The 143,860-nt window shown below is 47.1% G+C and overlaps 4 protein-coding genes and 1 long non-coding RNA gene across 11 annotated transcripts in view; 2 read left to right on the top strand and 3 right to left on the bottom strand.

The window, feature by feature from the left end:
* Positions 1–2,008: 2,008 nt before the first annotated feature.
* On the top strand, positions 2,009–17,609 carry LOC116966886 (transcription factor MafK). Of its 4 annotated transcripts, none has more exons than XM_033013246.1 (3): positions 2,009–2,126; positions 15,313–15,376; positions 17,135–17,608. In XM_033013246.1, exons 2-3 carry the CDS (start codon positions 15,344–15,346, stop codon positions 17,531–17,533), a joined length of 432 nt encoding a protein of 143 aa, XP_032869137.1. In that variant the 5' UTR covers positions 2,009–2,126; positions 15,313–15,343; the 3' UTR covers positions 17,534–17,608. The 4 variants fall into 4 exon arrangements, with proteins under 4 accessions (XP_032869137.1, XP_032869135.1, XP_032869134.1 ...); XM_033013244.1 differs by having other exon boundaries at positions 2,031–2,122; XM_033013243.1 differs by lacking the exon at positions 2,009–2,126 and adding an exon at positions 2,130–2,424 and having other exon boundaries at positions 17,135–17,609.
* Positions 12,185–66,453, bottom strand: tmem184b (transmembrane protein 184B). Of its 3 annotated transcripts, XM_033013238.1 has the most exons (10): positions 66,367–66,453; positions 53,302–53,544; positions 49,953–50,118; positions 45,030–45,120; positions 43,877–43,952; positions 41,387–41,478; positions 40,224–40,393; positions 36,853–37,047; positions 35,634–35,654; positions 33,267–33,871 (listed from the first exon to the last, which is right to left on the bottom strand). In XM_033013238.1, exons 2-10 carry the CDS (start codon positions 53,542–53,544, stop codon positions 33,633–33,635), a joined length of 1,293 nt encoding a protein of 430 aa, XP_032869129.1. In that variant the 5' UTR covers positions 66,367–66,453; the 3' UTR covers positions 33,267–33,632. The 3 variants fall into 3 exon arrangements, with proteins under 3 accessions (XP_032869131.1, XP_032869129.1, XP_032869130.1); XM_033013240.1 differs by lacking the exons at positions 33,267–33,871; positions 35,634–35,654 and adding an exon at positions 12,185–12,586; XM_033013239.1 differs by lacking the exon at positions 35,634–35,654.
* LOC116966887 lies at positions 32,797–33,228 on the top strand. Its single transcript, XR_004410085.1, has 2 exons — positions 32,797–32,847; positions 32,988–33,228. It is a non-coding gene; the product is annotated as an uncharacterized LOC116966887 (long non-coding RNA).
* A 2,144-nt stretch (positions 66,454–68,597) lies between the features above and the next one.
* Positions 68,598–113,504, bottom strand: csnk1e (casein kinase 1 epsilon). 2 transcript variants are annotated; one of them, XM_033013242.1, is made up of 11 exons: positions 113,390–113,504; positions 113,006–113,093; positions 92,165–92,275; positions 87,046–87,194; positions 84,520–84,748; positions 83,461–83,631; positions 80,100–80,248; positions 78,628–78,820; positions 77,182–77,321; positions 74,208–74,261; positions 68,598–73,275 (listed from the first exon to the last, which is right to left on the bottom strand). In XM_033013242.1, exons 2-10 carry the CDS (start codon positions 113,079–113,081, stop codon positions 74,229–74,231), a joined length of 1,251 nt encoding a protein of 416 aa, XP_032869133.1. In that variant the 5' UTR covers positions 113,082–113,093; positions 113,390–113,504; the 3' UTR covers positions 68,598–73,275; positions 74,208–74,228. The 2 variants fall into 2 exon arrangements, with proteins under 2 accessions (XP_032869133.1, XP_032869132.1); XM_033013241.1 differs by having other exon boundaries at positions 74,198–74,261.
* Positions 113,505–125,210: 11,706 nt separating this feature from the next.
* Positions 125,211–143,860, bottom strand: part of LOC116966735 (disks large-associated protein 5-like) — a 25,672-nt gene continuing 7,022 nt past the window's right edge. The window contains exons 6-18 of the mRNA XM_033013031.1: positions 141,484–141,548; positions 140,809–141,059; positions 139,633–139,754; positions 138,751–138,844; positions 137,928–138,016; positions 136,243–136,403; positions 134,630–134,719; positions 134,080–134,281; positions 133,052–133,256; positions 131,422–131,464; positions 129,556–129,805; positions 127,386–127,489; positions 125,211–125,601 (exon numbers count right to left, since the gene is read on the bottom strand). Of these exons, the coding sequence (XP_032868922.1) occupies positions 125,482–125,601; positions 127,386–127,489; positions 129,556–129,805; positions 131,422–131,464; positions 133,052–133,256; positions 134,080–134,281; positions 134,630–134,719; positions 136,243–136,403; positions 137,928–138,016; positions 138,751–138,844; positions 139,633–139,754; positions 140,809–141,059; positions 141,484–141,548 (1,796 nt within the window). The 3' untranslated portion in view covers positions 125,211–125,481. The remainder of the gene's footprint in view (positions 125,602–127,385; positions 127,490–129,555; positions 129,806–131,421; positions 131,465–133,051; positions 133,257–134,079; positions 134,282–134,629; positions 134,720–136,242; positions 136,404–137,927; positions 138,017–138,750; positions 138,845–139,632; positions 139,755–140,808; positions 141,060–141,483; positions 141,549–143,860) is intronic.

Here is a 143,860-nt window from a genome sequence, read left to right on the forward strand (position 1 = left end):
ACCTCAACGGAGCTGCAGGTCTAAAAGACATACGACAGAAGAAGAAGTCCCTAGTGGGTGTAGGATAGTGTTAGTGTGCGGGGATCGCTGGTCAGTGCGGACTCGGTGGGCCGAAGGGCCTGTTTCCGCACTGTATCTCTAAACTAAACTAAACTAAAATGTAGATTATTAAATAATAACACAATTGAACGGAGACAACTTGAAATGATGAAGTGGATATTACATTTGACTGATCCAGTAGATCTCTGAAGTTGGAATGCGGAGAGGAATTGCAGCGAAACTTCACCAGACTGGTTCCTAGTTCTGCCATATATGGGGAGATTGTTTGGTCTGCCCATAGTTCTCTATAGTTTAGAAGAATGAGAAGTGGCATTATCGAAAATTTAAGTGTTATCTTGTCAAGATCATGTGAATTGCAGAAAAACTTCCCCATTTTTATACTCCATGTCGTTTTGCAACAACGGCCGTTCTGCTTCCTAACTATTCGATGTATCTCTCTCATTTGACATTCTTGCTATTGTCAGCGTAGGTTCACGAGGTTAATTCCCGGGATGGCTGGACTGTCATACGTTGAAAGAATCAAGCGACTGGGCTTGTATACTCTGGAATTTAGAAGGATGAGAGGGTATCTTATTGAAATATATATAATTATTAAGGGATATGACACGCTAGAGGCAGGAAACGGTTCCGATGTTGGGGGAGTGCAGAACCAGGGGCCATAGTTTGAGAATAAGGGGTAAGCCATTTAGAATGGAGATGAGGAAACACTTTTTCACACAGAGAGTTGTGAATCTGTGGAATTCTCTGCCTCAGAAGGCAGTGGAGGCCGATTCTATGGATGCTTTCATAGAAACATAGAAAATAGGTGCAGGAGTAGGCCATTCGGCCCTTCGAGCCTGCACCGCCATTCGATATGATCATGGCTGATCATCCAACTCAGTATCCCATCCCTGCCTTCTCTCCATACCCCCTGATCCCTTTAGCCACAAGGGCCACATCTAACTCCCTCTTAAATATAGCCAATGAACTGGCCTCAACTACCTTCTGTGGCAGAGAATTCCACAGATTCACCACTCTCTGTGTAAAAAATGATTTTCTCATCTCGGTCCTAAAAGACTTCCCTCTTATCCTTAAACTGTGACCCCTAGTTCTGGACTTCCCCAACATCGGGAACAATCTTCCTGCCTCTAGCCTGTCCAACCCCTTAATAATTTTGTAAGTTTCTATAAGATCCTTCAAGAGAGAGTTAGATAGGGCTCTTAAAGATTGCGGAGTCAGGGGGATAGGTGAACTCACTGTGGTGGATGTTAATTTGTGTTTATTGTGTGTTGTTATTATTACATGTATGGCTGCAGGCAACAGCATTTCGTTCAGACCGAAAGGTCTGAATGACAATAAAGGAAATCTAATCTAATCTAATCTAGAAGGCAGGAACGGGGTACTGATTGGGGATGATCAGCCATGATCACATTGAATGGCGGTGTTGGCTCGAAGGGCCGAATGGCCTACTCCTGCACCTGTTGTCTATTGTACTATAATAATAATAATAATACATTTTATTTATGGGCGCCTTTCAAGAGTCTCAAGGACACCTTACAAAAATTTAGCAGGTAGAGGAAAAACATGTAAGGGGAATGAAATAAATAGTAGAGACATGACTAGTACACAAAGTAAAGGCAGAATTTTGTTACACATGTTTACACATTCTGTTGTGCTGCGGCAAGTAAGAGTTTCACTGTTCTATCTGGGAACACACTCTTGAGCAAAGATCATCTAGTATCTTTGCTCTTGTCTGTCAGAGGGGGGCATCACACCTTTGCCCCTCAGCTGCAGTGGTTGGGAGAGGCTGCCCCGCACAAAGATGGATTCCCCCCCCCCCCCAAAGCATTACATCATCCCTTTGACCGGATCGACTGACGTCATTTCATTACCATGTATGGGCATGCGAGCCAGTGACGCGCGGTGTTTTTTTTTTATGAATGAAAGGCATCTGCGTGTGTGTGTGTGTGTGTGTGTGTGTGTGTGTGTGTATCACCTGACCCGGGATTCCAGGAACTGACTTGTTTTCATACAAAGGGGAGGCTAAAACACAGCACAACTTGCACAGCGACTCTGGAAAACAGTGAGTAGCTACCAGAACCCCCCCCAACTCCACCGTTTAACATCTGTAATGAAATCTGTAAAAATCTCTTTCCTTTAAACAGATTGGGGGGGTTTGATTTTTTGTTTTGACAGTCCCCCTGTTGTTAGATTGATCGTCAGAGAAACGTGCACGTTTAAGGTCCATCTTCAGGGTGGGTCTAAAGCCACCCTGAATGTTTAACGAGAATGTTTAACGAGAGGGGCCCGGCTATTCCTCTTTTTCCTCTGAATAGATTTTGACAGCGCAGCCGTGTTGTTGATGACTTTGGCTGCTGAATCACCGTGAGTGTACACTGGGTCTAAAGCGTTTAATGTTTAACGAGAAACTGTTTTCGGTCCAATTCCTTCTTTTTTTTAAATCGCCCAGCCCTTTCTCTTCATTCTGTTTTCAACCTATCTTTCTCTCTGGGCGAGGGGAGGGGAGGATTTCTTTGTAAAAGGAAAAAAAAAGAAAAACACACAAGCGATTCGCTGTTTCCTGAAGGCTTTTCCCCTCCCTCCCTCCCTCCCTCCCCACCCCAATCTGAACCCGACCAGGGTGGAGGGATAAGGAAGAGGAGAACATTTCACCTAAAAAAGAACCAGTTAGTTGACGACAACAAAACCAGGCCCCGGGAGTTTGGCGACATTCCACAGGTAGGCAAGATAGAAATAAAATGGAAACTGGCTGGCTTAAACTCACCAAGAGGGGGATTAGACAGGAAGAGTTCAACGTGAACAGTTTAAAATTAGATGTTAGGGAATCGTGGAAAGCGAAAGCGCGTTGAACTGAAGCTCTCTGTGTGAATTTGCTGAAGCATGTGTAAGGTTTTTTTTATATAAGAATTCTGCTCGATTGACTCGAGCATCTGTTTAGTATTTAACTGTGTGGTTCAGCAGCTATCTGGAATCCATTTCACAGGCTGAGGTTATTTGGTGCCTAGTCATTTTTGGATGGAAGTGGTGAGGTGTTTTCTGGATTACATTTTTATTAAGAGTTGGGACAGTTGGCATCGGATATGACGGCTTCTGCTAAAGCAGCTGGGTTTCAGCTTTAGGGGCCCTTGGCATGAAGATTGGCGAGCTTTTATAAAAAATTGTGCATCATTGTATGAATTGTTCTGTTTTAAAAGGGTAATAGATGATCTAAGGCAACACACGGCAATGGGCAGGCAGAAAGTGCAGGTGCTGGTTTAAACCGAAGATAGACACAAAATGCTGGAGTAACTCAGCGGGACAGGCAGCATCTCTGGAGAGAAGGAATGGGTCAAGACCCTTCAGACTGAGAGTCACTTGTCCCCACTCACCACTGTCACCCTGAAGAAGGGTCCCAACCCAAAACCTCACCTACCTATGTTCTCAGCGGATGCTGAGTTACTCCAGCACTTTAAGTTTTATCCTTGGTAAACCAGCATCTGCAGTTCCTTGTTACTGACACCAATGTTTATAATGCTGACACCAAGAGAATTGTAGCCATTCTGGCTACTCAGCACTTTCTTTCCTTTAGACTTTAGAGATACGGCGTGGAAACAGGCCCTTCGGCCCATCGTGTCCACGCTGACCTGCGATCACCCTGTACAGTATCACTATCCTACACACACTAGGGACAATTTACAATTGCACCAAGCCAACTAACTTAGAAACCTGCGTGTCTTTGGAGTGTGGGAGGAAACTGGAGCACCCGGAGAAAACCCACGCAGGTCACGGGGAGAACGTGCAAACTCCGTACAGGCAGCACCCGTAGTCAGGATCGAACCCGGGCCTCTGGCGCTGTGAGGCAGCAACTCTACCGCTGCCCCATGGTCCCATTCTCATTTACCTTCTCATTCTCATTAGATTCACACTTCCACTCATTGGAGAGAAGGATCTAACTGAGGAATGAGAGTCACAGCTCTGAGATGGGATTGCAGATTAATGTAACATCCAAGATATTAATTGGAAGAATTTGAAAGGCAACGATAGATTTACTTTGTAGACACCTTAGAAATCAGAGGATATGGGAAAGAAGGGGGCCATATGTTCATGAGCTCCAGGGGCATAATTAGGCCATTCAGCCCATCAAGTCTACTGTGCCATTCAATCATGGCTTATCTATCTAACCCTCTCAACCCCACTCTCCTGCCTTCTCCCCATAACTCCTGGCATCCTTATTAATCAACTTGTTAACCAACTTGCCCACACCGGCCAACATGTCCCATCTACACTAGTCCCACCTGCCACCGTTTGGTCCACATCCCTCCAAACCTGTCCGATCCACGCCAAAGGTACAGAAGTGTGAAAACGCACACCTCCAGATTCAGGGACAGTTTCTTCCCAGCTGTTATCAGGCAACTGAACCATCCTACCACAACCAGAGAGCAGTCCTGAACTACTATCTACCTCATTGGTGACCCTCGGACTATCCTTGATCGGACTTTGCTGGCTTTACCTTGCACTAAACATTATTCCCTTATCCTGTATCTGTACACTGTGGACGGCTCGATTGTAATCATGTATTGTCTTTCCGCTGACTGGATAGCACGCAACAAAAGCTTTTCACTGTACCTCGGTACACGTGACAATAAACTACACTGAACATAGACATTTGAAGCTCTTGGGGCAGGAGGGGAGATAGAAATCGAAGACTAGTCTTACCAAAGAGATATGATGGTCACTAAATAAAATTCAATGCAGAAGGAACTTTTGATGGAACAGTTGTCAGGCAGCACGGTGGCGCAGCGGTAGAGTTGCTGCTTTACAGTCCTCACAGCGGCAGAGACCCGGGTTCGATCCTGACTACGGGTGCTGTCTGTACGGAGTTTGTACGTTCTCCCCGTGACCTGCGTGGGTTTCCTCCGGGATCTTCGGTTTCCTCCCACACTCCAAAGACGTGCAGGTTTGTAGGTTAATTGGCTTGGTGTTTGTGTAAATTGTCCCTAGTGTGTGTAGGGTAGTGTTAGTGTGCGGGGATCGCTGGTCGGCGTGGGTTCGGTGGGCCGAAAGGCCTGTTTCCACACTGCATCTCTAAAGTAGACTCATCAAGGCTCGTTGCCACAGGGAGTAGCTGAGGCACATTACCAAGATGTCTTTAAGGTGAAGAAAGATAAGACCAGAAGGGATAAAGCGATAAGATGGGTGGAGGAAGGAGCTTGTGAATTTAACAGCACCCACATGCTTGGCCTAACAGAACACTACAGCGAGGCCTGTGTTCAATCCTGACTACAGGTGCTTGCCATACAGGGAGTACCGGGAAAGTTCACCAGACTGATTCCTGGGATGGCAGCACTTTCATATGAAGAAAGACTGGATAGACTCGGCTTGTACTCGCTGGAATTTAGAAGATTGAGGGGGGATCTTACAAACTTACAAGGACAGGCTAGATGCAGGAAGATTGTTCCAGATGTTGGGGAAGTCCAGAACAAGGGGTCACAGTTTAAGGATAAGGGGGAAGTCTTTTTGGACCGAGATGAGAAACATTTTTTTTCACACAGAGAGTGGTGAATCTGTGGAATTCTCTGCCACAGAAAGTAGGTGAGGTCAGTTCATTGGCTATATTTAAGAGGGAGTTAGATGTGGCACTTGTGGCTAAAGGGATCAGGGGGTATGGAGAGAAGGCAGGTACAGGATACCGAGTTGGATGATCAGCCATGATCATATTGAATGGCGGTGCAGGCTCGAAGGGCCGAATGGCCTACTCCACCAATTTTCTATGTTTCTATGTTTCTATGTGCTGTCTGTACAGAGTTTATATTTTCTGCCAGTGATGTCAAGTTGAACTGATCCCTTGTCAGGAAGGAACTGCAGATGCTGGTTTACACCGAAGATAGACACAAAATGCTGGAGTAACTCAGCGGGTCAGGCAGCATCTCTGGAGAGGAGGAATGGGTGACGTTTCGGGTCGAGAGGCTTCAGTCTCAAGACGGCTCCAGCATATTGTGTCTATCTAAAGTAATCCCTGCCTACGCATGATCCATATCTCTCCAGCCCCTGTGAGAAGAATGGTTTCAACCCGAAACGTCACCCATTCCTGCTCTCCAGATATGCTGCCTGTCCCGAAAAGCTGGAGTAACTCAGCGGGTCAGGCAGCACCTCTGGAGAGAAGGAATGGGTGACGTTTAGGGTCGAGACCCTTCTTCAGACTGACACCCATTTCCTTTTCTCCAGAGACGCTGCCATGACCCGCTGAGTTACTCCAGCATTTTGAGTCTCCTTCCATTCCCTGCATATCCATGTACCTATCCAAAAAACGTCTCTTAAATGCCACTATCGTATCAGCCTCCATCACCACCCCCGGCAGCACATTCCAGACACCCACCACTCTCTATGTTTCTAAAAAAGAAAAACGAGGATCGAGGAAAGGTGGAGCCCACAAGGGTCCATTGTTGTTGGTGGAAAAGGTGACAACGAGTAGATACAAACCATGAAACTTAGCAGGACGACAGTGTAACTAGCACAACGACGGCTTCTGATGCTCCAGAGAATCCATGGGGCAGCGGTAGAGTTGCTGCCTTACAGCGCCGGAGACCCGGGTTCGATCCCGACTATGGGTGCTGTCTGTACGGAGTTTGTGCTTCGGTTTATCTTCTGTTTCCTCCCACACTCCGAAGTTGTGCGGGTTTGTAGGTCGATCGGCTTGGTATAAATGTAATAAATTGTCCCCCCGTGTGTGTAGGATAGTGTTAGTGTGCGGGGATCGCTGGTCGGCACAGACTCGGTGGGCCGAAGGGCCTGTTTCCGCGCTGTATCTCTAAACTAAACTGAAGTAAAGAAAACAATCCAATTGGAGCACTGCTGTGCGGTAGATTCAAGGTGAAAACTATTTCGGCAGACGAGGAGCGGTTTGGAACATTCAGGTTGTGAAAGAGTATTTTCCGAGCTGTTCAAATATTCTCTTCCTGAAGGTCACACATTATCTAAGCTTTGGGTTTGAATCAATGGCCACAAATCGAAATTGAAGAACGTTTTGTTTAGTTTAAAGATACTGTGCGAAAACAGGCCCTTCGGCCCACCGGGTTTAAGAAACAGTTAGACAGGTACATGGATAGGACAGGTTTGGAGGGATATGGACCAAGCGCAGGCAGGTGGGACTAGTGTAGCTGGGACATGTTGGCCGGTGTGGGCAAGTTGGGCCGAAGGGCCTGTTTTTGCACACTGTATCATTCTATGACTCCATGACTATATTAGTCCGCATCGACCAGCGATCCCCGCACACTACCACTGCCCTACATACCAGGGACAATTTGCAATTCTTACCGAAGCCAATTAACCCACAAATCGGTTTCCTCCCACATTCCAAAGATCTGCAGGTTTGTAGGTTAACAATTGGCTTCGGTAAGAATTGAAAAAATTACTCAATGGGCCGAAGGGCCTGTTTCCGTGCTGTATCTCTAAACTAAACTGCAAGAAGTTGTCGTGTGGGAAGGAACTGCAGACGCTGGTTTAAACCGAAGATAGACACAAAAATCTGGAGTAACTCAGCGGGACAGGCAGCATCTCTGGAGAGAAGGAATGGGTGATGTTCGGGTCGAGACCCTTCTTCAGACTTTGGTGTCTCCAGCAGTTGGTGCCTGAAGAAGGGTTCACTGATTTAGGAAGACAGATTAAACGCAATGGTTGGACAAGCCACATATAAAATTATAAAAGGACTGGACAGGCTAGATGCAGGAAAAAATGTTCCCAATGTTGGGGGAGTCCAGAACCAGGGGCCACAGTCTTAGAATAAAGGGGAGGCCATTTAAGACTGAGGTGAGAAAAAACTTTTTCACCCAGAGAGTTGTGAATTTGTGGAATTCCCTGCCACAGAGGGCAGTGGAGGCCAAGTCACTGGATGGATTTAAGAGAGAGTTAGATAGAGCTCTAGGGGCTAGTGGAGTCAAGGGATATGGGGAGAAGGCAGGCACGTGTTATTGATAGGGGGCGATCAGCCATGATCACAATGAATGGCGGTGCTGGATCGAAGGGCCGAATGGCCTCCTCCTGCACCTATTTTCTATGTTTTCTATGCCTTCATCTATCTATCTTGCACAAAGTTTGCATCTCCAGGCTTTCTTTACATCCATTCAAAGGATGTGGGTATAACATGGAAACATGCCAGTTGTCTAAAACACAGTGTGGTTCCAGCTACTGTGCATGTAATGTGAAAAGCCACTAGCTGCACTGAATGGATACCATTAGCAGTGATGCACACAGGTTATGGAAGTAGAATGAGGCCATTCGGCCCATCGAGTCCACTCCGCCATTCAACCATGGCAGACCTCTGCCTCCTAACCCCATTCTCCTGCCTTCTCCCCATAACCCTTGACACCCATTCTAATCAGGAATCTATCTATCTCTGCCTGAACAATATCCACTGACTTGGCCTCCACAGTCGTCTGTGGCAATGAGTTCCACAGATTCACTACCCTCTGACTAAAGAAGTGCGCCCTTTAATTCCGAGGTCCTAGACTCTCCCACCAGTGGAAACATCCTCTCCACATCCACTCGATCCAAGCCTTTCATTATTCTGTAAGTTTCAATGTTAGGAGGGGGGCCCCCAATAATATCATAGTCAGAATATTTATTTGTAGTTATAAGTGATTTTCCTTTGTTACAACCCACTTCCAGGTTTAAAACTGCTCGTTCTCTCCCCTTCCTTTGAGTTAACCCCTTGTTTAGAAGTTTAGTTTGGAGATACAGCGTGGAAACAGGCCCTTCGGCCCACTGAGTCCGTCCAACGATCACCTGTACACTAGTTCTATCCCACACACACACACACACTAGGTGCCATTTAACCTACAAACCTGCACATCTTTGGGACGTGGGTGGGAACCGGAGCGCCCGGAGAAAACCCACGCAGGTCACGGGGAGAACGTACAAACTCTGTGCAGGCAGCACCCGTGGTCGGGATGGAACCCGAATCTCTGGCGCTGTGAGGCAGCAACTCAGGGCCCCACGGTGGCGCAGCGGGAGAGTTGCCGCCTCACAGCGCCGGTGACCCAGGTTCGATCCCGACTACGGGTGCTGTCCGTACGGAGTTTGCACGTTCTCCCCGTGACCTGAGTGGGTTTTCGCCAAGATCTTCGGTTTCCTCCCACTCTCCAAAGACGAGCAGGTTTGTAGGTTAATTGAAGGTAGACAAAAATGCTGGAGAAACTCAGCGGGTGAGGCAGCATCTATGGAGCGAAGGAAATAGGCAACATTTCGGGCCGAAACCCTTCTTCAGACTGATGCTTCAGACTTGTAAGTTAATTGGCTTGGTATAAATGTAAATTGTCCCTAGTGTGTGTGGGGTTGTGTTAATGTGCTGGTCGGTGTGGACTCGGTGGGGGTGAAAGGCCTGTTTCCACACTGTGTCTCTAAACTAAACTAAACTCAATTCTCGATAGACACAAAATGCTGGAGTAACTCAGTGGGACAGGCAGCATCTCTGGATGGAAGGAATGGGTGATGTTTCGGGTCGAGACCCTTCTTCAGACTAGCGTAAAGTCAGCTTCATAAGAAAGTGACATTTTTATTTTAATACTGGGAAACTAAACTAAACTCTACGCTGTGCCACCTAGCTGGATAAAACTTCTTACATCAGTGGAGTTAGTTTATCACAGAGCTTCCCCCCCCACAGACTGAGGTAGGCATGACCCCTGGGGTTTGCAGAGCAGCCACTAGGGGGGGGGGGGGGGCACTGTGCTATCCTCGATGGGCTGAATGGCCTAATTCTGCTCCTGTGACTTCTGGATTTACGGATGTCGGATCGAATCCCATCGTGAGAGGAAGGGAGGATACGAGGCCTGTGGGAAGGAAGTGCAGATGCTGGTTTACACCGAAGAAAGACACAAAATGCCAGAGTAACTCAGCGGGACGGGCAGCATCTCTGGATGGAAGGAACGGGCGACGTTTCGGGTCGAGACCCTTCTTCAGACTGAGAGTCAGGGGAGAGGGAGACACAGAGATAAGGAAGTGTAAGCGATCAAAAGAGATGAAGGTTTGAAAGTGACAATTTTGTGTCTATCTTCGAATATAAGTGGCAGTGATCATGAGGGAAGTGGGATACACAGAGCCAATGCTAACAGGAGATCACAGTTCAAGAATAAGGGGTAGGCCATTTAGGACTGAGATGATGAAAAAACGTTTTCCTCCCAGAGTTGCGAATCTGTGGAAATTTACCGCCTCAGAAGGCAGTGGAGGCCGATTCACTGGATGTTTTCAAGGGAGAGTTAGATGTGGCTCTTAGGGCTAACGGAGTCAGGGAATATGGGGAGAAGGCAGGAACGGGGTACTGATTGTGGATGATCAGCCATGATCACATTGAATGGCGGTGCTGGTTCGAAGGGCCGAATGGCCTCCTCCTGCACCTATTGTCTATTGTCTATTGAATGGCGATGCTGGCTCGAAGGGCCGAATGGCCTACTCCTGCGTCTATTGTCAATTGAATGGCGGTGCTGGCTCGAAGGGCCGAATGGCCTACTCCTGCCCCTATTGTCCACGTTTCTATGTAACCCCCCCCCCCACCACCACCCCACTATTGAAGTAGCAGAGTAGCTGCTGAATCATCTTGCCGTTGGCATGTGGTTTAGGGTGAGCCTGTATTAATCTCGAAAAAAAAAAATGTGTTCTGCTTTCCTTTCTGGTGACAGTTTGGAATGTGCAGTTTATTTTTAGAACATTGTGTCTCTATTTCAGCGCCTTTTGATCTCGCATCTTCAGGGATCCGGGCTCAGTCCTCTGGCCAATGTGTCCAGCAGGGTCTTAAGCAGGGCTGTAGATATACCCCTGCCCTGCGCCACCAAGGGGAGGCTTTCCCCACACCTGTGGCCAGTCAGGAGTTCACACTCGAAGGTAGACAAAAATGCTGGAGAAACTCAGCGGGTGCAGCAGCATCTATGGAGCGAAGGAAATAGGCAACGTTTCGGGCCGAAACCCTTCTTCAGACTGACTACGGGTGCTGTCTGAACGGAGTGTATACTTTCTCCCCCTGACCCGCGTGGGTTTTCTCCCAGATCTTTTCAAAGACGTACAGGTTGCCTGGGTTCAGCAACTAAGTTACAGAGAAAGGTTGAACAAGTTAGGGCTTTATTCTTTGGAGCGCAGAAGGTTAAGGGGGGACTTGATAGAGGTTTTTAAAATGATGAGAGGGATAGACAGAGTTGACGTGGAAAAGCTTTTCCCACTGAGAGTAGGGAAGATTCAAACAAGGGGACATGACTTGAGAATTAAGGGACTGAAGTTTAGGGGCAACATGAGGGGGAACTTCTTTACTCAGAGAGTGGTGGCTGTGTGGAATGAGCTTCCAGTGAAGGTGGTGGAGGCAGGTTCGTTTTTATAATTTAAAAATAAATTGGATAGTTATATGGATGGGAAAGGAATGGAGGGTTATGGTCTGAGCGCAGGTATATGGGACTAGGGGAGATTATGTGTTCGGCACGGACTAGAAGGGTCGAGATGGCCTGTTTCCGTGCTGTAATTGTTATATGGTTATATGGTTATTATATGGTTTGTAGGTTAATTGGCTTGGTGTAATTGTAAATTGTCCCCCAGTGTGTGAGGGATAGTGCTAGTATGCGGGGATCACTGATGGGCCGAAGGGCCTGTTTCCGCGCGGTAAAGCCTAATAGAATTATATCTAAACAGTGGTGGGCTGCGTGGCTTTGAAATACAGACTAGAATTACCTACGTACAGTACGGTCTAATATTCCAGAGACACTAGGAACTGCAGGCGCTTGAACCTTGAGCAAAGCACAAAGTGCTGGAGGAACTCAGCGGGTTAGGCAGCATCTGTGGAGGGAATGCTCAGATGAAGTTTTGGGACAGAACCCAATTCAGAGTGTACAGGTGTCACTCTCCTGACCTCAAATAATGTCTGCAGTTCACCTTTCACTTGAAGAGTTGTGATTGCTTTGGCTATTTCTCCATCTTGGGATAAAACTGAGTCGGTGCCAACCAGTGATCACCCCGTACACTAGCACTACCCTACACATAGTGGCGATGTCCTATTGTCCTGCACTGCTTGGCTAATTGCACGGGGATTTATAAGATGCCAGGAATTTGCACATACTGTCTTTGGTTGGGGTGGGGTGGGGGGGGGGGTGGATGAGGAGAGGTTGGTGCTACCTTTGTGCCTTCCTGAAAGGCAAAGCAAGACTTAAGCCACCCAGCCACAATTCTTCCTGACACCATCACCACAGCAACCCACTCGCAACTCTATACAATCCTTCTGTCCATTCACTGGTCAAGAAGGGATTTCAGCCACTCAGTTTCCGATCAATTAATCGCAAGCGTTCTGCTTTGTGGCCCTGGATTGCGAATCCTTGCTTCCATTTTTAATAGCCTCCGGGAGATTCTGCCAGGTTTTTAAATTCCTTCCAAGGCTCAGGTTCCTTTTCCCAGAACTAGAATCGTTTTATTGTCTTTGCGCTTGGGTAAGCATGGGTGTGGCAGGTAGGGCTTACCTGATAGGCAAGGGTTCAGAAGGTGAACACAAGGTGTGGAGCCGTTACTTCCAACTGGGAGTTGCCTGTTATTTGATCAAACAAATAGATTTTATTTAGTTTAGTTCAGAGATGCGGCGTGGAAACAGGCCCTTCGGCCCACCGAGTCTGCACCGACCCGCGATCCCCGCACACTAACACTATCCCACACACACTAGGGGACAATTTTACATGTACACCAAGCCAATTCACCTACAAACCTGCACGTCTTTGGAGTGTTGGAGGAAGCCGGAGCACCCGGGGAAAACCCACGCAGGTCACGGGGAGAACGTGCAAACTCCATACAGACAGCACGCGTAGTCGGGATCGAACCCGGGTCTCTGGCGCTGTGAGGCAGCGGCTCTACCCGCTGCGCCACCGTGCCGACCCGGTGCACAGCCCCTTATCTCCGAAGAAAGGTCACCACCTGAAACATCACCTCTCCATGTTCTCCAGACGTGCCACCTGTCCCGCTGAGTTACTCCAGCACTTTGCGTCTGTTACCGGCACCTGCAGTTCCTTGTTTCTACCTCTGGGTGGGAATGTGGGGGGGGAGGTGGGAGGGGGAGTGGTTGGAAGTGGGATGGGGGGTTGGGGGAATGGTAGGGATGGGGGGAGGGAGAGGGGGGGTGGGATGAGGGGTGGGAGGGGGAATGGGGGGAGGGAGAGGGGTGGGAGGGAGGAGGGGGGGGATAGGAGGGTGGAGAGGGAGGGGTGGGATGGGGGTTGGAGGTGGGTTAGGGAGGAGGGGAGGATGGGAGGGGGCTGGGGAGGGGTGGGAATGTGGGAGGGGGAGGGGGGGGGGGGGTTAATAGGGGAGGGGAGCTGATCCGAAACTCGTGTGAAGGCTGGGTGTTTGACGATTACCAAAGAAGGTCGAGTGTATCCAAGACAAGCTGGCCGCCACCCAACCCATTCGTTGCTCTGCCGTCTGGTCTGCAGCGGGTTAGCTAATCCCAACAAGAACCTGGATGAGGCCCACGTTAGATCATTGCCTGATTGTTCTTTGGCAGTCAGACAGGGCAAGAAATATCAACATGTCAAATAAGCGCTTTCTATAGCGTTCCTCGTGTTCCAAACTGCAAGCAAAGATACTTCCCGGCCTATTAACTGTACAAGCACCTCACCCCCCCGCTTCCCCCTTTCTCATCCCCTCTGAAGGAGCAGAATTAGGCCATTCGGCCCATCAAGTCTACTCCACCGTTCAATCATGGCTGATCTATCTCTCCCTCCTAACCCCATTCTCCTGCCTTCTCCCCGTAACCCCCGACACCCGTACTAATCAAGAATCTATCTATCTCTGCCTTAAATGTATCCACTGACTTGGCCTCCACAGCCTTCTGTGCGGCAATGAGTTCCACAGATTCACCGCCCTCTGATTAAATAAATCCATCCTCATCCCCTTCCTAAAAGAATGTCCTTTAATTCTCAGGCTGTGGCTCCAGCACTTTGTGTCTTATCTTCGGTTTAAAGCAGCGACTGCAGTTCCTTCCTGCGCAAACGGCAAACAAACTTGGGCTTCTGCAGCCGATCAAAGGCAGGCCTCTGGTTTTGATTAATCTGCACGTTTTGTCCTAACGCTGTGTTTTGAACTGGATGCTGTGTATTAGAACTCTTAAGTGGTTCAGTTCAGACAAACACAACAGGCTGGGTTTCATTTACTGAGCGCTGTCATTCTGTCCAACTGGTTAAATCACCATTTACAAGACTTGGGACTAGCTGGCTGGACACAGTTGGAGATTTTCCTCGCTATACTTTGTGCCAGAATGTCTCGGGCGGCACGGTGGCGCAGCGGGTAGAGCTGCTGCCTCACAGCGCCAGAGACCCGGGTTTGATCCTGACCGCGGGTGCTGTCGGCACAGAGTTTGTACGTTCTCCCCGTGACCCGCGTGGGTTTTCTCCGGGTGCTCCGGTTTCCTCCCACACTCCAAAGACGTGCAGGTTTGTAGGTTCATTGGCTTCAATAAGATTGTAAATTAGAAACATAGAAACATAGAAAATAGGTGCAGGAGGAGGCCATTCGGCCCTTTGAGCCAGCACCGCCATTCATTGTGATCACGGCTGATCGTCCCCTATCAATAACCCGTGCCTGCCTTCTCCCCATATCCCTTGACTCCACTAGCCCCTAGAGCTCTATCTAACTCTCTCCATCCAGTGACTTGGCCTCCACTGCCCTCTGTGGCAGGGAATTCCATAAATTCACAACTCTCTGGGTGAAAAAGTTTTTTCTCACCTCAGTCTTAAATGACCTCCCCTTTATTCTAAGACTGTGTGTGGCCCCTGGTTCTGGACTCGCCCAACATTGGGAACATTTTTCCTGCATCTAGCTTGTCCAATCCTTTTATAATTTTATATTGTTCTATAAGATCTCCCCCTCATCCTTCTAAACTCCAGTGAATATAAGCCTATTCCCAAGGAAACCCAAGGAATGGGTGATGTTTCGGGTCGAGACCCTTCTTCAGACTGAAGCTGGGTTTTTACTCATTAACGCTGCACGACAGGCAGCCATTCGGCCCCATGCTAGCTCGCAGCAGCGCAAACCCAGTCTGAAGAAGCGTCTCGACCCGAAACATCACCCATTCCTTCTCTCCAGAGACGATGCTGCCTGCCCCGCTGAGTTACTCCAGCATTTTGTGTCTGTCTTCGGTGTAAACCAGCACCTGCAGTTCCTTCCTAAGCTAGAAAATCAGCTGGGGTTCACAAACACGTGTCCCGAGCACTGTCGCCCACTGGAGACCTAAAACCTGACCTGATGTCATCTTCTTTGATGCAGGAGAGAGAGTTCTGGTGACGTTCTCCACAGTATGAGCTCCAGTCGTGGAAGCAAGTCATTGAAGGTAACAGTGCAGAAATTCTCCAAATCCCTTCGGTTTAGGAAACAGGCCCTTCGGCCCATTTAGTTCCTGGCCCTTTGGCCCATTTACTTCCATGCCGACCCTCCAACACTTATTTACATTATTCTAACATTGATCAGGCTCTTCACAAACTGGTGACTTCACCTCAAGTAACTTTTCATCGCACAGTAAAACTCTGATTCCCATTAGACTTAAGGAAACAGGCCCTTTGGCCCATTTAGTTCCATGCCGACCATCAATCAACTCTGTATGTTAATCCCACATTAATCCCATCCACACGTGGGCCAGTAGCCTCTCCACCAATCATCCACACATTTAGCCAAAGTTGTTGAGGACAATTAACTGATCAAAAAACCGCACGTCTTTGGAATGTGGGGAGCAAACCGGAGGAAACCTGCGCAGTCACAGAGGGAGAACGTGCAAACTCCACACAGACAGAGAGACAGACACACACAGACACACACACACACACACACACACACACACACACACACACACACACACGCACACACACACACACACACACACACACACACACACACACACCCACCCTGACCCCAGGTCTCTGGCGCTGTGAGGTAGCAACTCCATCATGTTTCACCATTGAGAACTTATGGGAATTTCTGTCATGTGGTGACTAAGTCAACGGCCTTTCCTATGGGCTGAATAATGATGGTGAAGTTTAGTTTAGAGATACAGCGCGGAAACAGGCCCTTCGGCCCACCGAGTCCGCGCCGACCAGCAATCCCTGCACACTAACACTATCCTACACACACTAGGGACAATATATATTCACACCAAGCCAATTAAGCTGCAAACCTGTACGTCTTTGGAGTGTGGGAGGAAACCGGAGATCTCAGAGTAAACGGGGAGAACGTACAAACTCCACACAGACAGCACCCGTAGTTAGGGTCGCCAACTGTCCCGTATTAGCCGGGACATCCCATATTTTGGGCTAAATTGGTTTGTCGCATACGGGGTTCGCCCTTGTCCCGTATTTGCCCGCTACTACTCGGGTCGAGGGGACTGTCGGGTCAGTCCCTGCCTCACCCGTCCCGACGTAGTGCAGCCCATGGAGTGCAGCAGCAGCACCTCGCCCGTGGCCCCGTCGGTCCACAGCCCAGCCAGCTGTCCGACCTTCAGACCTTCGCTTACCGGCGACACCACCACCACCACCCCTCCTTCTCGTGGCCGATCATCGGTTCATGAGTCGGATGGGGGGCAAAACTCCTCACAGCTGGCCCGCCGGCTGGGCTTTGTGTGCAGTCCAGCACCCGGGCCAACTCATCCATTCACCCAGCCACGGCCGAGTCGGTCAACGAACGGCCGTGGGGAAATTGTCCCGTACTTTGACCTTATTTCTTAAAAATAGCGGAGTCAGGGGATATGGGGAAAAAGCAGGAACGGGGTACTGATTGGGGATGATCACCCATGATCACATTGCTGGCTCGAAGGGCCAAATGGCCTACTCCTGCACCTATTGTCTATTGTCTATTGAATGGCTCGAAGGGCCGAATGGCCTACTCCTGCACCTATTCTCTATTGAATGGCTTGAAGGGCCGAATGGCCTACTCCTGCACCTATTGTCTATTGTCTATTGAATGGCTCGAAGGGCCGAATGGCCTACTCCTGCACCTATTGTCTATTTGGGATCGAGGGTGTTGGTGACCCTATACTCGATACACTTGACTAATGATGGCCTTTGTGCTTTGTGTGTGTGTGTTTGTGTGTGTGTGGCAGATCAAGAGGGAGCTGGGCGAGAATTCTCCGTCGCTGATGGACCAGGAGCTGGTGACCATGTCGGTGCGGGAGCTGAACCACCACCTGCGCGGCCTGACCAAGGACGAGATCGTCAACCTGAAGCAGCGGCGGCGCACGCTGAAGAACCGGGGCTACGCGGCCAGCTGCCGGGTCAAGCGGGTGACCCAGCGGGAGGAGCTGGAGCGGCAGAAGGCCGAGCTGGAGCGGGAGGTGGAGAAGCTGGCCGCCGAGAACGCCGGCATGCGGAACGAGCTCGACGCACTGCGCTCCAAGTACGAGGCGCTGCAGACCTTCGCCCGGACCGTGGCCTGCGGGCCCACTAAGGTCAACACCACCAGCGTCATCACCATCGTCAAGTCGTCCAACTTCAAACGCTAGCACTGTGACAAAGGTGGGGTGGGGGGGGAACAGCCAGTGGAACCCACCCCCCCCCCCCCCCCCGCTCCACCACCCCCCCACTACAAAAGCGTGGAGAATGAGGGGCAGGGCGAGGGACCCACCCCCTCCACACACCCCCCGCACCCCCCCACTACAAAAGCGTGGAGAATGAGGGGAGGGGCAGCAAGTGGAACCCCCCCCCCCCCCCCCCCCCCCTTTGTAGAGGTTCTCCACACTTTTGTAGTGGGGGGGGGAGAAGGGGAGAAGGGGAGGGGCAGCAAATGGAATCCACCCCCCCCCCCAACAAAGATGGAGGAAAGGAAAAAGTAGGGGAGGGTGGGAGGTGAGGCCGCCACCTATCACAGTGGCGAGGAGGTTGTATTTCGCTCGCTGTCCTCTGTTGGGACAGGGAATGGGGGGAGGGGAGGGGGGGAAACTACTTTTTCTGTTAGAACTCCGGCATTCCCACTCCGAGATTGCAGCCAAGGTCTAGGCTGCACAGGAGTCGTTCACCCCCCCCCCCCCCCCCCCCCTTCCTCCTCCCGGTACCTGCCATGGACAACTCGACCCGATCGAGGTAGACATTACACCTTGGGTGGGGTTTGAGAAAGAGAGACATTGCTGCAGGGGACAGTCTGGAGAACCACTTTTTTTTTTCCACCCCCCCCCCTCTCTCCCACCCCTCCCCCTCTCTCCCACCCCTCCCCCTCTCTCCCACCCCTCCCCCTCTCCCACCCCCCCCTCTCCCAACCCCTCCCTCTCTCCCACCCCTCCCTCTCTTCCACCCACCGCTCCCCCCTCTCCCAACCCCCCCCTTCTCTTGTATAATCCCAATGTGGCAGCACTAGAGTTGCCACCCCTCATCGCCAGTTTGATCCCGACCTCGGGCAGCTGCTGCCTGTACGGCAGTACGGAGGAGTTTGCACGTCCTCCCCCCCCCCCCCCCCCCCCCCCCCCCCCCCCCCCCCCCCCCCAACCCCGTGACCTGCTCTGGGATTTCTTCGGGGGGGTGAAGCAGAAAACGCTGGAGTAACTCGGCAGTGTCTCTGGGGCCAAGGGAAGGGGTGACGTTTCGGGTCGAGACCCTTCTTCAGACTGCTGTACCCCTGAACGATGGCCCTCTTGAGGGTGGGGGTGAAAGCTGGACTGAAACCTAACTCAATGTCCCCTCCGTGTTATGAAGTTCTCTCTCTTTTTTTTACTTGTGAGAAAAACCCCCCACAGGCAGTGGGGTGGCAGAGGGGGTGATTTTTTTTGGTGAGGGGTGGGGGGGTGGGGGGGGGGTTACCGTGGCCATTGGCCTGGCAACCAGACCGAGCACAAGGGCAGTTTTTATTGCAGACCCGTCTTGCCATTTGAATGTGTTTTTTTTTTTAATAACTGTTTTCTTACCGTGATTCCTTTTCTTTTGTCTTAACTAACGGAACTCTTATTTGTGGGAGTTGTATGTAACAAAAAAAAAACCAGAGGAAAAAAAAAATCTATATCGGTGACCGAGGCTGCTCGTGTTCAAGAGTATTTATAACAGGAAGAAACTTTTGTCGGTTCTTCAAGAGATTTTTGACCAGGGGTGAAGACTTTTCATGTTTGGGTTAATCCAGGAATTCTAAAAAAAAAGCTTGAGGATGTCTCTTGGCTGATCTTCAGAACAGGTGCCAGAAAACCAGGAGAAAAAATTGTTGTATTTGGGGCTTTTTAAAAAAAAAAAACACAAATGAATTTTCGAGAATTATTTTTGAGGCAATGGTTTCGTTTTGGAGGTACAGCGTTTGAATTGAAAGAGGCCCTTCGGCCCACCGAGTCCGCACCGACCAGCGATCGCCGCACGCTAACAGTATCCCACACACACCACGGGCAGTTTTCACTCATACTGAAGCCAATTTAACGTATAAACCTGTACGTCTTTGGAGTGTGGGAGGAAACCTGAGCACCTGGAGAAAAACCCACCCAGGTTCTCCCGCCCTCCAAAAGAGTTTGGCTTATTGCCTTCGGTGAAAGTAATTGTGAATTGTCCCCTAGTGTGTGCAGGATAGGGCTGGCGCACATGGATCGCTGGTCGCACGGACTAGATGGGCGGAAGGGAGTTTCCGCGCAGTATCTCTAAACTAAAACTGAACGGACAAGTGGATTGGATTCGTAACTCTAAGTCTAGAGGAGTATTGTGTTCACCATGCTGTAGGAAAGATGCAGGGTAGAGTGCAGAGAAGATTTACCAGGATGTTGCTGGAACTGGAGGGCTTGTAAGATCACGAGGGGGGAAAAGATAGGCTGGTAGTGGAATCGAGAACCAGAGGATGTAGGTTTAAGGTGAGAAGGGAAAGATTTAATAGGAACCCGAGGGATTTGATTTTTGAAGTAAAATTATTCGATTCGATTAACTCAGGCTGCATCTCTGGAGAACAGAAATAGGTGACATTTCGGGACAGGGTCCTTATTCAGACTGGTAACATTTTCAGGTTGGGACCCTTCTTCAGACTTTCCAGGACTAGAGGGTGTGGGCTACAGGGAGAGGTTGAGTAGGCTGGTTCTCTATTCCTTGGAGCGCAGGAGGATGAAGGGTGATCTTATAGAGGTGTATAATATCATGAGAGGAATAGATCGGGTAGATAGATGCACAGAGTCTCTTGCCCAGAGTAGGGGAATCGAGGACCAGAGGACATGGGTTTAAAGTGAAGGGGAAAAGGTTTAATAGGAATCTGAGGGGTAACTTTTTCAGTGGGTGTATGGAACGAGCTGCCAGAGGAGGTAGTTGAGGCTGGGACTATCCCAACATTTAAGAAACAGTTAGACAGGTACATGGATAGGACGGGTTTGGAGGGATGTGGACCAAGTGGGACTAGTGTAGCTGGGACATGTTGGCCGTTGTGGGCGAGTTGTGTTTCCACACTGTATTACCCTATGACTCTAGGGTCCCAACCCAAAACGTCGCCCATCCATGTTCTCCAGGGGATCCTGCCTGACCTGCTGAGTTACTCCAGCATTTTCTGTCTCACCAATCAGCTTGATTCTTGCACTCCTGGCTACAGGCAAAAGGAGGTTGGAGTAATATCTTTGCCTCAGAATACTGAAGCCATTAATACAACAGAGGAAGAAGGTAGACAAAAAAATGCTGGAGAAACTCAGCGGGCGAGGCAGCATCTATGGAGCGAAGGAAATAGGCGACGTTTCGGGTCGAGACCCTTCAAGGTCCATAGATGCTGCCTCACCCGCTGAGATTCTCCAGTTTTTCTTTGTCTACCTTCGATTTTTCCAGCATCTGCAGTTCCTTCTTAAACAAGACACCAGAGAGAAAAACATTTGACAACATGCCGGGCCCACTGTGCGATTAGTCCCATTGGTTTTGCTCAGTTGGTGTTTGGTAGTTGAATTGTAGAACGGATATACTTGATGCTGAATCAGTGGAGAGCAGGCAAAATATTATTTTTGGACCAGGATTACACGGCTCAGTGTTGTGCCTGGCCGGGGAAGCTGTGTGTAAATATGTGGGATTAAGAAGGAAAAAATTCATGTTGGGATTCTGTAATTGCCTGCATGTCAACAATTTGGGAATCGCAGTATTTTTATCAAAGGGCGAGTGGGCTTTTAGTTTAGGGGTACAGGGTGGAGACAGGCCCTTCGGCCCACCTAGCCCGTACCATTTATCGTTCACAGTTGTAACATATTCTCATCCACACCCTACGATGGGGTGCAGTTTCCAGTGGGTGAGGGAGAGAGGGAACGAGGGAGAGGAAATGAGAAAGAGAGAGAAGGAGAGAGGGAATGAGAGAGAGAGAGAGAGGGGGCGGGAAGAGAGAGAGAGAGAGAGAGGGGGCGGGAAGAGAGAGAGAGAGGGGAATGAGAGAGAGAAAGAGAGAATGAGAGGGGAATGAGAGAGAGAAAGAGAAGGAGAGAGAATGAGAGAGGGGAAACGAGAGAGAGGGGAGAGGAGAGAGAGAAAGAGAGGGAGAGAGAATGAGAGGGGAAACGAGAGAGGAGAGAGGGGGGGAGAGAGGGAAAGAGATGGGGAATTGAGAGAAAGAGAGAGGGGAAGAGAAAAAGAGAGAGAGGGGAAGAGAGAGAGAGAGGGCGGAACGAGAAGGGGGGGGTGATGGCTGGAGTGATGGAGGGGGTAAATACAAGTAGAATAGAAAGAGCAGAGGATGTGAGCAGAGGAATCGACAGCAATGTGGAGGCCAAGTCGATGGATATTTTTAAGGCAGAGATAGACAGATTCTTGATTAGTGCGGGTGTCAGAGGTTACGGGGAGAAGGCAGGAGAATGGGGTTAGGAGGGAGAGATAGTTCAGCCCCGATTGAATGGCTGATTAGACTAGATGGGCCGAATGGCCTAATTCTGCTCCTTCAGAGGGGATGAGAAAGGGGGAAGAGGGGAGGAAATTGGAGAATTTAATGTTCATACCGTTGCCCAAGCAGAATATGAAGGATTGGAAGGAACTGCAGGTGCTGGTTTACATCAAAGGTAGACACAAAATGCTGGAGTAACTCAGCGGGTCAGGCAGCATCTCTGGGGAGAAGGAACGGGTGAGACCCTTCTCCAGACCGGTCAGGGAAACGAGAGATACAGGCGATGATGCAGAGAGATAAAGAACAATGAATGAAAGATATGCAAAGTTACGATGGTAAATCCCTCCCCCACCCAAGTCGCACCAGCTTCTCGTTACCACCCAACAAACAGCTGTTTCCTTTCATCATCTTTCTTTTTTTCGGTGATGTTTTCCTTGGCCCCTTGAGTGTGGGTGACCAGCTGAGAGAATCAGAGAGAACGACGGGTGCTTGGGAGAGAATAAGTCGAAGAGGAAACGGAGGGGATGTGGGGAAACAAGAGACTTAATGGGTCGTGTAGGAAGGGACCGCAGATGCTGGTTTAAAACCAAAGTTAAGACACAAAATGCTGGAGTAACTCAGCGGGACAGGCAGCAGCATCTCTGGGGAGAAGGGAGTGGGTCGAGACCCTTGGTCAGACTGGGTTTGCCCTGTGGCGAGCTAGCAGGGGTCAGATGGCAGCCTGTGGTTGGTGGGGGGGGGGGAGATCGCAAGCCAGGAGAGATGGCCAAGCAAGGCAGGCAGGAGGAAGACTGAAACCCCTGTCCCACGGTACGAGTTCATCCCAAGAGCTCTCTCCCGTGTTTGCCCTGATTCGAACTCGGAGATTTACGGTAATGGTACTCGGGGCTCTCGGAGGCATTTTTCAACGCGTTGAAAAATCTTCACGAGTCTTCCCGAGTACCTGCCGTTAGCGAGTCTTCCCGAGTACCTGCCGTTAGCGCCAAGAGACGTCCCCGAGCTCCGACGTACCCGCTACGTTCATTCTCCGTGCTTACCACGAGTTTGATTTTTTTCAAAACTCGGGAGAGCTCTTGGAATGAACTCGTACCGTGGGGACAGGGATTTGAGGAAGGGATGTGTTTTCTGGGGGTTTTCCGAGCAAGGGGGACCACAACCGTAATGCAACCTGATCAAATGCAAAGCAATATCAATATACATATATTTTTCTTCAGAAGATACGTGATATTTATAAACAGAGAGGGTGTTTGTATATAAAATATATTTAACCGTGAGACTGACGAAAGACTTCTGCCTTCGGGGCAAGGCAGTGGGATTACGTACGTAGGCTTATAAGACTTGTGCAGGACAGGATGGGCCTGAATGACAACTCATGGACACAGTGGTAGTTAGTACAAGAAGTTCACTTTGGTGATTTAAGACGCTGCTCTGAAAACTCAATTTATTATTTATTACATAAATTATTTTCTTTTTTTTTTCTCCTGTCCTATAAAAGTTGTTTGTAGATATAAAAGATGTACTTTTTTATATTATATGACCATATGTCTCTTTAAAAAAAAAAAAAAAAATCCACATATTTATTGCTTTGTAAAATCAATGTACCTCAATGCATTTATTTTGTATACTGTACCAATAAAGACATTTTTCCATACACTCTGCGTGCTGCACTTGGGCCGATCGGGGCAAATCGCGGAGGAAGGAACCGCAGGTGCCCAGGATAAGGGACAAAATGCCGGAGTAACTCAGCGGGACGGGCGGCATTCTCCGGAGAGAAGGAACGGGCGACGTTTCGGGTCGAGACCCTTCTTCAGGCTCAGAGTGGTGGGCCGCAAGAGATAAGGAAGGGTAAGGTGTGAAAACGGGACATCAAAGGGGATGGTGCAAAATATTGCACTCAATATACACATATATACTCATATATATATATATATATATATAGACCTGTGTGTGTGTGTGTATGTGCGCACAAGTGCATACCCTGTATATATGTGTGTGTTTATTGTGTGTAATTTTTGGCACCATATCATAAACAAATAAATAAATATGTGTGTGTGTGTGTATATATATATATGTGTGTGTGTATATGTATGTATGTGTATATGTATGTATGTGTGTATATATATGTATGTGTGTATATGTATGTGTGTATATGTATGTATGTGTGTATATATATGTGTGTGTATATGTATGTGTGTGTATATGTATGTGTGTGTATGTGTGTGTATATGTATGTGTGTGTGTGTGTATTTGTGTGTATGTATGTGTGTATGTATGTGTGTATTTATGTGTGTATATATATGTATGTGTGTGTGTATATGTGTGTATTTGTGTGTGTGTGTATGTATGTGTATTTGTGTGTATGTGTGTGTATATATATGTATGTGTGTGTATTTGTGTGTATGTATATGTATGTGTGTATTTGTGTGTGTGTGTATATATATGTGTATATATATATGTGTGTGTGTGTGTATATATATATGTATGTGTATATATATATACACACACACACACACTTAACTTTCCAGCTACAAAGAAAAACATCGACTTTAGAGAAACAAACCGAGTCCATGCCAACTGTGTAAGAAGGAACTGCAGAAGCTGGTTTACACCAAAGATAGACACAAAATGCTGGAGTAACTCAGCGGGACAGGCAGCATCTATAGAGACAAGGAACTGGTGACATTTCAGGTCGTGATCTAACAAGGTCTGGGGAAGGGTCTTGACCCGAAACGTCACCCGTTCCTTCTCTCCAGAGATGCTGCCTGTCCCGCCGAGTTACTCCAGCATTTTGAGTCTGTGGCCACTATCGATTGTGTACAAGGGTTAGGAATTCATGACGCAGCTTTATGGGACTTTGGTTAGGGGAACATTTGGAGCGTTGTGGGCAGTGCTGGTCAACCCATTACAGGATGTGGTGGCTTTGGAAATGATGCCGAGGAGGTTTACCATAAATGATGCCTGTATGAGTGGTATTGACCACAGGGTGAGGTGGGACAGACTCTCCCTGGAGCACTGTAGGTCATGGGAAGACCTGATAGATGTCTATAGTGGCGCAGCGGTAGAGTTGCTGCCTCACAGCACCACAGACCCGGGTTCGATCCCGACTACGGGCGCTGTCTGTACGGAGTTTGCACGTTCTCCCCGTGACCAGCGTGGGTTTTCTCCGAGATCTTCGGTTTCCTCCCGCACTCCAAAGACGTGCAGGTTTGTAGGTTAATTGGCTTGGTGTAAAATTGTAAATTGTCCCTAGTGTGTGTGTAGGATAGTGTTAAGGGCCTGTCCCACATTCACGACCTTTTTTCACTCGTGGACATTTTTCATCAGGCTAGGAAAAACTCCCCGACCTACTTGATGCCACGAGCAAAGATCCGCTATAGGATCTTTGGCCATGAGTGCCTACGACTAGCATCACGGCCTGCCTACGACCTCGTGTCGACCATGCTGCGAGTATGAGTCAAGGGCAAACTCGGCAGAGGTCGTGAATTAGGTTGTGAAGTGGGACAGGCCCTTTAGTGTGCGGGGATCGCTGGTTGGCGCGGAATTAGTGTGGTGTAGATTAGTATAACGTAGACGTGATGGAGGAGGCAGGTACAGGATACTGAGTTGGATGATCAGCCATGATCATATTGAATGGCGGTGCAGGCTCGAATGGCCTACTCCTGCACCTATTTTCTATGTTTCTATGTAATTTAGTGTAACATAGGTTCCTTCCGCTGCTGGACATGGGGGGGGGGGGGGGGCGGGTGTGGTGGAGACGCCCCTCAAAATAAGGGAAGGGATTCCACGCCAGTGGGTCACATGAGTGGCAAGGGTGTGGAGTAAAATTGTGATTTGGGGAAACTGTATTGAATGTATGTACAGCCTCCGAGAATGTCGGATGGAGTTTTGTAAGGATCATGTATTGTATATATTTATTTCTCGAATAAAGTCTATTTTGAAATTTAAAAAAAATTAAAAAATAGATGAATGTAGGGTAGATTAATGTAACATAACCAGACATAAAAACAGTTTTTATCCACGAGTAGTTGCTCTACTCAACAGCCAAAAATCTGTAGCCTCCCTTTGATCTGGTATTTTGTTGGTTCACATGCTTGATCAATGGTGTTTTATCATTAGGTACACAAAATTGCTGGGGAAACTCAGCGGGTGCAGCAGCATCTATGGAGCGAAGGAAATAGGCGACGTTTCGGGCCGAAACCCTACTTCAGACTGATGGGGGGTGGGGGGGGGAGAAAGAAGGAAAAGGGGAGGAGGAGGAGGAGCCCGAGGGCGGGCGGATGGGAGGGTGGGAGGAGACAGCTAGAGGGTTAAGGAAGGGGAGGAGACAGCAAGGGCTAGCAAAATTGGGAGAATTCAATGTTAATGCCATACGGACGCAAGGTCCCCAGACGGAATATGAGGTGCTGTTCCTCCAATTTCCGCTGTTGCTCACTCTGGCAGTGGAGGAGACCCAGGACAGAGAGGTCGGATTGGGAATGGGAGGGGGAGTTGAAATGCTGAGCCACCGGGAGTTCAGGGAGGTTATTGCGGACTGAGCGGAGGTGTTCGGCGAAACGATCGCCCAACCTACGCTTGGTCTCCTTACTTACTTACTTAGACTAGCGTAACGTAGACTAGTGTAGTGTAGTGTAAAGGAGGATAAGGCCAGGTTTGTAGGTTAATTAGCTTCTGTAAAATCCCTAATGTCTAGGATAGAAATAGTGTATGGGTGATTGTTGGTGGGCCCAGTGGGCCGAAGGGCCTGTTTCCACACTGTATATCTCTAAAGAGAAAGTGAGCCTTGCTCAGTTGGGCAACACGGTGAGTGTGGGCCAGAAGGGGCTGCTCCTGCACTGTACGACTGTGTGACTCACTGATCCCACAGTTTAAGGATAAGAGGGAGTTAGGATAAGGATAAGAAGGATTAAAGGATAAGAAGTCTTTTAGGACCGAGATGAGAAAATCATCTTTTACACAGTGGTGAATCTGTGGAATTCTCTGCCACAGAAGGTAGTTGAGGCCACAGTTCACTGGCTATATTTAAGAGGGAGTTAGATGTGGCCCTTGTGGCTAAAGGAATCAGGGGGTATGGAGAGAAGGCAGGTACAGGATACTGAGTTGGATGATCAGCCATGATCATATTGAATGGCGGTGCAGGATCGAAGGGCCGAATGGCCTACTTATGCACCTATTTTCTATGTTTCTATCCTGTGATCTGCTGTTCCTAAAGCAGGGAACTGCGACTCTTTGCTTCAATGCGGGCAGGAAGTGTTTGAATGAGGTCATCCTTCATTCCTCCCAAGCTTAGGGAAAGAGGCCCAAGCCATGTGATCACCGGCCAACACCCACGCCCGTGTTAAGCAAGCGAGCTTTGCACTCCCTCTGCTGCCAGTGGCTTTAACTGCAAGGAGACGCAGAATGCTCCCAGCTGCACGGCAACCGTGGCCTTAGTTTAGTTTAGTTTAGAGATACAGCGCGGAAACAGGCCCTTCGGCCTACTGAGTCTGCATCGACTAGCGATCCCCGTAACACTATCCTACACACACACACACACTATAGCAGTGGTTCTTAACCTTTTTGGCACCAGTACGCGCATAGGCAAACAAAATACTGCATGTGGTATGTACTTCTGATAGGTTCCTAAACATGGGCTCAACAAATTGTTGTGATATTTGTGTCCCCTTCATGACCCCCGGCAAAGGCCCAAACGACCCCCAGGTTAAGAACCACTGCCCTATAGGGACAAGGTTACATTTATACCAAGCCAGTTGACCTTCAAACCTGTACGTCTTTGGAGTGTGGGAGGAAAGCGAGGATCTCGGAGAAAACGCGCGGGGAGAACGTACAAACTCCCGTACAGACAGCGCCCGTGGTCAGGGTGGAACCCGGGTCTCCGGCGCTGTGAGGCAGCAACTCTACCCACCGTGCCGCCCCCATCGCTTGTTTCAGTTTCCTCACTATGACTCATAGAAACATAGAAAATAGGTGCAGGAGTAGAGGCCATTCGGCCCTTTGAGCCTGCACCGCCATTCAATATGATCATGGCTGATCATCCAACTCAGTACCTGCCTTCTCTCCATACCCCCTGATCCCTTTAGCCACAAGGGCCACATCTAACTCCCTCTTAAATATAGCCAATGAACTGTGGCCTCAACTACATTCAGTGGCAGAGAATTCCACAGATTCACCACTCTCTGTGTGAAAAATGTTTTCCTCATCTCGGTCCCAAAAGACTTCCCCCTTATCCTTAAACTGTGTGACCCCTTGTTCTGGACTTCCCCAACATCGGGAACAATCTTCCTGCATCTAGCCTGTCCAACCCCTTAAGAATTTTGTAAGTTTCACTTCTTACTTCTCATCTCCTCCCAGCCTCGGCAACGGGCCCTGGATTTGGTGGGGGCCTGCGAGCTGGAGCAGGGCAGCGACTAGGAGGAGCACCAAAACCACTTGCGTGCGGCCGCGACTATTTCCCCAGATCAAACGGTTGCGGTGTGAAGCGTGGGAGGGAGACGTTAAAATAAATGCGCTTTAGCTGCTCTGGAAGCAGCTTCTTACAACAGTGTTCACATATCTCTCTCAGCCCCATGCCCTCAAACTTTAACCCAAGTAAACGCCATCAATCTGGTCTTAACATTTACAATTAAAGCTTCAAAGCCTTTGTGAAAGTCCTGCCCCACACTTAAGGGCTTGGACACGCTAGAGGCAGGAAACATGTTCCCGGTGTTGGGGGAGTCCAGAACCAGGGGCCACACACAGTTTAAGAATGAGTAAGCCATTTAGAACGGAGAGGAGGAAACACTTTTTCTCACAGAGAGTTGTGAGTCTGTGGAATTCTCTGCCTCAGGGCGGTGGAGGCAGGTTCTCTGGATGCTTTCAATAGAGAGCTAGATAGGACTCTTAACGATAGCGGAGTCAGGGGATATGGGGAGAAGGCAGGAACGGGGGGCTGATTGGGGATGATCAGCCATGATCACATTGAATGGCGGTGCTGGCTCGAAGGGGCGAATGGCCTACTCCTGCACCTATTGTCTATTGTCACTTCTTCAAACAGTGACAATAGACAACTGACAATAGAAGCTCAGCACTTCAACTCCCCCTCCCATTCCCAATCCGACCTCTCTGTCCTGGGTCTCCTCCATTGCCAGAGTGAGCAACAGCGGAAATTGGAGGAACAGCACCTCATATTCCGTCTGGGGTCCTTGCGCCCTTATGGCATCAACATTGAATTCCCCCAATTTGGCTAGCCTGTGCTGTCCCCTCCCCTTCCTTCACCCTCTAGCTGTCTCCTCCCACCCTCCCATCCGCCCGCCCTCGGGCTCCTCCTCCTCCCCTTTTTCCTTCTTTCTTTCCCCACCCCCCATCAGTCTGAAGAAGGGTTTCGGCCCGAAACGTCGCCTATTTCCTTCGCTCCATAGATGCTGCTGCACCCGCTGAGTTCCTCCAGCAATTTTGTGTACCGTCTATTGTCACTTCCCCTGTTGTCAGTCTGAAGAAGTGTCTCGACCCAAAACGCCACCCATCCCTTCTCTCCAGAGATGCTGCTTGTCCCGCTGAGTTACTCCAGCACTTTGTGTCTACCTTCGATTTAAACCAGCGTCTGCAGTTCTTTCCTAAACGACCCTCCAGCCCACGACCGACCAACGTCACCCCATGTGCACTCACTCACACTATCCCACACACTATTTTAGCTTTAGAGATACAGAGATACAACACGGAAACAGGCCCTTCGGCCCACCGAGCCATGCTAGAGGGCACAGCCACAGAATAATAGGACATACCTTTATACTGGAGATGAGAAGGAATTTATTTAGCCAGCGGGTGGTGAATCTGTGGAATTCGTTGCCACAGACGGCGGTGGAAGCCAACACTATGGATATTTTTAAAGCAGAGTTTGATCCTTTAACACAGAGGGGGGTGGGTGTATGGAACGAGCTGCAGGAGGAGGTAGTTGAGGCAGGGACTATCCCAACGTTTAAGACACATTTAGACAGGTACATGGATAGGACAGGTTTGGAGGGATATGGGTCAAACGCGGGCAGGTGTCGATGGGGAGAGGAGGGGGTGGGGGAAGTGTTTGGGGGTATGGGACAGGAAACCCACGCAGTCACAGGGCCGACGTGCAAACTCCACACAGACAGCACTGGAGTCCAAGGATTGAACCTGGGACCGTGAAGCCGAGAGGCAGTAAGCTCAGAGATTGACACAAAAAGCCGGGGTAACTCAGCGGGACAAGCAGCGTCTCTGGTGAGAAGGAATGGGTCGGGGGGACCCTTCTTCAGCCTGGAAGTGACAGGGAAAGGGAAAGGAGAGACATAGACGGTGATGTAGAGAGATTTCGAACATTGAATGAAAGATAGTAAACTCTATTATTCAAGCCAGCCATAAACACACAACAAAAACCTCAAATCTGTCCAGTTGGGACAGCAACAAGTCGGAATAAGATCTTTTATTAACTTTTGCCAAGGAGGTACATCACAAGGAACAAATTAGAAGCAGCTTCCTTGAGCTCATATACACAAATGGCAGCTAAAGATACAAAACTAGGTGGTTCTGTCAACTTTATATCATACATTATTTCAATATATATATATACAGTACTATGTACAATATCACACCACAGTCCAGTCAATGCACATTATTCATCCCACCCTCAACCCAGCCTCGTCCTACCTGCACACCCCCCCCCCCCCCCCCCCCATTCTCCAAGCCCATCTTTGAGACCATAATGCCCCTGTCCCACTTAGGAAACCTCTGGAGACTTTGCGCCCCACCCAAGGTTTCCGTGCGGTTCCCGGAGGTTGCAGGTAGTGGAAGCAGGTGGGGAGGCTGACAAAAACCTCCGGTTTCCATTCAGGTTTCCTAAGTGGGACTGGGGCATGACACAGAAGACTTCAGAAAGGTTTAGTCAAACCTCACGGTGCCCAGAATGAAACTGGAAGCAGTGAACCTGGCATTTTGACTCTTTACAAGGGAAATAAAATGCAAAGCAAAAATTTAATAAATCAAATTCGCTCCCGAACGCAGAGTTAACTCCGAAGTACGCGCGCGCGATGAGAGAATTCTCCAGCGGCTATTGTTTGGCTGGAGAACAACACACGATATAGACACAAAACGCTGTGTGCAGTTTTGGTCTCCAAATTTGAGGAAGGACATTCTTGCTATTGAGGGAGTGCAGCGTAGGTTCACCAGGTTAATTCCCGGGATGGCGGGACTGTCATATGTTGATAGAATGGAGCAGCTGGAGTTTAGAAGGATGAGAGGATATTGAAACATATAAGATTATTAAGGTACACAAAATTGCTGGGGAAACTCAGCGGGTGCAGCAGCATCTATGGAGCGAAGGAAATAGGCGACGTTTCGGGCCGAAACCCTTCTTCAGACTTAAGATTATTAAGGGTTTGGACACACTAGAGGCAGGAAACATGTTCCCGATGTTGGGGGAGCCCAGAACCAGGGGCCACAGTTTAAGAATAAGGGGTAAGCCATTTAGAACGGAGATGAGGAAAAACTTTTTCACCCAGAGTTGTGAATCTGTGGAATTCTCTGCCTCAGAAGGCAGTGAAGACCAATTCTCTGGATGCTTTCAAGAGAGAGTTAGATAGAGCTCTTAAAGATAGCGGAGTCAGGGGATATGGGGAGAAGGCAGGAATGGGGTACTGATTGGGGATGATCACATTGAATGGCGGTGCTAGCTTGAAGGGCCGAATGGTCTACTCCTGCACCTATTGTCTATGTTTCTATGTTCTTGGATCTCTCTCCCACGCAAGCTTTCGACGGGGTCAACCGAACGGCGCCCAGGACTGTGAGAAAATCTTAACCAAGGACAAGGAAACTATGAAACACTGGCAGTCCCTCAAATAAGAAACCACAACCTGGGCTCCCCACCTGGCCCAATGGCGGACAGATTACCTTTCAAATGAAGGCACATGATGGTGGGATCCTGGAGGGATGGTCTCCAGCTCAGTGGACAGTGCAGAACAGGTCAGGCCAAAGTATAACGAGGATGGGATATCTGGCTTCAACGAGGGGGGAGGGAGATATCCGTGGGACTAATATTGTTGCCATTGAGGCGTTAAAGGTAGACACAAAAAGCTGGAGTAACTCAGCGGGACAGGCAGCATCTCTGGAGAGAAGGAACGGGTGACGTTTCGGGTCGAGACCCTTCTTCAGACTTTCCCTTCGGGCAAGAGAGAGCTAGATAGGGCTCTTAAAGATAGCGGAGTCAGGGGATATGGGGAGAAGGCAGGAACGGGGTACTGATTGGGGATGATCAGCCATGATCACATTTAATGGCAGTGTTGGCTAGAAAGGCCAAATGGCCTACTCCTGCACCTATTGTCTATTGTCTAAAGGGTACAGAAGTGTGAAAACGCACACCTCCAGATTCAGGGACAGTTTCTTCCCGGCTGTTATCAGGCAACTGAACCATCCTACCACAACCAGAGAGCGGCGCTGAACTACTATCTACCTCACTGGAGATCCTTGGGCTCTTTGATCGGATTTTACAGGCTTTACTTTGCAGTAAACGTTAATCACGTTATTCCCTTTGTCATGTATCTGTACACTGTGAATAGCCCGATTGTAATCATGTATTGTCTTTCCGCTGACTGGTTAGCACGCAACAAAAAGCTTTTCACTGTCCCTCACGGAGACCCATTCACTTTAGTTCTATTTCCCCCCCCCCACTTTCTCATCCACTCCCTACACACGAGGGGCAATTTACAGGGGGTGCCCGGAGAAAACCAACGCGGTCACAGGGAGAACTCCGCACAGACAGCACCCGAAGTCAGGATCAAAACTCAGGTGTCTGGTACTGAGGCAGCGGCTCCACCCGCTGCACAACAGCGCCACCCAAATTGAAAGCTTCCAGTTAAATCCCCAGATAAAAAGAGAGGGGGGGGGGGGGAGGGGGAGAGAGAGAGGGTGAGAGGGAGAGAGGGGAAGAGAGAGAGGGTGAGAGGGAGAAGAGGGAGAGAGAGGGAGAAAGGGGGGAGATGGAGAGAGGGGGAGAGGGAGAGAGGAGGGTGAGGGGAGAAAGGGGGGGAGTGAGAGGTTGAGAAGAGAAAGGGTCTATGGGTGAGGGTTGTGCGTAGGGGAGGAGATGGGGGCGTCTGAGAGCGACGGGTGCGCGGCGAGATTTGGGGGTTGCTGGGGGACCGTGGAGATGGCGTTTGGTGAGTTGGAGCGAGAAGGGTCCAAAGATTGGTAAAAAGCCACAATTCTGGCAAGTGACCTTGCTTCCTTGAAGCCTCTTCCCTGCAGCAAACAAACCTTCCCCTCCCCAACCCTATTGGAATGGGCTGCATTTTGCTGGCACCAGCCTCTTGTTGGACCTCCGGGCAAAGTCCCCTCCAGATGCCAGCACCAATCCCATGCCCTGCATTAGGCCAGAAAGGACATGAACAGAGCTTGTCGTGGTAGTAACCCCTCATCCCTGTCAACGGACAACCTAAAACCACAACAACCCCCAGCACATTAAAAATAAAAGTTTATATTCCAAAAACAATTGGCCTGAATTGGTCGATATTCTTCTTTCAGAAGGCAACGGTCCAATTGCCAAGCCAAAATGGACAGAGTGCTGGAGTAACTCAGCGGGTCAGGCAGCATCTCTGGAGAATGTGGGCAAGCGATGTTTCGGGTCGGACCTGCCGAGTTACTCCAGCACTTTGTGTCTTTTTCTCTTTTGTACATGGGCGCCTGCGGTTCCCCGGGGTAAAATGGCCGCCGGCCTCCAGGCCCGATCCCAGGGAGGTTGGAAGGGGGGGGGCCGCCCCTCGGCTCACCGCCGTCGCTCTCTCTCTCTCTCTCACACTCTCGCCGCGCGGACGTCGAGGGTCTCAGAATTCGTCGTCGGAGCTGAGGAGGAGGGTCTTCTCGGTGTCGCGGACGCTGGTGGTGCTGTGGGTGCGGGAGACACCGTGGCCTTGGTGCCAGGGTGTGCTGCGGTCCAGCGTGGACTGCTGGGTGTACTGCTGGTACGCCGGAGAGAAGTTGTGGATGGCGTCCTGCACAATATCATTCGGGTTCATCGTCTCCTTCAGGCTGCTTGAGATGCTCTTCATTGGGGCGCAACGTCCTGGGGGGGGGGGGGGGGGGGGGGGAGCAGAGGGTGAACACACGATACAGAGCCACACAACACACCCGTTCAGTTGTCAGTTTTCAGGTGGAGCAGCGGGCAATTAACCTCCAAACCCGCACGTCTTTGGAGCGTGGGAGGAAAGAGGAGCACCTGGAGGAAACCTACCTGGTCACAGGGAGAACATGCAAACTCCACACACACACACACACTGACACATACAGACACATACAGACACACACCCAGACATACACTGACACATACAGACACACATACACACACACACTGACACATACAGACACACACTGACACACACTGACACACAGACACATACAGACACACACACACACACACACAGGCACACACACACTGACACATACAGACACACACACCCGACGTCGGGATCGAACCCAGGTCTCCGGCGCTGAGAGGCAGCAACTCGTTCAACTGCGCTTTGTGGCAGGTACCTCCCACCACAGGCAGGTGACCCGTTGTCTTGTCAAACACATTTCATTGTACCGTCCACCCTGTGTTAACCTACATATGACAAATAAAACTGAACTGAACTGAGGGACACAAAACCTTTGCAGGAGGATGAGGGGAGATCTTATAGAAGGGGTATAAAATCATGAGAGGAATAGATCGGGGAGAGTCTCTTGCCCAGAGTAGGGGAATCGAGGACCAGAGGATATACTGTAGGATCAAAGTGAAGGAGAAAAGATTTAATAGGAATCTGAGGGGTAACTTTTTCACACAAAGGGTGGTGGGTGTATGGAACGAGCTGCCAGAGGAGGTAGTTGAGGCTGGGACTATCCCAACATTTACGAAACAATTAGACAAGTATATGGATAGGACAGGTTTTGGAGGGATATGGACCAAACATGGGCAGGTGGGACTAGCGTAGCTGGGATATGTTGGCCAGTGTGGGCAAGATGGGCCGAATGGCCTGTTTCCACACTGTATCACTCAATGAGTCTATGACCCATTCCAGGTGAGTTCTCACCAGCGTGCGACAAAATTGTGGCAAGATGTCTTTATCTTTGCACAAATCCAATCATAGTAAACATACCATCTGCTTCCCAAAGTGTTCCTTGCTGGCAACAGCCTCAGGAAAAAATGGGGATTATAAATTAATTTGTTCACGGGATATGAACACAAGACATAGGAACAGAATTAGGCCAATCGGCCCATCAAGTCTACTCCACCATTCAATCATGGCCGATCTATCTCTCCCTTCTAACCCCATTCTCCTGCCTTTTCCCCATAACCTCCGACACCCGTACTAATCAAGAATCTATCTATATCTGCTTTAGATATATCCACTGACTTGGCCTCCACAGCCTTCAGTGGCAATGAATTCCACAGATTCACCACCCTCTGAGTAAAGAAATTCCTCCTCATCTCCTTCCTAAAGGAACCTCCTTTAATTCTGAGGCTGTGCCCTCTGGCTCTAGACTCTCCCACTAGTGGATACATCCTCTCCACATCCACTTGTGTAGGAAGGAACTGCAGATGCTGGTTTAAACCGGAGATAGACTGGAGCAACTCAGCGGGTCAGACAGCATCTCTGGAGAAAAGGGATTGGTGACGTTTCGGGTCGAGACCCTGAAAGTCACCTAATCTTTTTCTCCAGAGATGCTGTCCGAACCGCTGAGTTACTCCAGCTTTTTGTGTGTGTCTCTCCACATCAACTCGATCGGGGAACATGTACAGATCGGAGCTTAACTGATGCACGCAGAATAAAAAGGTAAAGTCAGCCTACCGTACGGACCATACGCCAGCACTATCCCGGGTGAAAGATTGGCAGAAGCAAGAGGCAGACAGGAGAAAGACAAAGTGAGAGAGGGTGAGAGAAAGGTACCCTGCCCCCAACATACACCCCCCCCTCCCCCTCCCCCAACATCAGGACACAAGCACCACTCTGCGCCATTCTGCTTTCCCTCCCATCTCAAAGAGAGGCATTGCCGAGGAATCTTGCCTCAAGGTGGAAGAAGGAACTGCAGACGCTGGTTCACACCGAACATAAGACACAAAATGCTGGAGTAACTCCAGCATCTCTGGAGCATGCAGCATCTCTGGAGAGAAGGAATGGGTGACGTTTCGGGTGGATGTTTGAGGAAGCCTTGTCAGTCTGCTGGCTATACCTGGCTTGTGGGTATCTGCAGCCCATTGCCCCTGGTGTAAGTACTCACCTAACCCCTACTCAATAACTCAGCGGGACAGGCAGCATCTCTGGAGAGAAGGAATGGGTGACGTTTCGGGTCGGGACCTTTCTTCAGACTAAATATTGATAAGTGACGTTTTGGATCGGGCTCCTTCTTAAAATTAGACATTGATAGGTGACACTAGCGATCAGAATCAGTCTTCAGACTGGACATGGAGAGGTGACGTTTCAGGTCTGGACCCTTCTTAAGATTAGACGTGGATAGTTGACATTTTGGGTCAGGATCTTTCTTCAAACGGGATATTAATAGGCGACGTTTCAGGTCGGGACCCGTCTTCAGATTAGCCATGGATAGGTGACGTTTCAGGTCGAGATGCTTCTTTAGACTTTGACATCTCATTTACGGTGATCACCCGTCCTTGACAAGACACTTGTAAAAACCCAAACTCCTTTCCCCTGGCACCTCCACAGTCAAGTTTGAGCCCCACATCCTCTGCACTCTCCCCCCCTCCCCCAACGAGAGGGGGTGGGGGGGGGGGAAAGGGAGTTGACGAGACATGCTTCTCAGACGTCCCACTGGCAAAGAGGACCCGGCGTGGGGGGGATTGTCATGCGGGGGGGAGGGGAGAACTAATTAGGTCCCCGTGCGGGATAAGTTGTAACATTGTCCTCGCCCTTTACGTGGTGACTCTTTGTATACCTTAGGTGCGCAAAGCAAAGAATACCACTGTGTATGCGTTTCCTTTGTCTCCCTCCCCCCCCCCTCCCATGTTCCTGGTGGCCCATCCTCATGGCCCAAGCCCCCGGCCGCGTTTACCTTGTGCGTCCACCCGCTTGTCCCGGTACACCTTGGAGGTGAAGGCGTAGCGCAGAGCGATGGCGGCGAAGAACATCTCAATGCAGACGATGAAGTTCTGGTAGCCGGCGGCCACGGTCCCCTCGCCCACGGAGACATCGGCCACGGAAATCTTCGGGATGGCTCCGCACTTTTCCAGAATGGCCAACAGCATTCCTGGTGGGAGCGGGAGGGAAACAAATAGTCAGCACAACTTCCCAAATACAAGGACCAGTCAGGAGATAGAAACATAGACAATAGGTGCAGGAGTAGGCCATTCGGCCCCTTTGAGCCAGCACCACCATTCAATATGATCATGGCTGATCATCCAAAATCAGTAGGTACACAAAAATGCTGGAGAAACTCAGCGGGTGCAGCAGCATCTATGGAGCGAAGGAAATAGGCAACGTTTCCTTGGCTCCATGCAAAGAGTTGAACAATCACCACTATAGGAAATAGGCAACGTTTCGGGCCGAAACCCGGAAGGGTTTCGGCCCGAAACGTTGCCTATTTCCTTCGCTCCATAGATGTTGCTGCACCCGCTGAGTTTCTCCAGCATTTTTGTGTACCTTCGATTTTCCAGCATCTGCAGTTCCTTCTTAAACATTCAGAATCAGTACCCTGTTCCTGCTTTCTCCTTAAACATTCAGAATCAGTACCCTGTTCCTGCTTTCTCCCCATGTCCCTTGATTCTGTTAGCCCTCAGAGTTATATTCAACTCTCTCTTGAATACATCCAGTGAATTGGCCTCCACTGCCTACTGTGGCAGAGAATTCCACAGATTCACAACTCTCTGGGTGAAGAAGTTTCCTCTCATCTCAGTCCTAAATGACCTACACCTAACGACTCCAAAGATGTGCAGCTGTGCAGGTTCATTGGTTTGATATTAATGTAAAAATGATCCCTAGTGCAGGACGGTGTTAACGTGCGGCGATCGCTGGTCGGTGCGGACTCGGTGGGCCGAAGGGCTTGTTTTCCGCGCTGCATCTCTAAACGAGAGGTTCACGGTGCGAGGGGAATGGTTTTAATAGGAACCCGAGGGGCATCTTTTTCACTCAAGAGGGTCAGGGGTTTGTGGAACGAGCTGCCAGAGGAGGCAGTTGAGGCAGGTATGTGGAGTTTGTACGTTCTCCCTGTGACCGCGTGGGTTTCCTCCAGGTGCTCTGGTTTCCTCCCACATCATAAAGACTGACCCTCATGTAAATTGCCCTCGAGTGGATGAGAAACTGGGATACCATAGAATTAATGCGAATGGCTGATCGCTGGTCGGCTTGGACTCAGTGGACCAAGGGCCTGTTTCCATGCTGTATCTCGAAACTAAACAACATCTGATAGACACTCGGACAGCTGCATGGGTAGGAAAGGTTCAGTCAGATGGGGCATCTTGGTCAGCATTCATTAGTACGGGGGTCAGAGGTTGCTCGAAGGTCAGTGCTGGCTCGAAGGGCCGAATGGCCCCCTCCTGCACCTATTTTCTATGTTATGGGGAGAAGGCAGGAGAATGGGGTTGGAAAGGAGAGATAGATCAGCCATAATAATAATAATAATGGATGGGATTTATATAGCGCCTTTCTAATACTCAAGGCTCTTTACATCGCATTATTCATTCACTCCTCAGTCACACTCGGTGGTGGTAAGCTACTTCTGTAGCCACAGCTGCCCTGGGGCAGACTGACGGAAGCGTGGCTGCCAATCTGCGCCTACGGCCCCTCCGACCACCACCAATCACTCACACACATTCACACACATTCACACACAGGCAAAGGTGGGTGAAGTGTCTTGCCCAAGGACACAACGACAGTATGCACTCCAAGCGGGATTCGAACCGGCTACCTTCCGGTTGCCAGCCGAACACTTAGCCCATTGTGCCATCCGTCGTCCCGATGGAATGGTGGAGTAGACTTGATGGGCTGAAGGGCCTAATTCTGCTCCTATCACTTATGGGCAAGTTGGGTCGAAGGGCCTGTTCATACGCTGCAAGGTAGATGGACAGGAAAGATTTAGAGGGACATGGATCAAACGCAACTAATGAGTGTATGTGCACCTTGGTCAGCATGGGGAAGTTGGGCCGAAGGGCCTGATTCTATGACTCGACCATCAAGAAAAACTGTTCCAAAAATGAGACGTTCATTAAATGGAGGCCTAGGCCTGTGCTCATACAGTGGTCCAACAGCAGAGGGCACTCTTGAGCTCTGGCCCAACAGAGTGAATCCCACAGCCCACCTACACCACAATGCCTACTTTACACTTTAGAGATACAGCACGGAAACAGGCTCTTCGGCCCACCGGGTCCGTGCCGACCAGCGATCCCCGCACATTAACACTATCCTACACCCACTGGAGACATTTCTTTTTAACATTTACCAAGCCAATTAACCTACAAACCTGCACGTCTTTGGAGTGTGTTAGGACACCGGAGCACCCGGAGAAAACCCACCAGGTCACGGGGAGAACGTACAAACTCCGTGCAGACAGCACCCCTAGCTGGGATCGAACCCGGGTCTCTGGCGCTTCAGAGACGTAAGGTGACAACTCCACCGCTGCGCCACCCCGGTTCTATCGGACACGTGACAATAAACTGAACTAACTGGAACGGAGGTAGACAAAAATGCTGGAGAAACTCAGTGGGTGAGAGAGCATCTATGGAGTGAAGGAAATAGGTGACGTTTCGGGTCGAGACCCTTCTTCAGACTGATGTGGAGTTGGGAAGAAGAAAGGGAGAGGCAGAGAGTGGGCTGTGGGAGAGCTGGGAAGGGGAGGGGAAGGAGGGAGAGAGATTCAATATTCCAAAGAGTTTATTGTCATGTGTCCCCGATAGAACAATGAAATTCTTGCTTTGCTTCAGCACAACAGAACATAGTAGGCATTGACTACAGAACAGATCAGTGTGTCCATATACCATTATATAAATATATACACACATGAATAAATAAACTGGGGGTGGAAGATTGCAACCTTCATGTGGTCCGCCCTGTTTCGACTAATGTAATCAACTCGACGTGCACAAACGGAAGTTCAAATTGAACAAGTTGTCCAACAACTTTAGGCTGTGCACGCCACACGAAAGAAGACAAAGAATTAATAAACTGATAAAGTGCAAATAACAGGTAATGGTTATTAATGTTCAGAGTTTTGTCCGAGCCAAGTTTAATAGCCTGATGGCTGTGGGGAAGTAGCTATTCCTGAACCTGGTCATTGCAGTCTTCAGGCTCCTGTATCTTCTACCTGAAGGGAGCAGGGACTACCTGAAATTAGAGAAGTCAATGTTCATAACGCTGGGGTGTAAACTACCCAAGCGAAATATGAGGTGCTGCTCCTCCAATTTGCAGTGGGACAATATGAATGTAACTTACCTTGCCAGAAGGAGAGGAAGATGACGGACTTGACCATGAAGAACTTGAGCACGGGGCTGTAGGGACTGAGCAGGTCACGCGTGGCAAAGTAGAAGAGGAAGAGAGCGTAGAGGGAGAGGCTGACGGAGATGTTGTAGATGATCATCACGTACAGGTAACCGCTGGCAACGCTGGAGACAAGAGAAGAGGGGGGGAATCAGAGCTCAGACCCATGTCCCAACTCGAACACTCGCAACATTACCATAGACAATAGACAATAGGTGCAGGAGTAGGCCATTCGGCCCTTCGAGCCAGCACCACCATTCAATGTGATCATGGCGGATCATCCCCAATCAGTACCCAGTTCCTGCCTTCTCCCCATATCCCCCTGACTCCGCTATTTTTAAGAGCCCTATCTAGCTCTCTCTTGAAGGCGGTTCTCCAGAGAACCTGCCTCCACCGCCCTCTGAGGCAGAGAATTCCACAGATGACATAGGACACATAGGATACGATCAAACTTTATTCATCCCCGGAGGGACATTGGTCTGCTGACAGTCACAACGCTCAAGTTACACGAAACTAACTTGAAATTAAAAATTAATTTAAAAGTGAGGAGAAAACAAAAGAAAGATAGCGGAGTCAGGGGATATGGGGAGAAGGCAGGAACAGGGTACTGATTGGGGATGATCAGCCATGGTCACATTGAATTGCGGTGCTGGCTCGAAGGGCCGAATGGCCTACTCCTGCACCTATTGTCTATTGTCTGGCTGCCGTGTATACAGCGTTCACACCGGAACGAACGAACAAACAAACAAACAAACGCGGGCTTATCCCCTGGGCAGTGGGTTCTAAAACCAGGGTGCCCTTCCCCCCACTGATTCACCACCCTCTGACACAAGAAAATCCTCCTCATCTCCTTCCTAAAGGAACGTCCTTTAATTCTGAGTCTGTGCCCTCTGGTCCTAGACTCTCCCACTAATGGAAACCTTCTCACCACATCCACTCTATCCAAGCCTTTCACTATTCGGTAAGTTTCAATGAGGTCCCCGCTCAACCTTCTTAACTCCAGTGAGTACAGGCCCAGTGCCGTCAAACGCTTCCAGAGGTTCAGAATCTTTGGTGAGTGAGGAGAGCCGCGAGGAGACAGGGTGGGGGGGAAGAGGGGAAGGTTAGAGTTTCCTCACTTGAAGTCGCCATCTTTGTATTTGCCGAAGGCTTGGAGAACCACGGTGATGATGGCCATCAGTGGTTTCACCACGCAGAATTGGAGGGTGGCCTGAGAACAACAAACAGCGGTATTAAATAACCACGAGCTCCTAGCCACCGTTACAAGCTCAACCTGAGAGAATTAAATCACAGATAGACACAAAATGCTGGAGTAACTCAGCTGGTCAGGCAGCATCCCTGGAGAGAAGGAATAGGTGAAGTTTTGGGTTGAGACCCTTAGAATTAAATCACACAGCCTCCCAAGATGGTCTTCAACCAGACTCTGAGGGCGCAGCGGTAGAGTTGCCGCCTCACAGCGCCGAGTCCCTGGTTCGATCCCGACTACAGGCGCTGTCTGTACAGTTTGTACGTTCTCCCCGTGACCTGTGTGGTTTTTTCTCTGAGATCTTCGGTTTCCTCCCACACTCCAAAGACGTACGGATTTGTAGGTTAATTGGCCTTGGTGAAAATGTAAAATTGTCCCTAGTGCGTGTAGGATAGTGTTAGTTTGCGGGAATCGCAGGTTGGCATGGACTCCGTGGGCCGAATGGCCTGTTTCAGCACAGCATCTCTAAACTAAACGAAGAGACATGACCCTTCACGGCACAGATCCTGCCATACATGTTACATAGAAACATAGAAATTAGGTGCAGGAGTAGGCCATTCGGCCCTTCGAGCCTGCACCGCCATTCAATATGATCATGGCTGATCATCCAACTCAGTATCCTGTACCTGCCTTCTCTCCATACCCTCTGATCCCCTTAGCCACAAGGGCCACATCTAACTCCCTCTTAAATATAGCCAATGAACTGGCCTCGACTACCCTCTGTGGCAGGGAGTTCCAGAGATTCACCACTCTCTGTGTGAAAAAAGTTCTTCTCATCTCGGTTTTAAAGGATTTCCCCCTTATCCTTAAGCTGTGACCCCTTGACAAAGTAAAAGGGTGGCACAGTGGCACCGCAAGCGCTGTCGAGTTCCTGCCTTACAGCTCCAGAGATCCCTGATTATGGGTGCTGTCTGTACGGAGTTTGTACGTTCTCCTTGTGCTTGCATTCATTTCCTCCGTGTGCTCCGGTTTCCTTCCACACTCCGAAAACGTGCAGGTTTGTAAGTTAATTGGTTTGTCTAGAATAGAACTAGTTTACAGGTGACTGTGGTCAGCCCAGACTCAGTGGGCCGAAGGGCCGGTTTCCAGGCTGTATCTCCAAACTAAACAGAAAGCTGTACCAGACGTTGGTGGGGCCGCATTTGGAGTATTGCATCCTGGTTTGGTCACCCTCCATTTTGAAATTAAAGAAACATCTAATACTATCCGTCCTGCACACACTAGGGACAATTTTGCACGTACACCAAGCCAATTAACCTACAAACCTGTACGTCAAGGAAGCGAAGATCTCAGAGGAGACGCATGTGGTCATGGGGAGACCCGTAAACTAGTTCTATCCCACGCACTGGGGACAATTTATAGAAACCAATTAACTTACAAATGAAGATGCTCTGGCTGAACAATATCAAATCTTGTGATGTGGACTCGAGAAGGAGAAGATGGGGAGAACTCCGTACAGACAGCGCCTGTAGTCGGGATCGAACCCGGGTCTCCGGCGCCGCAAGTGCTGTCAGGCAGCAATTCTACCGCTGCGCCACCGTGACTGCCCAGTTACTAAACTCCAAGTACACCCTCCAATTTGCAAAAAATGATCACAGGTTTAAATTGTCCCTAGTGTGTGTGTGTGTGTGTAGGAGAGTGTTAGTGTGCGGGGATCGCTGGTCAGTTCGGACTCGGTGGGCCGAAGGGCCTGTTTCCGTGCTGTGTCTCCAAAACTAGGCTGAACTAAAAAGGTTGGAATGTCGCTCCAAGCTCAGAACAACAAAGATGTTTTGTGGCAAACAGCGCCTTTTTTTGGAAACATTGATTTGTGCCAGTTCACATAATGAATAAACATACGTATCACCTGGCTGGTAAACACATTAATGACCTTTAACAAGGATATCGTTAAGCTGGAATGTGTGCAGAGAAGATTTACAAGGATATTGCCAGGACTCGAGGGCATGAGCTACAGGGAGAGGTTGAGCAGGCTGGGACTTGGAGTGCAGGAGGATGAGGGGTGATCTTATAGAGGTGTACAAAACCATGACAGGAATAGATCGGGTAGATGCACAGTCTCTTGCCCAGGGTAGGGGAATCGAGGACCAGAGGACATAGGTTTAAGGCGAAGGGGAAAAGATTTAATGGGAACTTTTTCACCAAAGGGTGGTGGGTGTGTGGAACGAGCTGCCAGAGGAGGTAGTTGAGGCAGGGACTATCCCAACATTTAAGAAACAGTTAGACAGGTACATGGACAGGACAGGTTTGGAGGGATATGGGCCAAACGCGGCAAGGTGGGACTAGTGTAGCTGGGACATGTTGGCCGGTGTGAGTAAGTTGGGCCGAAGGGCCTGTTTCCACACTGTCTCACTCTATGACTTACCTGCTTGCAGAAGCGCAGAAAGCCAATGGAGTAGGTCTTGCCCCAGAGGCAACATGTCCCGTACATACAGCTTGATCTGGGAAGAGAGAGAAGCTGGTCAGGAATAGTATATAGAGAGAGAGAGAGAGAGAGAGCAAACCGTGACTTATGGACCCAGCCACTCAGACAAACTGCGCTCAGATAGATCATAAGTGATAGGAACAGAATGAGGCCATTCAGCCCATCAAGTCTACTCCGCCATTCAATCATGGCTGATCTATCTCTCCCTCCCAACCCCATTTTCCTGCCTTCTCCCCATAACCGCCCGTACTAATCAATAACCTATCTCTCCCTTAAAAATATCCACTGACTTGGCCTCCACAGTCGTCTGTGGCAAATAATTCCACAGATTCACCACCCTCTGACAAAATAGATTCCTCCTCATCTCCTTCCTAAAGGAATGTCCTTTAATTCTGAGGCTCTAGCCTCTAGTCCTAGACTCTCCCACTAGTGGAAACATCCTCTCCACATCCGCTCTATCCAATCCTTTCACTAGTCAGTAAGTTTACCACAGACGGCTGCGGAGACCAAGTCAGTGGATATTTTGAAGGCAGAGATAGATAGATTCTTGATTAGTACGGGTGTCGGGTTATGGGGAGAAGGCATGAGAATGGGTTTGGGAGGGAGAGATAGATAGATAGATCAGTCAGAATGGCGGAGTAGACTTGATGGGCCGAATGGCCCAATTCTGTTCCGAAAACTTATGAACGTATGACACAAAGTGCTGGAGTAACTCAGGCAGCATCCCTGAAGAACGTGGTGAGTTGACGCTTCGAGTCGGGACCCTTCTCCACAGCGCAGTCTGAAGAAGGGTCCGACACAAAACATCACCTCTCCATGTGTAGGAAGGAACTGCAGATGCTGGTTTAAACCAAATGTAGACACAAAAAGCTGGAGTAACTCAGCGGGTGAGGCAGCATCTCAGGGGAAGAAGGAATGGGCGACGTTTCGGGTCTAGACCCTTCTTCAGACCTATCCATCAGCTATCCGTGTTCTCCATGGATGCGGCTGGCCTGACCCGCTGAGTTACTCCAGCACTCTGTGTCTTTGTTTGTTACCCAGCACCGGCAGATCGTGGTTTCAACAAGAGCACTAGACTTGGCGATCGACTCACTCAATGGACTTGCCACGAATCTCTGACATGATTGCACTTTCACCGCCGAGGTATTCATAGCACAGGCTCAGGAAGTTGTAGATCACGAACGCTGCAAGAGAAAGCAAATTAGTGATACAGCTGCATGGCCTGATTGCCCATCAATCACCAGCATCATGAATGGATTAGAGGGTTTCAGCTACAGGGGGAGGTTGGATGTGAGGCAGCGGTAGAGTTGCTGCCTCACAGCACCAGAGACCCTGGTTCCATCCCGACTACGGGCGCTGTCTGTACGGAGTTTGTACCTTCTCCCCGTGACCCGTGTGGGTTTTCTCCGGGAGCTCCGGTTTCCTCCCACACTCCAAAGACAATAAACAATAGACAACAGGTGCAGGAGTAGTCCATTCGGCCCTTCGAGCCAGCACCGCCATTCAATGTGATCATGGCTGATCATCCCCAATCAGTACCCCGTTACTGCCTTCTCCCCATATCCCCTGACTCCGCTATTTTTAAGAGCCCTATCTAGCTCTCTCTTGAAAGCATCCAGAGAACCTGCCTCCACCGCCCTCTGAGGCAGAGAATTCCACAGACTCACCACTCTCTGTGAGAAAAAGTGTTTCCTCGTCTCCGTTCTAAATGGTTTACTCCTTATTCTTAAACAGTGTGTGGCCCCTGGTTCTGAACTCCCCCAACAAAGACGTGCAGGTTTGTAGGTTAATTGGCTTGGGTTTGTATACTTGGTACAAGTGTGAATAGTTCCTGGTGTGTGTAGGATAGTGTTTAATGTGCGGGGATCGCTGGTCAGTGCGGGCTCGGTGGGCCGAAGGGCCTATTTCCGTGCTGTATCTCTAAACCAAAGTCAACCAAAAGGTTGCTGAGTATTTCAGAAAATACACAGGGAGTGAACCGTCTAACACAGCGTAGGGGAGGATACAAGGTCAAGTCCCAGAGCCATCTCATCCCAGGATGAACAATCCTGCATCAGTGGTGCAGTGCCAGAGTTGCTGCCCTACAGCGCCAGACACCCGGGTTCGATCCTGACCTCGGGTGCTGCCCATGTGGAGTTTGTACGTTCTCCCCGTGACAGCCTGTTGTTTTCTCTGATTTCCTCCCATCGATTAATTGGCTCTGCGCAGGCAGCACCCGTAGTCAGGGTGGAACCCGGGTCTCTGACGCTGTGAGGCAGCAGCTCTACCCGCTGCACCACCGTGCCGCCCCTATCCAACCCCTCCCTGTCGCTGACATTTCTACCCTGCAGGAAAAAGGTTCTGACTGTATCCCCTGTCTGTGTCTCTTTTCCAAAAGGGAAATGATCCCCCCTCTCTCTCTCCAAGCCCCAACGTAGATTTTTTTTAAAACAGGCGGAGAAAAATAAACAGAAACATTCCATTTTCTGGATGAGGCGAGTTTCTAAATCCAGCTTTATTTTTCCTACGAGCAGGAATGCGGCGGTCAAAAATAACATTGGCTTTCTGCTGGATAAGCAACAGGCTGGAGACCTGTGAGGAATAGGGCGGCACGGTGGTGCAGCGGTAGAGCTGCTGCCTCACAGCGCCAGAGACCCTGGTTCCATCCCGACTATGGGCGCTGTCCGTACAGAGTTTGTACATTCTCCCCGTGACCTGCGTGGGTTTTCTCCGAGATCTTTGGTTCCCTCCCACACTCCAAAGACGTGCAGGTTTGTAGGTTAATTGGCTTGGTGTATGTGTAAATTGTCCCTGGCGTGTGTAGGATAGTGTTTGTGTGCGTGGACTCGGTGGGCCGAAGGGCCTGTTTCTGTGCTGAATCTCTAAAGTAAACGTGATGGGTGCAGGCAGGGAGTAGAGAGGTCCTAGCAGGGAGTAAACAGGTCCTAGCAGGGGTTAAAGACTAGAGGCGACTTATGTTGGAATCTGCGAGTCAGGAACACGGAAAATGTCAGTTGAAATAATGAAGGTAGACAAAAATGCTGGAGAAACTCAGCGGGTGCAGCAGCATCTATGGAGCGAAGGAAATAGGCAACGTTTCGGGCCGAAACCCTTCTCCAGACTGAAATAATGAACCCGGCAGAGAGGGCACAGATAATTCCCTTCTGCGGGACATTTAGGAGAATGATGCCCGGAGCTGTGGGAGAGAGAGAGAGAGAGAGAAAGGACCAGAATCGCTGGTGGGCGCGGACTCGGTGGGCCGAAGAGCCTGTTTCCGCGCTGTATCTCTAAACCAAACTAACTGGTGTTTGTTGCAGGGATATAAACAATGCATAAAATATTCATCGGTTATAAATTAATAAACCCACACATGTTGGGTAATTGTCGTACATTCACTGCTTTAATAAATTATTCATTGGTATAAAACAGAAGACACGTCTCGTTTCAATTCCTCCCACGCTATATGGTACCCTGTGCTGGCAACACCACTGACATTTGGATTAGAGGCTATTAGCTGGAAGGAGAGGTTGGACAATCTTGGCGTGTTTTCTCTGGAACGTCAGAGGTTGAAGAGAAACCTGATGGAAGTACTTCAATTTATGAGAAGCCGAGTCAGGCCAGACAGAATATTTTTCCCTCCCCCCCCCCTCCTAGGGTGGAAATGTCAAGGACTAGAGGGCATAGTTTTAAAGGAGAGGGGGGGGGGGGGGGGGGGAGTTTAAAGGCGATGTGCGGGGTAAGTTTTTGTCCTTACACGGAGAGTGTTGGGTGCCTGGAACGCGCTGCCAGGGGTGGTGGTGCAGGCAGATACAATAGTGGCGTCTAAGAGGCTTTTATATCGGCACATGGATGTGCAGGGACTGTGCGAGGGGGAGATATGCAGCATGTGCAGGCAGAGGAGAATGGTTTAACCTGTTTGGCATCATGTTCGGCACAGACACTGCGGGCCGAAGGGCCTGTTCCTGTGCTGTCCGTTCATTGTTCCATGCTTTATGACATGGAATTCTGACACACTCTTCCCAAACCATGGGAAGTTCCAAAACACACTGTCATATTCAGTCATAGGAAGCGCGGCCACTAATTTTGCACAGAGCAACTTTCAAGATCACGGCACCAAGATAGTTTAGTTTAGTTGAGAGATACAGCGGGCCCTTTGACCCACCCAGTCTGCGCCGACCAGCGATCCCCGCACATTAAATACTACCCGGCACACGCACACTAGGGACAATCTGCAATTTTTTAACTGAAGCCAAATTAACCTACAAACCTGTAGGTTAATTCATCAGTCTGAAGAAGGGTTTGGCCCGAAATGTTGCATATTTCCTTCGTTCCATAGATGCTGCCGCATCCGTTGAGTTTCTCCAGCAATTTTGTCTACCTACAAACCTGTACATCTTTGGAGTATGGGAGGAAACCGGAGCACCCGGAGAAAACCCACGCTGGTCACGGGGAGAGCGTACAAACTCCGTACAGACAGCACCCGTAGTAGGGATGGAACCCGGGTCTCTGGCGCTGTGAGGCAGCAACTCTACCGCTGCGCCACCGTGCCGCCCCTGATTTAAGGCAGCAACTCTACCACTGATTTAAGAATCTTTTTTTTTTTTAAAGAATAAAATGTAAAAGCGTTTCATTACGACTTTGTAATTACTCTTCGAACACACTGTCCTGGGTAACTCCCACACCAGTACCGACACATCCCTTTGCCATCACCCAGGCAACCGGAGCAGATGCTTTGTCACTCCTGTCTCTTGAAAGGATTAAGCTACGCATTGCTAAGCAATGGCCTTTGAACAAGCATCAAGCTCTGCCTGCAGGCCCCTGAGAAACAACAACATGAGGCCGGGCACAAATACCACCATCTGCCGTCGCGCAACAGGTCTGGCCGCTGAACAAAAGGGGCCTGAAGAAGGCTCCTGACCCGAAACGTCACCCATAGAAACATAGATAATAGGTGCAGCAGGAGTAGGCCATTCAGCCCTTCGAGCCAGCACCGCCATTCAATGTAATCATGGCTGATTGTCCCCAATCAGGAATTCTCTGGATGCTTTCAAGAGAGAGCTAGATAGGGCTCTTAAAGATAGCAGAGTCAGGGGATATGGGGAGAAGGCAGGAACGGGGTACTGATTGTGGATGATCAGCCATGATCACATTAAGTGGCGGTGCTGGCTCAAAAGGCCAAATGGCCTACTCCTGTACCTATTGTCTATTGTCTAATAACCCGTGCCTGCCTTCTCCCCATATCCCTTGATTCCACTAGCCCCTAGAACTCTCTCTTAAATCCATCCAGTGACTTAGCCTCCACTGCCCTCTGTGGCAGGGAATTCCATAAATTCACAACTGTCTGGGTGAAAAAGTTTTTTCTCAACTCAGTCTTAAATGACCTCCCCTTTATTCTAAGGCTGTGGCCCCTGGTTCTGGACTCGCCCAACATTGGGAACATTTTTCCTGCATCTAGCTTGTCCAGTCCTTTTATAATTTTATATGTTTCTGTAAGATCCCCCTCATCCTTCTAAACTCCAGTGAATACAAGCCTAGTCTTTTTAATCTTTCCTCATATGACAGTCCCCTACACTAATGCACATCAAGCCTACACTAGCTCTGTCTGTCTGACTCTGAGTAAGAGCTGAAGATAGACATAAAGTGCTGGAGTAACTCAGCGTCGTCAGGCAGCATCTGTGGAGAACATGGATAGGTGACGTTTCACAGAGTGCTGGAGTAACTCAGCGGGTCAGGCAGCATCTGTGGAGAACATGGATAGGTGACGTTTCAGAGTGCTGGAGTTCCTCAGCGGGTCAGGCAGCATCTGTGGAGAACATGGATAGGTGACGTTTCACAGAGTGCTGGAGTTACTCAGCAGGACGGGCAGCATCTCTGGAGAGAAGAAAATAGATGACGTTTCAGGTCAAAGCCTTCCTAGCTACACATAGTAAACTTTGTAGTTGTCTCTGGCGATTTGAATGCAAGACCTTCTGGACAGTTTGCCCAGATGTAGGAGCCAGCTGGGAGAGGTACCGCGCAGCCCACACCGCCCACGTACCCTCGTAGCAGTCACGGACGGTGTTGAAGTAGATGTAGTACTGGTCGTTGGTGAAGAAGAGCAGACTGAGCCACGAGTCGAAGGCGTAGATGGGGACGATGAAGAGGATGCGTACAATGTGTCTCTGCTCGTTCGGGACACTGTAGCATCGCAGGTGCATGTAAATCTGCAAGAAGAAAAGAGGTGTCGGCGCATGGGATGTGAAGGGGTGCAAGGCAGGGGGAAGGGGGGGTGCAAACTGGAGGGGGGCTGCAAGGCAGGGGGAAGGGGAGTGCAAGGGAAGGGGGGGTGCAAGGGAAGGAGGGGGTGCAAGAGAAGGGGGGTGCAATCCTGCACCTAGAAAATAGGTGCAGGATTGGGGGCGATCAGCCATGATCACAAAGAATGGCGGTGCTGGCTCGAAGGGCCGAATGGCCCCCTCCTGCACCTATGTTCTATGAAAAGACTACATTTCCTTTATTAGAACTCAGCCTTAAACGTCTTGGGACCATTCTCCCTCTTCTCCCCTCCCATCAGGCAAGAAACATCGAAAATAGGTGCAGGAGTTGGCCATTTGGCCTTTCGAGCCAGCACCACCATTCAATATGATCATGGCTGATCAACCAAAATCAGTACACCATTCTTGCTTTTTCCCCATATTCTTTCATCCCTTTAGCCTTAAGAGCTAAATCTAAGTCTCTCTTGAAAACATCCAGTGAATTGGCCTCCACTGCCTTCTGTGGCAGAGAATTCCACCGATTCACAACTCTCTGGGTGAAAATGTTTTTCCTCATCTCAGTTCTAAATGGTCTACCCCTTATTCTTAAATTGTGTGACCCCTGGTTCTGGACTTCCCCCCCCAGGCAGCAACTCTACCACCTGTTCTTGTGTTTTTATACCATACAACCAAGGATAAAGCCTTTATGTGAATGACCCAATTTATTTTCATTAGAGTGGAAAATGAACACGGTCCCAAGATGTGACTGCAGTAAATCTCTGATAATCAGGCACCTTTGGGATGGAGATTTATAGTTTTATTTTTAGAGGTACAGCGTGGAAACAGGTCATTAGGCCCACCGAGTCCACGCTGACCATCGAACACCCGTCACACTAGCTCCATGTTAACCCACTTTCTCATCCACTCCCTACACACTAGGGGGCAATTTGCAAGAGGGCCTATTAACCTACAAACCCGCTAGTCTTGGAGATGTGGGGGGAGTCCGGAGCACCCGGAGAATACCCACGCGGGTCAAGGGAAGAACGTGCAAACTCCACACACACACACATACATCATCCGTAGTCAGGATCTTGTGCCTGGGTGAGGTCTGCTGTGTGGTTTTACCAGGTTGGATGCAAAGCAAAGCATTTCACTGTGACAATGAAGTAGCATTGAAACCATTAGTGAGTGACCCGGGTTCGATCCTGACTACGGTTGCTGTCTGTACGGAGTTTGTACCTTCACCCCATGACCTGTGTGGGTTTTCTCCGAGATCTTTGGATTCCTCCCACACTCCAAGGACGTACAGGTTTGTAGATTAATTGGCTTCAATAAAGTGTGTAGGGTAGTGTTTGTGTGCGGGGATTGCTGGTCGGCGCTGACTCGGTGGGCCGAAGGGCCTGTTTCCGCGCTGTATCTCTAAACTAAACGACGGGACGAGTGCAGAAAGGGATCTGACAGCTAAACATGTCCGGTTTCCGTGATAATGAAGCAACAGGCAAGGGTTGTACTGGAGCCAGGAGACAGCACTGCACCAAGGCTGCACGTCTCAATGGTGTGTGTGTCGTCACTCAGCAACCATCAGCTACACACACGTCAGTGACAAGCCCTGGCAACATCGGGACAGGGAGAGAGGGAGGGAGGGAGAGAGTGACAGAGAGAGAGACAGAGTCAGAGACAGAGAGAGAGAGAGAGAGAGAGAGAGAGAGAGAGAGAGAGAGAGAGAGAGAGAGAGAGAGAGAGAGAGAGAGAGAGAGAGACACGGAGAGAGAGAGAGAGACAGAGAGAGACACAGAGATAGAGAGAGGGAGGGGGAGGGGGAATGGGAGGGGGAGAGCGAGAGAGAGTGAGAGACAGAGACACACAGACGGAGACACAGACACAGAGAGAGACGGGGAGAGGGAGAGACGGGGAGAGGGTTAGATTAGGGGAAGGGGAGGTGCAACGAGACCTGGGTGTGCTTGTACATCAGTGAAAGGATTTGAGTATAGGAGCAAGGAGGTCCTTCTGCAGTTGTACAGGCCCCTGGTGAGACCGCATCTGGAGTATTGTGTGCAGTTTTGGTCTTCTAATTTGAGGAAGGACATTCTTGCTATTGAGGGAGTGCAGCGTAGGTTCTCCAGGTTAATTCCCGGGATGGCGGGACTGTTGTACAATTAAAGAATGGGTCGACTGGGCTTGTATTCGCTGGAATTTAGAAGGATGAGAGGAGATCTAATAGAAACATATAAAATTCTTACAGGATTGGACAGGGTAGATGAAGGAAAAATGTTCCCATGTTGGGGGAGTCCAGAACCAGGGGTCACAGTTCAAGAATAAGGGGTAGGCCATTTAGGACTGAGATGAGGAAAACGTTTTCACCCAGAGAGTTGTGAATCTGTGGAATTCTCTGCCACAGCAGGCAGTGGAGGCCAATTCACTGGATGTTTTCAAGAGAGAGTTAGATTTAGGTCTTTGTGCTAAGGGAATCAAGGGATATGGGGAGAAAGCAGGAATGGGGTACTGATTTTAGATGATCAGCCATGATCATATTGAATGGTGGTGCAGGCTCGAAGGGCCGAATGGCCTACTCCTGAATCTATTGTCTATGTTTCTATGATATACTTCTAGCAGGTGGCCCTTCAATGCAAGACATTCCAGAGAAAACAATCTCGGTTTCCATTCACAAATCTAAACCAATCCCAAATCGAATTCAAATCTAAACCATTCCCAATCCAAGTTCAGGAAGAGGCATTAGACAGAAGATACAACACAGGCCCGGAAGTTCATGAATCCATAAATTCTAGGAGCAGAATTAGGCCATTCGGCCCATCAAGTCTACTCCGCCATTCAATCATGGCTGATCTATCTGTCCCTCCTAACCCCATTCTCCTGCCTTCTCCCCATAACCCCTGACACCCGTACTAATCAAGAATCTATCTATCCCTACCTTAAAACTATCCACTGACTTGGCATCCACTGCTGTCCGTGGCAATGAATTCCACAGATTCACCACCCTCTGACCGAAGAAATTCCTCCTTTCTAAAAGAACGTCCTTTTGTTCTGAAACTGTGGTCCTAGACTCTCCCACTAGTGGAAACATCCTCTCGGCGTCCACTCTATCCAGGTTTGAGAGGCGTGTCATGGGGATTGGGGTGAAGTGGTTTCTCTCACCTGCTGACAGGTAATTAGGAGCGCCGTCCACACAAAGAACCCCGAGACGCCCTGGGCAGCGGTGGTCATCAGGAAAATCGGCTCTTCCAGTGGCGTGGGGGTGTCGGGCAACCAGGAGACACCGGGGTTGGCCAGGGTGGTGCTGGAGCCGGGCTCGGGGGCCACCATCGCGGCGGAGAAGGTGCCGACAACGGCGGAGGTCCTGTCGTTGTTGTTGTTGTTGTTGAGGGGCCCGCTGTTCATCTGAAGAGAAGGATACGGAAGAGAAGGATACGGGCGACACGTAAATGCAGAGGAATGGGTGGTAGAGCTGCTGTCTTGCAGAGTTTTTAAGTTTAGTCTACAGATACCGCACGAAAAAAAAACCCTTCGGCCCACCGAGACCGCGCCGACCACCGATCCCCGCACACTAACACTATCCTATACCCACTAGGGACAATTTACATTATCACCAAGCCAATTAACCTAGAACCCTGTACGTCTTTGGAGTGCGGGAGGAAACCGGAGCACCCGGAGAAAATCCACATGATTACAAGAACATACAAACTCCGTACAGACAGCACCCGTGGTCAGGACCGAACCCGGGTCTCTGGCAGTGACGCTACTGTTGCGCCACTGTGCCGCCCCTGACCTCAGGCGCTGTCTGTGTGGAGTTTGCAAGTTCTCTCTGCGACCATATAGTTTTTCTCTGGACACTCCTCTATCGGTTTCCTCCCTTAGTTTAGTTTATAGTCACGTGTACAGAGGTACAGTGAAAAGCTTGTTGTTGCGTGCTAACCAGTCAGTGGGAAGACAATACATGATTACAATCGAGCCATCCACAGTGTTCAGATACATGATATAGGGAATAACGTTTAGTGCAAGGTAAAGCCCAGTAAAGTCTGATTGCAGATAGTCTGAAGGTTTCTAAAGAGGTAGATAGTAGTTCAGCGCTGCTCTCTAGTTGTGGTAGGATGGTTCAGTTGCCTGATAATAGCTGGGAAGAAACTGTCCCAGAATCTGGAGGTGTGCGTTGGCTGATGGGAGAGGGTGCGACTGGTCCTTGATTATGCTGCTGGCCTTGCCGAGGCAGCATGAGGTGTAGATGGAGTCGATGGAAGGGAGGTTGGTTTGCGTGATGGTCTTCATTGAGGTTGACGTTAGGTCAGGACCGCTCTCTAGTTGGAGGTAGGATGGTTCAGTTGCCTGATAACAGTTGGAAAGAAACTGCCCCTAAATCAGGAGGTGTGCGTTTTCACACACACTGAGGACTGAGATGAGGAAAAACCTTTAAACCCAGAGAGTTGTGAATCTGTGGAATTCGCTGCCACAGAAGGCAGTGGAGGCCAATTCACTGGATGCCTTCAAGGGTGAGTTAGATATACAATAGTTCCCAGGGCTAACGGAATCAAGGGAAAAGTGGAAAAATATGAGCCATGATCATATAGAATGGCTCGAAGGGCCGAATGGCTAGCTCCTGCACCTATTTTCTATGTTTCTTGCCAGATGGGAGAGAGGAGATGAGGGAGAGTGGTCCCAAGAGGTTCACAGCTGAGTTCCGGTAAAGGGAATGTAGCCGCTAATTTAAATCTAGCTCACAACACTCTGCGCAAACAGCAACGTGATCAACACAGGCGAGCTGATCGTTGAGGTGAAAATATTGACTGGGTCTCCGGAGAGAGTGCCTGCTCTCCAAAACAGTCCAGAACATGTATCACATCCCAGCTGCACTCCTGAACATGCAACAGCATAACGCAACAACAGGCCATTCGGCCCATAATGTCTCTGCCGGACATGATGCCCAGTTACAAGAAAGGCATGTCACGAAACACCACCTATTCAATCTCCCCAGAGATGCTGCCTGTCCCGCTGCGTTACTCCAGCTTTTTGTCTATCTCTTACATACATATACATGTATATATGTAGAGACACACACACACACACAATAATAATAGTGCAAAAAGACAAAATTAATGCCCCCTGTCTATGTAGTTCAGAGCTTATTTGGTTGTAGTGTTTTTTCATAGCCCACTAAGTTACTCCAGCATTTTGTGTCTTTCGTCGGTGCTAACCAGCATCTGCAGTTCCTTCTTACAATAATCTAATTCAGCTCACAACACTCTCTTTCCCACAGCCCCGCAGTTTACAGGCCAACTCCTTGGTGGCACATAGTGACAGGATGTGACTCGATTCCTTCAGTTGCAGAAGATCAAAGGCTTCAGAGAGTGTGATGGGAGGGGGCGGGGGGAGGCAGTGCATGGATGAGGTCTGACAGACACAAAAAAGCTGGAGTAACTCAGCGGGACAGGCAGCATCTCTGGAGAGAAGGAATGGGTGACATTTATCGGGTCGAGGACCTTCTTCAGACCTGAAACGTCACCCATTCCTTCTCTCCAGAGATGTTGCCTGTCCCGCTGAGTTACTGCAGCTTTTTGTGTCTGTCTTCGGTTTAAACCAGCATCTGCAGTTCCTTCCTGCACACGGATGGGCTCGTTCAGTAGCAGCCCGAGGTGAATCTTACAAAAGGCAGGGTTGGATAAACCTTCCGCATCGCCAGGCCAGGCAACATCCTGGCACCTCGGCAGATATTCAGTGAGCGAGGGGGGAGGGAAAAGAATGCCTGCCATTGCCACAGGTTGCTGTGCCGACCAGACAACAGAGGACCATGAAACCGTTTAAATGCGGCACAGTGGCGCAGCGGTAGAGTTGCTGCCTCACAGCGCCAGAGACCCGGGTTCCATCCCGACCAGGTGTGTATCTATCTGTACACTGTAAATGGATGGAGTGGAATCATGTATTGTCTTTCTGCTGACAGGTTAGCAGGCAACAAGAAGCTAACCAAGGTCCTGTTTCCACGCTGTATCTGTAAAACTAATAGCCGGGGTATGTTGGTGAAGTCGCTAAGTTCCAGGACCATCAACCAGAGAACTGGTCCAGAGTCACAAGTTCAAATCCCACTGTGGCAGCTGGGGTTATTAAAATTCACGTAATTAAATTAATCCCGGATTAAAAGGTAATCAGTGGAATGTTAACCGAGAAACTGGCAGATTGTTGTTCAATATCAAATATTACCACCGCCCCCCCCCTCGCCCCAATTCTTTGTCTCTTTCCAGAATCTCGACTATCCACAGGTGTAGTTTAGTTTGGTTTAGAGATATAGCGCGGAAACAGGCCCTTCGACTCACCAAGTCCGCGCCGACCAGCGATCCCCACACACTCGCACTATCCTACACACACTAGGGACAATTTGCAATTACACCAATCCAATCAACCTACAAACCTGTACGTTTTGGAGTGTGGGAGGAAAGCGAATATCTCGGAGAAAACCCACGCGGGTCACGGGGAGAATGTGCAAACACCGTGCAGGCAGCACCCGTGGTCAAGATCGAACCCGGGTCTCCGGCGCTGAAAGGCAGCAACTCTACCGCTGCACCACCGTGCCACACTTAATTTAGGCACGAGAGAGAGAGGTACAGTATGGAAACAGGCCCTTCGGCCATCGATCATCTGGTGTGCACCCATTTTTCTACTATCATCTACCACTACTATCCCCTCCTTCCTTCACCTCTCAAGCAATGAACGATGATTAGTAACCAGGGGCGGCATGGTGGCGCAGCGGTAGAGTTGCTGCCTTACAGCAATTGCAGCGTCGGAGACCCGGTTTCCATCCTGACCACTGGTGCTGTTTGTACGGAGTTTGTACGTTCTCCACTTGGCCTCACTTCCCTGCGTTCTCCTGCACACTGTGGCCTTCAGGCTTGTCTGAGCTCCAAGAGATTCCTTTCCAATGACGTTCACTCTATGAACAAATAAATGCTGCTGGTGGCACGATGGGGCAGCGGTCGAGTTGCTGCCTCATAGTGCCAGAGACCCGGGTTCCAAGTGTGTGTGCAGGATAGTGTTAGTGTGTGGGGATCGCTGGTCGGTGCGGACTCGGTGGGTCGAAGGGCCTGTTTCCACGCTGTATCTCTAAACTAAATTAAACCAGCATATGTGTGCTCTGAGGTATTCCTTCCCGATCACATTCACTCTCTGAACAAATAAACGTTGCTCAATTCCTCTCTAAACATTACAAGCCCAGAAGGTAAATAGAAGATGCCACAGAATGGAAATTTCACCTACGGTCTAGGCCGTTACACCGACTCCGATCAATAGTCACTCGCCCAGATTCACACACACTCCACGAAGTGCTGGAGTAACTCAGCGGGTCAAGCAGCATCGCTGGAGAATGTGGACAGTAAACGTTGGGATAGTCCCTGCCTCAACTACCTCCTCTGGCGGCTCGTTCCACACACCCGCCACCCTTTGTGTGAGGGGTTTGTTTTTCCACACAGAGGGTGGTGGGTGTATGGAACGAGCTGCCAGAGGAGGTAGTTGAGGCAGGGACTATTCCAACATTTAAGAAACAGTTAGACAGGTACATGGATAGGTCAGGTTTGGAGGGATATGGACCAAACGTGGGCAGGTGGGACTAGTGTAGCAGAGACATGTTGGCCGGTGTGGCCAAGTTGGGCGGAAGGGCCTGTTTCCACACTGTATCACTCTATGACAGGGTGGCACAGTGGTGCAGCGGCAGAGTTGCTGCTTTCCTCGGGTTCCATCGGTGGGTCAAGCCGTCCTGATGCGGCGACTCAACTCAAAACATTGACCATCCCTTTGCCTCCACAGATGCTGACTGGCCCGCCGAGTTTCCCACCCCCTCCCCAATTCTACCCTTCCTGTTTAAAGGCCAAAGGGCGGAAAAACAGCCTGCCAGGAAGTATTTTGTACTAAACGGCGCCATCTCCTTTAGTAACCTCTCAGCCGGCTTCCTGTGAGACCGATTCGTGACATGGTCAGGGAACGAAGTGGACCAGCAGCGGGTTGTAGATTCCCGGAACGGAAAAGGCAAATACAACCCAAGACAGGACAGGGAAGGACTGTCTGCAAAATCAACGCTCAGGGTTCCTTTTGTTATAGAAGGGAGAGGTGGATTTACCTGGCAATGTTACAGGCCACAGTCCCACTTGACCAAGGCGAGAGGCAAGCACACGCACGCATACACATAGACATATACACACACATAGACATATACACACACACAGGGACACACACATGCACACATACACACACATAGACATATGCACACACACACAGGGACACACGCACGCATACATACACATAGACATATACACACACACACAGGGACACTCACACGCACGCATGCACATATACACCCACACCCACACCCACATATACACATAGACATATACACACACACACAGGGGGACACACAGGGGACACACACTCTTTAACAACATGCCGAGACATATTCTTCTCAAACAGCAGACGTGAACAGTAGCAGGTTCTCAGACAGCCGCCACTTGTACATGGTCTTTGTTTTGTTTAGAGATATAGCGTGGAAACAGGCCCTTCGGCCCATCGGGTCCGCATCGACACACGATCACCCCGTACACTAGTGTGATTCTGCCAGACCCGCTGAGTTACTCCAGCTTCTAAGATACGATACGACAGAACGTTATTTATCCCAGAAGGGAAATTGGTCTGCCAACAGTCATAAAACACAAAATACATGAAACATGAAATCAAAGTGACGAGTGGCAAGGATTGGTGATGTGCAAAGATTGGCGAGGAGGGAGGGGGGGGGGGGTGGTCAGTCTTGTACATGGATTTAGTTTAGTTTAGAGATACAACATGAAAACAGGGCCGTCGGCCAACTGAATCCATGCAGACCATCGATCACCTGTTCACATTACTTCTATTTACCCCACTCTCTCATCCACTCCCTACACACCAGGGCCAATTTACAGAGGGCCAAGTAACTGTACATTCTTAAATGTGGGAGAAAACAGGCCCTTCAGCCCACCAGGTCCGTGCCGACCAGCGGGTTTCCTGCACTCACTAGGGACAATTTTTACATTTACACCAAGCCATATCCCTCCATTCCATGCACTTCCGTCTGTCTATCTAAAAGCCTCTTAAACACCACTATCGTATCTGTCTCCACCAACACCTCTAGCAGCGCCATCCTCTGTGTAAAAAAAGCTTGCCCCTGCACATCTCCTTTAAACTTCCCCCTCTCACCTTAAAACTATGCTCTCTACTCTTTGACATTTCCACCCTGGGAAAAAAAGGTTCTGACTGTCCCTGCCACTCAGAATTGTAAATCATAAGTGATTGGAGTAGAATTAGGCCATTAAGTCCATCAAGCCTACTCCGCCATTCAATCATGGTTGATCTATCTCTCCCTCCTAACCCCATTCACCTGCCTTTTGCCCATAACCCCTGACACCTGTACTAATCAAGAATCTATCTATCACTGCCTTAAAAATATCCATTGACTTGGCCTCCACAGCCATCTGTGGCAAAGAATTCCACAGATTCAACACCCATCAGTCTATGCTTCTATCAAATCTCCTCTTAGCCTCCAACATTCCAGATTAATTCTGTTTTACTTCTCACAGATGCCGCTCGACCCGCTGTGAGTTCCGGGTATTGGCTGCTATTATTTCCGATTTCCAACTCCTGCACCTTGTTTTAGCGTACGGGTTAGTCAGCAACAAATTGCTTCTCCCAATCAGATTTTTTTTGTGAGTCAGTCTTTAAGAAGAGTCCCGGCCCGACATGTTGTCTGTCCATTCCCTCTGCAGATGTGATGCTTGACCCGCCGAGTTTAGAGATACAGCGCGGAAACGGGCCCTTCGGCCCACCGAGCCCGCGTACACTCACACTATCGTACACACACACACACAAGGAACAATTTACAGTTTTATCAAAGCCAATTAACCGACAAACCTGCACTAATTTGGAGTGTGGGAGGAAATCGGAGAGCTTGAAGAAATCTAAGGTGACTGGGAGAAGCAATTCGTACAAACTCTGTACAGGCAGCACCCATAGTCGGGATGGAACCCTGGTCTCTGTGAGGCTGCAGCTCTACCGCTGGTAGACAAAAGTGCTGGAGAAACTCAGCGGGTGCAGCAGCATCTATGGAGCGAAGGAAATAGGCAACGTTTCGGGCCGAAACCCTTCTTCAGACTCAAACTCTACCACTGCACCACCCAAAGTTCCTCCAGCACTTTGTGCTTTGCTCAAGACTCCAGCGTCTGCAGTTCCTTGCGCCTGGGCTGATTGTTTTTATGTTTGCATCACCCAGGTGTGTCGTGTCCTCTCGAGTATTTGAAGCTCAGGCCTGTTATAACACGTCGATAACATGGAGGCATGTTTGTCAGCAAATTTCCATCAGTAACTTCCAGTGACCTGTCCCTACTGAATAATGAACCAGGGCTGAATGTGAACATACAACTTTCACCTGATATTTTTACACATAACAGCACAACTACAGGCCCTTCGGCCCACAATGTCTGTGCCGAACGTGATGCCAAGACCATCTCATAGACTTACACAGTGGGGAAATAGGCCCTCCAGCCTAACTTGCCCACACCGACCAACATGACCCATCTGCACTAGTCTCACCTGGCCTTGTTTGGCCCATATCTCTCTAAACTAGCAATGTTACAAAATTTTGAGATTTTAAAAATCAAGTCTGTAATTTATCCCATCAGATAAAGCATAAAAATAAGTTTAATTTGACACCTAATTCACTTTCATATCTCAAGTATTTAAAAAGTTATGGCCATTTTCATACTGGGAAATGAGCATCTTGTTCCCTATTGATTTTCTATGGACATAACAAAAAAGCTGTGATCGTGAACAGTCAAAAGCCCATAACTTTCTTAAAAATTAAGAGAACTGAATGAAATTTTCAGTTATCATAGATTGAAGCATTCTGAAACAAATATAAAATAATCTTACTTGGATTACCTGAAATGAAAGCATATAATTAGTTAGTTACCTAATTGTAGCTAATTTCAGACTTCAATTACTAGATCTAAACATCTATCCATTTCTTAATAAATGATTAACATTTTTAAATAGCCTAAATGTCCAAATAATATTCACAAATAATTCACAATAAAACATGATTTTTAAATCTCATTTACATTAATTTATAGGCCAAATGGAAGGAATTTAGTGTTTAATTGCTGTAAATAAATGCCCATTTAAATCAGCTTTCCAGTGGGTCCCTGTGGAACGCGCTGGTTTAGAACGTTCACATTGCGGTAGATTTGTGCCTCAAATGCCGAGAAAAATACTGCGCGATATAATGGGCCCAAATTGAGCTACTCGCAATATTAAACTTAGTATAAATGGATCTTTAGAAGCCCTTTTTAATGTAAAAATATACAACCTAACTTCTGCTATTTGCTTTATGAGACCCTGCGGTTGCTGACGGTCGCGGGTTTAAAGATTGATTTTTAAACTACTATAACTATTATTCAAGGCCTTTAAACCTAATAATAGCTTTTGCTACGGGGTCTTCCAGCGATTTTTCGTTAATAATTAACTAGGCTGAACATTTTCGATTGGAACAGCTTAGAGAAAATCGCGTTTTAAACCCGCCCCCTCTAAACGGCGCCAAAATCGCGCACACCCTCAGCAGCAGATCTTCAACGACGCTTCAGGTAGGCTTTGCAACATACCTATCTAAACCTAACCTATCCAAGTATAGATACAAAATGCTGGAGTAACTCAGCGAGTCAGGCAGCATCTCTGGAGAGAGGAAGTAGATGGCATCTCTGGTCTAAACCCATCTTTGGACACGGTGCCGCAGCAGTAGAGCTGCTGCCTCACAGCGCCAGCGACCAGGGTTCGATCCTGACTACGGGTGCTGTCTGTGCGGAGTTTGTATGTTCTCCCCGTGACCCGAGTGGGTTTTCTCCGGGTGCTCCAGTTTCCTCCCACACTCCAAAGGCGTACAGGTTTGCAAGCTAATTGGCCTCGGTGAAATTGTAAATTGTCTCTAGTGTGTGTGGGATAGTGTTAGTGTCGGGGATCGCTGGTCGGCGCGGACTCGGTGGGCAGCAGGGCCCGTTTCCGCACTGTATCTCTAAACTAAAAGGTTCTGACTGTCTACTTATCTATGCCTCTCATAATACACTTCTATCAGTTTAGTTTAGTTTAGAGATACAGCATGGAAACAGGCCCTTCGGCCCACCGAGGCCGTGCCGACCAGCGATCCCCGTACACTAGCACTATCCTACACACACTAGAGACAATTCACAATTTATCAAAGCCAATTAACCTACAAACCTGTACGTCTTTGGAGTGTGGGAGGAAACCGGAGCACCCGGAGAAAACCTACGCGGGTCACGGGGAGAACGTGCAAACTCCGTACAGACAGTACCCGAAATCAAAATTGAACCTGGGTCTCTGGCGCTGTGAGGCAGCAACTCTACCACCATCTATGTCATAGAGTGATACAACCTGGAAACAGGCCCGTCAGCTCAACCTGCCCACCAGCATATCCCAGCTACACTAGTCCCACCTGCCTGCGTTTGGACTATATCCCTCCAAATCTGTCCTATCCATGTACCTGTCTAACTGTTTCTTAAATGTTGGGATAGTCCCAGCCTCAATCCCAGCCTTTGGAGATTGTACGTTCTCCCCGTGACTGCGTAGGTTTTCTCTGGTTTCCTCCCATACTCCGAAGATGAGCTGGTTTGTAGTTTAATTGGATCCGGAAAATCGTCCTTCGTGTGTGTAGGATAGAACTGGTGTACGGGTGATCGATGGTCGGCATGGACTTGGTGGGCCGAAGGGCCTGCGTCCGTGCTGTATCTCTAAACTAAACTAAACCGCACGGTGTAAATTTCCCCTAGTGTGTGGGGAGTGGATGAGAATGAGGGATAACACCTTTTCTGCCTTAACTCGCAGTTTCTACATAAAAGAAGTACAGAATTCACTTCTTCAGCAAACATTGTTAATAGCCTTGCTATTAGTGTTGGTACACTGCTTTCCAGCTTCAGGAATAGACATTGGAGCCTCTTTTGGAACATATATGTATCGTCCCAGTTATTTCCAGCTTCTTCCAATCCCCATCACCTGTCCATGAAATCAGAGGATTTTTTTTTGTAGAGATACAGCGAGGAAGTCGGCTCCTTTGCCCAGCGAGTCCGCGCCGACCAGCACTCTCCGACGCACCAGGGACAATGTACAATTTACAGAAGCCAATGAACCAACCGGGAACAAAGGAGGACCCCGCGTGGGGGGACTGCCGTGGGGGGGAGGGTAGGAGAATACAAAGGCGGACCTGGCACAGGATGCTTTGTGACTTTGTTGGTGCCCTTTATGTGGTGACTATTGGCATACCTTGGGTACGCAAGCAAAGAATTTCACTGGCACAATAAAGCATTCATTCATGCATTCAAACTAATGCTAACAGGTGATCGATGGTCGGTGTGGGTAGGCAGAAATGCTAGAGAAACTCAGCGGGTAAGGCAGCATCTACGGAGCAAAGGAATAGGTGACGTTTCGGGTCGAGTCCCTTCTTCAGATGCTGCCTCACCCGCTGCGTTTCTCCAGCATTTGATTTTTCCAGCATCTGCAGTTCTTTCTTAAACAGATGGTCGGTGTGGGCTCGGTGGCCGAAGGGGCTATTTCCACGCTGCATCTCTAAACACCAATCTTGATGGCACCACCTTCCCATCTCACCTGTTGCCGCCATCTTAGAACTGGAGAGAAACTAACTAATTAAAATGACTGCTATTACGAACACCACAGAAGGAAGAGAACGGATTCGAGACACAGCACGGAAATGGAACTGTAATCTCAGACACACAAGGCCGTTTCCAGAACACTCAGATATGAAAATGCAAGATGAAAACTTGTGACTGAATACCTCCAACACCTCCCAGACAGAATAAAAGATTATATTGTTATATTAGCTAATCAGGGACAGGCTATTTTTTTTTGCTACATCCTGGTTAATGATGACAATTGGGTGCTTGTGTCATTTGCTGATGCAGGTTGTTTACATGAGAGGGATATGAGACAACAAGAGCCTGTTTACTGTCCCCAGTAATCTCACGCTGCCTCGGCAAGGCCAGCAGCGTAATCAAGGACCAGTTGCACCCCGGCCATTCCCTCTTCTCCCCTCTCTCGTCGGGCAAAAGGTACAGAAGTGTGAAAATGCACACCTCCAGATTCAGGGACAGTTTCTTCCCAGCTGGTATCAGGCAACTGAACCATCCTACCACAACCAGAGAGCAGTGCTGAACTACTATCTACCTCATTGGAGACCCTCGGACTATCCTTGATCGGACATTGCTGGCTTTGTTTTGTACTAAACATTATTCCCTTTATCATGTATCTGTGCATTGTAAATGGCTCGATTGTAATCATGTATTTTCTTTTGAGTCTGAAGAAGGGTCTCGACCCGAAACGTCGCCCATTCCTTCTCTCCATAGATGCTGTCGCACCCGCTGAGTTACTCCAGCATTTTGTGTCTACCTTGCATTGTCTTTCCGCTGCCTGGTTAGCATGCAACAAAAGCTTTTCACTGTACCTCGGTACACGTGACAAGAAACTAAAACTGCTGTTCTAAAACCACAGAGATTTATGCCGGGGGGAGACAATAAAACAGACAAACGTACTAAAATACAATTTGAAAATCAAAACTCTCCACTTAGAAACTATTTCTTTGGACTAGAGGGGTTGCAGAATAAATGCAATCTACATCACAAAACGTTTGAACATTCTCAGCATGAAACTGGACACCAGAAGCCAAAGCTCAAACGTTAGGCAGTAAGTTATGGAAGTGTGGTATTTTAAACTGTTTTCTAAAAAAAGGGTGAGGGGCGTGGTTGACCAAAATAAATCACACCACCTTCTCCACCCCCCCCCTCCCCCCTCCTCCTCCCAAATACAAAACACAATGCAATCCACAGGACCCCAACAACGTGGACAAATGCTTCTTTCCCTCCCCCCCTCTCGCCTCGTCTCTCCGTTCCTCTCCTCTCCCTCCCCCTCCCCCCTCTCTCCCCCCCCTCTCTCTCCCCCCTTCCCTCCATCCCTCTCCTCTCTCTCTATCCCCTTCCCTCCATCCCCCTTTCTCTCCCCCCTTCCCTCCGTCCTCTCTCTCTTTCTCTCCCCCCTTCCCTCCCCCTCTCGCTTTTGGTGCAACGGTTAAAATCCTCCAGGAGGAAGGCATTCTGCAACGTGTAACATTGCATTGTATTTAATATATGGGTTGCATTCAATGCCCACGTTAAGGATTGCAGCTTGGCTCGGACTAAAGGAGCAACAAGGCAGTGGGTTTTGCAGTGCGCTGGTTAAAAAAAAATTACTTAATTTACCGCAAATTTTATCAGATCGAAGCGCATTTCTTCCAGAGGCGTTCTTGCCTCCCCCTCCTTGCACCCCCACCTCCCTCTCCCCCCCCGGCCCCTTGTTACCAAAGATCCTAGAGGCTCCTCTATAATCTTTGCTTCTTACACCCCCTCCCCCCCCCCCACCTCCCTCTCTCTCCTACCCCCACCTCCCTCCCTACCCCCTTCCCCTTGTCCCCCCCCTTACACCCCCCCCCCCCCCCCACCTCCCTCTCTCTCCTACCCTCACCTCCCTCCCTACCCCCTTCCCCTTGTCCCCCTCCTAACACCCCCTCCCCCCCCCACCTCCCTCCCTACCCCCTTCCCCTTACACCCACACCCCCTCCCCCCCCCCCCCCCACCTCCCTCTCTCTCCTACCCCCACCTCCCTCCCTACCCCCTTCCCCTTGTCCCCCTCCTTACACCCACACCCCCTCCCTCCCTCCCAAGAGAGAGTTAGATATAGCTCTTCGGGCTAGCAGAGTCAGGGGATATGGGGCGAAGGCAGGAACGGGGTACTGATTGGGGATGATCAGCCATGATCACATTGAATGGCGGTGCTGGCTCGAAGGGCCGAATGGCCTACTCCTGCACCTATTTTCCGTTTCTCTCCCTCTCTCCCCCCAACCCCCCCCTTTCCCTCCATTCTCTCACAACCCCCCCCCCTCAACTCCTCTCTTTCCCCGTCTCTCCCCCCCCCACTCCCCCTCTTTCTCCCGCCCTCCCTCATCCATCCCTCCCTCATCCATCCCTCCTTCATCTCTCCCCCCCCCTCTCTTTCTCCCTCCTCCTCTCCTCCATCCCTCCCTCATCCTTCCCTCCCTCTCCCCCCCCCCCCCTCATCCTCCCTCTCCCCCCCTCAGTCTCCCCGCATCTTTACCGTGTGAGGGCCGCCCGCCGCTGGGCCGCGCGTTGATGGCGGGGCCGCTCCAGCTCCAGCTCGAGCTCCAACTGTGGATGGATGGATCACTGCCGGGGGGGGGGGGGGGTGAGGGGGCGGGGCCTGACGGTGATGGAGTGAAGGGGCGGGGCCTGACGGTGATGGAGTGAGGGGGAGGGGGCGGGGCCGGACGGTGATGGAGTGAGGGGCGGGGCCTGACGGTGATGGAGTGAGGGGGGAGGGGGCGGGGCCTGTTTGTGATGGAGTGAAGTGGGTGGGCGGGGCCTGACGGTGATGGAGCGGGGCCTGCCTGTGATGGAGTGAAGGGGGGTGGGCGGGGCCTGACGGCGATGGAGTGAAGGGGGGGGTGGGCGGGGCCTGACGGTGATGGAGCGAGGGGGGAGGGGCAGCGCGGGGGGGGGCGGGGCCACATGACCCGCTTCGCTGGATCTGCAGCCCGCGCCTGCGCACTCCCCACCCTCTCGCAGGGTGACGTCACCCCCCCTCCAGCCTCTTAAAGAGGCCGCGCACCAGTTTAGATTCCATTTGGAATATTTTGGAGGACCAGGAAACCAAGAGACCAGTCAGAGTGTGTGTGTGTGTGTATGTCTGTCTGCGTGCGTCTCTCTCTGTATATGTATGTGTACGCCTGTGAATCTGCGTTTGTGTGTGCCCAGATGTGTGTGTGTCTGTGCCCAGATGTGTGTGTGTCTGTGCCCAGATGTGTGTGTGTCTGTGCCCAGATGTGTGTGTGTGTGTGTGTGCCCAGATGTGTGTGTGTGTGTCTGTGCCCAGATGTGTGTGTGTCTGTGCCCAGATGTGTGTGTGTCTGTGCCCAGATGTGTGTGTGTGTGTGTGTGTGCCCAGATGTGTGTGTGTATGTGCCCAGATGTGTGTGTGCGTGTCTGTGCCCAGATGTGTGTGTGTCTGTGCCCAGATGTGTGTGTGTGCGTGTCTGTGCCCAGATGTGTGTCTGTGCTCAGATGTGTGTCTGTGCCCAGATGTGTGTGTCTGTGCCCAGATGTGTGTCTGTGCCCAGATGTGTGTGTGTCTGTGCTGATGTGTGTGTGCGTGTCTGTGCCCAGATGTGTGTGTGCGTGTGTCTGTGCCCAGATGTGTGTGCGTGTGTGCCCAGATGTGTGTGTGCCTGTGCCCAGATGTGTGTGTGTGTGTGTGTGTGTGTGTCTGCCTGTAAGTGTGCCTGCCTGTCTGTAATAACATAATGTACATACACATTTCATATATCTATATATATACACACACACACACCTATTCCTTTTCTCGAGATGCTGCCTGTCCCGATGAGTTTCTCCAGCATGCTGTGTCTATCTTCGCTTTAAACCATCATTCAGGGGGATCGCTGGTCAGCAGAGACTCGATGGGCCACTTTCCACACTGTCAACTAAACCAAAGTCAGCCCAAGCAGTGATTTCAAGTCAAGTTGAGTTTATTGCCATGTGCACAAATGCTGTGAGGTACAGGTAAAGTGAGAATCTTGCTGGCAGCACCACATAGGCTCAGACATAGACCCCTCCCACCCAAAAAAAATCCCATTCCTTGGCATGAACATGGTGGGCCAAAAGGTCTATTCTTGTTCTTCAATGTTCAACTCTCAACATTTATTTCCAATAACTGATGAGAAGTGGCGCAGTGGTAGAGTCGCTGCCTCACAGCGCCAGGGACCAGGGTTCGATCCCGACTACGGGTGCTGTCTGTACGGAGTTTGTACATTCTCCCCGTGACTGACCGTATGACCATCCTCCCACGTTCGAAAGATGTGCAGGTTTGTAGGTTAATTGGCTTCTGTAAAGTGTCCCAAGCAAGGGTTACTTGGGAGTTAGAAAATGCTGTTCCTCCAATTTGTGCTGGGCATCACTCTAACACTGGAGGAGGCCCAGGACAGAAAGGTCAGTGTGGGAATGGGAGAGGTAGTTAAAATGGGAGATCATTTTGGCCAAAGGTCCCCAACCTGGGGTAAATTTCACCGATCCAGGGGGTAAATTTGTTGATTCTGTATTTGTACATCTTTTTTCTCATTGACTGACTGTTTGGTTTAACAGTATCTGTTCATCAATAGTTGTTCATAAATAAGTGAAATAACATTGTTATGTGCTATTAAAGTTTCCAGGGGTAAACGGGACAAAAATAATGTTGGGAACTCCTGGTATGGGCCAAGGCAGACTGAGCAAAGAATACTATTCTGTTCAAATGTAAGAAACCAGACTGAAGAGTTAGTTTTCTCCTCTCCCTTTTATTTATAAGTTTTAAAATGTACACAAATAACATCCATATTAAATTGCATTGTAAATAACGTTAAATAGAATCAGGAATAAAGAACTGTACATTAGACATCGAGACAGAAGGTCAGAGAGCACTTTCTTTTTTTTTTTTTAAAAAGGGGCGGTTGGGCAAGGGGGCAGTTCAAACCATTTTACATTTCAGCAAAGTTCACATTTTGAGGTTTTCCCCAAGACAGGATAGACTCAACCCACCCCACAGAAAAGCCAACAAAATCACTGCCAGGAACACTAAATGGTCAAACTAACATAGTTACAGGACACTTCCATTTGTTGCTTTATTGCAGGCATTAGACCCAGAGCTTAAAAATCAGTGCACTCCCCTCAAAGAGCAAAGTTATATCTGCATTACCAATAAAAAGGTGTTTTCCTCCGTTTTAAAATCGCAAACAGGTATTCTAGTCTTGCATGGCCCCTAACTAGTCAGGCTGTGTCACTTCTGAAAATAAAATCCAGGTCAGGCAAGACAAACACATGCTGTGCACAGGCTAAAATTTGGGAGTGATTACAAAATGAACCAAGCCAGAAGTCTTGAAGCCACTAATCGTTAATTCCCTTAAAGTCTTGCCAGTAGCCAAAATACATACACGTACACACGCACACACACACATTCAGAAAACGGTTTGAAGTACAATATACAACATGGATTTGTTTTGTCATTACTCCTCTTACTTGGACCAATACAGGCCGCATGCCTGGTGCCAATCTTCAACAACGCAAACTAAAACACACGATGCCTTGCAAACAAAAAAAAGGATCCGGATTTCAACGCAACTTTAATCTTCAGGATTTCGGAAAATACTAGAGCACAGGGACTGGTGTTCCTCCAAGGACAAGCGATTAATGTCTGGTTGAAAGCAGAACTTTGCAACTCCAGCTCCGAGTTAATGCAAAGTTGTTTAATTTGGACCCCGATCTTTGTCACGCAAAAAAAAAGAAAAAGAAGTGGTACAAAAATGAAAACAAAACATTTATTTTAGCCAGACAACCAGAGGAGGATATCCCTTGAATTTTGGTTGGAGTCAACACAACTCCTGCAGGGACCAAGTTCAGAAGAACACCAAGGAACTAGAGACAGAATCGCGTCACGAAAAGGTGGACTTATCCCCCCCCAGCCAACCACCCCCCTCCCCCAGCTTTTTGCACAAATCAAACCTATGTTACACCGTTCAACATCAGTACTAAGAAGCAATAGTTTTCACTTAACAATCAAAAAACTCACTATTTACACAAATACAAAAAAAAGTTTATGAAATACCAATGTTAAAAAAATAGACCGGGAAATAACTTAATGCGCCTTAAATATAAAAAAACTAAATATTCGAGGGGGCCGTTAAGAATCGGTGCACATTTAATCTAAAAAAGTGACATTCAAGTTTACAGTACAGAAGGAAATGCAATTTTATTACATATTTGAGAAGAGGAGGCCATTGGCTGCCAAATAACAGGTAAGATTTTGTTTTGAGATAAATTTATTTAGGGACTAATTCTTCTCCTTCGAATTTTGCAAGCTTCTAGAATCAAACTTGCTTCCTCCCCCCCCCCCCCCCCCCCCACCTAAACCTGTCCAAATTCTGCCTTCTTTATGTTTTCCCTGAGGACCATTTGTGGATACAGCCTGCCAGTCTAACGCACGCCCCTAGACCCTGGTTTGGCAAACGCCAAATTGCTTTGGTGTTGAGATACCTCTGCGAGTTTGCAGAACAGGCGGGACAATTGAAAAAAAAAAAAAAAAAATTCAACCTGTAACCAAAAATGTTGCGATCCTACGGAATTTTTTTGCTTAGCATAGATTGCTTTAAAACGTGTTAGTGGTATAAAATAAGACCCTGCTAAATTTTGATGAACTCTACTGGGATGGATATAGAATCCATCAAAGAGGTCACTTTTTGCATTTTCTGTCAGAATCACCAAAGTTGCTTTTGTAATTTTAAGTGTGCGTGCGTTCAGACTGCACACAGTAGTTGTATTTTATTTTGCTGCATTTGACTGTCGACAACTCCTAGCGTCTGAAGGTCTGCAGTTGAGCAGTGACTTGGGAGTGATATTTGAGGGAGGGCGGGGGAAGGAAATATCAGAATGCTGGCTAGCCCACATCGTCCACAGGAGGCTGGTCACCGCAGATTTCTCTAGATTCGATTGAACCCCTCTGTGCCCAGAATCTAATGATGAGGTGCCTGAGATCGAGGGACTGCAGCCAGGTTGTGCCCACGTGATCCTCAGCTGGTCAGAGATAGATCACCTCTCGTTTCTGGTAGCCAAATTCACGGGAATTTCACAAAACACTTTTTAGAAAATACACACACACGCGCACACACAGTGGTTATTGACACATTTGCACATGGACTGGAACTTTTTTTTTCGTGAATGACTGCTTTAAAAAAAAAAAAAATCAGTGTGCCAAGGCTAGCAATTAAACCATGGGCTCCCTTCCGATTTAATTTAAAAAAAAAAATCTTGTAGACAAAGTCTCTTCCCGCATCGACAAGGGGGCTTATTTTTGGGGCATTTTGGCAAGTTTCTTTGCTTTCTTTTCCCTGCACATTACTGCACTTACACCCCTTCTCCTCTGCTCCAAGCCAGTCTTCATATTTACACAGTAGTACTATTTGGGAAACTGTTTAAAAAAAAAAAAAGGACAGTGTCAGCTAGTTTGTGCTTCCAAACACCACTGACAAGCGGGGGGGCAGTTTAACAAGAAAGGGAGTATCTACTGCCGACTAGCCTTTTAAAAAAAAAAAAAAAAAAGAGGGGAGTGGGGGGAAGAAAAGGCACAACAATCCAGGAGTGAGCCATTAATATATTCATTTGGCAACAAAAACATGGAAGAGCCGAGTGAGACTCAAGCAGGCAGCATTGAATGTGCAACTTTTCACCAGCAAATTCTGTGCCGACAATTTGCACTGCGGTTGGTTTCTTTCCGACACGTTGGCTGAGTGGAGCCCTTGTATGCATGGGGCATTCGGGCAACTAACGACATACACCACATCTGGCCAGCTCTGGATGGGGCTCGATGTTCAAGTAAGCTGGAGTGCTGGCGGGACAAGAGAGCCCAGATATCTCGTTTGAACAACTTCTTCTCCTCTCCTGTTTTTCCTCACCACTCACTTGCTCTTCAGATCTACCCAATGATCTACCATCGTTGCCTTGAGCTCAGGTTCACCCAATGTCAACGTTGATTCGGCGTATTTAAGGGGGAAGAAAATGATCGTAGCCATGTACAAAAATCAAAACCAGGCCGATTCTCTTTCTAATAACGACTCCTCGATGAACAGTTTTGGTCAAACTGCCTTGACCAATAAATCGCTGGCATGGGCAGGAAGAGAAAAAGAGGGGAGCGATTAAAATTAGGGGCTTAAAAAGGGGAAAGATGGCACTGACATTTTATACCTGGATTAGAAAACCTTACGTCCCTCACTCCCCTCTGCATTTTCTGATCCTTTCTTGAAGAAAAGACAACAGAACACTATAAAAAAGACTTTAAAAAATAAATACATACATTCTTCAGAAGTTAGCAGCCAATGCAGTTCCAAGTCACTGGTTTTGTCAACACACATGTACAAGATATAGTTGACACCAAAGAGGACAAAGCTGTTCTGATTTGACAAACCCTTGTTAAATGGGCATTTGCTGGGAAAGGATTTTCGCCGTTCCCATTTTTGCAACAGTAGTGCTGCTATTAAAAATCATAACCGATTTTATATATACTTTTAAAAATATTAAGTCTTATCACCCTGGATACAGATTAAAAAAAATTAACTTTCAATACTTACAAGGAAAGAGACACAGAGTGAATATTATTCAGAGTGAAGGTTCAATCTGGGTGGAGGATGTTAAAGAAAATGCCTTATGTACAGGGACCTACAAATGTGACTTAAAAATGAAGGAGGCGTTCCCAATTCTACTTATACCACACCGCGCAAAGTCTACGGTAGCATCGGGTGCTAGATCTAACTACTTAAACTCAGTCGCTGAGAGGATGCCAGTGTATGTTTTAAAAGAAAATATCAGTGGCCAAGTTTGGCATTGCTGAATCAGGATTACTACACATCGTTTTTCCCTCCCAATCTCAGTATTTCAGCGTTTTCCCTCTTTTCCTCTCACCTCCCATCTTTAAATGATCGTTTGGAAAAGCCAACCCAACCCTCCCACAAGTCGGCGGGTGGGTGGCAAAAGGCTGAGAAGACGGGACAATTGCAGCTGGCCGCCGTTCGGAAGAGGAGCAAGTCCTTGACTACTTGAAGGCAGGAGGCACAACTTCCTTCTTGTAGGGCTGGAAAGGGGAGGGGGCAGTGAGGGTGAAATTCAGAGGGGAGTATTGGAGGGGGGGGGGGGGGGTTAGGGGAAAGGGGGGTTTCTTCCGGGTAAAAAGAAAACTCCAAACAGACAGGAGGGGAAAAAAAAGAAATGCATATAATAAATCTGAGGTGATTGACAAGATCATTGCAAGTATGTTCAGACTGAAACTGGAGGTCCCGCGTTTCCTAATTCACACACAAATAAAATAGCAGGCCGTAGCGAGCCCTGTTCCAATATCCTCCCCGAAAGCCTGTTCGCAGTGGTCAATGGCGGAAAGAACGTCCCGATCGTTGGCTCACGTCAGCGAAGGAATCTGGGAGGGGAAAGCAGATCAGTTATGAGAAGATCATTCTTGCTATTGAGGGAGTGCAGCGCAGGTTTACAAGGTTAATTCCCGGGATGGCGGGACTGTCGTATGCTGAGAGAATGGAGCAGCTGGGCTTGTGCACTCTGGAGTTTAGAAGGATGAGAGGCAATCTCATTGAAACATATAAGATTGTTAAGGGCTTCGACACACTAGAGGGAAGAAACACGTTCCCGATGTTTGGAGAGTCCAGAACCAGGGGCCACAGTTTAAGAATAATGGGCAAGCCATTTAGAACGGAGACGAGGAAACACTTTTTCTCACAGAGAGTGGTGAGTCTGTGGAATTCTCTGCCTCAGAGGGCGGTGGAGGCAGGTTCTCTGGATGCTTTCAAGAGAGAGCTAGATAGGGCTCTTAAAAATAGCGGAGTCAGGGGATATGGGGAGAAGGCAGGAACGGGGTACTGATTGGGGATGATCAGCCATGATCACATTGAATGGCTCGAAGGGCCAAATGGCCTAATGGCCTACTCCTATTGTCTATCCTCTCTCTCTCCTCAACAGGCAACTGAACCATCCCACCATCCACCAGAGCACTGCTTTATAAACTGGTGAAGATGGTTAAAATGGTTCACCCAAGGGTGAATTTAATTATTTTGGGGTGAATTAGTTAATTTATGTTTTATGTGTATACATTTTGTACGTTCTCCCTGTGACCTGCGTGGATTTTCTCCAGGATCTCCGGTTTCCTCCCACACTCCAAAGAGGTTTGTAGGTTAATTGGCTTGGTCTAAAAAAATGTAAACATGGTTATGTGCGTGTGGGTGGGTAGGGTGGTGTTAATGTGCAGGGATCACTGGCACCTCCACTGCTGTGCCACCCATCAATTAGGGGCACATCATGATAATGAAAGATTTACAAAAGCCACTTACCAAATCTCACCTGCTGTTCCAACGACATTAGTCACTTTGTCAGATGTTCAAAGGGCATACTGGTCTAACAAAGAAATAATGACAACATCACTATCGTTCCACTGCCAGACATGACACACAAGCATGCAAAGTCAGTCATTCATAAAGCACGGAAACCTGCCATTCGGCCCAACTTTTCAATACTGACCCAAACTCACCATGTACACGAGTCCCAACAGCCCGCGTTTGGCCCTTATCCCTCTAAACCTTTCCCATCCATGTACCCGTCAAAATGTCTTTTAAATGTTGTCGTACCTGCCCCAACTACCTCCTCCAGCAGCACGTTCGATACACCCACCACTGTGTGGAAAATATTGCCCTGTTAAATCTTGCCCCTCTCACAGTTTGAGTATAGAAGTTGGGATGTAATGTTAAAATTGTACAAGGCATTGGTGAGGCCAATTCTGGAGTATGGTGTACAATTTTGGTCGCCTAATTATAGGAAGGATGTCAACAAAATAGAGAGAGTACAGAGGAGATTTACTAGAATGTTGCCTGGGTTTCAGCAACTAAGTTACAGAGAAAGGTTGAACAAGTTAGGGCTTTATTCTTTGGAGCGCAGAAGGTTAAGGGGGGACTTGATAGAGGTCTTTAAAATGATGAGAGGGATAGACAGAATTGACGTGGATAAGCTTTTCCCACTGAGAGTAGGGAAGATTCAAACAAGGGGACATGACTTGAGAATTAAGGGACAGAAGTTTAGGGGTAACATGAGGGGGAATCTCTTTACTCAGAGAGTGGTGGCTGTGTGGAATGAGCTTCCAGTGAAGGTGGTGGAGGCAGGTTCGTTTTTATCATTTAAAAATAAATTGGATAGTTATATGGACGGGAAAGGAATGGAGGGTTATGGTCTGAGCGCAGGTATATGGGATTAGGGGAGAATACGTGTTCGGCACGGACTAGAAGGGTCGAGATGGCCTGTTTTCTGTGCTGTAATTGTTATATGGTTATGTCCTCTGGTTCTTGGGAATAGCCTCCGTGATAAAAAAGACTGCATTCACCCTATCTGTTCCCCTCATGATCTGATACACCCCGATAAACTCACCCATCCTCCTCCTGCGCTCATAGGAATAAGATCCTAACCTGCCCAACCTCTCCCTACAGCGCAGGCCCTCAAGTCCTGGCAACATCAGTGTAAACTTTCTCTGCACTTTTGCCAGCTTAACAATATCCTTCATATAGCAGGGTTATAAAACTCCAAATGCAGCCTCACCAATATCTTGTGTAACTGTAACGCAACAGCCCAACTTCAATACTGAAAGCCTTGACTGATAAGTATGTCTATTGGCCAAGTAGTCACATACAAGGAATTTGCCTTGGTGCTCCGCCCACAAGTAACAACATGACATACAGTGACAGTTACTTAGTGACAAAGGCCACTTGTGAAGATACAAAGCTGAAAGACTCAATGACAGAATAAAAGTGTTGGTGCCCCAAAAAAAACAAACGCATTTTACATTTGGGGAGGGAGGGAGGAAGGAACAGGAAAGAGGTTTGAGAGAAGAGGCTCCTTCCAGCATGAACAAGCTAGTCCTGTTATATTAACCATTGTTTCCATGTGTGTTGCAACATTGCCTATCACCACTAGAGGCTCCCAGAGAGCTGCATGGATAGTAGGTTGGATCTTTGACATAAAGTGCTTTGAATGTGTCTGAGTTTAGAGATTTTAGTTCTGCACCAATCAGTGTTTAAGAAGAAACTGCAGATGCTGGAAAATCGAAGGTAGACAAAAGTGCTGGAGGAACTCAGCGGGTGCAGCAGCATCTATGGAGCGAAGGAAATAGGCAACGTTTCGGGACGAAACCCGGAAGGGTTTCGGCCCGAAACGTAGCCTATTTCCAGAAGGGTTTCGACCCGAAACGTTGCCTATTTCCAGAAGGGTTTTCGGCCCGAAACGTTGCCTATTTCCTTCGCTCCATAGATGCTGCTGCACCCGCTGAGTTTCTCCAGCACTTTTGTCTACCTGCACCGACCAGTGATCACCCTAGCACAATCTTACACACGAGGGCAATTTAACGGAGCCAATTAACCTGCAGATAGACACAAAATGCAGGATGAACTCAGCGGGACAGGCAGCACCTCTGGAGAGAAGGAATACGTGACGTTTTGGGGGGGGGGGGGGGGGGACCCTTCTTCGAACCGAACAGTCATCCATTCCTTCTCTCCAGAGATGCTGCCTGTCCCACTGAGTTACTCCAGCACTGCGTGTCTATCTTCAGTTTAAACCAGCATCTGCAGTTCCTCCCTACACAATTAATAATAATAATAATAATGGATGGGATTTATATAGCGCCTTTCTAATACTCAAGGCGCTTTACATCGCATTATTCATTCACTCCTCAGTCACACTCGGTGGTGGTAAGCTACTTATGTAGCCACAGCTGCCCTGGGGCAGACTGACGGAAGCGTGGCTGCCAATCTGCGCCTACGGCCCCTCCGACCACCACCAATCACTCACACACATTCACACACAGGCAAAGGTGGGTGAAGTGTCTTGCCCAAGGACACAACGACAGTATGCACTCCAAGCGGGATTCGAACCGGCTACCTTCCGGTCGCCAGCCGAACACTTAGCCCATTATGCCATCTGTCGTCCCACAATTAACATGTAGGTCTTTGGAATGTGGCAGGAAACCGGAGCACCAGGAGAAAACCCACGTGGTCATGGGGAGAACGTACAAACTCTGTACAGACAGCACCCGTAGTCAGGATCGAACCCGGGTCACTGGCGCTGCAAGTCAGCAACGCTACCCGCTGCGCCACCATGCCGCCCGAGTCAGGCAGCATCTCTGGAGAAAATGGGCAGGTGAAGTTTCTGGTTGAGACCGATCTTGGTTTGTAAGCTCACAGACTAAAAAAAACATTCTTTTTGTCTCTCCCTCCCAGCCGGTGGAATCGGTAATCTACGCAAGTACTGGGGAACAGCAGACCGAGGAGGTGCATACCTGTGATGCAGAAATACGGGACGCATCTTGCCGCGCTGTAAGATCGGAGGACGAGACGTTGGCTGGAGCCCCTCTGTGCAGCCTCATGCTGACCTTGCGCTCCCTCTCCGCTCGAGAGATGGGCCTTGGCGAGGTGTTTGCTGCAAGGACAAGAGGCACTTGTTAAACCACATTCCCCACATACCTTTGTGGCGATAATTAGCAGGCGGGAGAGTTATCCTTCCTTTTCCGATGGTTTGGCTGAACACCTCCACTCAGTCCGTCTTAACCTACCTGATCTCCCGGTGGCTCAGCACTTCAACTGCCCCTCCCATTCCCAATCTGACCTTTCTGTCCTGGGCCTCCTCCATTGTCAGAGTGAGGCCCAGCGCAAATTGGAGGAACAGCACCTCGTATTTCGCTTGGGCCGCTTACACCCACACATCCCCAATCCTTTCCACTCCTCACTTTAATTTCATGTTTCATGTATGTTGCGTTTTTATGACTGTCGGCAGACCAATTTCCCTCTTGGGGTAAATAAAGTTCTATCGTATGGTATGGAGCTGGAAGAGCAGCCCATCTAGACAAGCCTACAACCATTTAAGGTGGTATCATATCATATGCTAAAGGACATACGATCTTCCAATCTACTCCATTCTGACTTGCATTTCTTTTTTAAGTTGGCACTTTCTCTGTAGCTTTGACACACAGAAAATAGGTTCCAGGAGTAGGCCATTCGGCCCTTCGACTCAGCACCGCCATTCAATATGATCATAGCTGATCATCCATGATCAGTACCCCGTTCCTGCTTTTCCCCCCATATCCCTTGGTTCCGTTAGCCCCAAGAGCTCTAACTCTCTCTTGAAACCATCCAGGGAATCAAGGTATATGTGGAGAAGGCAGGCACGGGTTATTGATTTGGGACGATCAGCCATGATCACAATGAATGGCGGTGCTGGCTCGAAGGGCCGAATGGCCTCCTCCTGCACCTATCTTCTATGTTTCTATCCAGTGAATTGGCCTCCACGGCCTTCTGTGGCAGAGAATTCCACAGATTCACAACTCTCTGGGTAAAAAAGTTTTTCCTCATCTCAGTCCTAAATGGCCTACCCCTTATTCTTAAACTGTGACCCCTGGTTCTGGACTCCCCCAACATCGGGAACATATTTCCTGCATCTAGCCTGTCCAATTCCCAAGAATTTTATATGTTTCTAGAATATTCCCTCTCATCCTTCTACATTCCATTGAATACAAGCCCAGTCGCTCCATGCTTTCATCATATGACAGTCCTGCCATCCCGGGAAGTAACCTTGTGAACCTACGCTGCACTCCCTCAATAGCAAGAATATCCTTCCTTAAATTAGGAGACCAAAACCACACACAATACTCCAGCGCATAACAAAAAATGTTTTTCACTGCCCCTCGGCACATGTGATGATAGACCAAAGCAAGAGAGAAGATACTGACCAGACTGCTGGACACGGGCGGCCTGAGTGGGGAGCGTGGCATCTTGACCGTTCCGTAACCGGCTGCCCACGGCGCCGGCTCCCGTGCTGGGCGGTAGAACTCGCGTCGCAGAACTGCGCGTCTGCACCACCCGCTCTTCACGCTCGTGGTCTCTGCGTTCACGCTCGCTCTCCTCTGGGGTACGACCCGCACCCTGGAAATGGGAAAGGAGGACGTTGACAACTCTCGAATGAAAACCCAATTCAATAGACAATAGGTGCAGTAGTAGGCCATTCGGCCCTTCGAGCCTGCAATGTGTTCATGGCTGATCATCCCCAATCAGTACCCCGTTCCTGCTTTCTTCCTACATCCCCTGACTCCACTATCTTTAAAAGCCCTATCTAGCTCTCTCTTGAAATTCACTCTGCATCTTTTCATCCAGACATGCCCATTAGTTCTTCACACATCGATCATTGAACACGATCGTGGCCGATCATCCACTTCAAAGCTTGCCCCACATCAAGAGATCTTTTAGCATTAGATATACATCCATCTCCTCAAATGGCCTGTCCTCCACTACTCTGTGGTAGAATTCCACAGGCTCACCACTCGATGGGTAAATACATCTTCCAATTTTAGTTCTCAAATAGCATCTGCCATATCCACAATAATGGGAAACATTCTTAAAATATGGTCAGTTTAGTTCCAGCAGAAGAATTGGATAGGTTTATGATAACTCAAGTGTCATGGTGTATGGAAACAGATCCTTCGGCCCAACTTGCCCACACAGACCAAAATGCACCATCTACACTATAGTCCCACCTGCCCGCATTTGGCCCACATCCCTCTAAACCTTTCCTATCCATGTACCTGTCCTAATGTCATTCTTCTTAACTCTAGTGAAGATGGGCCTAATTTCGTTAGATTTTTTTAACGTTTAGAGATACAGCGCGGAAACATGCCCTCTTCGGCTCACCGAGACAGCACCGACCAGCGATCCCCGCACACTAACACTATCCAACACACACAGGGGATCATTTACAATTTTACCAAGCCAATTATCCTACAAGTCTTTGGCGTGTGGGAGGAAACCGAAGATCTTGGAGAAAACCCATGCGGTCACGGGGAGAACGTGAATGTGCAGGTTTGTGAGCTAATTGGCTTCTGCAAATGTGTAAATTATCTCTAGTGTGTGTGGGATAGTGTAAGTGTGCGGCAATCGCTGGTCGGCACGGACTCAGTGGGGCCGAAGGGCCTGTTTCCGCACTGTATCTCTAAACTAAACTCCAGAGAACGTTGGTCATTCTTACTCATATTTTCAATAGAACTACCCCCTTTTCATTCGTTGAGCAACTGCATAGTAAAGGGTCTGAAAAGAGTACAATATTATGCAATTTTTAATTTTTTTTTAATTGGATGTCATATGAAAAAACCTCCAATTGTAAGCCCGTGCCCAGCACCCAAGTTTACACTCGCAACACGCCCTGACTTACAAACTTCAGCATGTTCCAATCAAAGACGTAGTCGTACGAGAAGCCCTGCCGGTGGAAAAGGTTCCTGAAAAGCTGGCGTAGGTACGAATAGTCAGGCTTGTCATCAAAACGCAAGGAGCGACAGAAGTTCAGGTAGGTAGAAAACTCAGCTGAGAGAGGAAAGAAAGGGGAAAATAAAAAGATCAGGATCACAGATACACTGAAACAAGACTTGTATTAGCCAAGAAACGCCGGGACAACGGAGTATCCTTCAATTCTCATGAAAGCAAGCAGCAGGATATGGTCCAATCAGTCTGAATTTGGACACCAGGATGATCGAACTAGAACTAAAGGAACTGGGTGCGAAGAGAAAAAAACGCAACGCAAGAACAGCGAGGAAAGCAGTGCCATCATAATATTTAATTTTTGACAATAAATTGAATTGTAATTGTATTGAATTGTATTATGAAGACCTATGGAACAAGCTGCCGGAGGAGGTATCTGAAGCAGAGTCTATCCCCACAATTAAGAAACAGTTAGGCAGGTGCATGGATAGGACAGGTTTGGAGGGATACGGGCCAAATGCAGGCAGGTGGGACTAGTGTAGCTGGGACATGTTGGGCCAACACTCTAAAAATGAATGAAGAGACCTTTGTTGTCAAACTTCCACCATTTTCTAAAGCAAAGCAAAAGGGGACAGGCAGATAAAGATTTCCCAGGTGCAAGTCCATGAGTCAACATGCAAGATCGCCTGCAGGCACAGCAGAAAACATTTACCAGGAACCCAACCTTGGCATTGACACGTGAATTTGAAGCACATATTTAAAGAACCGCAGGGAAGGGCAACTCAGAAACTTGTTCCGTCAGACGCTAAGCATACAAAACTCACCGATAGTCAACAAAGAACACACCAAATGTAACCGGAATTCTGTGCTTCTTCAAATATATAGGGCGGTGGACCACGCTTTATACATAACCTTCAGCTCTTGTGGGGGGGTGGGGGGATCACGTGTCCCGATGATGAGAGGTAGGGGGTGACAGTTTGGTCACGGTGCCCCTGGGGAGTATTTAAGGGTTAATCGCGCACGCAGTGTTGGTGGGTGAGGAGAGTTAGTGTAGAATACAGAATAAAGGTAGCCCTTGCTATCTCTTCCCCTTCTCAGCTCTCCCTCAGCCCTCTGGCTCCTCCTTTCTTTTTTCCGTCTCCCCCCCCCCACACACCCTACATCAGTCTGAGGAAGGGTTTAGGCCCGAAACGTTGCCTATTTCCTTTGCTCCATAGATGCTGCCTCACCCGCTGAGTTTCTCCAGCACTTTTGTCTACCGTTGAATAAAGAACCCGTATTTCGGACAAACTTAGTGTCTGCCTCGTTCTTTAACGGACAACTCCGCGTCTGCTACAGGTCCACAATTTCATAAATGCTAGGGAGAATTCGGCAATTCGGCCCATTGAGTCTATTCCCTGCCATTCCACCATGGCCAATCAACCTTTCCCCTCTCAACCCCATTCTCCTGCCTTCACCCCATTAACCCCTGGCACATATACCAATTAAGAATCTGTCATTGTCTGACTAAAAAAAAAAAAAATCCATTGCCTTGACCTTCCACAGCCTTCTGTGACACTTTATTCCACAGATTCACCACCCTTATATCAACAGTAGGTCCAGACATTTGGTATGGACAAGACCAGACAACGCTAGTTACCAGAGCTCCTAACATAATGGGATACCTAATGAGCAGGTAGTAAAACAAACACCTGTATTAAAAGGCACACAGATAAAACATTTCAATTCCGTAACAGCTTTGCCATATTAATCCTAACATAAGGGATTATAATCCAAAACAAGTTTTTGCTTGTCGTCTCAGTAATATCTGGTCACCACCGTGTTCACTGATGCTACGCAAGGTTAAATGCAATGCCACGTTCCCTCGGTGTGGGTTGAACAAGCTGCCAGCCTTGAAATGTGCTCTGCTAATATGCACCCAACTGTTCAGAGTTCAGCAGGATGTTAGTAAAAGCTTCAACTGGCTTACTTCCGTGGGCAGGCCCAGTTCCACCCAGTACGTAAGATAATGAAACACTCTTAGGCCTTGAAGTCAATAAAAGTTGGGCACGTCAATTCCATGATACAAGCCATAGGCTCTGGGGTACAGAACCTTTCACTCCTGTACCCGTCATTACAGTGTACTGGTTCACAGCAGTGTGCTTGTTTGTGATTTCAAACAAGTAGATACATATTCTGTGGTGATGTGGCAAGCTGCAGACACCAAAAGAATCAGTGTCATACAACATGGAAACAGGCCCTTTGGCCCACCTCGTCTTTGCCTGCCAAGATGCCCCATCTAAGCTAGTCCAATTTGCCCCGTTGTTGGCCCGTATCTCTCCAAACATTTCCTATCCATGCAGTCTAGTCATTGGTTTGATAGCATGTACATTAGGGGCGACACGCTGGCGCAGCGGTAGAGTTGCTGCCTCACAGCGCCAGAGACCCGGGTTCCATCCCGACTATGAGTGCTCACTGTATGGAGTTTGTACCTTCTCCCCGTGACCTGCATGGGTTTTCTCCGGGAGATCTGGCTTCCTCCCACACTTCAAAGAAGTGCAGGTTTGTAGGCTAATTGGCTTGGTAAAATTGTAAATTGTCGCCAGTGTGTGTCGGAAAGTGTTAGTGTGCGGGGATCGCTGGGCGGAGTGGACTCGGTGGGCCGAAGGGCCTGTTTCCGTGCTGCATCTCTCAACTAAACTACATATTAACTAATAACAAAATTGAGCTATTGGCACAATAGTGTACAAATGAGGGCGGAAACTTCAACATTTTGATTTCCTCTGTGAACCTTGCAGAACATGCACGAGATTAGATAGGGGCTGGTGGCCTGGCAGTTACAATGACATCCATGACACAGTTACAATGACATCTGCCTCTCCTATCTTCATGCAAAGACAATGGACTCCAGAGTCCAATGGACTTTGGCAGGGAATCCTCAACTTCAAAAGCAAGAGGCGCTTAGCTTAGAGATACACAGCACGGAAACAAGCCCATCGCCCACTGAGTCCATACCGACCAGCGATCCCCGCACATTAACACTGTCCTACACACACTAGAGACACGTTACTCTCGTACCAAGCCGATTGACCGACAAACCTGCACGTCTTTGGAGTGCGGGAGGAAACCGAAGACCTCGGAGAAAACCCACTCGGGTCACGGGGAGAACGTGCAAACTCTGTACAGGCAGCACCCGTAGTCAGAATCGAACCCGGATCTCTGGCGCTGTGAGGCAGCAACTCTACAGCTGCGCCGCCCAGTGGTAAATAGGAATTGACACGATGCCACGATGACCCGAACGGAAAGCAAACGCCCATTACAATACCGGCGCCACTCACACGGGTAGCTCTTGCACAACACTTCGATGGGAGTTGACATCTTTTTCTCACTGATGCGCTCGTACTTCTGCCGTTTAGTGGCCGCTTTCAGTCCCTGCCATGGCAACGAGCCCAAGTTAAAATACATCAGGACGTAACCCAGTGACTCCAGGTCATCACGGCGACTTTGTTCTGTGGAGATTTTCGTTTTTTTCATTTTAAAAAGTCAGGAGCCAAGATTTAATTCAGAGTTACTAGCAATGGCATTAAGGGATTCTCTAAATACACTAACAAAAAGCATCGCTCAATTTCCCCCCCATTACAAGAGAATATAACACTTTGTCACATGTGACAAATCACAGTGAAATTCTTTGCTTGCATAACTTGCCAAGGTAAGTGCCATCCATAAAGGGCACTTCCAAAGTTACACCACCCCCCCCCCCCGCCCAGTCCCCCCTTTTGTTCTCTTCACCCCCCCCTCCCACCCCCCGACCTCCATTGTTCTTCACGCCAGTCCTCCACCCCACCCCCCCACCCCGGGTTCTCACCATAAGAACATAGCTTCAAGATTCTCTGTGCTTGTTGTTCTAGTACACGCCTCCTCTGGCAGCTCCTTCCCATATACCCACCATGGTGGTTCATTAAACCTACAACAGTACAGCACGGCAACAGACCCTTCGGCCCACAATGCTTGTGTCGAACATGATGCCAAGTTTAAAACTGAGCTTAAAAAACTTTAAGCGTAAGATTTAAAGCTTAAAGTTCAAACTTAATTAAGTTCAGTTCGTTAAGACCTGCTCCCTCCATAGTCCAATAGCATCATTAATCATGGAATTTATCCCCCCCCCCCTCCATTCCCATCTCTCTCTCACACACACAAGCTCCCTCCCCAGTCATTGAAGATCTATCTTCCTCCAACCTACTCTTCCCACCACCCACCACCTGCCCTCCTCCCCCCCCCACCTCCAATATTATTGCCCGGAACTACAAAGTCACTTCTGTGCAGGTATTGCGATGTGCAAAGTCGCCGATCGCAGCGCTAACTCACCGACCGCAACGTGCGAGTCACCGATTACTTACCGATGCCCAGATGGGTGTTGATGGAGGCGTACCGCGCCGTACCAGTCAGGTTTTTGTTTTCCCGATATGGGATGTGCTGGTGAGTCCGCGCGTCGCGATATTTCTTGGCCAGGCCAAAGTCGATGATGTAAACCAGATTCCCCTTCTTGCCCAAGCCCATGAGGAAGTTGTCTGGTTTAACATCACGGTGGATGAAGTTTTTGGAATGAATGTACTCAATTCGACTGATCTGGAGAGGTGGCAGTGAAGAAAGACAAAGGAATTGTACATCAGTGATTAACATTGGAGGCACCCCACATTTGGCGGTCTACTCCGGCCAGGTATTTTTTAGCTTAGTCAAGAGATACAGCACAGAAACAGGCCCCTCGGCCCACCGAGTCCGTGCCGGGGAAACAGAAGATCTCGGAGAAAACCTACACAGTCACGGGGAGAACGTACAAACTCCCTACTGACAGAACCCAGAGTCAGGATCGAACCAGAGTCTCAGGGGCTGCAAATGCTCCAAGGCAGCAACTCTACCGCTGCGCCACCGAACAATTCTTACTTGCAGCAGCACAACTGGTTGCAAACACAAAGTTCAACAGATAATATTAAACAAAAAGTTTCATAAATTAAAAAGCTCGAATATAATGCAAAAACAACACAAAGCCAAAGGTCTCTAACTCAACCCAGGCAGTTTGTTGTTTCGTTGGAGTTCGTAGTATTCAATAGCCTGATGGTTGTTGGGAAGAAGCTTGTTCCCGGAACAGGAAGCCAATTTGTTTTCAGATCTATTTTAGATTAGTTTAGAGATACAGCACAGAATCAGGCCCTTTGGCCCACGCTAACCAGCAATCCCCGTACACTAGCACTATCCTACACACACACTAGGAACAATTTACAATTTTACCGAAGCCAATCAACCTGCACATCTTTGGAATGTGGGAGGAAACCAGAGAAAACCCACGCAGGTCGCAGGGACCCGTCGTCAGGATCGAACCCGGGTCTCTGGCACAGAATCAAGTCTACTCCACCATTCAATCATGGCTGATCTATCTCTCCCTCCTAACCCCATTCTCCTGCCTTCTCCCCATAACCGCCCGACACCCGCACTAATCAAGAATCTATCTATCTCTGCCTTAAAAATATCCAATGACAAGGCCTCCACAGCCTTCAGATTCACCGCCCTCTTTTCGTCCTCTGCTGTGTCCCCTCTTTCACCCCCCTGCCTTTTATTTAATTTCCCTCACCTGTCACAAACTTCCCTTTTAGTTCTCTTCTTCCTCTACATTTTAAACCTCAGCATGCACTTTTGCCTCTCACAGATGCTGCTGAACCTGCTGAGCATTTCCAACAATTAATGTCCTTTTTTCAGATCGCCAGCAAGGGATTTTTTATTTGCGTTAAACATTTGTTACGTAATCTGAGCATTTTAAAGAACTAACAACCCACGGTTCCTCATTTGTTCCGTTTAGCCCCTGTGAACCATTGGCTTCAGTTCCTTGTTTTTCAAACACTATTTAACTTGTGCCAGGACAATGAGAAATCGAAAAGCAAAATCAGCTGCATCTCACACCAAAAAACCTGCGATGGTCAACATGAAAATGGACAGAATTGCTGGAGAAACTCAGCGGGTACGGCAGCATCTATGGAGCGAAGGAAATAGGCAACGTTTTGGTTGCCTATTTCCTTCGCTCCATAGATGCTGCCGCACCCGCTGAGTTTCTCCAGCAATTTTGTCTACCTTCAATTTTCCAGCATCTGCAGTTCCTTCTTGAACATGAGATTGGACACTTAGCTTGGAGATTTAGCATGGTAACAGGTCCTTCGGTCCACCCAGTCCACACTAGTTCAATGCTATACCCCACTTTCTCACCAATTTGCCTGCTTCTTTGGCGTGTGGAAGGAAATCCGAGCAGCCGCAGGTCAAAAAGGAGGATGTGCAAACTCCACACAGACAGCACCCAAGGAGAGGATCAAACCCAGGTCTTTGGCGCCGTGAGGCAGCAGCTCAGTGGTTCCATCAACCCTTCCCCAGGGGCCACAGTTTAAGAATAAGGAGTAAGCCATTTAGAACGGAGACAAGGAAACACTTTTTCTCACAGAGAGTGGTGAGTCTGTGGAATTCTCTGCCTCAGAGGGCGGTGGAGGCAGGTTCTCTGGATGCTGTCAAGAGAGAGCTGGATAGGGCTCTTAAAAATAGTGGATATGGGGAGAAGGCAGGAACGGGGCACTGATTGGGGATCACATTGAATGGCGGTGCTGGCTCGAAGGGCCGAATGGCCTACTCCTGCACCTATTGTCTATTGTCCCCATTTTCCAGTTGCACTGCTCAGATTAGTTGCACGTTGGGGGTCAAGGAAAGAGCGTTCACGTCGCGGCCCCCCCGGTTCCACCAACACACACAAGAAGCAACAAGACAGACACCATTGTATGCAGATACCGAGAAGTGTGTTCAGCTCTGCCATGAACAACTTCTAATCTTGTGCGTGGACTCGACAAGAAGCAGTTGCATGTCACGAATGAGTCGGAATGAACATCACATACCATCTGGTCCGCCAGGAGCAACACGGTCTTTAGGCTGAACTTGCGCGAGCAGAAGTTGAAGAGGTCTTCGAGACTGGGCCCGAGCAGCTCCATCACCATCACGTTGTAATCGCCTTCCGCGCCGCACCATTTAATGGACGGGATCCCAACTGCGGGCAAGAAAATCCACACGTCAGTCGCACATAACCACCAAGCGGAAGGAAATGCGGAGGCTGGTTTACGCCGAAGGTGGGCGCCAAATGCTGGAGTGAATCAGCGGGTGGCGTTTCGGGTCAAGGCCCTTCTTCGAATGGGTGACGTTACGGGACGAGACCCTTCTACGAGTGACGTCTCGACCCGTTAACGTCACCCATTCCTTCTCTCCAGAGACGCTGCCTGTCCCGCTGAGTCACTCCAGCATTTGGCGTCTAACCACCAAGCAAACTACCGGGTTAACAATAACATAATCCTGCTCAATTGGAAGGAAACCAGCAGTGGTTATAATTGACCTCCTCCTGCCAGGAAATTACACTTGGCTGACAACGGTGGCGGCTGCAACTTGCTGACAACACACCATTTGCACATGACCCAATTGTTCTGACCGTGATGGTGACTCAAGAACTGGAAGATATTTTGCTGCAGTAGCAGGCATCTCATACATACAACAGCAAATCTGGCACACACCATCAGCAACCACTTTATTTATTAAAATTAGAAGCGTAAACACATAATAGCAACACGGTTTGCTTATCAATTACATTCACACAAAGCTTCTGTTCTTTTGATAGAATTTTTGAAAGATAGAACTGAAAAGAAAGGTCTATAAACTCAAAGCTCAGCATCGTCAAGGAGTGCTCTCACCCCAACCACAGACTGTTCACCCTCCTCCCATCCGGGAGGCGCTACAGGTCTCTCCGTTGCCGGACCAGCAGGTCCAGGAACAGCTTCTTCCCTGCGGCCGTTACATCACTCAACAATGTACCTCGGTGATTGCCAATCACCCCCCCCCCCCCCCCCCCTGGACACTCCTTCCATCAGGAAAAAAATAATTGCACTACTATGACTGTATGCACGTAAATATATTTATTTATTGCTCATTTTCTATGTGGCTCTTCTAGGGAGATGCTAACTGCATTTCGTTGTCTCTGTACTGTACACTGCACAATGACAATAAAGTTTGAATCTGAATCTGAATCTAGAGAGGGAAGGAAGAAAAAACCCAAGAAAAACAAACCAAGAAAATTACCAATGACAATTTTGGAGATAGGTCCGTAGTTATTTATCCAATCCTGAGCTCAGGTTTCAGTCCAGCTTCTGTGTTGAACCAATCTACCTCTTAAAAACATTCATAAATGGAGACCATATTCTAGCAAATAGTTCTGATTTGTCAGTTAAGACAAGTCTAATTTTTTCCTAGTGTAAGGTCTCAGACATTTTTGTAATCCACATTTTAATTGTGGGGGTTGTTGGGTTTTTCCCAAATCTTAGTATTAATTTCCCCCCCCCAGCTATTATACCGTAATCAAGAAAATGTATTTGATTTGTTGTAAGTTTTATACTTTGTTCTGATATTCCCAATATTATTCATTTTGGATCGGGATCCAATTGAATATTAACAACTTCAGAAATAACTAAAATTTTTTAAAGCACTTTAGACGAGATTCAGCGTTGTGCTCACATTCACGTACACAAGGGCGAGCGACATTGTGGTGGAGCAACTGCCTCACAGCGCCAGAGATGTGGGTTCGATCCCGACTACGGGTGCTTGTCTGTACTTTCTGCGTGGGTTTTCCACGAGATCTTCGGCTTCCTCCCACACTCCAAAGACCTTCAGGTTTGTCGGTTAATTGGCTTGGTATAAATGTAAAACTAGTCCCTAGCGTGCGTTGGATAGTGTTAGTGTGCTGGGAAATCATTGGCCAGTGCAGCCACGGTGGGCCGAATGGCCCGTTTCCGCGCTATATCTCTAAACCAAACCATTGCAGCAGGAACACGAGAGTACTGCTCAAACATCTTAAAAATTGCGTGTAGTCACACAAGTCCATGTTCATAAACGCTGCACCTCTGAATAAGATGCAAGTTAAAAATACTGCGGGAAACGCTGGAGTATCTCAGGGGTGCCGACGTGGGGCATCTCTGAAGAATACAGATATATGACGTTTTGGGTGGGAAATTTCTTCAGCGAATAAAGGTCCTGACCCAAAATGTTCTCCAGAGATGCTGCCTGACCAACTGAGTTACTCCAGCATTCTGTGTCTTTTAATGTATAAAACTGCTCAAGCACCAGACCAATCTAAATCTAGACTGCGAGTGCCCAGTCTCCACGTAAAGAAATGAAAGTTTGACAGTACAGTCAAGCGGCATGCACTTGCAAATAAACATACTTGTCCATGCCAAGTTTAGAATTCACACAAGGCAACTCTGCTCCAGATCTTTATCACATTTCTTTGGCCCATGTTCAAACCAGGGCTGAATTCCAGAAGGCAGAAGAGCAACTTTGCTTGACATGAAAGCCAACATTTGAGCAAACAAGGAGGACTACTGGCATCCTAGCCAATATCTCAACATCCTAACCTAACCAAAACCAAGATAGACATAGTGGAAGTATACGAAAATGCTGGAGGAACTCAGCGGGCGAGGCAGCATCTATGGAGCGAAGGAAATAGGAAATAGGTTTCGGACCTAAACCCTTCTTCAGACTGATGTGAGGGTGGGGTGGGAAGAAGAAAGGAAGAGGTGGAGCCAGTGGGCTGAGGGAGAGCTGAGAAGGGGGGGAGAAAGTAAGGACTACCTAAAATTAGAGAGGTCAATGTTCATACCACTGGGGTGCAAACTGCCCAAGCGAAATATGTGGTGCTGCTCCTCCAATTTACAGTGGTCCTCACACTGGCCATGGAGGAGGCCCAGGACAGAAATGTTGGATTCGGAATGGGAGGGGGAGTTGAAGTGCTGAGCCACCGGGAGATCAGGGTGCTTAGTGCAAACCGAGGTGTTGGGCGAAGCGATCACCAAGCCTATGCTTGGCCTCACCGATGTAGAGCAGCTGACATCTAGAGCAGCGGATGCAATAGATGAGGTTGGAGGAAGTGCAGTTGAACCTCTGCTGCACCTGGAAAGACTGCTTGGGTCCTTGAATGGAGTCAGGGGGGGGGGGGGGGGGGGTAAAGCGACAAGTGTCTCTGGGGAGAAGGAAAGGGTGGCGTTTTGGGTCGAGGACCCGAACCTGAAATGTCACCCATTTCTTCCCGCTAGAGATGCTGCCTGTCCCGATGAGTTACTCAAGCATTTTGCATCTATCTTTGGTTTAAACAAGCATCTGCAGTTCCTAATCTACCCTAACCTAACGTCGCATCCTAACTTATCCAAACCAACAAGCATCAAAAAGGCAAACTTCTGAGTCTGGAAATCCATGAGGGAAGTCCGTTGTGATTATTGAACACCAATCACAGTAGCCATGGACAGTACCCCCCCTCCCCCACCTTCTAAACTCCAGCGAGTACAGGCCCAGTGCTGTCAAACGCTCACAGCTCCCTCCACCAGCCTCCAATGCTGGAGGGAAAACAACCCAAGCTTATCCAAGTTCCTCTTCTCGCAAATGCACTTCGGTTTCATCAGTTCCGACACATCCATCCTCTTGCAACACTCCAAACTTCAAATAGCTTCAGCCTGTTGAAATTCACACCCAACAGTAAACAAGAGAAAAAAGACCAAATGCAACTTTTCACTGCACCACGGTGGGGACATTTGGTCAATAACAAACAGAAACTCTCAAGAGGCGGAGAAAAGCTACTCTCAGCCGCATCTCACAACTAGTCTTCACAGTTCAAAGTGATTTCACAGCTGTGTCTCCATTACATTGGTTTCAGTTTGTTCTTCATTTGGACTCGCCCAAGAAATGAAGAGTGCAAGAGAACAGCACGAGGCATTTGTGTAGGAAGGAACTGCATATGCTCGTTTACACCGAAGATGGACGTGAAATGCTGGAGTAACTCAGCGGGGACTGGCAGCATCTATGGAGAGAAGGAATAGGTGACGTTTCGGATCGAGACCCTTTTTCAGACTGAGGCATTTAATGTTTTCAGAGAAGCAATTAAACGAGTGAACAGAAACACGGGACAGATGAGAAAATCATATTTCACACAGAGAGTGGTGAATCTGTGGAATTCTCTGCCATAGAAGGTAGTTGAGGCCAGTTCATTGTCTATATTTAAGAGGGAGTTAGATGTGGCCCTTGTGGCTAAAGGGATCAGGGGGTATGGAGAGAAGGCAGGGATGGGATACTGAGTTGGATGATCAGCCATGATCATATTGAATGGTGGTGCAGGCTTGAAGGGCCGAATGGCCTCTACTCCTGCACCTATTTTCTATGTTTCTATGTTTCCAGTCACTGGTGGGCCGGCCCCTCCTTTAAACAGGACAAAATTACCAGAGTACTCTTGAAATTCCCCTGAAAATGTGGCTCCTAGGCTGGATGAGGCAGCCGATCTCTACCTCATCGGGACCTCTGTGGCCATTCGGACAGTCAAAGTTGCCCCACCCGGAGCCGGCAGATCTGTTCCCATAGCCGACTTCTGAACCAAATTTGCAGGTCGGTATCTTGCCTCCCACCGAAGGACATGAGCCTCCTCAATACAGTAAGGCTCTGCAACCAAGGGTGTTTAGTCTTCAGTTTAGAGATACAGCTCGGAAACAGGCTCGTCAGCCACCGAGTCCGCACCGACCAGCGATCCCCGCACACCAACACTATCCTACACACATTAGGAACAATTTACATTTATACCAAGCCAATTAACCTACAAACCTGTATGGCTTTGGAGTGTGGGAGGAAACCGAAGATCTCAGAGAGAATCCACGCGGGCACAGGGAGAAGGTACAAACTCCGTATAGACAGCACCTGTATTCGGGATGGGAACCCAGGTCTCCGGCGTTGCAAGGCAGGAACTCTAGCACTGCATCACCGTACTTGAAGAAAATAATCAGTGGTGGACCTGTAATTGTGTAGGTCTGGGGGGGGGGGGCAAACATTTGTGGTTGGATGGCAGAAAAAGCAACAATACAGGTACAGACTATGAAAGGCCAGAGACAGTTGTCACATTTTCACTCCAGGCTGGTCTCCACACACTGCTGCTCCCAGACTCACCTCCTCCTTGCATCATTTTGTAAAACTTGCTTTCAATGTGGAGCTGTGGGTGTTTCGTTTTGACACATTCCAACTTTATCGCAACTTCTTCTCCAGTAGCTATGTTTGCACCTGAAAAACAGAGGGGGGAAGAAGAAGAATGTAAAAGAACGACTTGACCTCTCTTGGACCTTCTCCTCCCATCCCAAAACAGAGCTCACAATCAAAGATCCTATAGCAAACAAGATAGTGCACTGTTGCTAAAACCAATGGGCTGGCGTGTAGTACGCTACGGAGCGGAACGTCGGCCATTTCAGTAAACCCGACCTGACTTTGTAAATCCCTCTCGCAGTGTAATCAGCGTTGCGGGTGAACAGTTTGTGTGTGTGATTTTAGTGTTAGACCCATTATTCACAATTCTGTTAATTCATAATTCCGCTATTTTTTGTTAATGATGTCAATAAATTATAATTGTTAAATTTTTAATTTTTTTTAATGCTTTTTAAAAAAAAAATTCTTTCAAGTTTAAAAAAATATATTTTTCAATGGCTCTTGTGCTGTGAGTTGATGTTTGTATTAAACTTGCACTAGGATCTTTGGATAGGAGTGTTGAAACGGAAGCCGGTTACGGAAATGGGGCCGAAGATGACCCCTGAATCTGCCCATGACCGTACTAGGTCTTTTTCATCGAGTGGGCTATCTTGCTTGCTATAGGATCTTTGCTCACAACGGAGGGGGGAGGGAAGGAGGCATCGGTATGCGATAATAATCCATGCAACAAGCATGCATTCCCTCCATCTCTCTCTCTGTCTCTCTCCTTCCCCCACCCACATCGTACCAGCTTCAAAGTCATATTGAGTCTCATTCTCACCTAGCCCACAGCTAACAATGGCCTGTTTTCTAATCAGCGTTACTTTTTTTGCATATCTTTCCTTCATTTTTTCTATCTCTTTACATCACCGTCTAGATCTCTCCTTTGCCTTCTCCCAACCAGTCTGAAGAAGGGTCTCGACCGGAAACATCACCCATTCCTTCTCTCCAGAGATGCTGCCTGTCCCGCTGAGTTACTCCAGCTTTTTGTGCCTGGATAGAACCTGTTTGGTGTGGCGCTAAACAATACACGCTCAAACAATTTATGTTCACAGCTGGCTGAGTTAGATTGGCGAGACAGTTTAAACTGGACCCATGGTCTTATAACTATAGAAAAAGGAAAAGAAAACACCAAGTTCCTAAGGGACAGTTACTGTGGTTTCTGGGATTAACCTCGGCTGGGAAACTACCCATGAATCTCTTGCCTGACTGAAACAATGAATAATATCAAAGACCACAATCCATCAGGTCCACAGTACCTTCAGTACATAGCAGAAACTGAAAGTTGCAAGCTAGCTGCCGAAGAGTTTGCAAACAAAGTCAGAAAGGGCACTGCTCTAAAAGGGCAACCATCTCCATTTGGCCCTCAAATCCACCAGCGAGAACCTCAGTGCAGAAGCTAGGTCCTTATATAAAGATGAACGTTTGACGGCGCTGGGCCTGTACTTGCTGGAGATTAGAAGGTTGAGCGGGGACCTCAATGAAAATTACCGAATAGTGAAAAGCTTGGACAGAGTGGATGTGGAGAGGATGTTGCCACTTGTGGGAGAGTCTAGGACCAGAGGAGTTAGTCTCAGAATAAAATGACGTACCTTTAGAAAGGGGGCAAGAGGGAGTTCCTTTAGTCAGAGGGTGGTGAATCTGTGTAATTCATTGCCACAGAGGGCTGTGGAGGGCAAGTCAATGGATATTTTTAAGGCAGAGATTGGCATTTTTTTAATTAATATGGTTATCAGGAGTTATGGGGTGAAGGAAGGAGAATGAGGTTGAAAGGGAAAGATAGATCAGCCATGATTGAATGTAGTAGATTTGATGGGCCAAATGGCCTTATTGTGTTCTGGAGGACATGGATAGGTGATGTTTTGTTTCAGAACTCTTCTTCAGGGTGATGGTCTGAACGCAACTGGTTCCTCCAGCACTTTTGGTCTATGTGCTAGAAATTCCAGCATCCACAGTCACGCCTCTCTCCGGGGTGAATTCTGTGCTCATTTCGTGCACATAACCCATGAATCTACCCAACTATTCCCTGCCACACAGCCTCTGCCGGGATGCCATGGTGTCTTAACGGAAGCAACGGGACAGCTTATTCATGACTGCACTTAGAGGATGTTTAGAGATACAGGGCTGAAACAGGCCCTTCGGCCCACCAAGTCCATGCTGACCGGTGACTCCCATACACTAGTCCCATCCTATGCACTAGGGACAATATAATTTTTTACAGAAGCCTATTAACCTAAAAACCTGCACGTCTTAGGAGTGTGGGAGGAAACCAGGGCTGATCCGGGGAAAACCCACGAAGGTCACGAGGAGAACGTACAAATTCCGTACAATCAGCACCCGAGGTCAGGATCAAACCTACGCCCCTGGTGCGGTAAGCCAGCAACTCTACTTCTGCACCACCATGTTATCCTGCTATCACAGGAACAGCCTGCGGAAAAGGGCAAGTCTTGGCAAGCAAGTCTGACTAGATAACTTTGTACTAATTGCCAGTCCAGTAATATTTCAAATGTAGGCTCTACTGGTACGGGCAAAGAACCGAGTTTGACTTTGAACAACAACAATTAAATGGTATTGGCCTTTACAAAGCACAGCAGCTGCCATTGTGCTGAAGAAAATGAGAAATAAGAATGAAATTAAGATAATAGTATATAATGCTAATTACATTTTTGTACTCTTCAACAAAATAAAGATGCCAAAATACATCCTGTTAATTATATCAAATGCTAATTTCCCTCCAGGGTTAAGTGGCTGTGAATTTAAGAGCCACTCTGGGCAAATGAAAACCAGAATCTATTCTTGACACTACAATGTAGTAACTAAAGGGGTCTTGCACTCTTGTCCAAAGTGCTGGAGTAACTCAGCAGGTGTGACGTTTCTGGTCAGGACCCTTCTGCAGTCTGAATAAAGGTCCCGACCCAAAATGTCACCTATCCATATTCCCCAGAAATGCTGCCAGACCCGCCGAGTTACTCCAGCACTGCAACCTTTTGTGTAAGCCAGCATCTGCAGTTCCGCATTTCCAAAGTTAACTTCTAATTTTAAAGATCGCTAATTGAAATCCCTTTTGTCCTCCATAATAGTACTGGTGAGTTTAAACTACCAACTACTCCAGATTCCAATCTTAACTGATGTTCGACCCAAGAGTTTATCTGGGGACGTTTTTAAGTTCAAGTGAGTTTATTGTCATGTGTCCCTGATAGGACAATGAAATTCTTGCTTTGCTTCAGTACACAAAACATAGTAGGCATTGACTACAAAACACATGAATAAATAAACTGATAAAGTGCAAATAACAGATAATGGGTTATTAATGTTCAGATTTTTGTCCGAGCCAGGTTTAATAGCCTGATGGCTGTGGGGAAGTAGCTATTCCTGAACCTGGTCGTTGCAGTCTTCAGGCTCCTGTACCTTCTACCTGAAGGTAGCAGGGAGATGAGTGTGTGGCCAGGATGGTGTGTGTCTTTGATGATACTGAGGCAGCGACTTCGATAAATCCCCTCGATGGAAGGAAGGTCAGAGCCGATGATGGACTGGGCAGTGTTTACTAGTTTTATCTGGGGAAGAATATTATTTTCTTGCACAATGGCAATGTTTCTCGTTTATCTGGGCTAACAAAGGAACGGCCCAACAGCAGCCTTAGATTTCTATGCACACTACTATGTTCTTTTGGAAACAAGTAGCTGCAGATGCTCATATACAACAAAAAAAGACAAAGTGCTGGAGTAAGTCAGCAGGTCAGGCAGCATCTCTAGAGAACGTGGATATGTGATGTTTTTAGGTTGCAGTGATTTTTCTTCTCTTCAAATGTTTGTGTTTTATAAAAACAGAATTTGTGTAAAGTTTGATCTTCACAAATCTGGCCCTCCATAACCAAGGCCCTTTGAGCCAGCACTACCATTCATTGTGATTATGGCTGATCATCCACGATCAGTAACCAACGCCTGCCTGCCTTCTCCCCATATCCCTTGATTCCACCAGCCCCTAGAGCGCTAAGATTCCATTCCCTAGCACAAAGAAAACACGCAGAGAGTGTAGCGCATTCTAATAATTTGTCACGGAGATGTGACAAAATTTCTACCTCTGATCACAGAAATAGAAACCCAAATGAATGGCATGAGTCACGAACACTCAATGAAATGTAAAAATAAGTAGTTCTAGAACGAACTGTGGGAGGGAGCGTACACCCACAGTGGGGACTAGTTGCATCTATCCACGTCACATCTTCCTTTTATATAATACTCTAATATTAAGTCAGATATACACTTCTCTTCTCCAAGAAAATAAATTAGTTTGACACCAGGTCTCTCCATCTTTCTCCCTCCAAAGAACTTCTTTAATAACTGGTGCAGCTGTAGAATTGCTGCCCTAAGGCGCCGGAGACCCGGGTTCAATCCTGACTACGGGTGCTGTCTGTACAGAGTTTGCACGTTCTCCCCCCCCCGTCACCTGCGTGGGTTTTCTCCAGGTGCTCCAATTTATTTCCACACTCGAAAGGCGTGCAGGTTTGTAGGCCAATTGGCTTGCTAAAATTGTAAATACAATACAATACAATACAAATACAATACAAATTTATTTGTCATTTGAGCCCCAGTGAGACTCAAACGAAATTTTGTTTCCACAGCCATACAAACAAAAACAATGTCCTACAGACATACACACAATTAAGTTCACACAAACATCCATCACAGTGGACCCACTGTGATGGAAGGCAAAAGTCTTTTCTCTCCCCTGCTCTCCATGTCTCTCCCGATGTCCAAGCCCCAGGCGGGCGATGATAAGTCCCACGGCCATTTTAGGCCGTGCCGGGCGATTTATGGCCCCGCTCCCGGTCTAGAAGTCTCGAAGTTGGAGCCCCCGGCGGGCGCTGGAATGTCCCACGGCCATGAAGCCGTGCTGGGCGATGTACGTCCCCGCTCCGGGTCGTTCCAAACCCCGCGACACGGGCTGGAGAAGTCGCGTTGCGGGAGCTCCGGGAAGCGGCCTCTCTCTCCCCCCGGACAATTACAAATTGTCCCTAGTGCGTGTAGGATAGTGTTAGCGCACGGGGATAAAGGTTGGCGCGGATTCAATGGGCCGAAGGGCCTGCTGCCATGCCTTATCTCTAAATTATTTTTAAAAAATCTCTTTGCCCAAGAATTTGACCAGCAGCTTCAATATCCAAGAGTATAGAAACAAAGAACTGCAGATGCCGGTTAATAAACAAAAAGACCCAAAGCGCTGGAGTAACTCAGCAGGTCAGGCAGCATCTCTGGCAAACATGGACAGTTAACGTTTCGGGTCAGGTAGCATTCAACGGTTACTCCAGCACTTTGCCCTTTTTTTGTAAACCTGCATTTGCAGTTCCTAGTGTTCCAATATCTTGTGTGGCATGTGCAACATGTTTTGATTGATGCATTAAGCAATTTTTAGGAGCTATTTAATATTCTGTGAATTATCTATTCAGGTTTTGTAGAAGGTATAAAGAATAGAGATGGCTTCCTAATGTGAATCTTTTCAGGGAACTCTGTTTACTTTTTTAATACCTCAGAAATTTGTTCAATCACCAAATATGTTCAAGACAGATTCATGGTTTTCTTGGGTACTAAAGGGAACTTGCTCCATTTATGACACAAAATGCTGGAGTAATTCAGCGGGACAGGCAGGATATCCGGATGGAAGGAATGGATGGCATTTTAGATCGAGACGTCTGGAGAAGGGTCTCGACCCGAAATATCACCCATTCCTTCTATAGAGATGCTGCCTGCATCGTTCCATTTATGGGCCACTATTCAAAGTCTGAAGTACTACCATGCAGACTACAGAAGTCAAGTCAAGTCACTTTTATTTCTAGAGCACATTTAAAAAACAACTCTCATTGACCAAAGTGCTTTACATTGGTAGAGGTACTAACTAAAGAAGCACCAGGTGATTCTTCATCACCATGATCTTTGAACACCAATATTGTTCTGGACGACCTGCTTGCTCACATGGGTTGTGGTGGGCAACCTAGTAATGAAGAGATGCTGCAAAATTGAATATGGGGAGCAGTTAATATCAGCAAGCCTTGGTCGTTAACTCTTGCGGCAATTGTTTGGGTCTATATGCAGAAGACTTGCACGATGGAGTTATCAACCACCCGTAATCTTACTTGGAATGAAGGTGGACTCAAGGGGTCTGAAGAAGGGTTCCGACCTGAAACGTCACCCATTCCTTTCCTCCACAGATGCTGCCTGACCCGCTGAGCTACTCCAGCATTTTGTGTCTATCTTCAGTTTTAATCCAGTATCTTCAGTTCCTTCCTACATACTCAAAGGGTTATATTGCCCATTCTCACGTAGGCTTTCTCCATAACAACCTCATTTCGCAGAATCATGGGAGTCTTCAAAGTAATAAAGCAGATCATAAAAAGTCATATAATTGCTGAATTACCATTAGCCAATGACTGGCTAGAGAAAAGGCAACTTTTTTGGCATTATCAAGAGCAGGTTTCAATTTGTCTTCTAAAACACAAACGTCCCACACATTAAAGCCAGGTGATTTATTTAGTTCCTGTAATCAAGCAACTTTGGGTAGCGATTCAAACTGTGGGGAGCTTTCGTGTACATAAACAGATGAGTGTACAAGCCCAGACACACCGCAAAAGGATACCACCGCACCAATCGTTACAGTACAATATGGTATTGTACAAATGGGGCGGCTTGGTATAAATGTAAAAAAAATGTCCCCAGCGTGTGTAGGATAGTGTTAATGTGAGGGGAACACTGGTCGGTGCCGATTCGGTGGGCCGAAGGGCCTGTTCCACGCTGCATCTCTGAACTAAAGTAAACTCCCACACCTTAAAGCCAGTGATTATTTAGTTCCTATTCATGTGACTTTGGGTAGCAATTCCCACTGTGGCGAGCTCTCTTGTACATCAACTGATGAGTGTACAAGCCCAGACACACCGCAAAAGGATTCCATTGCATAAGTCACCAATTGTTACTGTACAAATTGGATTATTCACAGTTCCGCGAACGTGAGAGAATAGGAATGACAAAATAGTACAGATAAATGCGTGGCTAAAAGGCTGATGCAGGGATTCTGATTTTGGTGGAGAAATGGGATCCCATCTGGGGAAGAAGTGACCTGCACAAGAAGAATGGGTTGCACCCAAATTAGAAAAGGGAAAAGGGAAAAGGAAGCGCAGCGGTTGAGTTGCTGCCTCACAGCGCCAGAGACCCGGGTTCCATCCTGATTATGAGTGTTGTCTGTACATTCTCCCCGTGACCTGCTGGGTTTTCTCCAGGTACTCCGGTTTCCTCCCACACTCCAAAAGACATACAGGTTTGTATAATGATTGGCTTTGGTAAAGATTATAAATTGTCCCTAGTGTGTGTAGGTTTGTGCTAGTCTACGGGGACAGCAGGTGGGCTTGGAATTGGTGGGCCAAAGGGACTGTTTCCACTCTTTATCTCTAAACTACATTACAGACAAGCAGGACCTCGGGCCATAGATGGCACCTCATGGGTGGGATAGTGTAGCTATTAAAGAATCATGGCCAAGTGAAAGATGGGACTGGCAGCCTAATGTTCCAGGATGTTGGTTTTATAGGTGTGATAGAAGTAATGGAAAAATCAGATTGGGGAGTTGCATTTTGGATTTAGGAAAACGTGGCAATATTCTGAGATGCAGTTACTGAGGGAACATTCAGTGAGGCTTTACTGGAGGAGCTGAGAAATGGGCGGCACGGTGGCACAGCAGTAGAGTTGCTGCCTTAGAGCGTTACAGAACCAGAGTTCAATCCTGGCTATGGATGCCGTCGGTACGGAGTTTGTACATTCTCCGTGTACATGTCACGGCGTGGGTTTTCTCCGAGATATTCGGTTTCCTCCCACACTCCAACGACGAACAGGTTTGCAGGTTAATTGGCTTGGTACAAGTGCAAATTGTCCCTAGGATAGTGTTAGTGTGCGGGGGAAACGCAGGTTGGTGCAGACTCGGTGGGCCGAAGGACCTGTTTCCACGCTGTATCTCCAAACCAAACAAGGAGGCTGCAATCACTTTGTTGGGATTGCACTAAAGCCCCCAATTAGAGGAATTAACATGCAGGGAAATTGTAAGAGAGTTGCAAGAATAATGGTAGAGGATTTTAACTTTCCTAATTTTAGACTGAGACAACCATAATGCTAAGTGTCAGAGGGGTGAAATTTGTTAAGTGTTCCAAAAAGTTTCCCCAGGCAATATAAAAGATTCAACTCAAGAGGGCAAAGCTTGACTTAGTTTTGGGAAATAGGACAGGGAAAGTGTGGCTAGTGTGGAAGCATTTTGGTATTGGTGACCATAGTTCTATTAGTATAAAAACACGCCACCCTACAGTTTTTAAATGTAATTTTAAAAAGGAACTGGTTCACACCAAAGATAGACCCAAAATGCCAGAGTTAAAACAGACGAGAAATAAGGTTTACACGCAGAGAGTTGTGAATTTGTGGAATTCTCTGCCACAGAAGGCAGTGGAGGCCAATTCGTTGGATCAATTTAAGAGAGTTAGATACAGCTCTAGATATGGGGAGAAGGCAGGCACGGGTTACTGATTGTGGATGATCAGCCATGATCACCATTGAATGGTGGTACAGGCTCGAAGGGCCAAATGGCCTCCTCCTGCACCTATTTTCTATGTTTAAATCGGAAGGTCAGGCAGCATCCCTGGAGAAAATGGACGGGTGATGTTCTCTAGAGGAAATGGATAGCTGAAGAAGGGTCCAGATGCAAAACCTCACCCATTCATTTTCTCCAGCGATGCTGCCAGACATGCCGAGTTACACCAGCCTACAGTTTCCTCCATTAAACAGGAACCTACAGCACCAATAACATGCCTTCTCAACCAAGAAATCGTACATTGCGGTGTTATAAAAGATATAGGAAAGCACTCAACACATTCTTCGAAGACAAGGAAGAAGTGGTTTTTTTAAAAATGCAAGATCTGTTGCCGAGCAACAAAGAAATGAAAGATATTTCCCTAATTAATGACCTTTGAAATCCCGATTATACAGATGGAAATGAAAGACCCAAGGGCAGAGACCAGGTCAAACCCCAATGTTATCAAACTTGTGGAGCACAAGCCAGTTTTAGGACAAGTTGCAACACGTCTAGTTAACTGTACTTCTGCACCAGCTTATTAAGGGATTCTAAATATCCTTTCAACTGACCATTAAAGACTTCATTAGCATAGTAAAGCAAATCAAAAGTCTTGTTTTATTCTGCTTATGTAACACTTTGCGACCACGGTGTTTAGATTAGTTTAGTTTAGAGATACAGTGCGGAAACAGGCACTTCGGCCCACCGAGTCTGCATGACCAGCGATCCCTGCAGCACACACTAAGGGCAATTCTTTTTACATTTTATACCAAGCCAATTAACCTACAAACCTTGTAGGTCTTTGGAGGAACCCGGAGCACTCTGGGGAAAACCCACACGGTCACGATGAGAACGTACAAACTCCGTACAGGCAGCAACCATAGTCAGGATCGAACATGGGGTCTCTGGCACTGCAAGGGAGTAGCTCTACCTCAACACCACCGTGTCACTCTAAAGCACTTCACAGCCAATGAGTTTAATACTTTTGTGCTGCGCCGAGGAGAGCTTGGGAGGGGGTTTTGACAAACAACAACATCCACATCAGTTGCTGGAGCAGCACTGAAGGACAAACGCTAGCTAAGCCAGCAGATAACTCCCAGCTCAACAAAAGCTTCGATTGTGCCAGCTTAATGACTCCCCTTGAAATTTTAAACCAAGGTCTCATTGATACTTTGGAAAAATTCCACCCATTAGATAACATTTAATTCCCCCCCCCCCCCCAAGCAGCCCACAAGTTCCAGGAGCAGAATTGGGCCATTCAGCCCATCAAGTCTACTCTGCCATTCAATCATGGCTGATCTATCTTTCCCTCTCAACCCCATTCTCCTGCCCTCTCCCCATAACCCCCGACAGCATACTAATCAAGAATCTATCTCTGCCTTGATGGCCTCCACAGACTTCTCTGGCATAGGATTTCAGATTCACCACCATCTGACTAAATAAATTCCTCTTCATCTCCTTCCTGAAGGAATGTCCTTTAATTCTGAGGCTATTACCATTCTATCCAAACCTTTCACTATTCTGTACGTTTTCAATGAGGTCCCCCCTCATTCTTCTAAACTCCAGTGAGTACAGCAGGCCCAGCTCCGTCAAACGCTCATCAAACGTCAACCCATGCATTCCTGGGATCATCCACGTAAACCTCCTCTGGACTACGCTTTAGAATGGAGACTGAAAAAGAGTGAGATCCAAAACATCAAGATCTTTTTTTATTTTGAGTTCCGATTCCCTGATGTAACACAAACAACTTCACTGATGTGAAAATTAAGAAAAAGCAAACTGACCAGTTTTAGTGAGGCACATACATTGCGAGTTTAGCTCTGGCTTTCGACACACTAGAATTAAAAAAAAAAAATGTTCCTCCTTGTGATAATGAGGTAATCCAAGTTTCAGAAAGAAAATCAATTGTATTTTGATCAAAAAAGTTATCTGAAGAAAGGTCCCTACCGCTCCCCTGACTCACCCCAAAACGTCACCCATTCCTTCTCTCCAGAGATGCTGCCCGACCTGCTGAGTTACTCCAGCAATTTGTGTCTATCTTTGGTATAAACCAGCATCTGCAGTTCTATCCCACAAACTTTGATCAACACTTTTCCTGGCTTTGACGAAGCATGTTGGCAACATCTGAGAATTTCATTATGTTTTGCAAGCTGCAAAACCAGTTCCAACAAACGTGCCTGATCACTGCAAAGGAATGTCAAGCTTACAAGCAAGCTCCCCAATAGAGACTGATTTGGCTAAAATATACCCCGGTAAACAAATGGAAAGCTATAAACCAGCATTGTACAAGACCTCACGTTGCTCTGCATCCCTAGCCCGAGCTGTACCGAACTCTTAATGTTTGACTGGGTTACTATCACCACGAAAGGGGCCTGTCCCACTGTACGAGCCAATTCAAGAGTTCTCCCGAGTTTCCCCCGATTCGAACTTGGAGAATTACGGTAATGGCCGCTCGTAGGTACTCGGGGCTCTCGTGGACATTTTTCAACATGTTGAAAAATCTTCACGAGTACCTGCCGTTAGCATTACGAGTCGCTAAGAGACGTACCGAGCTCCGACGTATCCGCTACGTACATTCTACGTGTTTACCACGAGTTTGATTTTTTTTTTTTTTAAACTCGGGAGAGCTCTTGAACTACCCCGTACAGAGGGACAGGCCCGTAACAGAATCAGAGACAGACACAGATAGCTGGAGAAACTCAGCAGCTCAGGCAGCATCTCTGGAGAAAAAAAGGATGGGTGACGTTTTGCGTCAGGACCCTTCGTCAGACCCAAAACATCGCCCATTTCTTCTTTCCAGAGATGTTGCCTGACCTGCTGAGTTACTCCAGCACTTTGTGTCTATCTTTGGTATAAACCAGCATCTGCAGTTCCTTGTTTATCTCAACATAATCAGGTTTTGTGGCTGAAAGACACCACTGTCAAGAGCTTGGGAGGGAGGGTGACTTAATTACTCGTTAACTCATAGAAAATAATTTAGTTTTTTTTAGTTCAGAGATACAGCACAGAAACAGGGCCTTCGGCCCACCCAGCCTGCACCGACCAGCGATCCCCACACATTAACACTATCCTACAAAAACACAAAGGACAACTTGCATTCATACCAAGCGAATTAACCTACAATGTCTTTGGAAGGTGGGAAGAAACCAGAGCCCCTGGAGGAAACCCACACGGTCCCAAGGAGAACATGCGAACTCCGTACAGACAGTACCAATAGGTAATGAATACCAAATCTTACCCATTTTGTCAGGATCAAACCATGGTCTCTGGTGCTGTATGGCAGCAACTCTACCACTGCGCTACTGTGTAGGAAGGAACTGCAGATGCTGGTTTAACCCAAAGTTAGACACAAAATGCTGGAGTAACTCAGGACAGGCAGCATCTCTGGAGGGAAGGAATGGGTGACGTTTTGGGTCAAGACCCTTCTTCAGACTACATCACTGTGCCGCCCCCTTCTTGACACAAACTTAGACTTAGATCCTGTATTTGTCATTCAGACCTTTCGGTCTGAACGAAATGTCGTTGCCTGCAGCCATACATGTAATAATAAACAACAAAACACACAATAAACACAAATTAACATCCACCACAGTGAGTTCACCAGGCACCTCCTCACTGTGATGGAGGCAAAAATCTTAGGGTTACTGTCTCTTCTTAAACACTCATCTATGTCACCAAAGGCAGACCACGGCTGTTGTACACATCATCTATAAAGTGCACTGCGGTGACTAGTCTGAGATTCAGGAACCAAACGCACGGTACAAAATCAAGTCAGCATCTCGTGCAGTTCAAATGCCAAAACCATGGGCTGCTAAATCACATTGAAGGACCAGCAGACTTCAGATGAACTTTGAAGTAAACTGATAGCAGTGGCAAGCAGAAGCGAAAGCAAAGTAAGCTTACGCAAGATTTGGCAAAAGTCAATCATGTGGAAAAACATCCAACAGGTTGCAAAGTCTGCCAGTTCCGCATCAAAGTGCAGAGCGTGCAAGATGAATAGGGTTTTACTGCAAGATCTCCACACACAATTCTAGAGTAACTCAGCGGGTCAGGCAGCATCTCTGGAGAAAAGGAATAGGTGATGTTTCAGGTTGAGACCCTTCTTCAGAAAAAGTTAGCGACATGAAACAGCACCCATTCCTCCTCTCCATAGATGCTGCCTGACCCGCTGAGTTACTCCAGTATTGTGTATATTTTCGCTGTAAACCAGCATCTGCAGTTTTCATATTTTGCTTGGGCAGCTTACAACCCAGTGGTATGAATATTGAAAGTAGACACAAAATGCTGGAGTAACTCGGCGGCTGAGGCAGCATCTCTGGAGAGAGGGAATGAGCGACGTTTCGGGTCAAGACCATTTTTCAGACTCAAGGTATGGTTCTTCCTCACACACTGTATGAATATTGATTTGTCCAACTTCAAGTAACCCCCGCATCCCCTTTATCTCCGTCCCTCTCCCACCCAAGTCACACCAGGTACCCGCTCGCATCTGGAAAATGGCTGACATTGGCCTCTTTCTTTCATCATTGTTCCTCATCTTGAGACCTTCTATATCTCTCGTTCCCCCCCCGCCCGCCCCCCCTTCCCCACCCCCGACTATGTCTGAAAGGTCTCGACCCGGAATATTACCCACTCCTTTCCAGAGATGCTGCCTACCCACTGTTACTCCAGCATTTTGTGTCCATCTTCGGTTTAAACCAGCATCTGCCGTTCCTTCCGACACATTTCGTCCGGCAGTTCCTTCTTACACACAGGGTTTTACTGTATTTTAACATGGCAACACATTCCACAGCCATATCAAAATAAGCACCCGTGCTGCAGGATCTGCTGAGTAACTCAATTATCCACACACCATCCTGATCTAGACAGCAAGATTTGTTTAAGCTTCATCAGCACTGACATAAGATTTCTTAAGTGTGTGTACTGCTGAAACCAACTCATCACATGCTCAATGCTTGATCCCAAAGGAACATAAAAAGAACACTTAGAATGCAAACGGTTACTGCCACAATCGCTAAGCTTTTAACGGCACTCACTTGAGGCAGAAGGACTACTTCCCTCACTTCCCACCACAACTCCGATGCCTGCTCTGAAGCCAGAATTAGGCATGTCATAAGATCAGAAGCGATGGGAGTAGAATTAGGCCATTCTGCTGTGCCTGATCTGCTATGTTCTTCCAACATTTCATAAAGTCATAGGAGATGGGAGTAGAATTAGGCCATCCGGCCCACCAAGTCTACCCCGCCATTCAATCATGGCTGATCTATCTATCCCTCCTAACGACATTCTCAATAGACAATAGGTGCAGGAGTAGGCCATTCAGCCCTTTGAGCTAGCACCGCCATTCAATGTGATCATGGCTGATCATCCCCAATCTGTACCCCGTTCCTGCCTTCTCCCCATATCCCCCGACTCCGCTATTTTTAAGAGCCCTATCTAGCTCTCTCTTGAAAGCATCCAGAGAACCTGCCTCCACCCCCCGCTCTGAGGCAGAGAATTCCACAGACTCCTTCTCCCCATAACCCGACACCTGTATTAATCACCAATCTATCTATCTCTGCCTTAAATATCTCCACTGACTTGGCCTCCACAGCCTTCTGTGGCAAATAATTCCAGATTCACCACCCTCTGACCAAAGAAATTCCTCCTCATCTCCTTCCTAAAGGAATATCCTTTAATTCTAAGGCTGTGACCTTTAGTCCTCACATTACTCTTTCCCAAATGACAGAGCCACAGCCCTTTCCAAAGGACCTACCCAGTCCCACATTACAACCCATCATCTACTCATTAATATCACTATGCTGTACCCCCCCCCTCCCTGCCAAAATCCACCACCCCCCTCTCTCAGCATTAGTAGAGGCACAGTGGCACAGCTGTAGAATTGCTGCCTCGCAGCACCAGAAACCTGGGTTTAATTCTGACCTTTGGTGCTGTCTGTGTGGAGTTTGCACATTCTCCCCATCCCCTCGTCCCAAAGATGCGCGGGTCTGTCAGTATCTTACCTGCCGAGCGTTTGACATTCTATCTACCCTTCTACTAGAAAACTCAACCGTCTAACATTTGATGCCTTGATTATCTCAAAACCGTTGCTGAATTCCATCCCATTCGCCGGACGAGGAGAGGGACGAAGGAACCGCTCCAGTACATCGAGCGCGCGGACCGACCGGGCTTTGGATAATGGCGCCAAAACATGGCAGCACCCGCACGTGTAATAAATGCAAAAATAGAATTCCACCGCGCAGTTGCATGGGTGACAAATAAAACACTATTGACCAATCAACCTCCATCGTTCGCCTCCAGGCCCTTGAGACTGCAAACATTTGACAATTTCCACTACAGTTCCCCACCCCACATTGCAATGTTGAACTCTTCGCCCTAGAGTCTTGAATCCCCTCTCCAAATTCGTCTTTAGACCATCTGAAAGGTGACCCAATTCCTGTTCTCACAAATACATAAACCTGCTTACCATTTGACATTCCTCCTTGATCCTCGTGTATAGACACTGCAAGACTCTTTAATAGTATAATCCTTTACAAGCTGTAACATGGATATCTTCTCCCTCAATAAGAGAATACAGCTGCCCCAAGAAGCTGCAAAACTCTTAACAGCATAAAATCTCCTGCAGCAATATCCTGACATTATTGACACAATTGATCTTTCCTTGTGCTGGCACCATATGCGCTGACTGGGCTTGGATAGAGTGGATGAGGAGAGGATGTTTCCATTAGTGGGAGAGTCTAGGACTAGAGGTCATATCCTGAAAATTAAAGGACGTTCCTTTAGGAAGGAGATGAGGAGGAATTTCTTTAGTCAGAAGGTGGTGAATCTGTGGAACTCTTTGCCACAGAAGGCTGTGGAGGCCAAGTCAGTGGAGATATTTAAGGCAGAGGTAGATAGATTGGTGATTAGGGCGGGTGTCAGGGGTTATGGGGAGAAGGCAGGAGAATGTCGTTAGGAGGGAGAGATAGATCAGCCATGATTGAATGGCGGGGTAGACTTGGTGGGCTGAATGGCCTAATTCTACTCCTATCACTTCTGACCTAATCACAAAACAAATCAATTACAAAATGAGAGAGGTTATGTTTCAGCTACGCAAAGCATTGACGAACCACAGCTAGAGCACTATTCCAATCACTTATGAAATGTTTGGAAGAACTCAGCAGGTCAGGCAGCATCTGTGGTGGGAATGGACAGACACCATTTTGGGTCAGGACCCTTCTTCATTCCCACCATAGATGCTGCCTGACCTGCCGAGTTCCTCCAGCATTTTGTGGTTTGCTCATGTATCCCAGCACCTGCAGTTGCTGATGCTTCACCTCAAATCTTAGTGTTCCACCATTTGCAGGTTTGTGGCTCCAAACACAAAGCACCCCCCCCCCTCCCGAACAACAGCCGCTCACATTGTAAGTCGTGCCTTCATTGGGGAAACACAAGGGAAAATAGTCTACTGCCAAGTGGGAGCGCATTCAAAGAGCGACAATAGTCAATAAGACAACCTCAACCAAAGGCAGCGAGAGGAGAACCACAGTGGCACAACTGGCAGAGCCGCTGCCTCACAGCACCAGAGATGCAGGTTCGATCCCGACCTAGGATGTCGTCCCTGTGGAGATTGAATGTTCATCGTGACCATGTGGGTTAGCTCACATCCCAAAGATGTGCAGGTCTGTAGGTTATTTAACCTCTAAAAGACGCCCCTGGTGTGTTAGTAGTGGCGGGGAAAGCGGGATAACATAGAACTAGTGTGAACAGGTCGGTGGGTCCAAGGGCCGACTTCCATGCTGTATCTTTCAATCAAAAGGTGACCAGAAAACACCATTATGCAGATTGTAGAGTGCAGTATTTTGACAGCCAGGGGCAAAGGAGAGGCTCCAAACTGTTACAGTATCACACAGTGGTTTTAAAATAAATTAAAAGTTGTTGGACTTGTAAAACAGGCATAGCAATTGCCTGAACTCCACACTCCCTAATCAAACAACCGCACACCAGTTGCAGCCAAAGTAAAGAAAGTCAGGATTAGAAAGAAATACAACATGGAAACAGGCCCTTCAACCCAATTTGCCCTCAGCAGCCAACATGCCCCATCTACACTAGTCCCGCCTGCCTGCGTTTGGTCCATATCCTTCTAAACCTGTCCCATCCATGTACCGGACTAAATGTTTCTTAAACGCTGCCAACTACCTCCTCTGGCAGCTCGCTCCAAACACCCACCACCCTTTGTGCGAAAAGGTTACCCCTCAGATTCCTATTTTAACACAACAAAACAAAAAATCATGGAAAACCATTTGCAGATCAGACAGCAACCTGCCACTGTGGGTGGCATGGTGGCGCAGCAGTAGAGTTGCTGCCTTTCAGCGCCGGAGACCCGGGTTCGATCCCGACCACGTGCGCTGTCTCAAACGGAATTTGTACATTCTGCCCGTGGGTTTTCTCAGAGATCTTCGGTTTCCTCCCACACCCCAAAGACGTACTGGTTTATAGGTTTATTGGTTTGGTATAAATTGTCCCTGGTGTGTGTAGGATAGCGTTAACGTGCACGGATTGCTGGTCGGCACGGACTGGGTGGGCCGAAGGGCCTGTTTCCGCGTTGTATCCCTTAGCTTAAAAAAAAAACAAAACATTTGAAGGGTCCAACAAAGACGTTTCCCACCCAAAACATCTACTTTGTTCGTTCTCAATAACATCACCACCATTTTGTTTTGTTTCCGCACTGTATCTTAGCTTAAAAAAACCCAAAACATTAGAAGAGTCCAACAAAGACGTTTCCAACCCAAAACATCTACTTTGTTCGTTCTCAATAATATCACCACCATTTTGTTTTACTTCCGATTTTCAGTAGTTTTTTTTTGCTGAAGTTTTTGATCCCAACCCTCCACTGTACAATGTGGCAAAGACTTAAAAAGGATTCTTCCCATAAATCGAAACGGAAAAGCTGTTTCATTGTTGAAGATAAAATGAACCACTTTAACACACTGGATCAAATGGTACCACCAACAACATGTGCCAAACGCAAAGAGTAAAGACAATATCAGACGACAGGATGTACACCTTTTCCACACGCTGCTAAACGAGATCAAATGTCACGGAAATGATTAATGGAATGAAAACATCAGGAAGAACTAGATTTTCTTTGGGAGCATTTACAGGCACATTTCCTCCAACTTTTCTTAGTCGAATAACAAAAGACCTCATGAGACAGACAGAGCTGCTTGGTGGCCAAATCATTTTGGCAATGTCGACAAGCAGGAGAAGAACTGCAGCTCCACAAACACAAGGCACGACCAATTCAAGGAAGCCTGCGCCTTTTCTCCAAGAAAAGAAAGTGCAGCAGGCTAGCCTAGCAACTAATCAGGAAGATAAACAGCTCACTGGCCTTTACTGCAAAAGGGGGAGCGTGTCGAATAGAACATTCCTGCTACATTCGCACAGTGCAATGGCGAGACCACACCTACAGCAACACACAGCTTGAAACGTTTGTACTGGAGGCAATTCAGAAGAAACTTGCTGGGTTAATTTTTGGAATTAAGGTGTTGCTTGACATGGTAGGATTTTTCCAACAGGTTGGAAGAGGGGCAATTTTCTTTAAAACTTAAGATTCCAGGAAAGCTCGACAAAGCAACGTTTTCTAAGATCGCGAAACAGCGGGCATAGTTCCAGAATAAGTCACACATTTAAGGCAGATGAGAACTTCTCTCTAGAGGGGCTTGGATCTTTAGAATATTCCAATATACCAGTCATCTGTTGAGGCCGAATCAGTGAATATTTTCAGGGCTGAGATAAACAGATGTTTAATTTACAGGGTTATAGAGAAAAAGCAGGAAAGCAGAGAGGAGACCAAGATCAGATCAGATATGATTTTACTCCAGGGCGGTGTCAGTTCAAGGGACAATTTTGCCAACTCCTGCTCCTTTTCAAAAAAGTAAGACGCTAAGTTCCCCCAGCGTCTTCCAGGTCAGGCAGCATCTGTGGAAGGAATGGACAGGTGGCATTTCAAGTTGGGACCTTCTTCTGTGTCTTAAGGGTCCCAACCCAAAACATCAGGACCTCGCTCCTGACCCGAAGCTTCAGCTGTCCATTCCCTATATAGATGTGTAGGAAGGAAGTGCAGATGCTGGTTTAAACCAAAGATAGACACAAAAAGCTGGAGTAACTCAGCGGGACAGGGAGCATCTCGGGAGCACAGGAATGGATGACATTTGGGTCGAGTCTGAAGAATGGTCTTGATTCGAAATGTCACCCATTCCTTCCCTCCCAGAGATGCTGCCTGTCCCGCTGAGTTACTCCAGCTTTTTGCGTCTATCTTCCCTACATAGATGTTGCACAACTCACTTACACGTACAACATGTCCAATGATGCAGAGCAGGATGGAGGGAGAAAGTGGTGGATGCTGGGGCAGTAAGGAGGACCATATGGGGTCTTATCTTCCACGCTCTCACAGTCGTGGCCCCCCACCCCACCGGGGAACAAGGGCCGAAGGGGGCCGTGCAAGGAGAGGGACGATGGTTCGCAGGACGACCAGAATGGAGGCGAAGGCTGCAATGGGCCTTTGTGGCCAGCTCTAAAATGGTGCCAAAATGGCACCTCTTGCACATGGACACAGTGGGCTGTTCTGTACATTCTCTACCAACCAGAGAATTGTGTTTATGTACGGTGATAGTCTTGCTAAGCTGTGTGCAAAAAACGTATTTCACTCTACCTTGGTACACATGATAATAAATAAACCATTAGACCATTAGGGTCTGAAGAAGGGTTTCGGCCTGAAACGTTGCCCATTTCCTTCGCTCATAGATGGTGCCGCACCCGCTGAGTTTCTCCAGCATTTTTGTCTACATTAGACCATTAGTTCCTCCAGCACTTTTTTTTTTTTTTTATTCCCTCAAGATCCCAACATCTGCAGTTTCCTGTAGAAACAGGGAACTGCAAATGTTCTTTGACCAAAGAAAGACACAAAATGCTGGAGTAACTAGGCGGATCAGGCCGCATCTCTGGAAAGAAGGAATGAGTAACGTCTCAGGTCGAGAGCGTTTGGTCCGAAGATGAGTCCCGACCCGAAACGTCACCCGCTCCTTCTCGCCAGGGGTGCGGCCTGTCCCGTTGAGTTACTCCAGCATTTTGTGTCTATCTACTGGCATAGTATTTTGGGAACTGCTCTGCAATCAATCAACAGCACCAGAAATTGTAGAGAGTTGTGGATGCAGCCCAGCCCATCTCTGGAGCAAAAGGAATAGGTGATATTTTGGGTAGACAACCTTCTTCAGATTCAGAGGCAGAGTTTGGGTCTCGATCCAAAACGTCACCTGTTCCTTTTCTCCAGATACGCTGCCTGACCCACTGTGTTACTCTGGCATTTTGCCATCAATCCCCTTTCTTAAAACTTCCAGGAAGAAAAAGTCAGCCCAGCCAACACGCACCATTGTCTGGAATCATTCTTTCCAATCACCACCCACCCCTCTCACTCTGCAGCCCAGCACATTTAAGTGGGTGCAAGAAATTTTATACACTGGGCAGTCTTTAGAGGAGGAAACAGGGGGGGGGCAAAACCTCCCACCCACCAAAACCAAAAAAAATAAACCTGGCTTCTCTTAATCCAATGCCCATCATTACAGACAGCAACAACCATTGACAGCTCCAGTAACTACAACAGCTGCTGGCTACTTCCTCTAAAAGGAAGCAGACCCAGGCAAGAAAAATAGATGCAAACGAAACATTAATTTAAAATAAAAAAAACTCAAAAGAAAAATTGTACAAAATCTCCCCAAACAAAAATAAAATCGACTCCAAAATTCTTCCTTTCCAACTTCAATTTAAATACTTATAGAGGGCAGAGTTTTTTTATCCCCCCACCAAGATTTAAGTATTATTTTAAATGCAAAATGCAAAGTTTTGGAAGGAGATATTTGGGGTTGATTTTTGGTTTGTTTGGTGGGGGAGGGGGGGATTTGCACAATTTTTCCAGGAGGATATTTTTTAAAACACAACAACAATAATAATCTGTAGCATTGCCATGATAATACAATTTTGCAGCAGGTTTGTGGAATTCATTGCATGGTAATGCAGCATTCTCGGGGGTTGGTACACATTGCCTGGTGATACATTTTCGGAGCAACGCATGATATTTGGAGCATTGTACGATGATGTGTTTTTTCTTCCCCCCCCCAATGGATTATTTACCATGTTAAAACTTACCCAGGTAAATGTCCCCGAAAGAGCCGCTGCCAATCTTCCTGCCCAGCCTGTATTTGTTTCCAACTCTCAGCTCCATCTTTATTTTGCTCTGGAAAAAGAAAATTAAAGAGGTAGGGGGGAGAGAAAGAGCCTTCAGTTTGGTGTTGCCTCTTGTGACTGGGGAAGAGGGTGGGTGAATGGATGAAGGGGAGGGGAGGGAGGGAGGGAGGGCGGGGGGGGGGGGAGGCACTATCCCCGCCGATTTAACCGACAAAACGTCGAGGCCGACCCCCAATATCGCCGCCACCGCCTCGGCAAGAGGGCGGGGGATGTGATCCGGCGGTTGTCGCGGCTCTCCGGCCGCTGGGGAGGGAGGATGGCCAAGGATTGCCCCCGCTCGCTTACCTTCCTCCTCCCCTGCTGCCGCCGCCGCCGCGCTCCTCACGACCTCGCCATTATTTACAACGGAGGCCCGGTGACGTCACCAGCGCCCCGCCCCCCCCCCCCCCCCCCCCCCCCCCCCGAGCGCTCCGCTCTCCGGGACCCGGATGCACGTCCACGTCAGAGAGGGCGGGGCGAGCGAGGCGATTGGCGGCAAAGATCCTATAGCGGAGCATAAGATCTTTGATTGGCGGTGCGCACCCACAAAACTCCCAGGTTTTGGTTTCTTGAGTCTTTTTGAGTTGAGGTTTTTTAGGTTTTTTAGGTTTTTGAGGTTTTTGAGGTTTTTGAGGTTTTTGAGGTTTTTGAGGTTTTTGAGGTTTTTTTGGATTTGGGATCTGAACATTTGAGAATTTGGGGATTTAGAGAATTTGTGGATTTGGAGATTTTAGAGATTTAGAGATTTAGTAAAATTTGGAGATTTAGAGAATTTGGAAATTTTGAGATTTAGTAGAAATTTGGAGATTTGAGGATTTGGAGATTTAGAGAATTTGGAAATTTGGAGATTTAGAGAATTTGAGATTTAGAAATGTTGAGATTTAGAAATGTGGAGATTTAGAAATTTTGAGATTTTGAGAATTGGAGATTTGGAAATTTGGGATTTGAGAATTTGGAGATTTGAGATTTAGTGAATTGGAGATTTGGAGATTTGAGATCTGAGTTTTCAAAGGTCTGTTTATTGTGAATGCAGACATGGAATTCTCTGCCTCAGAGGGCGGTGGAGGCGGGTTCTCTGGATGCTTTCAAGAGAGAGCTAGATAGGGCTCTTAAAGATAGTGGAGTCAGGGGATATGGGGTGAAGGCAGGAATGGGGTACTGATTGGGGATTGGTCAGCCATGATCACATTGAATGGCGGTGCCGGCTCGAAGGGCCGAATGGCCTACTCCTGCATCTATTGTCTATAAAATGCTGGAGCATCTCTGGAGAGAAGGAATGGGTAGACACAAAATGCTGGAGTAACTCAGCGGGACAGGCAGTCCCAGCCTACTCAGCCTCTGCCTATAGCTCAGACCCTTTAGTCTTGGCAACACCCTTGTGAATCTTCTCTATACCATTTCCAGCTTGACAACACCTTCCCAACACATGTTAAGGGTGTCAAGGGTTATGAGGAGCAGGCAGGAGAGTGGGGTTAGGAGGGAGAGATAGATCAGCCATGATTGAGTTGCGGAGTTGACTTGATGGGCCGAATGGCCTAATGTTACTGCTGTCACTTATGACCTTATGATAACATGGTGCCCAGAACTGAACACAATATGTACACAATAAGAGAAATCATGAGAGGAATAGATCGGGTAGATGCAGAGTAAGTGAATCGAGGACCAGGACATAGGTTTAATGTGAAGGGGAAAAGATTTTATAGGAATCTGAGGGGTAACATTCTCACACAAAGGGTGGTGGGGTGTACGGAACAAGCTGCCAGCGGAGATAGTTGAGGCTGGGACTATCCCAACATTTAAGAAACAGTGAGACAGGTGCATGGATAGGAAAAGTTTGGAGGGATATGGGCCAAGCGCGGGCAGATGGGACTAATATAGCTGGGACATGTTGGTCGGTGTGGGCAAGTTGGGCCGAAGGGCCTGTTTCCACACTGTATCACGCGATGACTCCATGACTGATAAAGTATAGGTTCTCTCCTCCATGTGGATATAAACAGTAGAAAAAAATAGAAAATCCACTTGAGAATACAGAGGGCCTCGGTTCAATGTATCATCCCTATAAATGGCACCTGTAGTAAGTGCCTCCTTCAGTGTGATTAGAATGCCAGTCTGAATTTGTATGCTTATTTCTCTGGGGTGAGACTAGAACAAACAATGTCATGAGTCAGAGATAGTGATGCTGCAAAATACGCTGCGGTTACTGCCAATTACATATTTATCCAAGCTTTTACACACGGGCACGGCACCTCTCGTGTGTAGGAAGGAACTGCAGATGCTGCTTTACACCAAAGACAGACACAAAATTCAAGAGTAACTCAGCGGGACAGGCAGCATCTCTGGAGAGAAGAAATGTGTGACGTTTCGGGTCGAGGCCCTTCTTCCAGAAGGTGTCAAGGGTTATGGGGAGAAGGCAGGGGAATGGGGTTAGGAGGGATAGACACAAAATGCTGGAGTAACTCAGCGGGACCCGCAGCATCTCTGGGTGGAAGGACGTTTCGGGTGGCTGTATCTGTCTGAAGAAGGGTCTCGACCTGTAACGTCACCCATTCCTTCTCTCCAGAGATGCTGCTAGTCCCGCTGAGTTACTCCAGCATTTTGTGTCTATCTTAGATACGCTCACAGGGAGGTGACTAGGGGGCAGGGAGAAAAAGACTGCATTTAAAGACTGCACCGTGATGCAGCGGTAGAGTTGCTGCCTCACAGCGCCAGAGACACGGGTTCAATACAGACTACGGGTGCTGTCTGTACGGAGTTTGTATGTTATCCACGTGACCACATGGCTTTTCCCGGATGCTCCGGTTTCCTCCCACACTCCAAAGACATGCAGGTTTGTAGGCTATTTGGCTTCTGTAAATTGTCCCTAGTGTGTGGGATTGAACTGGTGTACAGGTGATCGCTGGTCAGCGCGAACCTGGTGGGCCGAAGGGCCTGTTTCCACGCTGTATTTCTAAACTAAAACGAAAAAAAAACTCTCTTTGCAAAATATTCCATATCCATATTATCTTAAGAAAAGCTTTTGTTGCGTGCTGTCCAGTCAGCAGAAAGACAATACATGATTACAATCTAGCTATTCACAGTGTACAGATACATGATGATGGAATAACGTCTTGTCTATCACTGGCCAAATTTTGTGCCTTCCACCACAGGTGATGAATGCTGTGGTGGATGTTTGTGTTAAAAAAAAATATTTTCATTTCACCTGCACTTTATGTTCAAGTGACAAATAAAACTGATATTGATTGATTGATATTGATTTGGAACAAGTGACAAGGGTCATGGGCAGGAAGGCAGGAAGTCAGGATTAAGATGCAGAGATTTCGGGACGACAGATGGCACAATGGGCTACGTGTTCGGCTGGCGACCGGAAGGTAGCCGGTTCGAATCCCGCTTGGAGTGCATACTGTCGTTGTGTCCTTGGGCAAGACACTTCACCCACCTTTGCCTGTGTGTGAATGTGTGTGAGTGATTGGTGGTGGTCGGAGGGCCCGTAGGCGCAGATTGGCAGCCACGCTTCCGTCAGTCTGCCCCAGGGCAGCTGTGGCTACAGAAGTAGCTTACCACCACCGAGTGTGACTGAGGAGTGAATGAATAATGCGATGTAAAGCGCCTTGAGTATTAGAAAGGCGCTATATAAATCCCATCCATTATTATTATTATTATCAGCCATGATTGAACGGCGGAGTGGACTCGATGGGCTGAATGCCCTAATTCTACTCCTTTAACTTGTGAACTTGCGCAAGTGATCGGCTGCAATGCGAAGAATTTTTGTTATAAGCCTGAATAAGCAGCAGCGAATAAGCAATCGCTGCTCTGAACCGACCCTGCTGAGTGCCCCCCCCCCCACACATGAACTGTCTCCCTCGGATGGTCACGTCGCACATCGAGCCGGCAGACATATTTGCACTTTAGACTGTTTTACTGCTCTTTTTTTTTATAAATCATGTTTCTCTGGCTATCTAAATTTTATTAGTCGTTTAGGTTGTGACATCGGATGGAAGCTGCATACCAAATCTCGTTGCACCTATGTGCAATGACAATAAAAGATATTATTATTATTATTATGACACAATTTGTAAAAGCATTATACGATACAGTGCAAAGTCAGCGCCACAAGTCTATAGTCATTATAGGAGCTGGGGCGCGTCCTCTTTGGTACAGCGAACAGGCAGGATGTCTTCCACATCGCAGGAACCCCTCTGCAGACGGGCTCAGGCTGAAGATATGCTGGAGTACTTATTGTCGTGGTTAGTGGCCGCCCCCTGTGCCTAACTCTGCCTCCGTCCACGCAGTTTAACATGCAAGATGTAATTGTACAAGGCCTCGTGAGGGAAGTGATGAGTTGCGAGCGCTGTGTGCGTAGCTGGAGACAGGAATGGACGATTAACTCACGGACCAGGGAATTCACACCTGAGCATGACATCATTTAGGTCACATTTGTTTTGCACAGTTGCCACTGCCGTGGAGGAGGAAGTGAAAAAAATCTATGAACCCACCACACTACTGTAATGAGTAGTTTAGTTTTGTTTATAGACAATAGGTGCAGGAGTAGGCCATTTGGCCCTTCGAGTACAGCACCGCCATTCAATGTGATCATGGCTGATCGGTTCGGTTTCTCACCCACCCCCTGCACCGCGAGGGTCAATTTTAGAGGGGTAATTAACAGACAAATCCGCATGTCTTCGGGACGTGGGAAGAAACCGGAGCACCCGGAGGAAACCCACGGGGTCACAGGGAGAACATGCAAACTCCACGCAGACAGCGCCCGAGGTGAGATTCAAACTTGGGTCACCGGTGCTGTAAGGCAGAGGCTCTACCCGAGGTAACAGCGCCTGAGAAGCAAGATCATCAGCTTTAAGAACAGCTTCTTCCCACTTTTGAACACAGCCCATCACCAGGCCCAGCAAGTATAATCTTCCATGCACCTCGTCTTCAGTTGCACTATGAACTTTGGTTTCTGAACTATAGTTAGCTTGTTTTACTGTTACTAATCGATTGTGTTATTGATTATTATATATTATTCTGCAGGTTATCATGTTAATGGACCTTTAAAGCTGCAGCAAGTGTGAATGTTATTGTTCGATTGCCAATACATACGACAAACATTCTTGACTCTCTCGAGCTCCCATCTGACCTCAGCCAAGTGTTTTCATTGCGATCTTGGGCAATGCCAGCTAGGACTAGAGGTCGTAGCCTCAGAATTAAAAGACGTTCCTTAAGGAAGGAGATGAGGAGGAATTTATTCAGTCAGAGAGTGGTGAATCTGTGGAATTCTTTGCCACAGATGGCTGTGGAGGCCACGTCAATGGATATTTCAGAAATGTTTTTTAATGACAACCTTGACATCCTGTGATCAAAATTAAGAGACTCTCTTCACAGAACAATCTATAATCTCACCAAACTTTGCCTTGTGGCGAGATCACAAGGTGCGAGAAACTCATTCAACTCCACAGAACACAATCCCAGCCTATCAACACTCCCTCGCCTGTATCCACCAAGCACTTACCAGGATATATCCCCTCCCCCTACAGTCTGAACTGATTGTAGTTGAGTTTCAAGATTGTTAAGGGTTTGGACACACTAGAGGCAGGAAACATGTTCCCGATGTTGGAGGAGTCCAGAACCAGGGGCCACAGTTTAAGAATAAGGAGTAAGCCATTTAGAACGGAGATGAGGAAACACTTTTTCCACACAGTGAGTGGCGAGTCTGTGGAATTCTCTGCCTCAGAGGGTGGTGGAGGCGGGTTCTCTAGATACTTTAAACTAGAGAGAACTAGATGAAGCTCTTAAAAATAGTGGAGTCTGGGGATGTGGGGAGAAGGCAGGAACGGGGTACTGATTGGGGAAGATCAGCCATGATCACATTGAATGGCGGTGCTGGCTCGTGGGGCCGAATGGCCTACTCCTACATCCATTGTCTATTGAACAAGGGTACCGACCCGAAACTTCCCCTGTCCATGTCCTCCAGAGATGCTGCCTGACCCGCTGAGTTACTCCAGCACTTTTGCATGGCTCCTTCCAAGATTCCAGCACCAGCAGTTCCTCGAGTCCCTAACACCTATCGTGACAAACGCACGCACACACACACACAAATCGGGCCACGGAATGTACAAACCATGCCGTCCTTTTTCCTGATCTTGTTGGCGAATTTCGGCAGGGTGCTGGAGAGAGCAGCGAGCTGCTTGAACATGATGGTGTGTAAGTAGATTGATGAACGCCCCATTGTGACATCCTTCCCAAAGCTAAATGATGTCAGCTGATTCACAATAACAATTTGTTAAGTCATTTGGCCGTTAGTCTCACTCTGCTTTCCTGTTGTACGGTTTCCCCGTGTCATCGTTTTTGGAACCACGGGTCACAATGGTCGCCAACTCTCAGGTTAAAGTATGAAATGATGGGAGGAAATGGACATGCAGCGTCTCTGGACCAAAGGAGTGGGTGACATTTATGGTCAGAACACTACTTCAGACCCACACGCTGCAGTTCTTTCCCACACATTCAATCCTCAGAACAAATAATAGCATCATCTGGAAATTGAGTCTTAGACAATAGGCACAGGAGTAGGCCATTTAGCCTTTCGAGCCAGCACCACCATTAAATGTGATCATGTCTGATCTTCCCCAATCAGTACCCCGTTCCTGCCTTCTCCCATATCCCCTGACTCCGCTATTTTTAATAGCCCTATCGAGCTCTCTCTTGAAAGCATCCATAGAGCCTGCCTCCAACGCCCTCTGAGGCAGAGAATTCCAAACTCACCACTCTGTGAGAAAAAGTGTTTCCTCGTCTCCGATCTAAATGGCTTACTCCTTATTCTTAAAGTGTGGCCCCTGGTTCTGGATTCCCCCAACATCGGGAACATGTTTCCTGCCTTTAGTGTGTCCAAGCCCTTAACATACGTTTCAATGAGATTCCCTCTCATCCTTCTAAACTCCAGAGTGTACAAGCCCAGCTGCTCCATTCTCTCAGCATATGACAGTCCCGCCATTGCTTCATTATCATCGTGTGCACCAAGGCACAGTGGAATTCTTTTCTTTTACGTGTGGGAGTTGCTTGGGGTGCTTTAGACTTTGGAAATACAGTGTGGAAAACAGGACCTTCAGCCCACCCAGTCTGAGCCGACCAGCAATCCCCTTACACTAGCACTATCCCACACAATTTCACCAAAGCCAATTAACCCTACAAACCTGTATGTCTTTGGAGAGTGAGAGAAATCCGGTGCATCCGGAGAAAACCCACACGGTCACAGGGAGAACGTACAAACTCCGTACAGACAGCAGCCGCAATCAGGATCAAACCCGGGTCTCTGGCGATGTGAGGCTGCAACTCTACCGCTGTGTCACTGGGCTGCCCCATATCTTCATTATAATATACAGATTAATAAGCCTTTGGCTTCTCATTAAACCTACTAGCCAGTTACATTTCATGGCCACACTGGCCCTTCCGATTCCCGTCTGGAATTCTTTCCTGCCTGGTTTATTCTACAAGGCCATCTCTCATTTCATCTCTTACGTCGGTTTCCTTTTTCTTGTGTGCCAATTAGTTAAAACTGGCATCACCCGATCTTAACATTTGCTCCATCTGTGGAAGTGCCAGGTTGGATGCAAATTTGAAGAATATGTATAGCTACAAATTGGCTGGAAATACGAGAGCATTTCTAAGTCAGCAAATTAATCTAGGGAGGGGTTGCCAGTGGGAAGTCTTTCACTAAATAAACCAGTGACGTTTTTGTTGTTCCATTCATCTTACACGAGCAACTCAAAATAGAAGAGATTTCAGCCGGTTTAGTGTATATATGTTTGTGCATGAATATATATACACACACACACACATACATACATATACATACACATATATATATCCACACACCTATTATATATATCCGTACACATCCACATATATATATATATGGACAGGGCAGGGCAGCACACTGGCGTGCGGTAGAGCTGCTGCCTTACAGCATCAGAGATCCGGGTGCAATCCTGACTACAGGGAATGTCTGTATGGAGTTTGTACATTTTCCTGTGGGTTTTCTCCAATTGCTCTGGTTTCATAGAAAATAGGTGGAGTAGGCCATTCGGCCCTTCGAGCCTGCACCGCCATTCGATATGATCATGGCTGATCATCCAACTCAGTATCCCATCCCTGCCTTCTCTCCATACCCCCTGATCCCTTTAGCCACAAGGGCCACATCCAACTCCCTCTTAAATATAGCCAATGAACTGGCCTCAACTACCTTCTGTGGCAGAGAATTCCACAGATTCACCACTCTCTGTGTAAAAAATGATTGTGTGTGTGTGTGTGTGTGTGAGAGACGGTGCTCATGCATGGGGATCGGCGGTCGGCACGGATTCGGTGGGCAAAAGGGCCTGTTTCCACACAGCATCTCTAAACTAAACAAATATACATACACACACGTACGTGTCTAACTATTTTCATTTGTTAGCGTATGTTTTATTGGTTAGCGTATTATGTTTTATATATTCTGTTGTGCCGCTGCAAGAATTTCATTGTTCTGTTTGTGACGGATGACAATAAAACACACTTGCTTTTTGTTCAGTAAAATGCCACTGGATAAGCACAGAATAGCTTCCCACTCTGCACTCAGCTGATCTGTGTAGTCACGTTGACACAGGACTGGAAAATATCCACGGCCGCAACTATCTGGAAAACTCAGCAGGAAGTTAGTGTCACAAATCCAACGCAAAATATTTTGGAAGTTTTATGCAAATCCTTGAAATACGAAGTAATTGGTTTCTTTGTTAGACACAAAAATGCTGGAGTAACTCAGCAGGTCGGGCAGCATCGCTGGAGGAAAGGTATAGGTGACATTACAATAGACAATAGGTGCAGGAGTAGGCCATTTGGCCCTTCGATCATCCCCAATCAGTACCCCGTTCCTGCCTTCTCCCCATATCCCATGACTCCGCTATTTTTTATGAGCCCTATCCAGCTCTCTTGAAAACATCCAGAGAACCGGCCTCCACCGCCCTCTGAGGCAGAGAATTCCACAGACTCGCCACTCTGAGAAAAAGTGTTTCCTCGTCTCCGTTCTAAATGGCTTACTCCTTATTCTTAAACTGTGGCCCCTGGTTCTGGACTCCCCCAACATCGGGAACATGTTTCCTGCCTCTAGCATGTCCAAGCCCTTAACAATCTTATATGTTTCAATGAGATGCCCTCTCATCCTTCTAAACTCCAGAGTGTACAAGCCCAGCTGCTCCATTCTCTCAGCATATGACAGTCCCGCCATCCCGGGAATTAACCTTGTAAACCTACGCTGCACTCCCTCAATTACGGGTTAAGACCCATCTTCAGACTGAAGGGTATTGCAAGTATTAGAAACTTAAAAAAACAGACAAAAGCAGATCGTTTCTTGATCCATTTTTAAGGCAGAGATAATCAGTTGCCGGTGGTGGACCTGTACTAAATGTCAAATTCTGCACCTTCCGAAAGACAAGTTAAACATTCATTTATTAGCTCATGAGCCTACTTATTTAATTATGGTTACTTACAGTGGTGCAGCAGTAGAGTTGCCACCTACCTTATAGCGCCGGAGACCCAGGTCTCGTTCCCGAATAAGAGTGCTTTTCTGTACGGAGTTTGTACGTTCTCCCCATGGGTTTTCTCCGAGATCTTCGGTTTCTTCCCACACTCCAAAGACGTGTAGGTTTGTAGGCTAACTGGCTTGGTATAAATGTAAATTGTCCCAAGTGTGTGTGTGTGTGTAGGTCAGTGTTAATGTGCGGGGATCGCTGGTCAGCACGGACTCGGTGGGCCGAAGGGCCTGTTTCCGTGCTGTATCGCTAAACTAAACGAAGCTCAGTTCACAATTTCTTTCATCTGGGAGCATGAATGGCAGGATCCAGAGGCTCAGACCAAATACATGAAATTTGACTTCAGGTGAAGCAGCTTTTTAGGCTGTTCTATATTTAAAGTAACCATGTCAAGGTGGTGTTTAAAAAGCTGGTCAGTCTGACATTTGCATCATCATCCATCTGAAGCATAGCTGCACTCTCCATGTTGTGGTGAGATTGTACATACCTTTACTGTACAATTTATTGTCATTATGACCATTGCCATGGCAAATTAAGACAATGAGAAGTATCAAATTGTGGTGTAAAGCTCCCAAGTCAAATAGGGAGAAACTGAACACCATTTTAAGAGTAGGATTCAAAGGATTATCCTGGAGGACAACTTTGGAGAACAATTAACAGACCTCGATGTTTGACCACCAAAGATCAGTCGATTAATGGGCATGCCCAGGAGGACAGAATGATCAGGACCAGTATCCCAAAGTGGTTTAGAACTGGCAGAGAATAGCGACACAAGGACTGGGAATATGGGAGTGATTTAACAAAGAGGAAGAATGCTTTAAACCAAGGAATTGCTCAACACAGAGATGCAATTGGGACAGTAATGCAAATGCATTGAGACTTTGCGGGGAAGATTGCAAAAATATCTGCAGGCTGTTAGATGGCCAAAGGGCACCAAGGTGGCGCTGTGAAGGTGTTGCTGCCTTGCAGCGCCAGAGGCCCAGGTTCTAATCCTGACTACTGGTGCCACCTGTACAGAGTTTGTATATTCTCCCTATGACAGCGTGGGTTTTCTCCCGGTGCTCCGGTTTTTTCCCACATGCCAAAGACGTCCAGGTTTTTTAGGCTAATTGGCTCCGGTAAAAATTGTACATGGTCCCTAGCGTGTAGGATAGTGTTAAGTGTATGGGGACCGCTGGTCGGCGCGGACTGGGTGGGCTGAAGGGCCTGCTTCTCATTTATTTCAAGAGGGCTAGAATACAAAAACAGGGATGTAATACTAAGGCTCTATAAGGCGCTGGTCAGGCCGCATTTGGAGTACTGTGAGAAATTTTGGGCCACTTATCCGAGGATGAGCTGGCCCTGGAGAGGGTCAATTGGAAGTTTACAAGAATGAATGGGTTAACGTAGGATGAACATTTGACGGCACTGGGCCTGTACTTGCTGGAGTTTAGAAGTTGAGCAGGACCTCATTGAAGTTTACCGATTAGTGAAAGGTTTGGATAGAGTGGATGAGGAGAGGATGTTTCTACTAGTGGGAGGGTCAAGGACTAGAGGTGACAGCCTCAGAATTAAAAGACATTCCCTATGGAAGATGAGGAGGAATGTCTTTAGTCAGAGGGTGGTGAATCTGTGGAATTCTTTGCCACAGAAGGCTGTGGAGGCCACGTCAGTGGATATATTTAAAGTAGAGATAGACAGACTGGACATAAACAAGTTTGGTCAAAGGTTCGGGAAAATATGATCCCAAGGAGTGAAGCTGGTTAGTTTAACACATGGAAAAAGGAAATAGGACCTGCCAACTGTCCCGTTTGTTTGCCCAATACAAGCACAGGTTTTGAAATGCGAAAGGTTGCAATAGTATCACAGATGATCAATTGAAGTGGTTCTTAAAACAGTTATGAGAAAGTCTGAACATTTATTTAAGCAATATCATACAAAGCAAGATAGTTACGCAAGTACAAAGTTCAGATTACACTGTTCCTTTTTAAATTCAAAAAAAAAAATCTTCAAATGTTGCAATTAGTGAGTGGAGATTCATGTTAGTGAGGTAGTCATTTATGATTTAGGTATTATTAATCCAACAGTTCAAATTGAAAACCTTGACAACATGGAAAGACCACTTGTTGATGGAGCCAATGCTTTTGTATGTCCATCCCTGACAATATCGTACACAAGAGCAATACAGAGACCCAATGTGTGGGAAGGAACTGCAGATGCTGGTTTACACCGAAGGTAAGACACAAAATGCTGGAGTACCTCAGCGGGACAGGCAGCATCTCTGGATAGAACCTCTAGATCCTTCTAACCAGAGATGCGGCCTGTCCCGCTGAGTTACTCCAGCATTTTGTGTCTCTCTTCAGTACTGCGATCCACCCTATCCTGCAGTCATAGGCCTTTTGTGCAGCAGCAGTCTTTAGAGCTGGAAATAGACAGGTCAGATCAGGATGGTGAGGAGATAATAAAATCAATATTCTTTTTCTTAAGCACATCAGTTCCTTTTTACAATCCACACAACATAAAATAATGAGCGGCAAAACAACGACTATGATGAATGAATGGTTGCAGGATAGTGGCATCTTATTATCAAATGGCAGAACGCACGCCTGCAAGTTAAACCCCACTGACCGACTAGGTTGAGACCAGTGGTTGATTGAGACCTCAAGAGTAACAAGACTTGCATGATTCATTCGATACTAAATTTGGCTTTGGTCTTCAGTGTACTCTCCTCCACTAAACACGAGTGCAACACCAGTCTGTTTACAACAAGTCCATAATGTTTTAAAAGATAACCTTCAAGTCCACCACACATGTTTCTGGTCTCCTGACGGCCAGTAGTGAATGGCAACATCTCTGGCCCTCTCGACTTCATTGAGGGATTCCGCTGGGGCTGAATGATATCAAATCCTGGAGGGCGGCTCCAAATGGGTGAACGAGCTGGTCCTCTGCACTTGCTCCAAATGGGCTCATGTAATTGTCGTCCTTCTGCTTAAAAACACAAGAGCCGCTAAAGTTGAAAATGCTTTCAGTACCCAAACGTAAAACAAGGACCCAAAATAAATCCAGCTGAAAAGTTAAACCCACAGGCATTTGCAGTGGAAACCTCATTGAAACTTACCAAATAGTGAAAGGCTCGGCTAGAGTGGATGTGAAGAGGATGTTGACTCTCAGCCTCAGAGGGCGGTGGAGGCCGGTTCTCTGGATGGTTTCAAGAGAGAGCTAGATAGGGCTCTTAAAAATAGCAGAGTCAGGGGATATGGGGAGAAGGCAGGAACGGGGTACTGATTGGAGATGATCAGCCATGATCACATTGAATGGCGGTGCTGGCACGAAAGGCCGAATGGCCTACCCCTGCACCTATTGTTTATTGATTAGTGGGGAAAGTCCTAGACCAATTTTACCAATTCACCTCCGGGGATGAATAAAGTTCTATCGTATCGAAGGAGATGAGGAGGAACTTCTATAGTCAGAGGATGGTGAATCTGTGGAATTCTTTGCTACAGAAGGCTGTGGAGGCCAAATCAATAGATATTTTTACAGCAGAGATAGATAGATTCTTGATTAGTACAGTTGTCAGGGGTTATGGGGAGAAGGCAGGAGAATGGGGTTAGGAGAGAGAGATAGATCAGCCATGGTTGAATGGTGGGGTAGACTTGATGGGCGAATGGCCCAATTCTGCTATCACTTACGACCTTATGAAATCTGTGCAGCCACCAAGGACAAAGCCCAGATACATCAGCTTTCATATTGGGACCAAGTCTGGTCTGTGTACAAGCTCTCATCTCCCCCCTCAATAGTGACAATCAGTCACACATGCTAATCAGATTCCAGCTGTAAAACAATTGAGCAACATCAGGTAGAAGAGAACACAAAACAATAGCTGGACCCCAAGGCTAGGGAGGGAAAGACAGATGGTTTGAACATCTGAATGTCACTTAACACTTTCAAATTCAATAGCGAATCTCAATGTTAAGATGCAGTTCAAAAAAGTTCACTGCAACAAATATATTTCCCAAGTTACTTACTACATCCACTTCCTTATTGCATTTACAAGCTTCTATTTAAAGCGCTCTGTCGAGGCAAATGGATTTTAGTTTGTGCAGAAGTTAAGGAGGTCACTTAAGTTATGGCCAAAGGTGGTTTACAAAGCGGGATGGAGACAAGAGAATGCAGATGCTGCAATCTCAAACAGTGCAAAGTGCTGGAGAAACACAGGAGGTCAGGCAGTAGTCAGGGAAGGTATGAACATGTAATGTTTCAGGCTGGGATCCTCCATTAGGTCCCAACCCCAAAACATCACCTGTCCATTTCCTCCCCAGATGCTGCCTGACCCGCTGAGTTCCTCTGGCATTGGTTTACAAAGTGGGTTGTTCAGGACGGAGTAGAAATAAGAATAGCACTTGATCCTTGAGCCCGTTGCATAATTTGGTTACATTACGGGCAATTTGTATCTCATCTCCATCAGGCCATCTTGGTTTCATAACCCTGGAAAGTCACAACTTGTTATAACCACAGCTTCACAAATAGCGCTGCAAATAATAATTATAACAACAATGGATACATTTTCAAACTGGATAGGGGAGAGGCCTGAAAATCAAGTTGCCTGCTGAACATCTATGATACGAACAGAGACAATTGCATATATAATACAATACACATTTACAATACAATACACATTTATTGTCATTTGAAGTTCAAACGAAATTTGGTTTCTGCAGTCATACAAGAAAAGAATATAGAATTAGTAATTCTGGAAGCTGTTCTGTCCTTACCATTTTATGGACAGCTGTTGCTTTAGCCAACACATCACCCATAGAATTTGAACAAGGAGTAGTTTGAACAAGTGTGGTGGGAGGGGAATTGAGAGTCAGCAGACCTGGGGGAGGAAGCAAATGCAAATCAGAACAATCTGAACAGCAAAGAAATTATTTCAATCCCAAGTCACCAGCTAATTTGTGTCAAATAGTTAAGATAGTTTCAATCCACTTTAGGCACACAACACTATTTTAAAAGGTTTAAGAAAGAACTGCAGATGCTGGAAAAAAATCAAAGATAGACAAGAATGCTAGAGAAACTCAGCGGGTGAGGCAGCATCTATGCAGTGAAGGAATTGGTGACGTTTTGGGTCGAGTCTCGACCCGAAACGTCACCGATTCCTTCGCTCCATAGATGCTGCCTCACCCATTGAGTTTCTCCAGCATTTTTGTCTATTTTAAAAGGCAGCAGGGTTCTGCCTGTTACATTTAGTGACATCTGGTGGCTAGTCAAAGCAGGAATCTGAGATGTTTATTCTAAAATTATATTAAAGGGAGAGGAGAGAGAGAATCCCTTTGTTTATCATCTTGGTCAATTCACTTGGCACAAAGCACTTCCGGTTGAAGGGCACCCCTGAAGTCGAGGCCCCAGATGCCCAATATATAGTCATAAATCATGTACTCGTTGCAGAATTAATTAGGCCATGCAGCCCATCAAGTCAACTCTGCCATTCGGTTTACACCAGCATCTGCAGTCCCTTCCAACGCAATAAGTCTACTCTGCCATTTAATCATGGCTGATCTATTTTTCCCACTCTCAACCCCTTTCTCCCCATAACTCCTGACATCCTTAGTAATCAAGAATCTGTCAATCTCCGTCATAAAAATATCCATTGACTTGACCTTCACAACAGTCTGTGGCAATTAATTCAAGGTATCAAGGTCAGGTTATTGTCACCCTCCGACTAAAGAAATTCCTCCTCATCTTTCTAAAGGTATGTCCTTGTATTCTGAGTCTCTGTGTCAGATAGTTAAAATAGTTTCAATCCACTTTAGACGAACAACACTATTTTAAAAGGTTTAAGAAGGAACTGCAGATGCTGGAAAATCAAAGGTAGACAAAAATGCTGGAGAAACCCAGCGGGTGCAGCAGCATCTATGGAGCGAAGGAAATAGGCAACGTTTCAGGCCGAAACCCTTCAAGGTTTCGTACCGAAACGTTGCCTATTTCCTTCGCTCCATAGATGCTGCTGCACCCGCTGAGTTTCTCCAGCATTTTTGTCTATTTTAAAAGGTAGCAGGTTTCTGCCTGTTACATTGAGCGCCATCTAGTGGCTCATCAAACCAGTATTCCAAAATTATATTAAAGGAAGGGCCATATATGGCCTCTGGTCCGAGACTCTCCCACTAGTGGAAACATCCTCCCCACATCCGCTCTATCCAGGCCTTTCACGATTCCATAATTCTCAATGAGGTCCCCCCCCTCATCCTTCTAAACTTCAGCGAGTTCAGGCAGAGTGCCGTCAATCTCCAATAATTCAGCATCTGATTTTTTCAGTAAAAGACAAAGCACTGGCGTATCTGAGCGTGTCAGGCAGCAACTCTGGAAAATCCTCTTCAGACTGATTGTGGTGGAGGAGAGGAGGGGGCATGACAAAGCTTGACAGGTGATACATGGATACAGGTTGTGGGGGGGGGTGGTGTTTGACAGGTAGATTATTGAACAAAGGCCAGAGACGACGAGACAAAATGCAAGATAAGAGGTGAAAATTGTTAAGCTAGAGGAAGGAACGCAGGTGAATGTACGTGTCTCCGACTTGTGCAGACTTTAATTTGAGGTTTGGCAACTGGTTCACTCATTAGTCTGGAGTGCAAGTCAGAGGTTTCCGAGTGCATGAGTGATTATTGGTGACAATTTCTGTGTCAAATTAAAATGGAATTGTGTGGCAATCTGTGGCCCTGCCACAAGGTTTGCTGCATCTGATATTCATGTAATGTCACTGCTGTGGAATATGTTTTGGAGGTTTGGGGGGCACTGGGAACAGTCCCAGCACTGCACTGTTTGACCCCAGCTGGGATCTGGGAAGCACTCTCTGACTGAAGGACCCGTTTCTACACCTTATCGCTCAACTAAAAGGTGCAAACTCCTAAATCAAGGTGTTACATGCACTAACAAAATTCAATGTACCTGAATGACGGGTCAATTGCAACTCCCCCAGCAAAGTCGTGTGGGCGCTAGTCGAAGGTTGCTCACACACAGGACTCGTCATTTCCACATCTTGCACTGAAGATTGCGTTTCTTCCTCTGGTAGCTCAATGTCACCTGTCGAGCTTTCTTGGGGGCAACTAGACTTGACACCATTATGGAATGAAGACTGCATTGCTTCTGGCTGGTCGAGAGCACTCAAACTGGGCTGGAGATACTGCTCAAAATCTACCTGGGGAAACAATAAAAGTGTTAAACTACTCTTGCAGATAATATACCCAGCCCTAAACAAGTCAACACCTGGTAACAAGGGCAAATAGTTACATCATAACCCCTCCTTCCACTATCACCCCCTCACTCTTGGCTCAAAGCTTCAGACGTGTCACATCACCCCGATCCTGGCCTCTCTCCACTGGCTCCCTGTGCGGTTCCGAATAAATTTCAAGATCCTCCTTTATGTCAACAAAGCCCTTAATGGGTTAGCCCCCACCTACATCACAAGTCTGCTTACCCACCACACCACCTCCAGGTCCCTCAGATCGGCCGACTTGGGGTAACTGAACATCTAGGCATAAGCTAGGATACTGAGTTGGATGATCAGCCATGATCATATTGAATGGCGGTGCAGGCTCGAAGGGCCGAATGGCCTACTCCTGCACCTAATTTCTATGTTTAAGCTCAGGGGCGACCGCGCCTTTGCGGTTGCAGCTCCTAGACTGTGGAACAGCATCCCTATTCCCATCAGAACTGCCCCCTCCATCGACTCCTTTAAGTCGAGATTTAAAACTCATCTCTACTCCCAAGCCTTTCTTGACGTCCTCTGAGCGAGGGCTAGATGCATGTAGTGATGTTTGTATTTAATCCATGAACCACTGTTGTATAACGTTAGTACCTCCACTTTGGCCAACGAGAGTTGTTTTTTAAATGTGCTGTAGAAATAAAAGTGACTTGACTTGACTTACTCAGGGCAGAATTTAGCAGAGAATCAAGTTGAAAACTGGATATCTATAATCTGCATGCCTATTTCTCACAGATTCATTGGGGACATGGTCACTAATACAGGTGTCTTCCACTTGATAAGAACACATTTAGAAATCGCCAGACATTTAATGTTTACGAGTTCACTTTCACTTTGGTCCATCAACCCAGCTCAGTTACAATCAAGAGGGGAAATGGCTGACCATCCAGTGAATAGTTCTAAAATGCCAATGTTACATTCCTACCATGTTGGCTATTCTTTCAAATAGCTTAAAGAAGTTAACGTACAAGATTCCATCCAAAAAAATCTATGGTTTCATTTTCAATTTAAGGTTCAGGTTAAGGGGGGGGGGGGGACTTGATAAAGGTCTTTAAAATTATGAGAGGGATAGACAGAGTTGACATGGATAAGCTTTTTCCATTGAGAGTAGGGACGATTCAAACAAGAGGACATGATTTGAGAATTAAGGGACAAAAGTTAAGGGGTAACATGAGGGGAAACTTCTTTACTCAAGAGAGTGGTAGCTGTGTGGAATGAGCTTCCAGTGGAAGTGGTGGAGGCAGGTTCGAATTTATCATTTAAAAATAAATTGGATAGGCAAATGGACGGGAAGGGAATGGATGGTTATGGTCTGAGAGCAGGTAGATGGGACTAGGTGAGAGTAAGTGTTCGGCATGGACTAGAAGGGCCGAGATGGCCTGTTTCCATGCTGTAATTGTTATATGGTTATATTTCTAGATTGACTGTCCAAGTATATCAAGTACACTAAAGCACTAGTGATGCTCACCCATTTAAAAGTACGACTGCCAATGGCACTGGATTATTAAAGTAACACCAAGTATATCGTTATGCATGAAATGTTTCCTTACCCGTTTTGTGCTCTTTCCAGAACAAGTACTTTGCTGTGCAGTGCTAAATAGAAGAAATCTTAGTTAGAAAACTAAGGTTCATGCACACAACCACTAAAGTGTAAGCCAAGCAAATGGAAGTTTTCCCACAAACTAATTTTCAATGTTTTCTAAAGTACACATTACCAATGTTTGCAAAAGTACTGTCTTGAAAAAAACCCCATAATTAACCAAAGTTGGAAGCACAACCATTTCATAGAGTTTTGTTTGCCACAAAACATGCATTTAAAAAAATAGAAACCACAGGGAACGATTACAACTTTAAGCATTGGGTTGATTGTGGAATTCATGACTGCGTAACTGAGTCAACGTATTTTTGTTATTGGCTAAACTTGCATGTTATCCAGATTTATTTTACTTGGGACAAGTCCAAGTTGCCCATTCATTTCCCCCAAGTGTACAGGGATGCAACACTCCATTCGCTGCTGTGTTCCCTATAAAAAGTGGCCATGGCTCTGTCTATTTCAGTCCAACTTTGATGGACACTCGGAAAGTCTACATAGAGTATACATCATGGAAACAGGCCATTTAGTCCAACGTACATGCTAACCAAGTTGTCATCCCTGGTTAGTCCCATTTGACGTACTCTAAAGCATTCCTATCTTTTTTTTCCTGTTCAAATGTTTTTTGAAAGTCGTGGTTGAATCTGCTTCCACAACTTCCTCTGAAATTGCAGATATGGACTACCCTTCGTGGAAAAGGTTGCCCCCGAGATCCCTCTTAAATCTCTCACCTCAAGCCTATGTTCTCTAGTTTTAGAATCTGCCACTCTGTGGGGGGAGGGGGGGGAAGAGAGAAAGCATGGCCATACCCTGGTCTGACCAGGGACCTGGAATCACCATGGCCACCTTGCTATCCTTTTACTCTCAACATATCTGTAAAATCTTAGGACTTTCAGATGGAATGCCAGATCTATGTCGTGTTGCCATCTGGCCTGTCGATGGACTGGAGTATAATCATCAACATGATGTTAACTTGATTCTAACTGCCCAAATCTGGCGAGTGCCTCCTTTTTCCAGACCAGGATCTTAATACAAACTCAGCACAGAGTAACCACGATTTTACATTTGAAAATGTATCACCTTCAGAAAAACAAAATTCATCTTAGGACCTATTGCTATTCAGAGTTGCTCGCAACTCAAACACACCGTTTGTTGCCTCCATTGAATTCCAGTTTGTTGCTTTTGCTTTCTCCTGGCTTACCAAACTGAAGAGAATTGGTATTAGCAAGAGACTACCGCCTATCACAATCAGCTTTCAATGGACAACCGTTATGTCTATTATGTTCTGTTGTGCTGAAGCAAAGCAAGAATTTCATTGTCCCATCAGGAACACATGACAATAAACTCTCGACTTTCTAATTGATGTCAAATGTATCCCTAAAATAATGTAAAAAGATCAAGCTACAAAATCATGAAATCTGACAACTATTCTACCATGCTGCACAGCAGACAAAATTAAGGCATGCATGTGATATTATGGCTTGGAAGAATATCCAATTAGCATTACTCTAGAATAGGACAGAAGTAAACCCGCATCAACATGGTTAGCATTTATAAAAAAAAATAAAAATAGCAAGCAGCAAACTCACCCCTCTCCATCCATGGAACTAATGAGGTTTGTCATGACACGCGATTCTGTCTTTGTCACGTTATTAAAGCTTGCACAAGTCTGCGGGCTTGAACTCTTTGTGACAAACGGCACAGGAGATGCAGGAATAGCTGAACGGACACTCAACCTGGTGGCACTGCATTGGCCTTTGGATCTTTGCCTTGGTGGACATGCTTTAGGAGTCACTGGTTAAACATTAGAATTTCAAAGTTAATTGTCACCTCAAAGATCAAGTAAATTCATACTCTAAAACTTGCACCACTAAAAGCATAGCATTTAATCTCTAATTTGCAAATAATCTACATAATTGCAAGATCCTATCTTCAACATGTCAGCGTTAATTTGACCAGCACGGAATTTCCTATTCTCACAGCATTTGGAATGCCTAAAGTTACCTTTTGGCAGTCAACATCTTTAAACATCGGTTTATGCTGGCAGTTCCCAGTCACATCATTTGAGTGAGGAGGGTAGACAAGAGAATGGAGAAAGTACACCAGTCTCTGCAATCCTGTTCTGTTTGTTGCACAGATATCCAAAGTTAATAGGAGGTCAATGTATCCTTTTACACCTTGCCCATTTAAATGACTCAGATGTATCAGCTTCCACGACCACCTCTTGCAGTATGTTTCAGATAAGCACTAAAAAAAGTTTTTGAGTTTCAGTTTAAAAACACCTTCTTTCCATGGACCGTTCAATCCCGACAATGGATACCGCTTGTACAGTGTTTGTACATTCTCCCTGTGACCGTGTGGGTTTCTCTGGGTGCTCCGGATTCCTCCCACCCTCCAAAGACGTACAGGTTTGCAGGTTAATTGGCTTTGGCCCCAGTGTTATGAAGATAGTTTGTGTGCGGTGATCATGTGGACTTGGTGGGTCGAAGAGCCGTTTCCATGCAGTCTAAACTAAACTAAATTCCTCTCTGCATCTTCCTGTATTCTTACACAAAGCCATACCCAACGTACAAACATTTGCAGTCAGCTGTGATGAATTGTGTGGAATGAATCTTACCGGTGAAGTATTTTGCAGGACTCTCCACTCTGAAGAAACCTGCGTCAAACACAATGGCATCACTTTGAGCTTCTTTGTTGCTGGAGTCAACAATTTCCTGCTTCATTTTGGCCTTCAGAGCTGCCTTCACAGCTGCAAAGCGGCTCGTTGCTGCTGCACTTGGTTTCATTACTTCCTCTGGTTTTGACCTGACAGCTTTTTTCTAAGTGAAAAACATTTTGTTAGCAATAGCAGACAAAAAAAAATACCGAATCCATAGAGCGACAGTTATTGTTGGCAGTTGAAACTCCATCTTCAGAAAATCTTACTGTTTTGAAACTGGTGTTACCCAATAAATTTACCACTTTAAAAAAATCAGGATTAACACAACTGCACATTATCAGGATTAACACAACTGCAACCTCCACACAGACAGCACCAGTGGTCAGGATCTAACCCAGGTCTGAGGCAGCAGCTCTACCAGCGTCACTGTGCACTAGAAAGTGCAAATATTCCACATTTTACTACCAAGTGGTTAACTGCGCTAGATTCTAAATTTCACATCCTTTACCTTGACCACTCTTTTGGGCAATGAGGGCTCCTCCCAGTTATTTTCTTGAATCTGTTTCAATCTCTGAAACTTATTGTTGACACTTTCAACCTAGGGAGAAATAACAAACAGTGATCTAAAAGCAAGATAGCAACAACAGTGTGGAGCAGTAACGTAGGTGGGTATTAGGTACTGCAAGGACACCAGTTTTTTTGCAACAAATCTTCATTTATATACTTTGACTCTTTTTCCACCTCGATTAGTTTTTCTAACTGCATTTGTCAGTTTAAATGAAAAATAATGGCTAGTCCTTTTTATTAAATTATTGTATATCAGGAGATTACATAGAAAAAAGGTGCAGGAATAGGCCATTCGGCCATTCGAGCCTGCGCCATCATTCAATATGATCATGGCTGATCCAACTCAGTATCCTGTACCTGCCTTCTCTCCATACGCCCTGATCCCTTTAGCCACAAGGGCCACATCTAAGTCCCTCTTAAATATAGCCAATTAACTGGTCTCAACTACATTGTGTGGCAAAGAGTTCCAGAGATTCACCACTCTCTGTGTGAAAAATGTTTTTCTCATCTCGGTCCTAAAGGATTTCCCATTTATCCTTAAACTGTGACCCCTTGTCCTGGACTTCCCCAACATCGGGAACAATCTTCCTGCATCTAGCCTGTCCAACCCCTTAAGAATTTTGTAAGTTTCTATAAGATCCCCCCTCAATCTTCTAAATTCTAGCGAGTACAAGCCGAGTCTATCCAGTCTTTCTTCATATCAAAGTCCTGACATCCCAGGAATCAGTCTGGAGAACCTTCTCTGTACTCCCTCTATGGCAAGAATGTCTTTCCTCAGATTTGGAGACCAAAACTGTACACAATACTCCAGGTGTGGTCTCACCAAGACCCTGTACAACTGCAGGGTATTCAATTCAGATTCAATTCAGATAGTTAACTTAAGTGTCTGCATGCAACTTGTGACAATATGAGTTACATGGTATTTTACTCTACAATAAATCCAAGTAGAACATTTCTTGTAACACCGACTTACTGAAACCTAACAGCAAACTAAGGGCGTTCTTGCGCTGTTTGCACCTTAATCCTTTCTCTGCATACATCTAGCAATTATTCAGCATGGGAGTTTCTCGCTGGTGACGTTTTATTTGAAGAACTCTGATCAATTGCCCGGAATGTGTCGGGGTAGCAGTTGCCTGCTGGCAGGCACAGGCCCTTGGTCAGGTGGCCTAAGTCATATGCCTGCTCAATGATTTCTGTTGCAAATGCTAATGGATGAATTAATGTCAATGTCATGATGTTGTCTGCCCAATATCCCTCACCCACCCCAGCCCCTTCTACCAAGGAGTTAATCTCCTTGCCATTCATCATTTGTGGAATCATTAAACTGATAGGTGTTTATAGAAATACATTCCAATACGAAGTTAAGTTGTCAACAACTTCAGGTGAGGAATGCAGAATCAGTGGATGATGCCCGTCCCTTTAAAGCAAGAAAGTGTATTCACCTGAAAGTCTCAATCAGGATGCAAAAGGAAAATCAGTCCCAATTTAATCATAATGACTAAATTTTAATCACAATGTTCTGCCTGGGTGTTTAAAAACAAAGCCTTCAGATACCTGGAAGTAGACCATGTCCCAAAACCCTTCCAGATCTGCAGAGGTGACTTCCTTTTCACTAGTCTTGAACTCGCAGTTGTCGACAAGACCTCTGAATTGTTTGAATCGTTCAGCCATAAGGAGACGTGCCTGTCCCACAGTTGTACGAAGCAGGTCCTTAACTGGGCAAAACAATGTTATGTGATTTTAAACTCAAGTTATCCAATTTTTGCCAGGCCGGACAAGATTTTGAAAAATTACTGCTGATTGAAGGCAGTGACAAAAACAGATAAATTACAGCCATTACATCGAGCAAACATACGAGCCATGAATATTAGACATTCAACCATGAGAACCTGTGGGAAAGGTGTTAACATGGGGATACGAACAGAGAAATCAGCAGGACGAGGGGAGGGATGGAGAGAGAGGGAATGCAAGGGTTACTTGAAATTAGAAAAATCAATATTCATACCACTGGGTCGCATGCTGACCAAGCAAAATGTTCATGCTTCAGAGAAAATTCACCAATTCCACAAAACTTTCAAAAACATGCAAGTTCAGATTTCAGGGTCCCCGATACTCAAACTCTAATGAATCATTCATGTTTTGGCGTGCAAGCAAGCAGAAGATAGGTTCTATTCAAGAATCTCATTGAAGTTGAGCTTGATGAAGTGCCATTAGATTCCAGAAAAAACAATTGCAATGCACTTGAAATTTAGAAGCAATATTAGTTCAAATGGTAGCCTAGCCCAGAAAAAAAATCTATCTACATAAGAGTGTAATTTCATGAAAATAAAAGTGAATTTCACAGGATCAGCTGCATATTTGATACACAAGAGATCCTTTTGAACATCTGCATATTTGGTCACAATGCATTGTGTCTGCACAATTATAACATTGTAAAAATGGCCTAATGGGTAATGCATGTTCAGCAAATACAAGTTTAAAAATGCAAACATCATGACCAACTTCAGATCTGTATACTGCTGTGCCGTTTTCATCTGGGAAAATTTAAAGCCACCTTGCTACAAAAGAATTTCGCAAAAAGATTCAAGACAGGGGAAATTCTTTCCACATTTGTATTAATTAATAATGTTCGTCATCGAAAGGATGTAATGCTGAGGCGCTAGTTAGGCCGCATTTGGAGTATTGTGAGCAATTTTGGGCACCATATCTGAGGAAGGATGTGCTGGCTCTGGAGAGGGTCCAGAGGAGGTTTGCAAGAATGATCCCAGGAATGAGTGGGTTATCATACGATGAGCATTTGATGGCACTGGGCCTGTACTCGCTAGAGTTTAGAAGAATGACGGGGGGGAGGACACACCTCATTGAGACTTACCCAATAGAGAAAGGCTAGGATAGAGTGGATGTGGAGAGGATGTTTCCACTAGTGGGAGAGTCTTAGACTAGAGATAATAGCCTCAGAATGAAAGGACACCCTTTTAGGAAAGAGATGAGGAGAAATGTCTTTAGTCAGAGGGTGGTGAATCAGTGGAATTCTTTGTCACAGAAGGCTGTGGAGGCCAAGCCAATGGATATTTTTAAGGCAGAGATAGATAGATTCTCGATTAGTATGGTTGTTAGGGGTTATGGGGAGACGACAGGAGAATGGGGTTAGGAGGGGTAGATAGATCAGTCATGATTCAATTGTAGAGTAGACTTGTTGGGGCCAAATGGCAAAATTCTGCTCCTATCGCTTATCTTACCACTATCTGGAACCACGTCAGAGTTTTCCCATCCATCCCACTGCTGACAAAGCAGAGTCAATTTCTCAGTCTCCAATGTGATGACTCCTCTGCGGGGAAGAATTACAATTGAGTTCACTTTGCAACGGTTCGAGCTACTGTAAATGGCTCAATTGTAATCACGCATTGTCTTTCTGTTGACTGGATAGCATGCAATAAAAGCTTTTCACTGTACCTGGGTACACGTGACAATAAACTAAACTAATAAACTAATGACATTTCAGTTAATGTTTCAGCTGTGATCTGGATTAATAAAGCCACCAGGAACGAAAACTTCCATCGGCTATCCCTTGTTTAAAAAAAAAGAGACACCTTTCTACTGCAGTGGTTGCTTGATTCCAAACTAAATTCCACACAGCAAAACGGTGCTTCCATCATACTTAATATTTAGTTACTAAGTTGCATTTGCAATAATTTATATACCTCTGCATAAAGTAGGGCAAATCCGTTTTAATGCACTGTTATTACAAAATAGACAAAGCAATAGTCGAAAATACAAATTCTCAAAACTACTTGCAACTCCACCATGGCTGCTACGGGTAGCCAAATTGGAAAGAAGCCTGATCATGCACACAATTTCTCACCAGCACTTTCCAAATGGCCTACAGGACTGCAGCAAAATAAAAGATCTTTACTATGACTAAATTAGGTCTGCAACACATTTAAGATCCCGTCAACTGCTGAATATCCCTGTAAGAAGCTTGGATTATGATGGTAACATTTTTATTAAATTGTATCTGATGCAGAAAACAATCTCCTTTCAATATTATTGCTACATGCTGACCTGAAATAAGCCACATCATGTACGGGTCCACTGCCGTCAGGTTGAGAACACCCAAAAGATTCTTGTGGTGTGTTTTCCACAGGCACTTCAAAAGCTGCAAAATCAGGAGGGGGGGGGGGGGGGGGGGGGGGGGGTCTTTGTAAAGCACTTCAAGCTTTAAAACGCACAATCAAATAGATAACAATACTCCCAAACAATAAACTGCACCATTGTATTTCAATAATTAATACTACAGTCTGGGAAATCTTTAACTCAAGGGTTCCCACCCAGGGGATACATTTGTTGATTCTGGATATGTACATATTTTTTCTCATTGACTGTCGGTGTTTGGTTCTGGTATACCGGTATCTGTTCATCATTAGTTGTTCATAAATAAGTGAAATAACATTGGTATGTGCTATTAAAGTTGCCTGGGGTAAATGAGATGAAAAGGGTTGGGAACCCCTGCTTTAACTGGTTATGTTGCACAAAGCAGTATAGTTTAGAGATGCAATGTGAAAACAGGCCTTTTGGCCCACCGAGTCCGCACCAACCAGAACATTAACACCATCCTACACACGCCAGGGGCAATGTACATTTATACCAAGCCAATTAACCTACAAACCTGTACGTCTTTGGAATGTGGGAGAAAACCGAAGATCTCGCGGTCACGGGGAGAACGTGCAAATTTCGTACAGACAGCACCCATATTCTGGATCGAACCCGGGATTCCAGTGCTGTAAGGCGGCAACTCTACTGCTGTGCCGCCAGTTACTGCAAATAGACCATTTATGTTTTTTTGGAGCCTCATTTTAAATTGAGCATCTTACTAGGCAGTACAGTTACCCAATAATTATAGTGTGATGGAGTCAATTACTTATGCCCATCAGTAGCGATGCATACCAGGCCTAGCAGGATCTTCAGTTTGTGCCTCAGGCAGATTCGACTCAACCTCTGGTTTCAAAATATTCTTTTGCGATCTTGTTACATAACGCACTGTTGCGGGAGATTCAGCGTTGCTTCGCCTGAACAGAGAGAATATTTGTGTATATTTGTTGTGGCGGGATCGAGAACACGTATCAAAGTCTAATCAAGAACAAAACAAAACATGGAAAGCCGGCAAAGCGTGAAGCCTAGTGCAGATCAGCCAAAACATCCTTGACCTTCTCTCGTGGGATCAGATAGTACAAGGGTTACGGTAGAAAAAAGATGGAGCTCCCGAATAACATTTTGCAATAACAGGACAGGTCAGGAAGAGACCATTCCCAGCACATGACAACTCTAGCGAACGTGCAAGTTTTATTCTGAAACTTTCAATGTCCGACTTTACCATTTGCAACCCAGGCCAATACAAACAATACTACATTTTCCTTGCAGGTATTCCACAACTATCCTCTGCTCACAGATGCTCTTTTTTTAATGAAAAGATAGATCCACAACTGGAAAATCAAACGATGTTTCTTTCTTCAAGTTTCCCCATCCCACTTGACTGCTCAAACACAGCCATCCACAAATGCCTGAATATTTGGGGGTTTTGCTCCCCTTTCCCTAGTAGCATCAACGCCTCACTGGATCTGAGTTCTACTAGCAATCCCCTACACTTCATCTAAAGAATCCCCATTCAGCTGCCAGTTCACTATGAAGTTAGTTTATGGAACATTTAGGAAACATTCAAAGCAGGACCAGGTTCTCAACGTCAAACATCCTCAGCTCCAAAGTACAGGAAGAACAGCACAACCACCTCAGTGTAGCCTAGAGTATGGCTCGTTTGGTGGTTCAATTACTCTGACTAAAGCAAAACTTGGACAGGCAAATATAACAGCCAGACATCCGCTTAAAACTGACAAACAACATTGCCTAATAGGAATAAATGAGAATGTGCAAGAATAGGCCAGGACAGGTTTAAAGATGAACTGACAAAAAGTCACGTATTGGATAGACTGCAATGACTTGGTTTGCCAACTATACTTCATTACAATGAAAAATTCTGGCAGGAAGCTACTGATTGCACCAGACAGCATAGTGAAAAAAATGTTAATATACACTCGTTAGAGACGAGTACTTCTACAAAATACTTACAACTGGGGTTTGGCAGGACTCCAGGTATGAGAGGTAAAGAAGCTCGACACACTTCGTGGGCTGAGGGCAGTAAATTTGAATTGGTCAAGCCCCTCCATAGGGGCAAAGACGTAGTTGTCAGGGGCAAAGGAGACTTTCTTCTCCATATCTCCAAGGTCCATAGGAGCACCCAGCGGTTGTTGGCTCACACTGCCACTCGTAGTTGGCAAGCTCCCCGATTCTGGCAACAGAGCCTCGTGTTCAGGGATAGTCTGCATGCAAAATAGATTCAAGATAATTTATTGTCATAGAATTGCTTTAATAGATTAAAATGCTAATTCAACTATATATCAAACACTAAAATATTGCATCCAATATTCATCACCCCAAAACAGTGGTGCTCCTGTGATTAAGTTACTGAACTAGCAGTTCAGACACTAGTTAAAACCTCACTATGGCAATTGAGGATTTTTAAATTCAGTTTCTAAAACAGAAGATGCAAGTAAAAATAATCTGTAAATTGAGCCACAGCCACATTCGATGAGATTTGGCAAGGAATGCAAGAATTACCACAGGACAGCATCAACAAATTCATTTTACATTATGATACCAGTTAGAAAATATCTAGAAAGGATATTGCTTCAGTAAGTTTGGAAATGAAGATACATTAACAAGAAATATAATCATGGTGCTCACCGATTTGCTGTTCGAATTTTCCACTATCTCGCCTTGTTTTTTTTTAGTCGACTGAGGCTTGACAGCTGAAAAATGTGAAACAATTAGTGTTTTGATCATCTCTTAATTACATTCAAACATGACCGTTGCCATTTTAGTTAATTCGCAACTGCTTATGTGTACAAAACTAGAGATGGAATACACAAAAATGCTGGAGAAACTCAGCGGGTGCAGCAGCATCTATGGAGCGAAGGAAATAAGTAACGTTTCTGGCCAAAACCCTTCTTCAGAGATGGAATACAGTGGCTTAACGAATCTCAGGAACTCCCTTTTCCCTAACCCTCTGGCAATAATTTCTCATATGTCCTTGTGACCGCTGATATTGAGAAAAATACTCTTGACTGTGGCAAGAGCACCCAAGTTAAAGTTTCAGGTTGGTTTGTCGGTTTCCAGCAGCTAGTGTTAATTGAGAACAATGCAAAGGAACAAGCATTTTGTGCCCTCCTCACACACGATCAACTGTTCAGAATTAAATAGCAACCTGCCATTAAAATTAATAAAGCCGATCACACTGAGAACTGATGGCTCAGCCCGCCTCCTTGTCAGAAACAGTGCAACATTTGTCATTTTGACGTCTAGAAGTCTGGCAAGATAATTTGAATTTCAATGACTGAACCCTCACTGTAAATTCACAGATCACTTGAAAGATAGTTTGACTAACAAAGCCCAGAGGTTATTACCTGCCATGTAGAGGACACACCTATCTTAAAAAGAACACTAGGTGTCCTTAACATTTTTGACCGCAGAGTAGTGCATGGTAGAATAATAAGTCTTGAGTAGGGAAAATTATACCAAGGCAAGAAAAGAACTCTTGGATAACGTTAATGTATTTGCACACGTTTAATCCAACAAACCGCTTTGATTTCCATTTTAATTATTCACACAAATGCTTCAGGTGCCAGCAGCATATTAAATATTCTGACTATTCTCCACATCAAAGTTCAACTAGGAATTTTTTTAAACCAGTGCGAAGAGACTATATATTAATTATGAATGGAATGACAGGTTGCAGTTTATATAAAATGTAAATATAAAGGCATGCTAATTATTGACACACCTGGTGAGCTAGTCCCAATTCAGAATAGGAAAGACCAAAGATGGAGACAACCAGATTTTTATTTTGTCTACCTTTATCTTAATTCTCAGAATGTTTCTCAAGATCTCTCCAATTTTGCTTTGCAGATCAAAGCAATTAGTCCCAACCTGTTTAATAGACCATTCCAAGCACTAACACAGTTGCCCATCCTCCTTCAACCTACATCAATTTGAGAACAGGAAGAAATAGCTTAGGTTGCTATTTTACTCCCACTCTCCCAGCCAGCTTGACTGAAATATTTTTTGCTATGGGTGCACAAATGCACAATGTTTGATGCGGCAATGGTGTATCGGAACAATACACAGTTACTGCAAGATTAGCCCTTTTGATCTAGGATACATACTACAATATTCCTTTTGGCATTTTGGAGAGCTGCCAGACAAAATTATATCCCAAAGTGCCTGTCATGCACGTCGCCACGATCACTGATATGTCAATGAAATCTGTCAAATAAATCTGACAGCAGTCTTGACAATGAATCCCTAATGGTTTAAATCCATCCTTACTTGAATCCAATTTAAAGACCCATCTTTAAACTTTGCTTTGAGGTAAGTTTTGTCACAGTTTGGCCTTAGACAATAATATCTCTTTCAAATTCAATGGTCTTGGTGGGTAGCACCACAAATTAGATTTGCATGATCAAAGAAGAGTGAAACATTTCCTAGGAGGCAACAGCACAGATATTGAGCATAACTATTGGAACTGGACTTATCCAGTTACAAGTATTGGACGTACAACGTAGACAGAAAGACTGGAGACGGGAAGCAAATCACTCACTACTGAACACATAGCTTTTGCCTTGCTCTACAGCAATGTAATTGTGCGGTCTGCAATTATTTCTAGCAATGGCAAATGCAAGGACCCTTAACAACATTAAAGTACAGAAGGATCTTGGGGTCCACGTCATTGCTCTGAACATGGCACACAAGCAGATAGTGGAATGAAGGGGTATGGCGTGCTTGCTTCATTGGTCAGGCTGGATTAGTGGATTTTAGCTATACGGTTGGACAAATTTGGATTGTTTTCTCCCGAGTGTCAGAGGCTGAGGGGAAACCCAATTGATGTATACAAAATTGTGGGAAACATAGATAGGGTAGACAGAACCTTTTGCACAGGATGAAAATTCAACGGGCATAGCTTTAACCACATTTGTTGCAATAAAATTCCACCTGACAGGGCAGTGGAATGTCGAAGAACAGAGGGGCGTTGGTGTTCCAGTCCATACTTCCCCGACAGTGGCAA

This window comes from Amblyraja radiata, chromosome 38, assembly GCF_010909765.2.
Source record: "Amblyraja radiata isolate CabotCenter1 chromosome 38, sAmbRad1.1.pri, whole genome shotgun sequence".
In the NCBI taxonomy this organism is placed as follows: domain Eukaryota; kingdom Metazoa; phylum Chordata; class Chondrichthyes; order Rajiformes; family Rajidae; genus Amblyraja; species Amblyraja radiata.

Coding starts and splice junctions, on each gene's coding strand:
- LOC116966886 (XM_033013243.1), top strand. CDS start 2,402: ATGACTTTGGCTGCTGAATCACC. Junction 2,425..15,312: donor ACTTTGGCTGCTGAATCACC/GTGAGTGTACAC, acceptor TCTTTGATGCAG/GAGAGAGAGTTCTGGTGACG. Junction 15,377..17,134: donor GTGGAAGCAAGTCATTGAAG/GTAACAGTGCAG, acceptor TGTGTGTGGCAG/ATCAAGAGGGAGCTGGGCGA.
- tmem184b (XM_033013238.1), bottom strand. CDS start 53,544: ATGAACAGCGGGCCCCTCAACAACAACAACAACAACGACAGGACCTCC. Junction 43,953..45,029: donor ATTCGTGGCAAGTCCATTGA/GTGAGTCGATCG, acceptor CTCTCTTCCCAG/ATCAAGCTGTATGTACGGGA. Junction 41,479..43,876: donor TTCTGCGCTTCTGCAAGCAG/GTAAGTCATAGA, acceptor TGTTGTTCTCAG/GCCACCCTCCAATTCTGCGT.
- csnk1e (XM_033013242.1), bottom strand. CDS start 113,081: ATGGAGCTGAGAGTTGGAAACAAATACAGGCTGGGCAGGAAGATTGGC. Junction 92,276..113,005: donor TTTCGGGGACATTTACCTGG/GTAAGTTTTAAC, acceptor TCTGTTTTTCAG/GTGCAAACATAGCTACTGGA. Junction 80,249..83,460: donor GTTGTGCAAGAGCTACCCGT/GTGAGTGGCGCC, acceptor TTCCTCTCTCAG/CTGAGTTTTCTACCTACCTG.